The sequence below is a fragment of the Rattus norvegicus genome, chromosome 2 (genome assembly GCF_021556685.1).
Source record: "Rattus norvegicus strain SHRSP/BbbUtx chromosome 2, alternate assembly SHRSP_T2T, whole genome shotgun sequence".
NCBI classification, from domain to species: domain Eukaryota; kingdom Metazoa; phylum Chordata; class Mammalia; order Rodentia; family Muridae; genus Rattus; species Rattus norvegicus.
The window spans coordinates 88,270,853-88,396,906 of record NC_141535.1 but is presented as its reverse complement, the minus strand read 5'-3'; the positions used below and the strand labels follow the sequence as shown (position 1 = coordinate 88,396,906).

The following is a 126,054-nucleotide window of genomic DNA, read 5'->3' as shown; positions in this document are numbered from 1 at the left end:
CCAAAGACCAGACCGAGACACCACAGGATGCAATCAGCAAGAGGATTTGGTTTATTGTCGGGATACACAGGCACAGGCACCTGCGGGCGCTTCAGTCACTCGGGGGACTGGCGTGCCCCACGGAACCAAGGATGGGCTTTTATAGGATTTTGGGGAGCAGAAGCAAGCATACAGAAGCAGATGCATGGTTACAGGGATATAATTGGTGGATTCTAATATGGCAAGGGTTTAGCCCGGGGGCAAGTTTCCTAGCTACCTTCCTGAAACATAACGGCTGACTCGGCCCCCCAAGGGTTCAGCCCGGGGGCAAGTTTCTTAGCTACCTTCTTGGAACATAACGACTGACTCGGCCCCCCACCAGGGTGTGGGACCTCTCCTGGGGCTTTTTTTCATTGTCAGGTGCTCAACCGAAGTCGTCCTGTTGCCAGGCCTTCAACCAAACATATCTTGCTTGGCAGCCGCTGTGTACTCAGTGTTCTAACCTTTCCCTGAACCAGTCATCTTAAGTACAGCCTTGCAAAATGGCGTTACTGCTGCTAAGCTGGGGTCTTTCAAGTTAAGGTTGTACCTCATGCTGTAGCTGTACTTGGTAATGTGTAAGAGTCACCCTGGTGGTACTGGTTTTGAAAGCATGAAGGGGCCATGAAGAGTAGCTGAGACTGGGCACTGTGAGAGGCCATGGAAAGCCATTTGTGAAGGTGTACCCTCAGTTGCAATTGATGGCCCAGGACTGAAGGGGTCATGCAGAGGAGATAAGGTTGGCACCATGAGGAGAGTCTGTGAGAGGTTACTGGTGAAGCCTAGTTGCAATGAAAGACCTCAGTGTATTTGAGATGCCAGTACCATGGGATGATCACCAAGAACAGCTGAGGCAGTGGAATGGAACAACCTGAGTGTTACAGAGCGTAGAGCTAGAGAATCCAGCCCTTTGGAGGATCATGTGTGGATCTAAGACATTGAAATAAGCTGCCTTGGAGACTCCAAGATGTTTAAGATGCCAGATCCATGGGCTATCTGCTGAGGAAAGCTGCTAACAGGGAGTGGAACCAGCTCAGGAGAAAGAAGTTTGTTACTGTAAGCAAAGATGAAAAAGGAGTTGAAGTTCTGAAAACTGTTTTGACATTATACATGGAGATGGCAGAGTTTGAAGTTTGCCCAACTGGTGGCCTGTCTCAAATCACACTTCTATTAATACCTGTCAATAAGAGGCAGGCAACTTGTCAAACCAGGATTTTAACCGAAAGTTCCCATGGAGCCCACATTAGAGAGAATCTAAGAATTCTGTAAACCAAAAATGTTACCATCTATCTGTTAAGCTCTCTACCTGGAGCATCAAACTTTTATTTATTAATAACTTCTATAATATATGCCTATATTCATTCTGCCTGGTACTACAGACTATTTATTTCTTTTTTTTTTTAAGCACAGAATTTTACTAGACTTTCAAACAAGAGTTAATGTCAATCCTCCTCAAATTATTCCACAAAATAGAAACAGAAGGAACATTGCCAAATTCATTTTATGAGGCTACAGTTACCATGATACCCAAACTGCAAAATGTTCTCCTCCCAAAAATCGAGAGAGTAAATTCCAGAGTAATTTCTCTTATGAACGTATATGGAAAATTTCTCCATAAGATACTTGCAAAACAAATCTAAGAACTTGTCTAAAAGATCATCTGAAATGATCAATTTGGGTACATTGCCAGACTATTTATTTCTACCTAGTTCCAAATCGTGGACAAAACTCCCCCAGGTGATTTAGACAAACTCTGTATACAAGTCTATTTAAAAACAAATAAACAAGTCTTTTTAATAAATTGTACTCTAATCAACATGTGTTAAGGAAGCAGGCAACCTCCATTTTTTAGCTCTCTATGGCTAGAATCAGCCTGCACTTTTCCCAGCAGGTGACCTGAGCCTGCTAGCAGAGTGCCTCTGTGTTTCTTTTGTTTAACATTATGTGACTCAACATGGCCCTGGCTCCCACTTACTTAGAAAATAAAACTTTCTCAGGCTGAAAAACTTCAATATTTAGTGGACTCTTGCCTAACATGTTGGTTTGCCACTTGTTGCAGTAAATATTAAAAAACTGCTAACCTTTTATCCTGTGCTAGCACTGGCATCCATGGGGCCATATAGCATTGCAAGGTATCCTTATCTCAGCAGCTCCACACTGCCCCCAAGTAGTCTCTGACCCAGGAGGTCTACAGGCTGTTCCAGCAAGGCATCTTGCCATGCTGCTTTCACTCACAGTTCCCTTGGTGGGTTGTTACCATGCTAGCCATTCACATCCCAATTTTGTGGCAGGATTGGTGCATCCCATCACCACACCTTCTCTTGAACTCAGTTAAGTCACCACATGAAAGAACACACCACACAAAAACCTCTGATCAAATTGATATGATATAATTTGCCCATCTAGACAGCACAAAATTCTGTACACACCCATCCTTAAAAATGTTCACAACAACCTGAATCTATACACAGAAAAGAATCTTAATATCTGCTGCCATGTTCTCCCAGTTCCATCCCCTCTCTCCAACTCATTGTCTTTCTAAAACTCTGTTCCTACCCATTCTTTCTTCTCATCCAATGACAGGCCTCATTCTAGCCTTTCTGCATAAAGACATCAACCTACAGTTTTGTCTCTGGGAGCTTCCAGGCATCCAGATTAGTTAACACTGTTGGTTTTCCTATGGGGTTGCCATCCCGTTCATATCCTTCAGTCCTTCAAAGGGCTCCCCAACTCTTCCCCTAACTCTTCCATAGGGATCCCCAACCTCAATCAAATGCTTGTCAGTGGATATCTGCATCTGTCTCAGTCAGCTGCTGGTAGAGCCTCTCACAGGAGAGTCATGATAGACTCCTATGTGCAAGCACAAAATACATGAGTAACAGTGTAAGGGTTTGGTGCCTTCACATGGGATGGATCCCAAGTTGTGCCTGTCACTGGTCAGTTACTCATTCATTCACTGATCCACTTTTGTCCCCTCATTTATTTTAGACAGAAACAATTTTGGATTAAAATTTGAAGGCGATTGTTGTTCCAACCCCTTCACTGGGGCCCTGTCTAACTACTGGAGGTTTTCTTTTCAGGTGCCATATCACCAGTGTTAGGCATTTTGGCTAAGGTCACCCACATTGAATCCTGACAGCTCCCCTAATCCCAGGTCTCTGAGTCTTTCTGGAGGGTTCCCCTATACCCTCCATCCCTGGCAGCTTCATAATTCCATTCATTCTCCTGGCCATCTGGGCTTTCCTTCTGTCTCCACCCATACCTAATCCTACCTACCTTTTTCCCCTCTCCCTCTACTCTCCCATGCATATCTCTCCCTGCCTCCACCTTACATGATTATTTTGTTCCCCCATCTAAGTGTGGATTCTAAGGAAGATTAATGATTTTTTGGAGTTATTTTTATTTCCAGCCATTTGGCTAAAATTTTCTAGGTGCTGTAAGAGTTATCTGGTAGAACTTTGGGAATCCATAATGTATAATATCATATCATTGGAGAATAATGATACTTTGACTTCATCCTTTACAATGTGTATCCTCTTGATGTCCTTTTGTTGTCCTTCCTTGTAGCTAAAATTTCAAGTATTTTATTGAATAGATACTACTGATGTGCTGCATATTGCTTGTATTATATTTAGGTATGAGTCTTGAACTCCTGGTCTCTCAGATGTTTAACATGAAAAGATTTTGGAATTTGTCAAAGGCTTTTTTAGCATCTATTGAGCTGATTATGTTTTTTCCTTTGAGTTTGTTTATACAGTGGGTTACATTGCTGGAGTTTTGTATATTGAACTGTCTGTGCATTCCTGGTATAAAGCCTACTATGTCGTGGGGAATGATGTTTTTGATGTGTTCTTGGTTGTGGTTTGCAATACTCTTACTGAGTATCTTTGCATCTATGAACATAAATGAAATTATTCAAAGGTTCTCCTTCTTTGTTGGGTCTTTGTGTAGTTTAGATATCAAAGTTAACTATGGCCTCATAGAATGAATAGAATGATCCTTCTGTTTCCATTTTGTGAAATAATTTGAGAAGTATTGATATTAGCTCTTCTTCGAAAATCTGGTAGAATTCTGAATTGAAACAATCTGGCCCTGTTTTGTTTTTGTTGGGGGTAGGGGAGTTTTAAATGACTCCTTCTACTTCTGTAGGAGGTATGGAACTGTTTAAAAAGTTTACCTTATCATGATTTGACTTTGGTATGTGGTATGTGTAAAATAATTCATTCATTTCACCCAGATTTTCAAGTTTTGCTAAGCGTAGACTTTTGTAGTAATATCTGATGATTTTCTGAATATCCTGTTTCTTTTGCTATGTCTCCTTTTTCATATCACATTTTGTTAAGTTGGATGCTATCTGTGTGCCTTTTAGTTAGTTGGTCTAAGGGATTATCTATCTTGTTGGTTTTTAATTTCAAATTACCAGCTCTTGGTTTTGTTGATTCTTTGTATTGTTCTCTGTGTTTCCAATTGGGTAATTTCAGCACTCATTTTTACTATTTGCTGCTGTCTAATCCTCTTGAGTTTGTTAGCTTCTTTTTATACTTTTCAGGTGTGCTGTTAAGTTGCTAGTATAGGATCTCTCCAATTTCTTTTTTTTTTTTTTTTTTATTAACTTGAGTATTTCTTATATACATTTCGAGTGTTATTCCCTTTCCCGGTTTCCGGGCAAACATCCCCCTCCCCCCTCCCCTTCCTTATGGGTGTTCCCCTCCCAACCCTCCCCCCATTGCCGCCCTCCCCCCATAGACTAGTTCACTGGGGGTTCAGTCTTAGCAGGACCCAGGGCTTCCCCTTCCACTGGCGCTCTTACTAGGATATTCATTGCTACCTATGGGGTCAGAGTCCAGGGTCAGTCCATGTATTGTCTTTAAGTAGTGGCTTAGTCCCTGGAAGCTCTGGTTGCTTGGCATTGTTGTACTTTTGGGGTCTCGAGCCCCTTCAAGCTCTTCCAGTTCTTTCTCTGATTCCTTCAATAGGGGACCTATTCTCAGTTCAGTGGTTTGCTGCTGGCATTTGCCTCTGTATTTGCTGTATTCTGGCTGTGTCTCTCAGGAGCATCTACATCCGGCTCCTGTCGGCCTGCACTTCTTTGCTTCATCCATCTTGTCTAATTGGGTGGCTGTATATGTATGGGACACATGTGGGGCAGGCTCTGAATGGGTGTTCCTTCAGTCTCTGTTTTAATCTTTGCCTCTCCCTTCCCTGCCAAGGGTATTCTTTTTCCTCATTTAAAGAAGGAGTGAAGCATTCACATTTTGATCAACCGTCTTGAGTTTCGTTTGTTCTAGGGATCTAGGGTAATTCAAGCATTTGGGCTAATAGCCACTTATCAATGAGTGCATACCATGTATGTCTTTCTCTGATTGGGTTAGCTCACTCAGGATGATATTTTCCAGTTCCAACCATTTGCCTACGAATTTCATAAACTCGTTGTTTTTGATAGCTGAGTAATATTCCATTGTGTAGATGTACCACATTTTCTGTATCCATTCCTCTGTTGAAGGGCATCTGGGTTCTTTCCATTTTCTGGCTATTATAAATAAGGCTGCGATGAACATAGTGGAGCACGTGTCTCTTGTATATGTTGAGGCATCTTTTGGGTATATGCCCAAGAGAGGTATAGCTGGATCCTCAGGCAGTTCAATGTCCAATTTTCTGAGGAACCTCCAGACTGATTTCCAGAATGGTTTTACCAGTCTGCAATCCCACCAACAATGGAGGAGTGTTCCTCTTTCTCCACATCCTCGCCAGTCCAATTTCTTTATGAAGGCACTTAGTGCTATTAATTTTCCACTTAACACTACTTTCATTGTGTCATATGTTTGAGTATTATGCCTTCATTTTCTTTGAATTCTAGAAAGTCTTCAGTTTCTTTATTTCTTCCATGACAAAGTTATCATTGGAGAGAGAGTTGTTCAGTTTCCATTTGTGTGTGGACTTTCTGTTGGGTAGTTTTTATTGTTGTTTTTGTTATTGAAGTCCAGATTTAGTGTGTGGTGATCCAGTAGAATAAAAGAGATTCTTACAATCTTTTTATACCTACTGAGAGGCATCTGGCTTGTTTCCAGCTTCTGGCTATTATATATAAGGCTGCTATGAACATAGAAGAACATGTGTATTTGTTATATGTTGGATCATCTTTTGGGCATATGCCCAGGAGTGGTATAGCTGGGTCCTCACATAGTACTCTGTCCAATTTTCTGAGGAACCTCAACACTGATTTCCAGAGTGGTTGTACCAGCTTGCAATCCCACCAACAATGAAGAAGTTTTACTGTTTCTCCACATCTTCACCAACATCTGTTATCACCTGAGTTTTTGATCTTAATCATCCTGACTGGTTTGAAGTAGAATTTCAGGGTTGTTTTGAATTGCATTTCCCTGATGACTAAGCATGTTGAACATTTCTTTGGGTGCTTCATGGTCTTTCCATATTTCTCAGTTTGGAACTTTTTGTTTAGCTCTGTACCCCATTTTTGTAGGGTTATTTGATTCACTGGAGTCTAACTTTTACAATTCTTTGTATAACAGGACCCTGATATAGCTGTCTCCTGAAAGGCTCTGCCACAGCCTGACAAATACAATGGTGGATGCTTGCAGCCAACCATTGGGCTGAGAACAGTTCCCCAGTAGAGGAGCTAGAGAAAGGAATAAAGGAGCTGAAGGGGATTGAAACCCCAACGGAGGAACAACAATATCAACCATCAAGATACCCCAGAGCTCCCAGGGACTTAACCACCATCCAAAGAGTACACATGGAGCAACTCATGAACTCCAGCTGCATATGTAGCAGAGGATGGCCTTTTGTTGGGCATCAGTGGGAGGAGAGGCTGTTGGTTCTGTGAAGGCTGTTTTCCCTAGTGTAGGAGAATGCCAGGGTGTCAATGATATCAAAGGGAACATCCTCATAGAATCAGGGTGATGAGGGATGTTAGAGGGGAAATCTGGGAAAGGAGATAACATTTGAAATGTAAATACATAAACTATCCAAAAAATTGTTTTTTAAGAAAATGTACAAAATGCACTGGATGGAAAATAGAAAAATAAGTTTCATAAGATGAAATATAAACTATTGAACAAGCTTTTGCTACATGTGCAGAAATGAGAAAGAAATAAAGAGAGAAAGAAAGAAAGAAAGAAAGAAAGAAAGAAAGAAAGAAAGAAAACTCAAATTGGAGTATTCCACTGTGTCCCTCCCCTTCGAGCTCAGGGAACCATATAGGAAAGGGAAAGAATAAATGTAAAAGCTAGAGGAGTTGAGGAAATCAGCCCACATATGTCAATTATGTGAGGCTCATAGGGACTCCCAGAGACTGAAGGGACAATTAGGAAACCTGCATGGTTCTGTGATAGGCCCTCTGCGTATATATTATGGTTGCTAGCTTGATGTTGTAGGACCCCTAGCAGTGGGGTGTCTCTGACTCTTTAGTCTGCTGGGACATGTTTCCTCCTACTGGGTTGCCTCTCCCAGCCTTGATACAAGGTTTTGCAATTAGTCTTATTGTTTCTTATTTCATGTTCTGTCATTACTCCTCAGAGGTCTCCTCTTTTCTGAAGAGAAAAGGAGAAGGGGTACACCTCCTATCCTAAGGTGGGATAGGAGTGGGAGTTGGAAACAGAGAAGAAACTGTTGTTGGGTTGTAGTGAAAACAAAAAAATAAAATAAAATGAAATGAAAATAAGAACTAGATTAAGTTTTACATATTTCACTTGTCATTTTATTCACTTCCATAGAAGCAATATATACAAATAAAAATTTATCTTCACTACATGGATAAAGAATTATATTTTAAAGAAGTACAAGTGTCAAGAGGCATGCACCTGCAAAGGAACAAACACAAGACTCACATCTTGATTCATTGAAAGCCAAAGTCTAAATTCTTCTGGTTAAACTATAATTTTGCATCATGGCATGAATCTACAAATGATTACCTGTCAGTTAAGTGAGTACACTCTTGAACTGCTAAAGTGGAATAATTTTATTTAGAATTTAGAATACTAATTTCCAAATTTCCAGTGGCAAACTTGGTCAAATATATATATATATATATATATATATATATATATATATATATATATATATATATATATTTTGGTCTTCTGAAGAGATCAAAAGTTCTTGGTAAAAGTCATCAGCTAATAATTCAGTAAAGCAAGTTTAAGTTTAACAAAGATATTTATACTAAGATCATAAAAGAGAAACATTAGGTTGGAAATGTCAAAAAAATTCGCAACTTACATCAAATTTTTAAATAATTCTTGAGGGTAAACAACAGAAAAGGGCAAAACTTGAAAACAATTGGATTCTTTCATGGAAACATGTTTAAAATTAGTGTCACCATAGAAGCTGAGATTTGGGTACCTCCTAAAGGAGTATTAAAATACTCATGACTGAACATCTGCTTCTCTGAGTATTTGTGCAGGTTATTCTCAGCTAAGCATGATGAATGTTCTCTGTTTTGCAGAGCTAGTAATCACCTACCCTGTGAGTTTAGCACCCTATTTCCTCAAAAGACCTTATGAATTGCCTGCTGCTTTTTTCAATCTTTTGATAAAACATTTTGCTTATTCTTTTAGGAATGGAAGCTCAAAAGTTACTAACAGTTATATAATCCAACCAATCTATTCTGGATGCCCAGCTCCAAAACTACCAAAGAAATTCCTGGCTTTGTCTATTTTGTGATTATTCAGAATTCTCAATGCTTGAGGGATGAAAACAATGGCTTGGTTTCCTACTATCAGCAGTCTGATGAAGATGAGTGTTCTTTGTCTCATTTCTCTAACTGGAGTTGTGCTGTTAGTTATTGGGAAAAAGAGAATGTGTCCAAGTTTGAGAATGCTTTGGACCCTGAAATTCCTAATGACTCACAGATTACAGATGCCATTCTCCAAGGGTTTTATTTATAGGAAGATTTAGTGCTCCCAACTAACATAGCAGGTAAATAGATTCATTACAAAATTATTGGCAGCAGTTGTAAGCAGAGCTTATGGAGAAAGAAAAAACAGTTTTCTAATAAAATTTTGCATACTCTACTCATGGTCATCATTAAACCAACACTTATAATCAGTTAATAAAATTTCGTTTTCTTTCAGTTTTGGGTTCAATGTAATACCTTGAAAATTGCTTAGTTTCAAAAGAAAATATTGTATTCTCAGATTGTTTTGCAGTAAATCCTTTTATTTTGAGGCATTGTCAGTTAAATAGTAGTTATATAGTAAGTTAACATATCTACTTAAAATATAACACATATGTGAGATTTGCTTCCTATCTCAACCCCCTAACCCCATTTAGCTACATAGAAGAACAGCCAACAATTTTGCCTTCACTATTCGTGCACTTACATGTTGAGAACATCACATTTTCTTGTGTTCTCCAAAGCAGGAAAATGCTTCTTCATTTGTATTTTACTGTTTCATCTTAGATCTCATTTTGTTTATATGTATGTGTCTAAGACATTCATTTTAGTGCTGCTCTTCGCTGTCATGAATATTTAAAGTGTTTTGTAACTTTTACCTTTTAGAAAGGGCAAGACCCTTCTCTTACTGATGTTTCTCTGGAGCAACACTAAATTCTTTGGATATCATAGCACCAAAAGAAAATGATGAGAGCTGCAGGCATGACTCACCATTGTTTTGGGGTTTGGTTGATGATGGTATTCTTGTTTTAGGTTGTTCAGATATTATTTTAAGTCAAATATAATTATGCCACTGCCATTCCTCATCTACTTTCTCTCAAACTCCTTGGTTTTTTTCTATTTATCTTTTATTGTTGCCTAAATGAATACAATCAATTAACAAGAAGAGAGAGAGAGAGAGAGAGAGAGAGAGAGAGAGAGAGAGAGAGTATTACCACCCAAGTTAATTATCCAATATGAAGTGACTGTCAGTTCAAAAAATACATACATACAAGCAACTGTAAATGCACTCCACAGGTTGTATTTATATATGTTAACAACTTCCAAGAATGAGAATGACCAGAATTATTCTGTTCAACTCATTCACCTCAGAAAGATAACAACTAGTTCTATCTCCATATGTTTGGTATTCAAAGTCCTCCTTTGGCCTTTTAGGATACCCACATGCATGTCTTCTCACACATACATGCACACACTTGCACAAACACAAATACACACACTAAAACCTTTTAAAGATAAGATGTTTGATGCTCTGAAATACACAAAAAAGTTTGTGTAATATTTAATATAAAACATTCACTAAAGTGTAAAGAAAACTAGCTCTTCTTGGAGAGGACTTGGGTTCAGTCCCAGCCCCTACACATCATCTCACAACCATATGTCTTTCCAGTTCAGGGAATCTAGTGCCCTCTCGGAATTTTTGGCACTGCATGTATGCAGCACACAGACAACAGGGAAAACACCTATATACAAAATATAATAAATGTTTTAAAAACAAGATACTACTTTCAGTTATATTACAAAACTAACAAAAATTTATGAAAATTTTTGTGTCTGCCTGAAAGTTTCTGCCAACTTTTCAACCAACCTATGAAGACCTTGTTTACTGGACCTGGAATCTAAGGAATCTAAAGAATATGGCAAGTATTTTATTGAGTATCTTTGCATCAATTTTCATAAGGGAAATCTAAAATACTCTTTCTTTGTTGAGTCTTTGTGTAGTTTAGGTATCAGGGTGACTATGGCCTCACAGAATGAGTGTGGCAGTGTTCTTTCCGTTTGTATTTTGTGGAAGTTTGAGGAGTACTGGTATTAGCTCTTCTTTGAAAGTATGGTAGAATTCAGCACTAAAACCATCTGGCCCTGTGTTTTTTAGGTGTTGTTGTTGTCGCTGTTTTTTATTTAGTTTGGTTTATGTTGTTTTGCTTGTTCTTTGTTGTTGTTGTTGTTTGAGAGATTTTAATGAGAGCTTGTATTTACTTAGGGGTTTTAGGACTGTTTAATTTGTTTACCAGATCTGGATTTAACATTGGTAAATGGAATCTATCAAGAAAATTCTTCATTTCATTTAGATTGTCCAATTTTGTTGAGTACAGACTTTTGAAATAAGACTTAATGATTCTTTGCCTTTCCTCAGAGTCTGTTGTTGTATCTCCCTTTCCATTTCTGATTTTCTTAATTTGGATATTATTTCTCTGCCCTTTACTTAGTTTGACTAAAGTTTTGTGTATCTTGTTGGTTTTTCTCAAAGAACAGCTTTTGATTTTGTTGATTCTTCAAATTTTCTTTGCATAGACATGAATGGTATGTACCAACCAAACCACAAACAGGGGCTGAGCCTACCCATCCCCCTGACACATACATATGTAGCAGAGGTGCAGCTTGGTCTTCATGCAGGTCCCCCAGCAACTAGAGCTGGGGCTCTCCCTGAATTTGTTGCCTACCTGTGGATTCCATTCTCCTAGCTAGGCAGTTTGACCTCGGTGAGAGAGATGCACCTAGCCTCGCAGTGACTTGATGTGAGGGAGGGATGATATTTGGAGTGTTCCCATTCTCAGAAGAGAAGGGCAATGGTGAGGGGAAGATCTGTGTGAGGGGATACTCAGAGGAGTGGGGACTGATATTGGGGTAAAAAGTGAATAAGTTTTTTAAACCCACAAAAATGGGGCAGACTATAGTCTGAGCTATAGTCCATCTTGTACATGAAAGTAACAATGAAAGGTATGATCCAAAGAAGGTTGTTTGAGTTCAGAAAAATGGTCAGAAAAACATTTAAATAAAGAACATCTAAATAAGCAATGCAGCCTTTTCCTGAACTCTCGCAGGACACACCAATTTAAATGCAATTGAATGGCATGTACTACAGATTATATCGGGGAAAGTATGAAAACAAAATAGAAGGACATATCCACATTTAGGGTATACTGAACAGATTGGGTTCTACAGCTACAATCAGACATCCAAGAAAAATAAACATGTCTTATAAGCTGAATGTAAGTGTTTGTGGCAGGAGACATGAAATCATGTCCAATAGCAATATGAGGTAAACCTGAGATAAAAGGTTCTCTGCCTTTGGTCCTAGAGCCTATCTCACAGTTTTCCAAGCCATTGTTCACCATGGTCAATCTTTTGACCATGTTCTAACACTTTCAAACAATAAGTTCCTGAAACGTTTTTGAAAAATACAGCTAATCTCTAATCTCTCTGAACCAATCTATATATTCTTCAGTACTGTAGCATAGTACTGCTTTTCCAACAAGCAGCTGAAAGAATCAGATGCAGATGTTTGCACCCAGTGAATGAACAGAAGCTGTTGACCTCTCTGGTCGAATTAGCAAAAAGCTGAGGAAGCTCAGGAGGAGGGCAACCCTGTAGGAGGACCAGCAGTCTCAATTAACCAAGACCCCTGGATCAGACTCTGGATCACCAACCAGGCAGCATACACCAGCTGAGATGAGGCCTCCAACACATACACAGCAGAAGACTCCTGGGTCTAAGTTCAGTCTGAGAAGATGCACGTAACCCTCAAGAGACTGGGGGCCCCAGGAAGAGGTCTGGTGGGATGGGTGAGGAGGGTGGGGTGGGGACATTCCTGTGGAGACATGGGGCTGAAGGGAGGCAGAAAGTAGGTGTGAGTTGTGGTAAGTCTCCACATGGAAAAAGCTAGCCTTCATAAATTTAAATCATATCATTTTAATAAATAATCATAATGTGCTACTATAAAAATCTCTGCATGAAAGCTGAGTAACGTTTCTAACAGTAGTGTTTGTCAATCCTCAATTTTCTGTTAGTCACTTCTGCTCAGTTGGCTTTGTCACAGTGTAACAGAAAACAGGCACACATGTGATTACTGTCAGTTATGAATCAATTGTTTCTTTTGTATTCAATAAATATTTTATACAATATTCTGATCATGCTTCTGTCTTTTCCAAGTCATCCCATATCCTCCCCTCCTCCTGCACACAGAACTCCCCTCTCTCTCTCTCTCTCGCTCTCTCTCTCTCTCTCTCTCTCTCTCTCTCTCTCTGTGTGTGTGTGTGTATGTGTGTATGTGCCATAAACAAACATAAAAACCACATTTTTTAAAAAAAGAAAAAGCAAAAGAAACACATACTAAAGTAAAACCCATTAAAAAACAAAATCAAAAAGAGTAATAATATACCCTCAAAAAGCCAGCAAAGGAAAAAGTATCCAAATAAATCAAAATGGGACAAGGTTTCTAAAGTGTCATTGACTTTGTTTTTCATTGGCTGTCTATTGCTGAGCATAAGGCCTACACTTAAATGTGGTTCAGAGAACCTATGAGATTATACTGGATTCCACTTTGTAAGTGGTTGTTAATTGCCAAAACTTCTGTGGTCAGTGGAAGAAGTTCATGTCTATTTCCCACTCTCAGCACTGAGACTGCAGCCCCTGTGCCTGCTGTCATAGCCTCTGTAACTTCAAATGTCTCATCAGTCCTGTTGTGTGTAAAAAACAGTTTCCTTGATATCATCCATCCCTTCAGGCTCTTGGATTCTTTCCACCTCAACTTCTACATAGCACCCTGATCCCTGATGGGAGGGCTGTTCCAAAATCTCTCACGCTCCATACATTGTCCAGTTATGGGTCTCTGTGTTAGTTCTCATCTGCTACTCAGGAAAGTTTCTCTAATGGTGACTGACCTAGACACTAATTTATGGGTATAGCAAACTGTCCTTATGATTCATTATATTGGTATATTTCTATACCATAGCAATAATATTTAATTTACTCATTGGTCTCTGGCCTAATAGTCACAGGTTCTTAACCACACAAGCAATGTCAAGTATGGATTTCAAGTTATGGATTGAGACTTATCTCCAATTAGAGAGCAGTTGGTACTCCAAAATTGTTTTTGGCATCACTGCACCAGCATATTATGCAGTCAGGTCACCGTTGTGGATTTCAGGATTTGTAGCTGAGTTTATGATTACATTTGTCCTCTAGGAGTGTGTAGAGTTTGTTCTGGTTCCATGGACACTTTAATTTGTCACCAGGTTAGTTTTTTATTGTAGATTACTTTCATAGATGTGTATATTTTAGGAATCTTTTATATTAGTAGACTTTCAAATGATGCCTGAAATGATCCTAGTATGATCTGTGCCCTCTCCTATATTCCTTTCCCAACAGTTCTCTTTTTTCTTCCTACTCCTTTGACCATCCTATTCCAGAGTCATCTGTCTTACATAAAAATATAGTCTATTCTCTCATCCTCGTGAGGTCCTCTTGGCTTAGTCATCCCCATTTAGTTCTTTATTCTCTATCAAACCTCTGTGAATATGCAGGCTATACTATGCTAATGAAAGTCTTAAGGGCAAACAACCACAATTAATAGAAAGCATAAAACCAGTTTCCACCTGTGCCCAGAGCTGACACAGTCCCACAGCTCTCTGTGCCCAGATCTTATGGGAAAGAGAGAGCTGGACTGTCAGAAGTGCAAACAATCCTGACAGCGCAGGTGAGAACACAACTTCTGCTCACAGTCCTGTCCCAAAAGGAACCCACCTAGAGCCCTCTGAACACAGAAAATGGGGAGCAGTTTGGGACAGTATTCTTCTGGTTTCTGCCTGTGCCCAGAGCTAACCCAGTGATACACCTGTCTCTACGCAGACCCTGCTGGAAGAAAGACAGTCTCCAGGAGTACTTACACACAGGTTTACAGGAGGGTCAAGCCACTGCAAGAGACAGCAAGTCCAGTTAACACCAGAGGTAACCAGATGGTGATAGGCAAGTGCAGGAATCTAAGTAACAGAAACCAAGACTACTTGGCATCATCAAAGCCCAGTTCTCCCACCAAAGCAAAGAACAAATAACCTAACAAACCAGAAAAACAAAATTTGAATTTAAAATCATATCACATGATGATGATAGAGGACTTTTAAAAGGACATAAATAACTCCCTTAAAGAAATACAAGACAACACAGGAAAACAAGTAGAAGCCCTTAAAGAGAAAAAACAAAAATACCATAAAAATTACAAGAAAACACAACAAAACAGGTGAAAGAATTAAACAAAAACATCTAGGATCTAAATATGGAAATAGAAACAATAAAGAAAACAAAAAGAAAGACAACCCTGGAGATAGAAGACCTAGGAAAAAGATTAGGAGTCACAGACACAGCATCACCAAGAAAAAACAATTGATAAAGAGTCTCAGAGAAGATATCATAGAAAACATTAACACAACCATCAAAAAAAATGCAGAACACAGAAATCTCCTTCACCAAATCATCCAGGAAATCCAGGAAAAAATAAGAAGATCAAACCTAAGGATAATAGGTATAAAAGGGAGTGAAGGCTACCAACTAAAAGGGCCAGTAAATATCCTCAACAAAATTATAGAAGAAAACTTCCCTAACCTAAAGAAAGAGATGCCCATAAACATACAGGAAACCTCCATAACGCCAAATAAATTGGACCAGAAAAGAAATTCCTCCCTTCACATAATAGTCAAAACACCAAATGCAAAAAACAAAGAAAGAATATTAAAAGCAGTAAGGGAAAAAAGGCAAGAAACATATAGAGGCCGTCCTGTCAGAATAACACCAGATTTCTCAACAGAGACTATGAAAGCCAGAAGATCCTGGGTAGATGACATACAGACCATAAGAGAAAACAAATGTCAGCGCAGGAAACTCTATCCAGCAAAACTCTCAATTAACAAAGATGGAGAAACCAAGATATTCCATGACAAAACCAAATTTACACAATATATTTCCACACATCTGGCCCTACAAAGGATAATAGACATAAAACTCCAACACAGGAAGGGAAACGACACTGTAGAAAAAGCAAGAAAGTAATCTTCTTGCAATAAACCCAAAGAAGACAGACATACAAACATAATTCCACCTCTAACAACAAAAATAACAGGAAACAAAAATCAATATTCCTTAGTATCTTGTAATGTCAAGGACTCAATTCTCCAATAAAAGGACATAGGCCAACAGACTGGATAGGTAAAGAGAACTCAGCATTTTGCTGCATACGGGAAACACACTTCAGTGACAAAGACAGACACTACCTCAGATTAAATGCTGGAAAACAATTTTTTCCAAGCAAATGTTTCCAAGAAACAAGCTGGAGAAGCCATTCCAATAAAGAATAAAATTGACTTTGAACCAAAAGCTATCAAAAAATATAAGGAAGGACACTTCATATTCATCAAAGGAAAAAAACACCAAGATGAACTCTCAATCCTGAATATCTATGCTTCAAATGCAAGGGCACCTACATTCATAAAAGAAACCTTACTATAGCACAAAGCACACATTGCAACTCATACTATAATAGCAGGAGACTTAAACACCCCACTCTCATCAATGGATAGATCATGGAAAGAAAAACTAAACAGACACACAGAGAGACTAACAGAAGTTATGAAACAAATGGCTTTAACAGATATCTATAAAACATTTCATCCTAAAACAAAAGAGTATACATTCCTCTTAGAACCTCATGGTACCTTCTCTAAAATTGACCATAAAATCAACACAAAACAGGTCTTGACAAGAAGACTGAAATACTCCCACTCATCCTATCAGATCACCATCCACTAAGGTTGAACTTCAATAACAACAAAAACACCAGAAAGCCCAGATACAAACAAAAGTAAAACAATGTTCTACTCAATGATAATTTGGTCAAAGAAGAAATAAAGAAATAATTTAAAGACATTTTAGAATGTAATGAAAACGAAGGCACAACATACCCAAACTTATGGAACACAATGAAAGCAGTGTTAAGAGGAAAACTCATAGCTCTTGGTACCTCCAAAGAGAATTTGGAGAGAGCATACACTAGGAGATTGACAGCACATGTGAAAGCTCTAAGACAAAAAGAAGCAAATATACCCAAGAGGAGCACACATCAAACTCAGGGCTGAAGTCATCAAAGTGGATTTAAAAAAAAGAACTATACAAAGAATCAACAAAACCAGGACATGGTTCTTTGAGAAAAACAAGAAGATAGATAAACCCTTAGCCAGACTAACCAGAGGACACAAAGAGAATGTGCAAATTAACAAAATCATAAATAAACAGGAAGACATAACAAAAGAATCTGAGGAAATTTTAAAAATCATCAGATCTTCCTACAAAAGCTATTCTCAACAAAACTAGAAAATCTGGATGAAATGGATAATTTTCTAGACAGATACTACTTACCAAAGTTAAATCAGGATCAGAGAAACAATCTAAACAGCCCAATAACTTCTAAAGAGATAAAAACAGTTATTAAAAGTCCCCCCCCCAAAAAAAAGCCCAAGACCGGATGTGTTTTGTGGAGAATTCTATTAGAACTTCACATAAGAACCAGTACCAGTATTGTTCAAATTATCCCCCAAGTAGAAACAGAAAAAACACTACCCAATTCATTCTCTGAAGCCACAATTATGGTTATACGTAAACCACAAAAAAACCCAACAAAGTAAAGGAGCTTCAGACCAATTTCCTACATGAATATCGCTGCAAAAATACTGAATATAATTCTCACAAACTGAATCCAAGAACACATCAAAAAGATCTTCCATCATGATCAAGTAGGCCTCATCCCAGGGAATGCAGGAAAGTTTCAATATATGAAAATACAGCATCATAATCCACTATATAAACAAACTAAAAGAAAATAACCACATGATCATCTCATTAAATGGCAAGAAAGCACTTGAAAAACTCAACATTCCTTCATGTTAAAAGTCTACAGAAGATCAGCCAGTGTCAAACTAAATGGAGAGAAACCTGAAGCAAGCCCACTAAAATCAGGGACTAGACAAGACTGCCCAATCTCTCCCTACTTATTGAATGTAGTACTTGAAGTCCTAGCCAGAGCTATCTGACAAAAAAACAAAAGGTCAAAGGGATAGAAATTGGAAAGGAAGAAGTCAAAATATGACTATTTGCTGATGATATGATAATATACTTTTAAATGACCCCAAAAGTTCCACCAGAGAATTCTTAAGCCTCATAAACAACTTCGGCAAAGCAGCTGGATATAAAATTAACACAAACATATCTGTAGCCTTCCTCTACTTAAACAATAAAAAGGCTGAGAAAGAAATAAGGAAATGACACCCTTGACGATAATCACAAATAATATAAAATACCTCATTGTGACTCTAACCAAGCAAGTAAAAGGCCTGTATGACAAGAACTTCAAGTCTCTGAAGAAAGAAAGTGAAGAAGATCTCAGAAGATGTAAAGATCTCCCATGTTCATGGATTGACAGGATTAATATTGTAAAAATTACCCTTTTGCCAAAAGAAATTGACAGATTCAATGACCCAACTCAATTCTCTATAAAGTTAAAAAGAGCATTTGCAAACTCATTTGAAATAACAAAAAACACAGGATAGTGAAAACTATCCTCAATAATAAAAGAACTGCTAGTGGAATCACCATCCCTGACCTCAAGGAGTATTAAAGAGCAATAGTGATAAAAATTTTATGGTATTGGTACAGAGACAGTCAGGTAGATAAATGGAATAGAATTGAAGACCCAGAAATGAACCCATACACCTATGGTCACTTGATCTTTGCCAAAAGAGTTAAACCATCCAATAGAAAAAAGATAACATTTTCAACAAAGAGTACTGGTTCAACTGTAGGTCAATATGTAGAATAGAAACCAAGCTATTCTTTCTTATTGCACTGTAAAAAGCTCAAGTCCAAGTGGATCAAGGACCTCCACATAAAACCAGATACACTCAAACTGATAGAAGAAAAAATGGGGAAGAGCCTCAAAAACATGGCACTGAGGAAAATTTTCTGAAAGTAAAACCAATGGTATATGCTCTAAAACCAAGAATGGACAAATGTGACCTTATAAAATTGTAAAGCTTCTGTGAGGCAAAGGATAATATCATTGGGACAAAATGGAAACCAACAGATTGGGAAAAGATCTTTACCAATTCTACATCCAAATGAGGGCTAATATCCAATATATACAAAGAAGTCAAGAAGTTAGATTCCAGATAGTCAAATAACTTTATTAAAATGGTGTACAGAGCTAAACAAACATTTCTCAGCTGAAGTATATCGACTGGCTGAGAAGTACCTAAAGAAATGTTTGGAGAGAGACCTCACCGCCTGGTCAGGTGGGCACTCCTGAGGCTGCAGAGTGGAGGAGACCACCAACACTGCCCACCCCTGCCCACATCCCTGGCCCAAGAGGCAACTGTATAAGGCCTCTGGGTTCCCGTAGGGGAGGGCCCAGGAGCGGCAGGACCCCTGTGCCTGAGACACCGCCGGAACCTGAAGGAAACAGACCAGATAAACAGTTCTCTGCACCCAAGTCCCATGGGAGGGAGAGCTGAACCTTCAGAGAGGCGGGCGTGCCTGGGAGGCCAGAAGAGACTGCACTCTGCGCACGTCCAGACGCCAGAGGAAAACACCAAACACCATCTGGAACCCTGGTGCACGGAGGCTCCCGGAAAGAGCGGCGCAGATCTTCCCGGTTGCTGCCGCCGCGGAGAGGACTTAGGCAGTACCCCACAAGCAAACTTGAGCCTTGGAACCACAGGTAGGACCAACTTTCCCCTGCAAGAAACCTGCCTGGTGAACTCAAGACACAGGCCCACAGGAACAGCTGAAGACCTGTAGAGAGGAAAAACTACACGCCCGAAAGCAGAACTCTCTGTCCCCATAACTGGCTGAAAGAAAACAGGAAAACAGGTCTACAGCATTCCTGACACACAGGCTTATAGGACAGTCTAGCCACTGTCAGAAATAGCAGAACAAAGTAACACGAGAGATAATCTGATGGCGAGAGGCAAGCGCAGGAACCCAAGCAACAGAAACCAAGACTACATGGCATCATCGGAGCCCAATTCTCCCACCAAAATAAACATGGAATATCCAAACACACCAGAAAAGCAAGATCAGGTTTCAAAATCGTATTTGATCATGATGCTGGAGGACTTCAAGAAAGACGTGGAGAACTCCCTTAGAGAACAAGTAGAAGCCTACAGAGAGGAATCGCAAAAATGCCTGAAAGAATTCCAGGAAAACATAAATAAACAAGTAGAAACCCATAGAGAGGAGACACAAAAATCCCTGAAAGAATTCCAGGAAAACACAATCAAACAGTTGAAGGAATTAAAAATGGAAATAGAAGCAATCAAGAAAGAACACATGGAAACAACCCTGGACATAGAAAATCAAAAGAAAAGACAAGGAGCTGTAGATACAAGCTTCACCAACAGAATAAGAGATGGAAGAGAGAATTTCGGGAGCAGAAGATTCCATAGAAATCATTGACTCAACTGTCAAAGATAATGTAAAGCAGAAAAAGCTACTGGTCCAAAACATACAGGAAATCCAGGACTCAATGAGAAGATCAAACCTAAGGATAATAGGTATAGAAGAGAGTGAAGACTCCCAGCTCAAAGGACCAGTAAATATCTTCAACAAAATCATAGAAGAAAACTTCCCTAACCTAAAAAAAGAGATACCCATAGGCATACAAGAAGCCTACAGAACTCCAAATAGATTGGACCAGAAAAGAAACACCTCCCGTCACATAATTGTCAAAACGCCAAACGCACAAAATAAAGAAAGAATATTAAAAGCAGTAAGGGAAAAAGGTCAAGTAACATATAAAGGCAGACCTATCAGAATCACACCAGACTTTTCGCCAGAAACTATGAAGGTCAGAAGATCCTGGACAGATGTCATACAGACCCTAAGAGAACACAAATGCCAGCCCAGGTTACTGTATCCTGCAAAACTCTCAATTAACATAGATGGAGAAACCAAGATATTCCATGACAAAACCAAATTTACACAATATTTTTCTACAAATCCAGCACTACAAAGGATAATAAAGGGTAAAGCCCAACATAAGGAGGCAAGCTATACCCTAGAAGAAGCAAGAAAGTAATCGTCTTGGCAACAAAACAAAGAGAAGAAAAGCACACAAACATAACCTCACATCCAAATATGAATATAACAGGAAGCAATAATCACTATTCCTTAATATCTCTCAACATCAATGGCCTCAACTCCCCCATAAAAAGACATAGATTAACAAACTGGATACGCAATGAGGACCCTGCATTCTGCTGCCTACAGGAAACACACCTCAGAGACAAAGACAGACACTACCTCAGAGTGAAAGGCTGGAAAACAACTTTCCAAGCAAATGGTCAGAGGAAGCAAGCTGGAGTAGCCATCCTAATATCAAATAACATCAATTTTCAATTAAAAGTCATCAAAAAAGATAAGGAAGGACACTTCATATTCATCAAAGGAAAAATCCACCAAGATGAACTCTCAATCCTCATCTTCGGTTGGTTTATATACAAGTGTGCAATTTCTAGGCTTGAAAGTAAAATGATGCTATCTGGTGCTGGATAGAGGAGCCTTATTTTTTATTATCGCAGCTTGCTATTTTTGTAACATGGTGATTTGGTTGAACACAATAAAGTACAGTAGTAACTGAAAAAAAAAAGATATAAAGCAACAGTCCAGATAGTCTCATATACATAGATGGTTTTCACAAACGTCAGAAATCCACAAAGTATGAGATTTAAAGTTATTTATCTTTTTTTGAGACATATCTGCTCCTAACTGTTCCCCTTTGGTGGATTTAATGAAGAATGTGAACATCTCTACTTTCAGGTGAGGAAATAATTTGTGGCTAGGCAGCCACTTGACAAAACTGCCTGTTTCATCTGCAGACTATACTGTCCAGAAAAGGACAAATTATGCAGAATATTTGACTGATAAACTCTGCCAAGACAGGGTGATTATCCCTTCAAAATCTCCATTTCAAGAGTCTGTCAGTTGATTTTGGGCCCGAAGACAGAAGACTTGCACTCACATGTTCCTAACAGGCGACTGCACTAGTGGAGATTTGTCTCTACAACCTCTCAGTTCTGGAAGCCATGTTAGGCTTCCTATGTGTATAGATATTTGGTCGTTCTCAGATTTCTGATGGGGTTGAAGACTGATTCTAGTTTCATAGCCTATCAGGCTGTTTAACTCTGAAAATACATATTTTATTGGATAGTTATCAGATAGTGTACAAGCTAGCAAGATATAATATAGATTTTAGGCCTTTCTTAAATAATGGATAATAATGGAATGGATAACTAAATATTCTGTATAACTGATGTAGTGTTGGACTGGGTGTTAGATATATTTTATGCTTTTAATTACAAAATGATAATAGTTGTGCTCAGCTTAAAAAAAAAGAAAAGAGAAGAAAAGAAAAGAAAAGAAAAGAAAAGAAGCCACGCTACGGATCAGCAGCGGCAGTATTGTGTGTTTATCTCTTATGGGTGCAGCAAACCATTTGGGAATAGTTTATGGAGCAGAAATTCCAAATTAACCCTTCACTCACTGTGTCATGATATAGAACCATGGCGGTCTCGCTGTCCCGCCGTGTTGTAAACTTCGATTCTTTTAATTGGATTCTTTAGGTTGTTTGTGCATTAAGGACGTATTAGGTAAAGGGAGTAAAGAGTGTGAAGGTGTCTATAAAAAAAAATAAAAAATAAAAAAAAGAAATGATGGAATTTTCCCGATATTTTTCAGCATCTAATGATATAATCATGTGACTTTTTTCAGTTTTTATATACTGAATTATATCAATGGATTTCCACATATTGAATCATCCCTTCATGTCTTGAATGAAATCTACTGGACTAAGATGGATGATGTATTGATGTGTTTCTGCATTCAGCTTGTGATTATTTTACTTTTTTTTTTAATAAATGATCCTAAGAGAAAAAAAAAAAGAAAAGAAAAGGAATACAAGAACCAGCTCAGGCTATCAAGGACTGACCCATAAACCATCCAAAGACATCCCCCCAGCTTACTCAGAGTCATACTTTAACCAGATGTCCTCCAGACCCTGATAAGCCCCTACTTGTGCTTTTCAGCCATTGTGTCCTGCAGAGAGCATTCCAGGAAACCGGACAGCCCAAGGCTAACCAGAGGTGTTTCAAATACAGATGCTTCATCAATTTTGACAAACTTTTTCCCAACTGTTCTCCTGATTTAGTAGCTCTGTTCCAGGAACCAGGGGGCCATAAAACCTTTTGGCGTCCCCTTATCTCCTAGAACCATAAAACAATCCTGTAACTTGTGGTACATTCCCCTTTGACATCCCCCCATCCCCTGGTGCTCACAGCCTCTGCCTTTAAATACTCTTTCTCCCAGCCTCTCCAGGTCGACACCTCTGTCTCCTGTGCGAATAGGTCTCCATAATAAAACTCGCCTTTGTTTATTACAAAAAAAAAAAAAAAAGAAATGTTCAACATCCTTAATCATCAGGGAAATGCAAACCAAAATAACCCTGAGATTCCACCTCACACAAGTCAGAATGGCAAAGAGAAAGACTCAAGTGACAACAGATGCTGGTTAGGATGTGGAGAAAGAGGAAGACTTCTCCATTGTTGGTAAGATTTCAAGCTGATACAACCACTCTGGAAGTCAGTCTGGAGGTTTCTCAGAGAATTGTACATAGTACTACCTGAATCAGCTATACAAAACTGGGCATATAACCAAATGATGCTCCAACATTTAACAAGGACACATGCTCCACTATGTTCACATCAGCTTTATTTATGATAGGCAGAAGCTGGAAAGAACCCCGATGTCCCTCAACAGAGGAATGGATATAGAAAATGTGGTACATCTACACAGTGGAGTACTACTCAGCTCTCAAAATCAATGGCTTCATGAAGTCATAGGCAAATGAATCGAACTAGAAAATATCATCCATCCTGAGTGAGGTAACCCAATCACAATAAAAGCATAGTATGCACTCATTGATAAATGAACTTTAGCCCAAAAGCTCGGATTACCCAGTGATACAATTCACAGAACACATGAAGTTCAAGAAGAACAACGGCCAAAGTGCAGGTGCTTCAGTCCTTCATAAATGGGGACCAAAAATATTTATAGGAGGAGATATGGAGACAAAATTTGGAGCAGAGACTACACGAATGGTCATTCAGAGTCTGCCCCACCTGGGGATCTAGCCCATATACATACAGCCACCAAACCCAGACAATATTGCTGATGCTAAGAAGTGCCTGCTGACAGGAACCTGATATAGCTGTCTCCAGAGATTCTCAGCCAGAGCCTGACAAATACAGAGGTGAATGCTCACAGCCAACTATTGAACTGAGAACAGGGTCCACATTGGAGGACTTAGAGAAAGTATTGAAGGAGGTGAAGGGGCTTGAAACCCCATAAGAACAACATAAACCAATCAGAGTTCCCAGGGACTTAACCACCAGCCAAAGAGTACACATGGACAGACCCATGGCTCCAGCTGCATATGTAGCAGAGAATGACCTTAGGGGCACCGATAGGAGGAGAAGCCCCTGGTCCTGCCAAAAATTGCCCCCCCCATGTAGGTGAATATCAGGGCAGAAAAGTAGGAAGGGGTGGGTGGTTGGGGAGGATGAGCCCCCTCATAGAAGAAGGAGGAGCGGGTATTGAATAGGGCGATTATAAATAGGAAAACAGGATAGAGGATAAAATTTGAAACGTAAATAAAAGAAAAGATCATCCTGCGTGAGGTAACCCAATCACAAAAAAATATACACATGGTATGCATTCACTAAGTGGATATTATCCCAAAAGCTTGAATTACCCAAAATACAATCCGCAGACTACATGAAGCTCAAGAAGAACAATGGGAAAAGTGCTGATGCTTCAGTCCATTTTAGAAGGGTGAGCAAAAGTTTTCATAGGAGGAAATAGGGAGACAGTTTAGAGTAGAGACTGAAGGAACGGCAATTCAGAGGCTGCCCCAACTGGGAACCCAGCCCATCTACATACTGCCACCAAACCCAGACAATATTGCTGATGCCATGAAGTGCATGCTGTCAGGAGCCTGATATAGCGGTCTCCTGAGAGGCTCTGCCAAGCATGACAATTGCAGGGGTGAATGTTCGCAACCAAACATTGGACTGAGAACAGCATCTTTATTGGAGAAGTAAGAGAAAAAATTGAAGGAGCTGAAGGTGTTTGCAACCCCAAAAGAACAATAATACCAACCAACCAGAGCTCCCATGGACTAAACTACTATTCAAAGGGTACACATTGACAGACCCATTGCTCCAGCTGCATATGTAGCAGAGGATGGCTTTGTGACCACCAATGAGGGAGAAACCCTTGGTCCTGCCAAGGCTCGATCCCCGAGTGTAGGGGGATGTTGAGGCAGGGAGACGGGGAGGGGTGGGTGTTTGGGTGGGCAACCACCCTCATAGAAGAAAGGAAGGGGGCAAGGAGGGGTTATGACAGGAAACCAGGAAAGGAGATAACATTTGAAATGTAAACTTAAAAATATCCAATAAAATAAAGAAAAGAAATCAATCTCCAAAATAAGGTTCTAAGTATAATGCTTGAATAAGATCAAGTGTTTTTGTTGGTAAAAAGCAGAATAAGAGTGAGATGAGACTGACTCAGGAACAATTATACACCTCATGCAAATGGGAATAGAATGGAGGATTATTTATGTAATTAAATAGCATCTTACAGTTTAGTGGCTGAGGTTTGTTTTTTGTTTTTTGTTTTTTGTTTTTTGGGTTTTTTTTTTTTGGTATAGATATGAAATGTCTCATATAGGCTCATGTGATTGAATGCTAAGTCTCAGCTTAAGGTACCACTTGGGAACACTATGACATTTTTTGAGCGTGAAGACATAGTAGAGGAACTAAGTCTGAGGAAATGATCTCTGTGGTTTTAAAGACTGTTCACAGGTTTTGCCTATTCTCTACTTCTTGACTACTCAGTCTAACCACCTGCTATATTTTCTGAAGCCATGCTTTCTCCAATATCACAGACATCAACTCTACAAAATTTAAGGACAGTTGACCATGTTTACACTCAATGGCTTCTTGTCAGGTAACAGAAGAAAATAATGGAATCCTAGAACCATCATTCTTTTTAAATTGTGCCATTTATTCTCACAGTTCTAGGGCTAGCATAGCTTGTCTTGCTTCTATCCTCTGACAAACTAGGAGCTGTTGTCACACATCTACTAGGTGTGTACCCATCACTAGAGCAAGAATAATTGTACAATGTCTCATGGATTTGTCTCAACACAGAGAAACAACAATTTCTAATTCACAATTCTTGTAAGATATATTGAACAAGAAAATAGAATAAATCTTTAGAAAAAGGTACAGAGCCACACTGCTTGCAAAGAATAGAATAGAGAAGTATTACAATATTCTCAACAAGCAAGGGCTTTCATTATTGGCTTTCTGCTTAATGTTTGTTGATATTACTGCTATGACATGAACTGATAATATTCCTACATGCAACAGGTCATTTCTATGAATATCTCCATGTCATCATTGAATACCCCTGCCTGTGTAATACTTTCAACATCAAGACTTTTCTGCCCTGTGAGTCAAGAAGGACAGATGCCTTTCATATGCTCTATGTTTAATTACCACTACTCTCCAGTAATGGCTGTCATTCAAATTGTCATTTTATCTTTGATTTCAATAATAACTTCAAATTAAAATTATTTATTAAAATATCAATAGTTAATATTTATTTTTTGATGATGGACTATGTATGATGGTTTAACTTAAACTGAAGTGTCAGAACCCAAATGTTACCACACCTTATAAGGTGCTAACATTAAGTTTCTACCCACCCTACCCTATATGAAAGATATTAAATTAATAAACATTTTGTTTCACATGTGTGGATGATTCTGATCAGGTATAAGCTTAACCTTTGACACGTATAATCTGCTGTCTAGTTCCCAATTTTATGATAGGGACCATTGTTTTGTTTTATTTTTAATATATAAAAACCCAAAACTCTTTCTTCTTATTAATACATATGTCATTTTCATTATGATTTAGGAACTAGCCTATGTGTTTACTTGGGTAATAAAATACTGGCACTGTACAAACCTAACTGCTCTTTGAACCATCCAACATAAATTATATAATCTTGCATTCTTGCTTCTATCCTCACCAATACATAAAACTTCTATAAGATGTTAATAAAAATCAACTTCAAAACTATAAAAACACTTACACTTGAATTTAATTATCATGATTAAGTCATTCCCATGGGCAAGTGAAACACTTTTAAGCATGTTGTTGTTGCTGCTGCTGCTGTAGTTGTTGTTGTTGTGGTTGTTGTTATTGTTGTTGGTGTTGTTGATACTAAGAAGTGATGTTAGTGATACACACACTATAGGAAAGTGCTTTACCACTGAATTAAAAGTATCCATTCCACTGGGAAGATGTGTCATCAAGCCCAGGCACAGATTCTTGTGACCAGAATATAATGAAAATTCAAACTCCCTTGAAGATTGGTGCACAATTGCAAGATGAAATATGTAAGCAATCAAACAGGAACAAAAATAAGCTCTTATTTAAAAAAATCATACTGAAAACTGGGCAGAATTTGAATGAGTAAAAAGTATGCATGGGTATAGCACAACATCTGCCATAAATAAACATATTTATGTTCAAAACAACTATGGGCTTCATATAAATCAACTTACCTTAAAAAAGAGATAGATATTTTTTAGATGAAACCCTATTTATATGTGGATTGTGATGAATATTATTTGTTATGAATTCATTTTGGGTTTACCTTACTTTCTGATCTCAGTGTCAAGAATATGTGTGCCTTGCCAGAACAAACTATTGCCTTGTGCCTTGTGCTAGGTGTCTTCAGAATCCACAGAACACTAGGCAGCATGCATTTTTGTGAATAAAATTTATTCTTATCTATATTTTTCTTTACTTCCCTTATGCTTTTAAAATTCCATTATTTATTTAGAGGTTTTTCAGTTATTCCTTCTTTGGCTATTGAAAGCCAGAAATTCTATGAGGTATTTACTTTATGCTTTACACATTGTGTAAGTGACCCAGATCCCCCAGGCCAGATTCTCTGTTATTTGAAGCTGATGTGAGTACAAAGCATGCTTCCTGTCTACCATTATTGCATGTACTGAGTATAGTTTTTGAGATTGAGTGGCAGTGTGTAGTGCAAGATTACAAACCCAAGGAGTGAAAAATAGCTTTCAAGATAGAAACTTATTTTATCTAACCTAAATACAGCTGGATATTGGAATCATTTAGTGAATATTTCTGGAATAAATGATAAAATAAAGCCCTTATTTCAAACCAGATTTTTTACAATTTTTTCTATTTCTGTAATTTGGTGATGATACCCTGAGATAAATTGATAGATATTTGTTTAAAATTGTACTCTGAGTAGATGCTCAGTTATGACATAGCTGTGCTTCTGAATTTTCCATATCTTAAGATGAAATATTTTTGACCTAATGTGCACTAGTTCAATAGTGATCAGGGTAAATGATATATTTCAAAGTGTTCTGAAGTCTCAATCCTGCAATAACACTGATTTTACAGAATGAATGGTCAAACCTATAATTAGTGAAATGAGCCAAGGAAATATCAAAGTGAATATATAGATTCAACTCTATAGTTTTACAACTGGTCAATTGTCAAATAAATACAGTTGTTACACAGTAATTCTGAGACTGTCCCCATATATACATAGATATGCTAACTCCTGACTCTGGAATATGTGTAATGCTCTATGGCTTGTATTTTAAAAAATTGAAAAACAAAGTCACCATTGATATAATTTTTCTTTCGACTTTCATTTTTATCTGGTATTTGTATTTGAATCTTTAGCTCCATCTTTATTTTCCATTTTGATGCTAGTGACTCCTAATACAGAGCATATTTCTCAAGTTATCTTTCCTTTCAGTGGAATTGGGTTGTACTGTGTTCAAGTTGACCTTCATCAATATTCTGATTATTTTAAAACAATAACATACTATTTACAGTTGTTGTTTAATGATTTACCAACTGACAAACAAAACAATGGATATTTCTGCAAAGTAAAATTGACCAAAAATTGATTTTTGCAACCCTATTTTGCTTCATAAACTATAATATTTTAATGAAATCTTTTATTTTAAAAATCTAAATTCTCTCAAATACAAAAATATACATCTCTTTACAGCACAAAACAATATGCACTCTGAGCTCACAAAACTGTTTCACAAAACAGAAGTAAAGAACATGAAAATGTTAAAATTCTTTTTAAAAATACTATAAAAGTGTTATAATTAATTCCATAAATGAGTATTACAGAGAAATCAAAACTTTTTTTTTTTTTATTAACTTGAGTATTTCTTATATACATTTCGAGTGTTATTCCCTTTCCCGGTTTCCGGGCAAACATCCCCCTCCCCCCTCCCCTTCCTTATGGGTGTTCCCCTCCCAACCCTCCCCCCATTGCCGCCCTCCCCCCATAGACTAGTTCACTGTGGGTTCAGTCTTAGCAGGACCCAGGGCTTCCCCTTCCACTGGTGCTCTTACTAGGATATTCATTGCTACCTATGGGGTCAGAGTCCAGGGTCAGTCCATGTATAGTCTTTAGGTAGTGGCTTAGTCCCTGGAAGCTCTGGTTGCTTGGCATTGTTGTACTTTTGGGGTCTCGAGCCCCTTCAAGCTCTTCCAGTTCTTTCTCTGATTCCTTCAATAGGGGACCTATTCTCAGTTCAGTGGTTTGCTGCTGGCATTCGCCTCTATATTTGCTGTATTCTGGCTGTGTCTCTCAGGAGCGATCTACATCTGGCTCCTGTCGGTCTGCACTTCTTTGCTTCATCCATCTTGTCTAATTGGGTGGCTGTATATGTATGGGCCACATGTGGGGCAGGCTCTGAATGGGTGTTCCTTCAGTCTCTGTTTTAATCTTTGCCTCTCCCTTCCCTGCCAAGGGTATTCTTTTTCCTCATTTAAAGAAGGAGTGAAGCATTCACATTTTGATCATCCGTCTTGAGTTTCGTTTGTTCTAGGGATCTAGGGTAATTCAAGCATTTGGGCTAATAGCCACTTATCAATGAGTGCATACCATGTATGTCTTTCTGTGATTGGGTTAGCTCACTCAGGATGATATTTTCCAGTTCCAACCATTTGCCTACGAATTTCATAAACTCGTTGTTTTTGATAGCTGAGTAATATTCCATTGTGTAGATGTACCACATTTTCTGTATCCATTCCTCTGTTGAAGGGCATCTGGGTTCTTTCCAGCTTCTGGCTATTATAAATAAGGCTGCGATGAACATAGTGGAGCACGTGTCTCTTTTATATGTTGAGGCATCTTTTGGGTATATGCCCAAGAGAGGTATAGCTGGATCATCAGGCAGTTCAATGTCCAATTTTCTGAGGAACCTCCAGACTGATTTCCAGAATGGTTTTACCAGTCTGCAATCCCACCAACAATGGAGGAGTGTTCCTCTTTCTCCACATCCTCGCCAGCATCTGCTGTCACCTGAGTTTTTGATCTTAGCCAATCGCACTGGTGTGAGGTGAAATCTCAGGGTTGTTTTGATTTGCATTTCCCTTATGACTAAAGATGTTGAACATTTCTTTAGGTGTTTCTCAGCCATTCGGCATTCCTCAGCTGTGAATTCTTTGTTTAGCTCTGAACCCCATTTTTTAATAGGGTTATTTGTTTCCCTGCGGTCTAACTTCTTGAGTTCTTTGTATATTTTGGAAATAAGGCCTCTATCTGTTGTAGGATTGGTAAAGATCTTTTCCCAATCTGTTGGTTGCCGTTTTGTCCTAACCACAGTGTCCTTTGCCTTACAGAAGCTTTGCAGTTTTATGAGATCCCATTTGTCGATTCTTGATCTTAGAGCATAAGCCATTGGTGTTTTGTTCAGGAAATTTTTTCCAGTGCCCATGTGTTCCAGATGCTTCCCTAGTTTTTCTTCTATTAGTTTGAGTGTGTCTGGTTTGATGTGGAGGTCCTTGATCCACTTGGACTTAAGCTTTGTACAGGGTGATAAGGATGGATCGATCTGCATTCTTCTACATGTTGCCCTCCAGTTGAACCAGCACCATTTGCTGAAAATACTATCTTTTTTCCATTGGATGGTTTTGGCTCCTTTGTCAAAAATCAAGTGACCATAGGTGTGTGGGTTCATTTCTGGGTCTTCAATTCTATTCCATTGGTCTATCTGTCTGTCTCTGTACCAATACCATGCAGTTTTTATCACTATTGCTCTGTAATACTGCTTGACTTCAGGGATAGTGATTCCCCCTGAAGTCCTTTTATTGTTGAGGATAGCTTTAGCTATCCTGGGTTTTTTGTTATTCCAGATGAATTTGCAAATTGTTCTGTCTAACTCTTTGAAGAATTGGATTGGTATTTTGATGGGGATTGCATTGAATCTGTAGATTGCTTTTGGTAAAATGGCCATTTTTACCATATTAATCCTGCCAATCCATGAGCATGGGAGATCTTTCCATCTTCTGAGGTCTTCTTCAATTTCTTTCCTCAGTGTCTTGAAGTTCTTATTGTACAGATCTTTTACTTGCTTGGTTAAAGTCACACCGAGGTACTTTATATTATTTGGGTCTATTATGAAGGGTGTCGTTTCCCTAATTTCTTTCTCGGCTTGTTTCTCTTTTGTATAGAGGAAGGCAACTGATTTATTTGAGTTAATTTTATACCCAGCCACTTTGCTGAAGTTGTTTATCAGCTTTAGTAGTTCTCTGGTGGAACTTTTGGGATCACTTAAATATACTATCATGTCATCTGCAAATAGTGATATTTTGACCTCTTCTTTTCCGATCTGTATCCCTTTGATCTCCTTTTGTTGTCTGATTGCTCTGGCTAGAACTTCAAGAACTATATTGAATAAGTAGGGAGAGAGTGGGCAGCCTTGTCTTGTCCCTGATTTTAGTGGGATTGCTTCAAGTTTCTCTCCATTTAGTTTAATGTTAGCAACTGGTTTGCTGTATATGGCTTTTACTATGTTTAGGTATGGGCCTTGAATTCCTATTCTTTCCAGGACTTTTATCATGAAGGGGTGTTGAATTTTGTCAAATGCTTTCTCAGCATCTAATGAAATGATCATGTGGTTCTGTTCTTTCAGTTTGTTTATATAATGGATCACGTTGATGGTTTTCCGTATATTAAACCATCCCTGCATGCCTGGGATGAAGCCTACTTGATCATGGTGGATGATTGTTTTGATGTGCTCTTGAATTCGGTTTGCCAGAATTTTATTGAGTATTTTTGCGTCGATATTCATAAGGGAAATTGGTCTGAAGTTCTCTTTCTTTGTTGTGTCTTTGTGTGGTTTAGGTATAAGAGTAATTGTGGCTTCGTAGAAGGAATTCGGTAGGGCTCCATCTGTTTCAATTTTGTGGAATAGTTTGGATAATATTGGTATGAGGTCTTCTATGAAGGTTTGATAGAATTCTGCACTAAACCCGTCTGGACCTGGGCTCTTTTTGGTTGGGAGACCTTTAATGACTGCTTCTATTTCCTTAGGAGTTATGGGGTTGTTTAACTGGTTTATCTGTTCCTGATTTAACTTCGATACCTGGTATCTGTCTAGGAAATTGTCCATTTCCTGAAGATTTTCAAATTTTGTTGAATATAGGTTTTTATAGTAAGATCTGATGATTTTTTGAATTTCCTCCGAATCTGTAGTTATGTCTCCCTTTTCATTTCTGATTTTGTTAATTTGGACACACTCTCTGTGTCCTCTCGTTAGTCTGGCTAAGGGTTTATCTATCTTGTTGATTTTCTCAAAGAACCAACTTTTGGTTCTGTTGATTCTTTCTATGGTCCTTTTTGTTTCTACTTGGTTGATTTCAGCTCTGAGTTTGATTATTTCCTGCCTTCTACTCCTCCTGGGTGTATTTGCTTCTTTTTGTTCTAGAGCTTTTAGGTGTGCTGTCAAGCTGCTGACATATGCTCTTTCCTGTTTCTTTCTGCAGGCACTCAGCGCTATGAGTTTTCCTCTTAGCACAGCTTTCATTGTGTCCCATAAGTTTGAGTATGTTGTATCTTCATTTTCATTAAATTCTAAAAAGTTTTTAATTTCTTTCTTTATTTCTTCCTTGACCAGGTTATCATTGAGTAGAGCATTGTTCAATTTCCACGTATATGTGGGCATTCTTCCCTTATTGTTATTGAAGACCAGTTTTAGGCCGTGGTGGTCCGATAGCACGCATGGGATTATTTCTATCTTTCTGTACCTGTTGAGGCCCGTTTTTTGACCAATTATATGGTCAATTTTGGAGAAAGTACCATGAGGAGCTGAGAAGAAGGTATATCCTTTTGCTTTAGGATAGAATGTTCTATAAATATCCGTTAAGTCCATTTGGCTCATGACTTCTCTTAGTCTGTCTACATCACTGTTTAATTTCTGTTTCCATGATCTGTCCATTGATGAGAGTGGGGTGTTGAAATCTCCCACTATTATTGTGTGGGGTGCAATGTGTGTTTTGAGCTTTAGTAAGGTTTCTTTTACATATGTAGGTGCCCTTGTATTTGGGGCATAGATATTTAGGATTGAGAGTTCATCTTGGTTGATTTTTCCTTTGATGAATATGAAGTGTCCTTCCTTATCTTTTTTGATGACTTTTAGTTGGAAATTGATTTTATTTGATATTAGAATGGCTACTCAAGCTTGCTTCTTCTGACCATTTGCTTGGAAAGTTGTTTTCCAGCCTTTCACTCTGAGGTAGTGTCTGTCTTTGTCTCTGAGGTGTGTTTCCTGTAGGCAGCAGAATGCAGGGTCCTCGTTGCGTATCCAGTTTGTTAATCTATGTCTTTTTATTGGGGAGTTGAGGCCATTGATATTGAGAGATATTAAGGAATAGTGATTATTGCTTCCCGTTATATTCATATTTGATGTGAGGTTATGTTTGTGTGCTTTCATTCTCTTTGTTTTGTTGCCAAGACGATTAGTTTCTTGCTTCTTCTAGGGTATAGCTTGCCTCCTTATGTTGGGCTTTACCATTTATTATCCTTTGTAGTGCTGGATTTGTAGAAAGATATTGTGTAAATTTGGTTTTGTCATGGAATATCTTGGTTTCTCCATCAATGTTAATTGAGAGTTTTGCTGGATACAGTAATCTGGGCTGGCATTTGTGTTCTCTTAGGGTCTGTATAACATCAGTCCAGGATCTTCTGGCCTTCATAGTTTCTGGCGAGAAGTCTGGTGTGATTCTGATAGGTCTCCCTTTATATGTTACTTGACCTTTTTCCCTTACTGCTTTTAATATTCTTTCTTTATTTTGTGCGTTTGGTGTTTTGACAATTATGTGACGGGAGGTGTTTCTTTTCTGGTCCAATCTATTTGGAGTTCTGTAGGCTTCCTGTATGTCTATGGGTATCTCTTTTTTTAGGTTAGGGAAGTTTTCTTCTATGATTTTGTTGAAGATATTTACTGGTCCTTTGAGCTGGGAGTCTTCACTCTCTTCTATACCTATTATCCTTAGGTTTGATCTTCTCATTGAGTCCTGGATTTCCTGTATGTTTTGGACCAGTAGCTTTTTCCGCTTTACATTATCTTTGACAGTTGAGTCAATGATTTCTATGGAATCTTCTGCTCCTGAGATTCTCTCTTCCATCTCTTGTATTCTGTTGGTGAAGCTTGTATCTACAGCTCCTTGTCTCTTCTTTTGGTTTTCTATATCCAGGGTTGTTTCCATGTGTTCTTTCTTGATTGCTTCTATTTCCATTTTTAATTCCTTCAACTGTTTGATTGTGTTTTCCTGGAATTCTTTCAGGGATTTTTGCGATTCCTCTCTGTAGGCTTTTACTTGTTTATTAATGTTTTCCTGTGCTTCCCTAAGTGTGTTCAGGTCTTTCCTGAAGTCCTCTAGCATCATGATCAAATATGATTTTGAAACTAGATCTTGCTTTTCTGGTGTGTTTGGATATTCCATGTTTGTTTTGGTGGGAGAATTGGGCTCCGATGATGGCATGTAGTCTTGGTTTCTGTTGCTTGGGTTCCTGCGCTTGCCTCTCACCATCAGATTATCTCTAGTGTTACTTTGTTCTGCTATTTCTGACAGTGGCTAGACTGTCCTATAAGCCTGTGTGTCAGGAGTGCTGTAGACCTGTTTTCCTCTCTTTCAGTCAGTTATGGGGACAGAGTGTTCTGCTTTCGGGCGTGTAGTTTTTCCTCTCTACAGGTCTTCAGCTGTTCCTGTGGGCCTGTGTCTTGAGTTCACCAGGCAGCTTTCTTGCAGCAGAAAATTTGGTCTTACCTGTGGTCCCGAGGCTCAGGTTTGCTCGTGGGGTGCTGTCCAGGGGCTCTCTGCAGCGGCAGCAACCAGGAAGACCTGTGCCGCCCCTTCTGGGAGCTTCAGTGCACCAGGGTTCCAGATGGTCTTTGGCTTTTTCCTCTGGCGTCCGAGATGTGTGTGCAGGGAGCAGTCTCTTCTGGTTTCCCAGGCCTGTCTGCCTCTCTGAAGGTTTAGCTCTCCCTCCCACGGGATTTGGGTGCAGAGAACTGTTTATCCGGTCTGTTTCCTTCAGGGTCCGGCGGTGTCTCCGGCAGGGGTCCTGCCGCTCCTGGGCCCTCCCCCACGGGAGCCCAGAGGCCTTATACAGTTTCCTCTTGGGCCAGGGATGTGGGCAGGGGTGAGCAGTGTTGGTGGTCTCTTCCGCTCTGCAGCCTCAGGAGTGCCCACCTGACCAGGCGGTTGGGTCTCTCTCTCACCGGGTCTGGGACGAAATCAAAACTTTTAAGTAGTTAGGGAGATAAGTACAGTTATAAGGCATATTTCCTTATAATAATATTATTAAATCTTCAGCCTAAATAACCTCCAAGTCTACTTCTGTAGTCATCTTATAGCTATCTTATCATTATGTGAAATTTCTTGTTGACCTAACCTTGTTATTCCTAGTTCTATGTTTGTCCTCTTTATTGCATTAAAAATTATTATTCAGTGTCTTATTCTTCATATCTATCTTCATTCCTATATCCAAATTTTTCAATTCTAGTATCACCATTCACTTGACCATCTTAACTCCCTTGTACTTGCAATTAAAAATTAACATCAATTCACACTAATCAGATCATTATCACCTTTAATTTTTTCCTAGCTTCTAAATATATTTATAAGGACGATGTGTCACTATTTTATTTTGGTATATTAAATATACATGATATAAAAGTATAACCGGCTCCACTTTTTTAAAATATAACTTCATTCTAATATCCAAAAAGTAGACTTGTAACCAAAAGTTATCAAGCATGATGATGAAGGACACTTCATATTCATCAAATGGACTGAAATATAAGTGAATTTAGATAATATCAGGGAAGTTTCAAGGTACAGAATGAAATCCCACAACTACAGGATTGCATTAAATGTTACAAGTTCAGAAACTGGCAAAAAACAAAAGTTATAAAGCAAAATGGGTGGTGATAAACTGATGGTCTCTTCAAATTTTTAGTCATTTCTAAGAATAATCCATAAAGATTATATATAGTCAAGAAATAACTGTTAGATAGTGAAGAGGCAATACATAAGAGCCTTGGTATTTACAGGAATCCAACTAACTTTGCCTAGAACAAGTCAGTGAAAGACCATAAAGATACAACTTTATTCCTTCCACATTGTAAAAGATGGCATTTTGATTATAGTAATTGGATTCTTCATGGGACTGAGCCTAATATCAACAGTTGGACAAACCTACCAGACCTGTTTACTCTGATTCACTAATAACAATTCAAATGGAAGAGATGATTCCCAGCCATCGTGGCACTCCCACAACAAGTAAGGATCAAATTTCTAATAACAGACATACCTGAAAAACTAGATAACTTGCCTGGAACTATATACTCTTGTGATCCATTTGACAGTCTTAAAGCCTTCTTCAGAAACCCAACAAAATAGATAAATATAGACAAGACGAGTAACAAATTCATTGTTTCATCTGCTCCTTTTACTTCTTGCTATCACTTTACTTTGTTTTTGTCTCCATTCTTGAAACCAATTTAAAAACAATGCATAATTATTAATTAAAACTGCATCCTACCATCTTAATATAATATTAATCTTCCCTAACATCTGGGAGTGTTTATATTTAGTCTAGTTCTCATGATAGGTATTCATTAACAGAAAGATTTAACCCATCGACTCTTTATAAATAGCTTCAATCCTAACCTAGAGATAGATGGAGGTAGTCTTTTCTTTCCTTCATGTTCAATCTGTAATTATCCCACTACTAACCTAATTGTAGCTCAAAACAGCATGACTTTCCACCATAAATATTGCAGAGTCTGCTCCTTTCAGAAGATAAATATTACTAATTTTATATCTTCAAAACTATAGATATGAGGGCTGGAGAGATGGTTCATCTATCAAATGAACCTGTCACTCTTGTAGAGGACTCAGGCTTAGTTCCCAGCACTCACATGAAAGCTAATAATTAGCTTAGTTTAATTCCATGGCATCCAATACCCCCTTTGGACTCCATGGTAACTGTGTACTCATGACACAAACACACACACACACACACACACACACACACACACACACACAAGTAAATACCCATATACATAAAATGAAAATAAATTGAATTTAAAAACTATGAGTACATGCAAATGTATGCGGACAAAATATAATCCAAGTCCTTAAAGCTTAACAAAGTAATCCAACTGAGGCTCCATTCCCCATTTTTTAAAAGATTTATTTAATTTTATACATGTGAGTGTACACTGTCACTGTCTTTAGACACACCAAAAGAGGCCATCAAATCCCACTACAGATGGTTGTTAATCCCCGTCTATTTGCTGAAATTTAACTCAGGACCTCTGGAAGAAGTCAGTGCTTCTCAATGCTGAGCCATCTCTCCAGCTCCATTCTCTATTTACCCATCTAGGGACCAATGAACATCCATATAATCCTCTAACCCTAGAGATGACACTCCAACTCCAGGTATCCATCTACATCAGGACCCAAGACCCAGATAAAGTTCTCTGCAGTCTGCATGTCAAGTTGTATAACTGCATCTTAGGAATTTTATGCCTTGAAAACTTCATGTTAGTTACACAGAAAACCAACAAGCAGCCTATGGGAAACCTGTGTAGTCAACTTCTATCATGAAACTTAGAAAATTTTAGCCTGTGCGGGACCATCTTTTACCTATGCCCCTCAGCCAAATGGATGAGAATATATACCTTGATTTATTTAACCCCTAATATATATACTAGCCCCTAAAACATTCAATCTCAGTTGTTCCTTTGGAAGATTTTGTCAGGTCTAAATTAGCTCTAGAATGTATTCTCCTTCTTGTAGGGATGGTAGAAATCACCACTAGAATTGGTAGGGCTGGGGTGACTTGACTCCTCCCTCTCATATGACCAGAAAATTTTCTAAAGACCCACTGATAGCCCACAAGACTTGGATCAGAATATTCTTATCCTTCAAGACCAAATGCATTCACTGGTGGCAAGAACTTTGAAATTGTAGGGGGCTATATTCCATAACTACTAAAGGGGAGATTGTTTCTCTTCTTTGAAGAATGATGATGTTTTCTATTAACCAATTAAGATTAGTCAGAAATGCTAGCCAAAATCTGAAAGCTCACTCCACAAAATTCATCAGCTATCTGAGTCAAAGAACTCAGGGCCTGAAGTTTGACATCAGATGTCTTGGTTGCTTACTTTGGCAAGTCCTTCTCTAAGTTTTTTCTAGTCCTGATGTTCAGATCTTGTCAATCAAAATTCTAAATTAAGCTGTTTCTTTTTACCTAGATGATATTAAACTCCAACTATTATGTCAGGGTTTCAGATCAATCCTGGAACAAGATTCAATTCTCATTGCCTCAGCTGGATCATCTAGTGTTAGAATTTATGGTCCTTTACAGACTGAGGCAACAAGTCTATGTAACTGTTAGCAGTTTCTGAAAATGAGCTCTCCTATGCCTCAGCTTCTCATAAAGATTGGCAAGGATTGTGTTTCTCAAGGATAGACAAGATAAGAAAATAAAGCCATATAGAGAAAAACATGAGCCATAAAGAAGTTATTCTGAGGACACAACAATCAGTAAAACACATTTTAGAATTTTCTGGACCAGCTCAAGGGTTATATAAACCTGCTCCAGGACTGTAGAGAGCCAATAAACCATCTGTCACAGCCTGAAAGGATAAACCTTTCTAACAGTACTCCATATCATTTTTAATGAATAAAAATGTTGGACAAGGAGAGATAAGGCTTTTAAGTAGTTTACTTACTCAAGCCTAATGCCACCCTGTGGAGAAGCTTTATGTGTTTTCTCTCAGCTTTCAAGAAAAATAAATGTTCACCTAGGACTCCATGTATTTCTCATTTTGTTCAATCTACAAAGAACCCAGAAATCAGTTCAAAGACATACCACTGAGATCCCCTCTGTTAAAGAAAAGGCATGATACATTCATGTGTCAAATGATCACAGTTGAAATGCATTGCTGAGTATATGCACCAATACATACAAGAAAAGAGGAATTAATTTCTTGAAATTGGAATAACAGCATCTTACTAAAAATTGTTGAATGTCAAAGTGAAGCTCAACCCTTTCCCCACATGAATTCAAACTAAACAGAATTGAATACAGCTAGAAGACATTGTCTTGATACAAATGCATGAAGTAATCTTTCAAGCTTGGATAATGGTTTTACACCAGTAAGTGTTTTCTTCAGAGCTGTTCTTTAAGATTAAATCACCCCTTTCATGCTACATGCTACATTCTACATTCTAAAGAAAAGCACTCCTAACCAACTCAGAGTTTCACTGCTGATTAATTGTGTTTAGTTTGGCAGAAGCCAGAACATCTGCTGACCAATTCACATTAAAATGGTGAGGGTACTTCACAATTCAGTTATGTATATCAATTGAGAGAAAGTAGGGAAGCTGTCATAATGTTTAACTTGTAGAAAAATGCACTCAGAATTCCAGGAACTAAGTTCAGGACATCAAGATGAGTTGCATCATTTCTGGCAAGGACACGAAAGGCACAAAGGAAGTAAGAACACAGCTGCATGACAGGCCTTTGCCACCAGGCCCAACTTGCTGCCCTTTATACCTCCTTATAAAAGCCCTTTCACATAGTTTACTTACTGAGTTGACTTTTGTTTCTCTCTCTCTCTCTCTCTCTCAGTCTCTCTCTCTCAGTCTCTCTCTCTCTCTCTCTCTCTCTCTCTCTCTCTCTCTCTCTCTCTCTGTGTGTGTGTGTGTGTGTTAATAAGGCGGATAGATGTGTCATAATAAGGGGCATAAGATGCTCCCTTATCCTTTGATGTTCTAGTATTAAAACTTTTGTTTATTCTCTGCCAATTACCTCCATGTATTGCCCAGCAAGTAAACAAACTGTATCTAGCAGTGTTTTACCTCCAAAAGTATCTTTCTAAACTACTGAAAATACTTCTCCTGACTAGCGTCAAGTAACTTGGCCATTAGCATGTTTGATATTTTAAAAATTATTAACAGGATTGTTTTCTTCTCCCTCTCAAGTAGGATTGAAGCATTCTCAATTGGGCTCTTCTGCTCTGCTTGTTAACCTTCTTTAGTTCTGTAGATTGTATCCTAGTTACTCTTTACTGTTGGCTATTATTCACTTATTAATAAATACATATCATGCATGTCCTTTTGGGTCTGAATTACCTCACTCAGGATATTTTCTACTTCCATCCACAGAAGGGGGAGGGACCTTGGTAAAAAAGGGAGGGAGAAGGGGAAAGGGGGACACAAAAAGGGTATGGGGAGGAAACAGGAGAGAAGCCCTGAGGGTAAGCAGAATGAATGGAAATATGAAACTCTAGGAGGTAGGAGGTGTGGAAACACTCTAGAAAGTACCAGAGACCCAGGAGATGAGAGACTCTCGGGACTCAAAGGGAGGAACTTTAGATGAAACGCCCAAGTGGGAAGAGGGAACTTGTAGAATACACCTCCAGTAGAAAGACATCAAGTGGAGGGATGTAGTTGCCATCCCACAGTCAAAAATTCTGACACATAGTAGTTTATGTCTAAGGGACAAATATGGAGAAGAGACTGAGGGAAAGGAGATCCAATGACTGACCCAAATTGTGACCCATTTCACAAGAGGCTCCAAAGCTTGACACTATTACTGATGCTGTGGTATACTTACAGACAGGAGCCTAACATAGCTGCCCTCCAAGAGTCCCAACAAGCAGCTAACTGAGACAGGAGCAGATATTTAAAACCAAGCATTGGAGTGAAATTTGGGACCCCTATGGTTGAATTATGGAAAGGCTGGAAGAAGCTGAAGAAGAGACAGACCCCATAAAAAATCCCAGCATTCTCAACTAACCTGAACCCCCAAGATCTCTTGGACACTGAAACACCAACCAGGCAGCATACACTACCTGGTTCAAGACTACCAGACACATATACAGCAGAAGACTGCCCTGGTCTGGCTTCGGAGAAGATGTGGTTAACCTTTGAGAAATTTGACATCCCAGGGAGTGGGAAGGACTGTCAGGGGGCAAGGATGACATTTCTTGAAGACAAGAGCCAGCAGATTGGGGTGAGGAGCTGTGGGAGGGTGGACAAGGAGAAGGGCAACAACTGAACTGTAAAAAAAATAAAAGTAATAAAAGATTATTCCCAAGAAATCTGTTATTGTTTTAGAAAGAAGTCTCCATTCCTCAGAATAATTCAGAAGTTAATTATTTTCAAACCCAAGTTAGGTTCAGATCTTAAAATCTTTTATAAAGAACAAATCCTTTATCAAAAGCAATACCCTGTTTGACAGGGTTTTACACAAATTGACAGAGAAGCATTATAAAGAAAAATTGTATTTTTCAGTATTTGAAAGAGCAAAAAGGCATAACCATGCAACTCTTGAGAGCACTGGGATTTTTTCATGTAAACATGTTCTTGTTTAGTGCCACCATTGGTACAGGGATTTTTGTGTCTCCTAAAGCAGTATTAAAATACTGCTCACTGAACATCCCTATCTTCTTAAGTGTTTGGGCAGGCTGTGGCCTGCTGAGCATGATGAATGCTGTCTGTCTTGCAGAGATAGCAGCCACCTACCCTGTGAGTGGAGCATCTTACTATTTCCTCAAAAGAGCTCTTGGATCCTCTGTTGCTTTCCTCAGTATCTGGATTAAAATTTTTGCTCGTCCTCTAGGCATCAGTGCTCAGTGCTTGGTAATAGCTAGTTCGCTAATCCAGTGTTTCTATTTGGGATGCCAAGCTCCAGAGCTACCAAAGAAATGTCTGGCTTTGGCTATTTTGTGGTCATTTGGAATTCTAAGTGCTAAAGGTATAAAAACCGTGGCTTGGTTTAATACTATCAGCAGTTTGATGAAGTTGAGTGTTCTTTGTCTCATTTCAATAACTGGAATTGTGCTGTTAGTGATTGGCAAAAAGGAGAATGTGTCCAGGCTTGAGAATGCATTGGAGGCTGAACTTCCTAATGTCTCACAGATTGCAGAAGCCATTCTCCAAGTGTACTATGCATATCTAGGATCATCAGTCCTCATCATCATAGCAGGTAAATTCATTCTTAAAACTCTCTGGCATTACATAGAAGGATTTGTCAATAGCAGGTAAATCCATTCATAAAATAAGCATAGAACTTGGGGGAAAGGCTAATATGATTGTATCATGTTTTGTAGTGAAATTAAATCTTCTCTAAATGCTGTAATAATTGAAATACCCATGTATATTTATACATATAGACTGTATAAACTTTTCCTTTCTTCAAGTCATATCTTTGTATAAAACCAGAGGGATGCTAAGAATTTTCAAGAGAATTGAGATAATGTTATATTCTCAATTTTATTTCATGTAATCCTACCATCTTGAATTTAATAATTATATAATGAAGATATTAGTTAAGTTATATTTATAAAGTTATCACATGTCTCAGATTTTAATATACTTCACCTCAACTTGGAAGCTTTGTTTTCTTCCCAAAAATACCCACGCTCATACATGTTGTAGGTCACCATCACTCTTAGTGTATTTACATTGGAAACTAAATTGTGCTTTCATTCATTCATATATATATATATATATATATATATATATATATGTCACTAGGGATAGTAAAATAACAGATATCTTATGGGACTTTATGTTGTTATACACTTACCTAAATATTTTTATCTGATACTTCTCACTACTGAGCAATTCAAGTGTCTGACATTTTCATAGTAGAAAAGTGGTATAATGAACATTTTTGAAAATTCAATATTGTACTCTACATTGAGCAGCGCTTCTCATGCTGATGTCACAGTACTAAGAATTTGATAATTATTGCAAACCAATCTGCATGAAATTTCTAAGTGATTTAAAGAACAGAATCTATTACATCTTATGTACATGTTAATTTCTTTTTCTTTTCTTATTGACAATAGATCTTCTCATCCTGATCACAGTTTCCATTCCTGCACTCTTCCAATCCTGTCCTTGTCTCTCTTCCTCCCCAAGTCCACTCAACATGAATTTCCTTTCAGAAAAGATCAAGCTCCCAAGAGACAGCAAACAATCATACAAAAGTGTTTAATATATACAGTGATGAATCTCATTGTAGCATATTAATATTTATCTGTCTTAATTAGTGTTTTTATATTGATGTGATAGAACAACCATGACCAAAAAGGCAAATGGAGAAGAAAAGGGTTTATTTCACCTTACAGTTTATAGTTGATCATCCAGGAAGACAGGACAGAAGCCTGGAGACACAAACTGATGCAGAGACCAGGGAGGAATGCTGTTTACTAGCTTTTCCCTCACTGCTCGCTTAGCCTGCTTTCTTACACAATCCAAGGCTACCAACACAATAGAGGCACAACCCAGAATGATCTGTGCTCTCCCAAATCAGTTATTAATCAAGACAATGTACCACACAGTTGTCTACAGGCCTAGTGGGAGTAATTTATCAGTTAAGGTTTGTTCTTCTAAACTGACTAGCTTGTATCCAGTTGTCATAAAACTAGGCAACAGAAGGGTCATTATATTCTAACATCAATTGGATCTCTCCCAAATAACTTTCTTCCATTCTCTCAGTCACACTTTGGCTGTTTCACCTTCTTCCTGATAGTTGTCTTCTGTTTTCTTTTTTTTCCATCTTTATTGTTTCTTATTTACATTTCAAGTGTTATTTCCTTTCCTAGTTTCCAGGCAAACATCCCCCAACCCCTCCCCTCCCCTTTTATAGGGGAGTTCCCCTCCACATCTTGTCCCAATACCGCCTTTCCGGATCCACCTTTGTCAGAGCCAAGGGCTTCCCCTTCCACTGGTGCCCCTACTAGGCTATTCATTGCTACCTATGAATTTGGAGCCCAGGGTCAGTCCATGTATAGTCTTTGGGTAGTGGCTTAGTCCCTGGAAGCTCTGGTTGGTTGTTGTTGTTGTTCATATGGGGCCTCAAGCCCCTTCAGCTCCTTCAGTCCTTTCTCTGATTCCTTCAACAGGGATAACATATGAAGTTCAGTGGTTTAATGATGGGGTTCGCCTATGTATTTGCCATATTCTGGCTCAGGAGAGATCTACATCTGGTGCCTGTCAGCCTGCACTTCTTTGCTTCATCCATCTTATCTATTGGTGGCTGTATATATATGGGCCACATCTAGGGCAGGCTCTGAATAAGCATTCCTTCACTCTCTGTTCTAAGCTTTGCCACCCTATGCTGTCCTAAGGATATTCTACTTCCACTTTTAAAGAAGGAGTGAAGCATTCATATTTTGGTCATCCTTATTGAGTTTCATGTGTTCTGTGCATCTAGGGTAATTGAGCATTTGGGCCAATAGCCACTTATCAATGGGTGCATACCATGTGTGTCTTTCTGTGATTGGGTTAGCTCACTCAGGATGATATTTTCCAGTTCCATCCATTTGCCAATGAATTTCATAAAGTCATTGTTTTTGATAGCTGAGTAATATTCCATTGTGTACCACATTTTCTGTATCCATTTCTCTCTTGAAGGGCATCGGGGTTCTATCCAGCTTCTGGCTATTATAAATAAGGCTGCTATGAACATAGTGAAGCATGTGCCTTTGTTATCTGTTGGGGCATCGTTTGGGTATATGCCCAAGAGAGGTATAACTGGGTCCTCAGGTAGTTCAATGTCCAATTTCTGAGGAACCTCCAGACTGATTTCCAGAATGGTTGTACCAGTCTGCAATCCCACCAACAATGGAGGAGTGTTCCTCTTTCTCCACATCCTTGCCAGCATTTGCTGTCACCTGAGTTTTTGATCTTAGCCATTCTCACTGGTGTGAGGTGAAATCTCAGGGTTGTTTTGATTTGCATTTCCCTTATGACTAAAGATGTTGAACATATCTGTAGGCGTTTCTCGGCCATTCAGCATTCCTCAGCTGTGAATTCTTTCTTTAGCTCTGAACTCCATTTTTTAATAGGGTTATTTGTGTTCCTGCAGACTATATTCTTAAGCTCTTTGTATATTTTGGATATAAGCCCTCTATCAGTTGTAGGATTGGTAAAGATCTTTTCCCAATCTGTTGGTTGTCGCTTTGTCCTAACAACAGTGTCCTTTGCCTTACAGAAGCTTTGCAGTTTTATGAGATCACATTTGTTGATTCTTGATCTTAGAGCATAAGCCATTGGTGTTTTGTTCAGGAAATTTTCTCCAGTGCCCATGTGTTCGAGATGCTTCCCCACTTTTTCTTCTGTTAGTTTGAGTGTATCTGGTTTGATGTGGAGGTCCTTGATCCACTTGGACTTAAACTTTGTACAGGGTGATAAGCATGGATCCATCTGCATTCTTCTACATGTTGACCTCCAGTTGAACCAGCACCATTTGCTGAAAATGCTATCTTTTTTCCACTGGATGGTTTTGGCTGCTTTGTCAAAAATCAAGTGACCATAGGTGTGTGGGTTCATTTCTGGGTCTTCAATTCTATTCCATTGGTCTATCTGTCTGTCTCTGTACCAATACCATGCAGTTTTTATCACTATTGCTCTGTAATACTGCTTGAGTTCAGGGATAGTGATTCCCCCTGAAGTCCTTTTATTGTTGAGGATAGTTTTAGTTATCCTGGGTTTTTTGTTATTGCAGATGAATTTGCAAATTGTTCTGTCTAACTCTCTAAAGAATTGGATTGGTATTTTGGTGGGGATTGTATTGAATCTTTGATTGATTTTGGTAAAATGGCCATTTTTATTATATTAATCCTGCCAATCAATGGGTATGGGAGATCTTTCCATCTTCTGAGGTCTTCTTCAATTTCTTTCTTCAGAGGCTTGAAGTTCTTATCATACAGATCTTTCACTTGCTTGGCTAAAGTCACACCGAGGTATTTTATATTATTTGGGACTATAATGAAGGGTGTCGTTTCCCTAATTTCTTTCTCAGCTTGGTTCTCTTTTGTGTAGAGGAAGGCTACTGATTTATTCGAGTTAATTTTATACCCAGCCACTTTGCTAAAGGTGTTTATCAGGTTTAGTGGTTCTCTGGTGGAACTTTTGGTATCACATATATATACTATCATAGTATTTTGACTTCTTCCTTTCTACTCGGTATCCCTTTGATCTCCTTTTTTTGTCTGATTGCTCTGTCTAGGATTTTGAGAACTATATTGAATAAGTAGGGAGACATTGGGCAGCCATGTTTAGTCCCTGATTTTAGTGGGTTTGCTTCAAGTTTCTCTCCATTTAGTTTGATGTTAGCTACTGGTTTGCTGTATATGGCTTTTACTATGTTTAACTATGAGCCTTGAATTCCTGTTTTTTCCAGGACTTTTATCATAAAGGGGTGTTGAATTTTGTCAAATACTTTCTCAGCATCTAATGAACTGATTGTGTGATTTTTATATATCACTTTGTTTATATAGTGGATTACCTTGGTGGTTTTTCGTATATTAAACCATCCCTGCATGCCTGTGATGAAGCCTACTTGATCATGATGGATTATGACTTTGATGTATCCTTGGATTCAGTTTGAAAGAATTTTATTGAGTATTTTTGCATCATATTCATAAGGGAAATTGGTCAGAAGTTACCACTCTTTCTTGGGTCTTTGTGTGGTTTAGGTATAAGTGTAATTTTGGCTTCATAGAACGAATTCAGTAGTGTTTTGTCTGTTTCAATTTTATGGAATAGTTTGTATAGTATTGATATGAGGTCTTCTATAAAGGTCTGATAGAATTATTTACTGAACCCATCTAGTCCTGGGCTCTTTTTGGCTGAGAGACTTTTTATGACTGCTTCAATTACTTTAGGAGTTATGGTGTTGTTTATATGGTTTATCTGTCCCTGATTTAACTTTGGTACCTGGTATCTGTCTAGGAAATGATCCATTTCCTCCAGATTTTCAAGTTTTGTTGAACATAGGTTTTTGTAGTAGGATCTGATGGTTTTTTGAATTTCCTCTGATTCTGTTGCTATCTCTCCCTTTTCATTTCTGATTTTGTTAATTTGGACACACTCTCTGTGTCCTCTTGTCTGGCTAGGGGTTAATCTATCCTGTTGATTTTCTCAAAGAACCAGCGGTTGCTTCTGTTGATTCTTTGTATAGTCCTTTCTGTTTCTACTTGGTTGATTTCAGCTCTACGTTTGATTATTTCCTGCCTTCTACTCCTCCTCGGTCTATTTGCTTATTTTTGTTCCAGAGCTTTTAGGTGTGCTGTCAAACTACTGATATAACTCTCTCCTGTTTCTTTCTGTAGGCACTCAGAGCTTTGAGTTTTCCTCTTAGCACAGCTTTCATTGTTTCCTATAAGTTTGGGTTGTAGTAACTTCATCTTCATTAAATTCTAAGAAGTCTTGAGTTTCTTCCTTGATATCTTCCTTGACCAGGTTATCATTGAGTAGCACATTGTTCAACTTCCATGTATATGTGGGTTTTCTTTCCTTATTGTTAATGAAGACCAGTTTTAGCATGTGGTCATATGATAGGGCACATGGGATTATTTCTATCTTTCTGTATCTGTTGAGTCCTCTTTCGTGCCTGATTATATGGTCAATTGTGGAGAAATTACCATGAGTTGGTGAGAAGAAGGTATAACCTTTTCTTTTAGGATACAATGTTCTATAAATATCTGTTAAATCATTTTGGTTTAAAACTTCTGTTAGTCTGTCTATGTCTCTGTTTAATTTCTGTTTCCATGATCTGTCCATTGATGAGAGTGGGGTGTTGAAATCTCCTACTATTATTGTGTGAGGTGCAATGTGAGCTTTGAGCTTGAGTAATGTTTCTTTTATGTATGTAGGTGCCCTTTTATTTGGAGCATAGATATTTAGGATTGAGAGTTCATCTTGGTGGATTTTTCCTTTGATGAATATGAAGTGTCCTTCCTTATCATGATTGCAGACTTTTGGTTGAAAATAGACTTTATTTGATATTAGAGTGGCTACTCCAGCTTGCTTCTTCAGACATTTGCTTGGAAATTTGTTTTCCAGACTTTTACTCTGAGGTAGTGTCTATCTTTGTCTCTGAGGTGAGTTTCCTGTACGCTGCAAAATGTTGGGTCTTCATTACATATCCAGTTTGTTAATCTGTGTCTTTTATTAGGGAATTAAGCCCATTAATGTTGAGATAGATTAAGCAATACTGATGTTTGCTTCCTGTTATCTTTGTATTTGGAGGTGAGATTATGTTTTTGTGCTTGTGTTCTCTTTGTTTTCTTGCAAAACGATTAGTTTCTTGCTTTTTCTAGGGTGTAGCTTGCCTCCTTTTGTTGGACATTACAATTTATTATCCTTCATAGGGCTAGATTTGTAGAAAGATATTGTGTAAATTTGGTTTTGTCGTGGAATATCTTGGTTAATCCAACTATGTTAATTGAGAGTTTTGCTGGATACAGTAACCTGTGCTGGCATTTGTGTTCTCTTAGGGTCTGTATGACATCTGTCCAGGATCTTCTAGCTTTCATAGTCTATGGTGAGAAGTCTTGTGTAATTCTGATAGGTCTTCCTTTATGTTACTTGACCTTTTCCCTTAATGCTTTTTTTTTTTTTTTTTTTTTTTTGACAAGGGCAAAAAAGCAGCCATGTTCTTTTTTTTTTTTTTTTTTTTTTTTTAGGTATAAATGTGAGTTTTATTTAGAATCAAAAAGTAAGTCCTAACAGATGATCAGAATCTTGAAGAGTTGGGCTATTTTCTCCTTAGATTTAATTAGGCAGCTTACCAGAAATGCCAGAATTCTTGGTGACTGTAATCCGTTTCTTCACCTCACTTGAACATTTCATGACTCCTGGCACCCAGGCAAGGGAAGGAATCTAAGGCTAAGATTTTGTGAGCTTCACAATAAATTCTCTTCTGGACAGAGTGATAATATGGGCAGGTGTTCATTGCTCGAGTGCAGATTCCTTGTTTTAAAGAATGGATGTATGTATCCAGGCAAGTCCCTGCCACCACATCTGAGAAACTCAGGTGCTGGCAGTATGTATGATCATCATTTTGTACTTTGTGGCACTGGCCAAAGCCAGCTGGATTTTTTTTTTATTAACTTGAGTATTTCTTATATACATTTCGAGTGTTATTCCCTTTCCCGGTTTCCGGGCAAACATCCCCCTCCCCCCTCCCCTTCCTTATGGGTGTTCCCCTCCCAACCCTCCCACCATTGCCGCCCTCCCCCCATAGACTAGTTCACTGGGGGTTCAGTCTTAGCAGGACCCAGGGCTTCCCCTTCCACTGGTGCTCTTACTAGGATATTCATTGCTACCTATGGGGTCAGAGTCCAGGGTCAGTCCATGTATAGTCTTTAGGTAGTGGCTTAGTCCCTGGAAGCTCTGGTTGCTTGACATTGTTGTACTTTTGGGGTCTTGAGCCCCTTCAAGCTCTTCCAGTTCTTTCTCTGATTCCTTCAATAGGGGACCTATTCTCAGTTCAGTGGTTTGCTGCTGGCATTCGCCTCTGTATTTGCTGTATTCTGGCTGTGTCTCTCAGGAGCGATCTACATCCGACTCCTGTCGGTCTGCACTTCTTTGCTTCATCCATCTAGTCCAATTGGGTGGCTGTATATGTATGGGCCAAATGTGGGACAGGCTCTGAATGGGTGTTCCTTCAGTCTCTGTTTTAATCTTTGCCTCTCCCTTCCCTGCCAAGGGTATTCTTTTTCCTCATTTAAAGAAGGAGTGAAGCATTCACATTTTGATCATCCGTCTTGAGTTTCGTTTGTTCTAGGGATCTAGGGTAATTCAAGCATTTGGGCTAATAGCCATTTATCAATGAGTGCATACCATGTATGTCTTTCTGTGATTGGGTTAGTTCACTCAGGATGATATTTTCCAGTTCCAACCATTTGCCTACGAATTTCATAAACTCGTTGTTTTTGATAGCTGAGTAGTATTCCATTGTGTAGATGTACCACATTTTCTGTATCCATTCCTCTGTTGAAGGGCATCTGGGTTCTTTCCATTTTCTGGCTATTATAAATAAGGCTGCGATGAACATAGTGGAGCACGTGTCTCTTTTATATGTTGAGGCATCTTTTGGGTATATGCCCAAGAGAGGTATAGCTGGATCCTCAGGCAGTTCAATGTCCAATTTTCTGAGGAACCTCCAGACTGATTTCCAGAATGGTTTTACCAGTCTGCAATCCCACCAACAATGGAGGAGTGTTCCTCTTTCTCCACAACCTCGCCAGCATCTGCTGTCACCTGAGTTTTTGATCTTAGCCAATCGCACTGGTGTGAGGTGAAATCTCAGGGTTGTTTTGATTTGCATTTCCCTTATGACTAAAGATGTTGAACATTTCTTTAGGTGTTTCTCAGCCATTCGGCATTCCTCAGCTGTGAATTCTTTGTTTAGCTCTGAACCCCATTTTTTAATAGGGTTATTTGTTTCCCTGCGGTCTAACTTCTTGAGTTCTTTGTATATTTTGGATATAAGGCCTCTATCTGTTATAGGATTGGTAAAGATCTTTTCCCAATCTGTTGGTTGCCGTTTTGTCCTAACCACAGTGTCCTTTGCCTTACAGAAGCTTTGCAGTTTTATGAGATCCCATTTGTCAATTCTTGATCTTAGAGCATAAGCCATTGGTGTTTTGTTCAGGAAATTTTTTCCAGTGCCCATGTGTTCCAGATGCTTCCCTAGTTTTTCTTCTATTAGTTTGAGTGTGTCTGGTTTGATGTGGAGGTCCTTGATCCACTTCGACTTAAGCTTTGTACAGGGTGATAAGCATGGATCGATCTGCATTCTTCTACATGTTGCCCTCCAGTTGAACCAGCACCATTTGCTGAAAATGCTATCTTTTTTCCATTGGATGGTTTTGGCTCCTTTGTCAAAAATCAAGTGACCATGGGTGTGTGGGTTCATTTCTGGGTCTTCAATTCTATTCCATTGGTCTATCTGTCTGTCTCTGTACCAATACCATGCAGTTTTTATCACTATTGCTCTGTAATACTGCTTGAGTTCAGGGATAGTGATTCCCCCTGAAGTCCTTTTATTGTTGAGGATAGCTTTAGCTATCCTGGGTTTTTTGTTATTCCAGATGAATTTGCAAATTGTTCTGTCTAACTCTTTGAAGAATTGGATTGGTATTTTGATGGGGATTGCATTGAATCTGTAGATTGCTTTTGGTAAAATGGCCATTTTTACCATATTAATCCTGCCAATCCATGAGCATGGGAGATCTTTCCATCTTCTGAGGTCTTCTTCAATTTCTTTCTTCAGTGTCTTGAAGTTCTTATTGTACAGATCTTTTACTTGCTTGGTTAAAGTCACACCGAGGTACTTTATATTATTTGGGTCTATTATGAAGGGTGTCGTTTCCCTAATTTCTTTCTCGGCTTGTTTCTCTTTTGTATAGAGGAAGGCAACTGATTTATTTGAGTTAATTTTATACCCAGCCACTTTGCTGAAGTTGTTTATCAGCTTTAGTAGTTCTCTGGTGGAACTTTTGGGATCACTTAAATATACTATCATATCATCTGCAAATAGTGATATTTTGACCTCTTCTTTTCCGATCTGTATCCCTTTGATCTCCTTTTGTTGTCTGATTGCTCTGGCTAGAACTTCAAGAACTATATTGAATAAGTAGGGAGAGAGTGGGCAGCCTTGTCTAGTCCCTGATTTTAGTGGGATTGCTTCAAGTTTCTCTCCATTTAGTTTAATGTTAGAAACTGGTTTGCTGTATATGGCTTTTACTATGTTTAGGTATGGGCCTTGAATTCCTATTCTTTCCAGGACTTTTATCATGAAGGGGTGTTGAATTTTGTCAAATGCTTTCTCAGCATCTAATGAAATGATCATGTGGTTCTGTTCTTTCAGTTTGTTTATATAATGGATCACGTTGATGGTTTTCCGTATATTAAACCATCCCTGCATGCCTGGGATGAAGCCTACTTGATCATGGTGGATGATTGTTTTGATGTGCTCTTGAATTCGGTTTGCCAGAATTTTATTGAGTATTTTTGCGTCGATATTCATAAGGGAAATTGGTCTGAAGTTCTCTTTCTTTGTTGTGTCTTTGTGTGGTTTAGGTATAAGAGTAATTGTAGATTCGTAGAAGGAATTCAGTAGGGCTCCATCTGTTTCAATTTTGTGGAATAGTTTGGATAATATTGGTATGAGGTCTTCTATGAAGGTTTGATAGAATTTTGCACTAAACCCATCTGGACCTGGGCTCTTTTTGGTTGGGAGACCTTTAATGACTGCTTCTATTTCCTTAGGAGTTATGGGGTTGTTTAACTGGTTTATCTGTTCCTGATTTAACTTTGATACCTGGTATCTGTCTAGGAAATTGTCCATTTCCTGAAGATTTTCAAATTTTGTTGAATATAGGTTTTTATAGTAAGATCTGATGATTTTTTGAATTTCCTCTGAATCTGTAGTTATGTCTCCCTTTTCATTTCTGATTTTGTTAATTTGGACGCACTCTCTGTGTCCTCTCGTTAGTCTGGCTAAGGGTTTATCTATCTTGTTGATTTTCTCAAAGAACCAACTTTTGGTCCTGTTGATTCTTTCTATGGTCCTTTTTGTTTCTACTTGGTTGATTTCAGCTCTGAGTTTGATTATTTCCTGCCTTCTACTCCTCCTGGGTGTATTTGCTTCTTTTTGTTCTAGAGCTTTTAGGTGTGCTGTCAAGCTGCTGACATATGCTCTTTCCTGTTTCTTTCTGCAGGCACTCAGCGCTATGAGTTTTCCTCTTAGCACAGCTTTCATTGTGTCCCATAAGTTTGAGTATGTTGTATCTTCATTTTCATTAAATTCTAAAAAGTTTTTAATTTCTTTCTTTATTTCTTCCTTGACCAGGTTATCATTGAGTAGAGCATTGTTCAATTTCCACGTATATGTGGGCATTCTTCCCTTATTGTTATTGAAGACCAGTTTTAGGCCGTGGTGGTCCGATAGCACGCATGGGATTATTTCTATCTTTCTGTACCTGTTGAGGCCCGTTTTTTGACCAATTATATGGTCAATTTTGGAGAAAGTACCATGAGGAGCTGAGAAGAAGGTATATCCTTTTGCTTTAGGATAGAATGTTCTATAAATATCCGTTAAGTCCATTTGGCTCATGACTTCTCTTAGTCTGTCGACATCACTGTTTAATTTCTGTTTCCATGATCTGTCCATTGATGAGAGTGGGGTGTTGAAATCTCCCACTATTATTGTGTGAGGTCCAATGTGTGTTTTGAGCTTTAGTAAGGTTTCTTTTACGTATGTAGGTGCCCTTGTATTTGGGGCATAGATATTTAGGATTGAGAGTTCATCTTGGTGGATTTTTCCTTTGATGAATATGAAGTGTCCTTCCTTATCTTTTTTGATGACTTTTAGTTGGAAATTGATTTTATTTGATATTAGAATGGCTACTCCAGCTTGCTTCTTCTGACCATTTGCTTGGAAAATTGTTTTCCAGCCTTTCACTCTGATGTAGTGTCTGTCTTTGTCTCTGAGGTGTGTTTCCTGTAGGCAGCAGAATGCAGGGTCCTCGTTGCGTATCCAGTTTGTCAATCTATGTCTTTTTATTGGGGAGTTGAGGCCATTGATATTGAGAGATATTAAGGAATAGTGATTATTGTTTCCCTTTATATTCATATTTGGATGTGAGGTTATGTTTGTGTGCTTTCATTCTCTTTGTTTTGTTGCCAAGACGATTAGTTTCTTGTTTCTTCTAGGGTATAGCTTGCCTCCTTATGTTGGGCTTTACCATTTATTATCCTTTGTAGTGCTGGATTTGTAGAAAGATATTGTGTAAATTTGGTTTTGTCATGGAATATCTTGGTTTCTCCATCAATGTTAATTGAGAGTTTTGCTGGATACAGTAACCTGGGCTGGCATTTGTGTTCTCTTAGGGTCTGTATGACATCAGTCCAGGATCTTCTGGCCTTCATAGTTTCTGGCGAGAAGTCTGGTGTGATTCTGATAGGTCTCCCTTTATATGTTACTTGACCTTTTTCCCTTACTGCTTTTAATATTCTTTCTTTATTTTGTGCGTTTGGTGTTTTGACAATTATGTGACGGGAGGTGTTTCTTTTCTGGTCCAATCTATTTGGAGTTCTGTAGGCTTCTTGTATGTCTATGGGTATCTCTTTTTTTAGGTTAGGGAAGTTTTCTTCTATGATTTTGTTGAAGATATTTACTGGTCCTTTGAGCTGGGAGTCTTCACTCTCTTCTATACCTATTATCCTTAGGTTTGATCTTCTCATTGAGTCCTGGATTTCCTGTATGTTTTGGACCAGTAGCTTTTTCCGCTTTACATTATCTTTGACAGTTGAGTCAATGATTTCTATGGAATCTTCTGCTCCTGAGATTCTCTCTTCCATCTCTTGTATTCTGTTGGTGAAGCTTGTATCTACAGCTCCTTGTCTCTTCTTTTGCTTTTCTATATCCAGGGTTGTTTCCATGTGTTCTTTCTTGATTGCTTCTATTTCCATTTTTAATTCCTTCATCTGTTTGATTGTGTTTTCCTGGAATTCTTTCAGGGATTTTTGCCATTCCTCTCTGTAGGCCTCTACTTGTTTATTAATGATTTCCTGTGTTTCCCTAAGTGTGTTCATGTCTTTCTTGAAGTCCTCCAGCATCATGATCAAATATGATTTTGAAACTAGATCTTGCTTTTCTGGTGTGTTTGGATATTCCATGTTTGTTTTGGCGGGAGAATTGGGCTCCGATGATGGCATGCAGTCTTGGTTTCTGTTGCTTGGGTTCCTGCGCTTGCCTCTCGCCATCAGATTATCTCTAGTGTTACTTTGTTCTGCTATTTCTGACAGTGGCTAGACTGACCCTTAAGCCTGTGTGTCAGGAGTGCTGTAGACCTGTTTTCCTCTCTTTCAGTCAGTTATGGGGACAGTGTGTTCTGCTTTCCGGCGTGTAGTTTTTCCTCTCTACAGGTCTTCAGCTGTTCCTGTGGGCCTGTCTTGAGTTCACCAGGCAGCTTTCTTGCAGCAGAAAATTTGGTCTTACCTGTGGTCCCGAGGCTCAGGTTCGCTCGTGGGGTGCTGCCCAGGGGCTCTCTGCAGCGGCAGCAACCAGGAAGACCTGTGCCGCCCCTTCCGGGAGCTTCAGTGCACCAGGGTTCCAGATGGTCTTTGGCTTTTTCCTCTGGCGTCCGAGATGTGTGTGCAGGGAGCAGTCTCTTCTGGTTTCCCAGGCTTGTCTGCCTCTCTGAAGGTTTAGCTCTCCCTCCCACGGGATTTGGGTGCAGAGAACTGTTTATCCGGTCTGTTTCTTTCAGGTTCCGGCGGTGTCTCAGGCGCAGAAGTCCTGCCGCTCCTGGGCCCTCCCCTACGGGAGCCCAGAGGCCTTATACAGTTTCCTCTTGGGCCAGGGATGTGGGCAGGGGTGAGCAGTGTTGGTGGTCTCTTCCGCTCTGCAGCCTCAGGAGTGCCCACCTGACCAGGCGGTTGGGTCTCTCTCTCACCGGGTCTGGGAGCAGAGAGCTGCTGCGGGCCGGGATCCGCGGGTGTGGGTCCCTTAATGCTTTTAATATTCTTTCTTTGTTTTGTGCATTTCGTGTTTTGACCATTATGTGATAGGAGGAGTTTCTTTTCTGGTCCAATCTATTTGGAGTTCTGTAGGCTTCTTGTATGTTTATGGGCATCTCTTTCTTTAGGTTAGGGAAGTTTTCTTCTATGATTTTGTTGAAGGTATTTACTGGTCCTTTGATTTGGGAGCCTTCATTCTCTTCTATACCTATTATCTTTAGGTTTGATCTTCTCATTGTGTCCTGGATTTTCTGTATGTTTTGGGCCACTAATTTCTTCTGTTTTACATTATCTTTGACAGTTGTGTCGATGATTTCTATGGAATCTTCTGCTCCTGAGAATCTCTCTTCTTTCTCTTGCATTCTGTTGGTGATGCTTGTATCTACGGCTCCTTGTCTCTTCCTTTGGTTTTCTATATCCAGGGTTGTCTCCTTTGTGCTTCTCTTTATTGTTTCTATTTCCATTTTCAATTCCTTCACCTCTTTGATTGTGTTTTCCTGGAATTCTTTCAGGTATTTTTGTGTTTCCTCTCTAAGGGCTTCTACTTGTTTACTTGGGTTTTCCTGTATTTCTCTAAGGGAGTTCTTTATGTCTTTCTTAAAGTCCTCCATCATCATAATCAAATGTGATTTTAAATCTAGGTCTTGCTTTTCTGATGTGTTTGGATATTCAGTGTTTGCTTTGGTGGGAGAATTGGGCTCTGATGATGCCATGTAGTCTTGGTTTCTGTTGCTTGGGTTCCTGCGCTTGCCTCTTGCCATCAGGTTGTCTCTGGTGTTTCCTTGTTTTGCTATTTCTGACAATGGCTAGACTATCCTATAGGCCTGTGTGTCGGGAAAGCTGTAGACCTGCTTTCCTGTTGTCTTTCAACCAGTTATGGGAACAGAGTGTTCTGCTTTCAGGCATGTAGTCATTCCTGTCCACTGACTTTGAGCTCTTCCTCTGGGCGTGTGTCCTGATTCTACCAGGCAGGTCACTTGGAACAGAAACGTTGGTCTTACTTCTGGTCTCAGACCTGAAGTCGCTCCTCAGGGCAAGGTTTCAGCTCTCTATGAGGGCAGCAACCAGAAGGGCCTGCCCCTACTTCTGGGTCCCTGTGCACAGGTGTCCTGATTGTGTTAGGTATTTTCCTCTAGAGTCAGAAATGTGGGCAGAGAGTAGTCTCCTCTGGTTTCCCAGGCCTGATTGCCCCTCTGAAAGTCTAGATCTCCCTCCCACGGGATTGGGTCCAGGGAGCTGTTTTACTGGGTCCTTTCACATCCGGGTGCCGTCTGGACTTCAGGACTCCTGCAACTTTACTGCTGTCCTTCTGTTTTCTTATAACATGTATTCTGTTACCCTTTTCATTCCCCTTCCTCGGCATGCTTCCACTTCTCTCATGAACATGTTTCTAGTTTTATGACCTACAGAAACATATATATTACATAATTTTATTTTATATGTTTTAATTGAAGTTGAATTATCTCAATTTTCCCTATTATTTCCTCCTCCAGATATGCTCCCCCAAAACCCTCAAATGTCTTCTCAGACTCTTGAAATTGATACCCCCTTTTACTTTGATTATTATCTTTTATACAAACATACATATACGTACAAGCTGCTGAATGTGTTTCTATCATTTATATGTATATGGGTTCAAGGGTAAGCAATATATAGTAGACAACCAGTAAGTTAGATTATTACTGAGAGAGTAATTCTCCTTCTCCAAACAGTCATTGTTTGCTTATAGTTCTTTGCCTAGTGGGAGACCATGAGAATTTTACCCACCTCACTTTAATATAGTCATGGAGACTATAATTGTTCCAGTATATTTAGTCAGTAATTTCTAAGAGCAAATGTTTCAAAGCACATCTCCTATTATTCTAATTTCTACTATCTCTATGTTCCCTCTTTCTCCATGTTGGCCAAGCTATAGATATAGGAGCTACAATTTAGATGTAGTCATTGAGCCTGAGCACCCCATAACCTGTTTGTCTCTGTCCATTAATTCACTGCCCTGAATGTTTTAGGCTACCAATAATGGCTTCTTCCTATTGAGTGGCCCTTAAGTCCAATTGTACTTTAATTATCTGTTGCCATTGACCTGACTATAGGTATCACTGCTAGTGGATATTGGCATATTAAGTAGATGTTGCATGTTTAATTTCTTTCTTCCTTCGTTTGTTGCACCATGTTTTCTAGAATCATGGAACATAGACTGCAGGACAAAGGCTTCTGGGCCAGCCCCATCTTGAATTATCTGAGACATGTGTTTTAAGTATGTACATTGTAATATCTTCTTCTGCAATAAGGGCCCACACCCAATGCCTGAGAGACAGTGAAAGACTATATCAATAACCTATATTGGTTTGGCGGTCAATGGCATTACTCTGAATGAACCGCGAATGGTGGTTACCGTGTCTGTTACTGGGATTTTTTGTAGTCTGTTTCCTGTGTTGAACTACTGCCAGCCCAAGTGGCTTATTTTCTTTTAAAATATATCTAAGAGCTACACTCACATACTGGATGGCTAGCTCAGGGCCTGTAGGCAGGCAGAGACCATAGTTACTGTCAGAAGCTGAGCTCAAAAGCTCTTGATTTGTGCCCTTATTAGGAAAGGTTAAATTTTTCACTACAGAGAAATACAGCTTAAAGATCTCAAGTTTGCAAATTAAAAATTCAGTCTCTGCTCCCAAACCCCGTGGGAGAGAGACCCCACCGCCTGATCAGGTGGGCACTCCTGAGGCTGCAGAGCGGAGGAGACCACCAACACTGCCCACCCCTGCCCACCCCTGCCCACATCCCTGGCCCAAGAGGCAACTGTATAAGGCCTCTGGGTTCCCGTAGGGGAGGGCCCGGGAGCGGCAGGACCCCTGCACCTGAGACACTGCCGGAACCTGAAGGAAACAGACCGGATAAACAGTTCTCTGCACCCAAATCCCGTGGGAGGGAGAGCTGAACCTTCAGAGAGGCGGACACGCCTGGGAAACCAGAAGAGACTGCACTCTGTGCACATCCAGGCGCCAGAGGAAAACACCAAACGCCATCTGGAACCCTGGTGCACGGAGGCTCCCGGAAAGAGCAGCGCAGATCTTCCCGGTTGCTGCCACAGCGGAGAGGACTTAGGCAGTACCCCACGAGCAAACTTGAGCCTTGGAACTGCAGGTAGGACCAACTTTTCCCCTGCAAGAAACCTGCCTGGTGAACTCAGGACACACAGAGGCAAAATTCCTCTAAGGCCGGGCACTTCCTGTGTTTACCGGAAGTCCCACACCGGCGGATCCCGGACCACAGCAGCTCTCTGCTCCCAAACCCCGTGGGAGAGAGACCCCACCGCCTGATCAGGTGGGCACTCCTGAGGCTGCAGAGCGGAGGAGACCACCAACACTGCCCACCCCTGCCCAAATCCCTGGCCCAACAGGCAACTGTATAAGGCCTCTGGGTTGCCGTAGGGGAGGGCCCGGGAGCGGCAGGACCCCTGCGCCTGAGACACTGCCGGAACCTGAAGGAAACAGACCGGATAAACAGTTCTCTGCACCCAAATCCCGAGGGAGGGAGAGCTGAACCTTCAGAGAGGCGGACACGCCTGGGAAACCAGAAGAGACTGCACTCTGTGCACATCCAGGCGCCAGAGGAAAACACCAAACGCCATCTGGAACCCTGGTGCACGGAGGCTCCCGGAAAGAGCGGCGCAGATCTTCCCGGTTGCTGCCACAGCGGAGAGGACTTAGGCAGTACCCCACGAGCAAACTTGAGCCTTGGAACTGCAGGTAGGACCAACTTTTCCCTTGCAAGAAACCTGCCTGGTGAACTCAGGACACACAGAGGCAAAATTCCTCTAAGGCCGGGCACTTCCTGTGTTTATCGGAAGTCCCACACCGACGGATCCCGGACCGCAGCAGCTCTCTGCTCCCAAACCCCGTGGGAGAGAGACCCCACCGCCTGATCAGGTGGGCACTCCTGAGGCTGCAGAGCAGAAGAGATCACCAACACTGCCCACCCCTGCCCACATCCCTGGCCCAAGAGGCAACTGTATAAGGCCTCTGGGTTCCCGTAGGGGAGGGCCCGGGAGCGGCAGGACCCCTGCACCTGAGACACTGCCGGAACCTGAAGGAAACAGACCGGATAAACAGTTCTCTGCACCCAAATCCCGTGGGAGGGAGAGCTAAACCTTCAGAGAGGCAGACAAGCCTGGGAAGCCAGAAGAGACTACAATTGGCCCACATTTCTGACTCACAGGAACACACAGAAACTCTTCAGGCCCACAGGAACAGCTGAAGACCTGTACAGAGGAAAAACTACACGCCCGAAAGCAGAACACTCTGTCCCCATAACTGGCTGAAAGAAAACAGGAAAACAGGTCTACAGCACTCCTGACACACAGGTTATAGGACAGTCTAGCCACAGTCAGAAATAGCAGAACAAAGTAACACTAGAGATAATCTGATGGCGAGAGGCAAGCACAGGAACCCAAGCAACAGAAACCAAGACTACATGGCATCATCGGAGCCCAATTCTCCCACCAAAGCAAACACGGAATATCCAAACACACCAGAAAAGCAAGACCTAGTTTCAAAATCATATTTGATCATGATGCTGGAGGACTTCAAGAAAGACATAAAGAACTCCCTTAGAGAACAAGTAGAAGCCTACAGAGAGGAATGGCAAAAATCCCTGAAAGAATTCCAGGAAAACACAATCAAACAGTTGAAGGAATTAAAAATGGAAATAGAAGCAATCAAGAAAGAACACATGGAAACAACCCTGGACATAGAAAATCAAAAGAAAAGACAAGGAGCTGTAGATACAAGCTTCACCAACAGAATTCAAGAGATGGAAGAGAGAATCTCGGGAGCAGAAGATTCCATAGAAGTCATTGACTCAACTGTCAAAGATAATGTAAAGCGGAAAAAGCTACTGGTCCAAAACATACAGGAAATCCAGGACTCAATGAGAAGATCAAACCTAAGGATAATAGGTATAGAAGAGAGTGAAGACTCCCAGCTCAAAGGACCAGTAAATATCTTCAACAAAATCATAGAAGAAAACTTCCCTAACCTAAAAAAAGAGATACCCATAGGCATACAAGAAGCCTACAGAACTCCAAATAGATTGGACCAGAAAAGAAACACCTCCCGTCACATAATTGTCAAAACAACAAACGCACAAAATAAAGAAAGAATATTAAAAGCAGTAAGGGAAAAAGGTCAAGTAACATATAAAGGCAGACCTATCAGAATCACACCAGACTTTTGGCCAGAAACTATGAAGGCCAGAAGATCCTGGACAGATGTCATACAGACCCTAAGAGAACACAAATGCCAGCCCAGGTTACTGTATCCGGCAAAACTCTCAATTAACATAGATGGAGAAACCAAGATATTCCATGACAAAACCAAATTTACACAATATCTTTCTACAAATCCAGCACTACAAAGGATAATAAAGGGTAAAGCCCAACATAAGGAGGCAAGCTATACCCTAGAAGCAAGAAACTAATCATCTTGGCAACAAAACAAAGAGAATGAAAGCACACAATCATAACCTCACTTCCAAATATGAATATAACGGGAAGCAATAATCACTATTCCTTAATATCTCTCAATATCAATGGCCTCAACTCCCCAATAAAAAGACATAGATTAACAAACTGGATACGCAACGAGGACCCTGCATTCTGCTGCCTACAGGAAACACACCTCAGAGACAAAGACAGATATTACCTCAGAGTGAAAGGCTGGAAAACAATTTTCCAAGCAAATGGTCAGAAGAAGAAAGCTGGAGTAGCCATTCTAATATCAAATAAAATCAATTTTCAACTAAAAGTCATCAAAAAAGATAAGGAAGGACACTTCATATTCATCAAAGGAAAAATCCACCAAGATGAAGTCTCAATCCTAAATATCTATGCCCCAAATACAAGGGCACCTACATATGTAAAAGAAACCTTACTAAAGCTCAAAACACACATTGCACCTCACACAATAATAGTGGGAGATTTCAACACCCCACTCTCATCAATGGACAGATCGTGGAAACAGAAATTAAACCGAGATGTAGACAGACTAAGAGAAGTCATGAGCCAAATGGACTTAACGGATATTTATAGAACATTCTATCCTAAAGCAAAAGGATATACCTTCTTCTCAGCCCCTCATGGTACTTTCTCCAAAATTGACCATAAAATTGGTCAAAAAACGGGCCTCAAGAGGTACAGAAAGATAGAAATAATCCCATGCGTGCTATCGGACCACCACGGCCTAAAACTGGTCTTCAATAACAATAAGGGAAGAATGCCCACATATACGTGGAAATTGAACAATGCTCTACTCAATGATAACCTGGTCAAGGAAGAAATAAAGAAAGAAATTAAAAACTTTTTAGAATTTAATGAAAATGAAGGTACAACATAGCCAAACTTATGGGACACAATGAAAGCTGTGCTAAGAGGAAAACTCATAGCGCTGAGTGCCTGCAGAAAGAAACAGGAAAGAGCATATGTCAGCAGCTTGACAGCACACCTAAAAGCTCTAGAACAAAAAGAAGCAAATACACCCAGGAGGAGTAGAAGGCAGGAAATAATCAAACTCAGAGCTGAAATCAACCAAGTAGAAACAAAAAGGACCATAGAAAGAATCAACAGAACCAAAAGTTGGTTCTTTGAGAAAATCAACAAGATAGATAAACCCTTAGCCAGACTAACGAGAGGACACAGAGAGTGTGTCCAAATTAACAAAATCAGAAATGAAAAGGGAGACATAACTACAGATTCAGAGGAAATTCAAAAAATCATCAGATCTTACTATAAAAACCTATATTCAACAAAACTTGAAAATCTTCAGGAAATGGACAATTTCCTAGACAGATACCAGGTATCGAAGTTAAATCAGGACCAGATAAACGAGTTAAACAACCCCATAACTCCTAAGGAAATAGAAGCAATCATTAAAGGTCTCCCAACCAAAAAGAGCCCAGGTCCAGACAGGTTTAGTGCAGAATTCTATCAAACCTTCATAGAAGACCTTATACCAATATTATCCAAACTATTCCACAAAATTGAAACAGATGGAGCCCTACCGAATTCATTCTATGAAGCCACAATTACTCTTATACCTAAACCACACAAAGACCCAACAAAGAGAACTTCAGACCAATTTCCCTTATGAATATCGACGCAAAAATACTCAATAAAATTCTGGCAAACCGAATTCAAGAGCACATCAAAACAATCATCCACCATGATCAAGTAGGCTTCATCCCAGGCATGCAGGGATGGTTTAATATAAGGAAAACCATCAACGTGATACATCATATAAACAAACTGAAAGAACAGAACCACATGATCATTTCATTAGATGCTGAGAAAGCATTTGACAAAATTCAACACCCCTTCATGATAAAAGTCCTGGAAAGAATAGGTATTCAAGGCCCATACCTAAACATAGTAAAAGCCATATACAGCAAACCAGTTGCTAACATTAAACTAAATGGAGAGAAACTTGAAGCAATCCCACTAAAATCAGGGACTAGACAAGGCTGCCCACTCTCTCCCTACTTATTCAATATAGTTCTTGAAGTTCTAGCCAGAGCAATCAGACAACAAAAGGAGATCAAGGGGATACAGATCGGAAAAGAAGAGGTCAAAATATCACTATTTGCAGACGACATGATAGTATATTTAAGTGATCCCAAAAGTTCCACCAGAGAACTACTAAAGCTGATAAACAACTTCAGCAAAGTGGCTGGGTATAAAATTAACTCAAATAAATCAGTTGCCTTCCTCTATACAAAAGAGAAACAAGCCGAGAAAGAAATTAGGGAAACGACACCCTTCATAATAGACCCAAATAATATAAAGTACCTCGGTGTGACTTTAACCAAGCAAGTAAAAGATCTGTACAATAAGAACTTCAAGACACTGAGGAAAGAAATTGAAGAAGACCTCAGAAGATGGAAAGATCTCCCATGCTCATGGATTGGCAGGATTAATATAGTAAAAATGGCCATTTTACCAAAAGCAATCTACAGATTCAATGCAATCCCCATCAAAATACCAATCCAATTCTTCAAAGAGTTAGACAGAACAATTTGCAAATTCATCTGGAATAACAAAAAACCCAGGATAGCTAAAACTATCCTCAACAATAAAAGGACTTCAGGGGGAATCACTATCCCTGAACTCAAGCAGTATTACAGAGCAATAGTGATAAAAACTGCATGGTATTGGTACAGAGACAGACAGATAGACCAATGGAATAGAATTGAAGACCCAGAAATGAACCCACACACCTATGGTCACTTGATTTTTGACAAAGGAGCCAAAACCATCCAATGGAAAAAAGATAGCATTTTCAGCAAATGGTGCTGGTTCAACTGGAGGGCAACATGTAGAAGAATGCAGATCGATCCATGCTTATCACCCTGTACAAAGCTTAAGTCCAAGTGGATCAAGGACCTCCACATCAAACCAGACACACTCAAACTAATAGAAGAAAAACTAGGGAAGCATCTGGAACACATGGGCACTGGAAAAAATTTCCTGAACAAAACACCAATGGCTTATGCTCTAAGATCAAGAATCGACAAATGGGATCTCATAAAACTGCAAAGCTTCTGTAAGGCAAAGGACACTGTGGTTAGGACAAAACGGCAACCAACAGATTGGGAAAAGATCTTTACCAATCGTATAACAGATAGAGGCCTTATATCCAAAATATACAAAGAACTCAAGAAGTTAGACCGCAGGGAAACAAATAACCCTATTAAAAAATGGGGTTCAGAGCTAAACAAAGAATTCACACCTGAGGAATGCCGAATGGCTGAGAAACACCTAAAGAAATGTTCAACATCTTTAGTCATAAGGGAAATGCAAATCAAAACAACCCTGAGATTTCACCTCACACCAGTGAGAATGGCTAAGATCAAAAACTCAGGTGACAGCAGATGCTGGCGAGGATGTGGAGAAAGAGGAACACTCCTCCATTGTTGGTAGGATTGCAGACTGGTAAAACCATTCTGGAAATCAGTCTGGAGGTTCCTCAGAAAATTGGACATTGAACTGCCTGAGGATCCAGCCATACCTCTCTTGGGCATATACCCAAAAGATGCCTCAACATATAAAAGAGACACGTGCTCCACTATGTTCATCGCAGCCTTATTTATAATAGCCAGAAACTGGAAAGAACCCAGATGCCCTTCAACAGAGGAATGGATACAGAAAATGTGGTACATCTACACAATGGAATATTACTCAGCTATCAAAAACAACGAGTTTATGAAATTCGTAGGCAAATGGTTGGAACTGGAAAATATCATCCTGAGTGAGCTAACCCACTCACAGAAAGACATACATGGTATGCACTCATTGATAAGTGGCTATTAGCCCAAATGCTTGAATTACCCTAGATCCCTAGAACAAAGGAAACTCAAGACGGATGATCAAAATGTGAATGCTTCACTCCTTCTTTAAATGAGGAAAAAGAATACCCTTGGCAGGGAAGGGAGAGGCAAAGATTAAAACAGAGACTGAAGGAACACCCATTCAGAGCCTGCCCCACAGGTGGCCCATACATATACAGCCACCCAATTAGACAAGATGGATGAAGCAAAGAAGTGCAGACCGTCAGGAGCCGGATGTAGATCGCTCCTGAGAGACACAGCCAGAATACAGCAAATACAGAGGCGAATGCCAGCAGCAAACCACTGAACTGAGAATAGGTCCCCCGTTGAAGGAATCAGAGAAAGAACTGGAAGAGCTTGAAGGTGCTCGAGACCCCAAAAGTACAACAATGTCAAGCAACCAGAGCTTCCAGGGACTAAGCCACTACCTAAAGACTATACATGGACTGACCCTGGACTCTGTCCCCATAGGTAGCAATGAATATCCTAGTAAGAGCACCAGTGGAAGGGGAAGACCTGGGTCCTGCTAAGAGTGAAACCCCAGTGAACTAGACTATGCGGGGAGGGTGGCAATGGGGGGAGGTTTGGGAGGGGAACACCCATAAGGAAGGGGAGGGGGGAGGGTGATGTTTGTCCGGAAACCGGGAAAGGGAATAACACTTGAAATGTATATAAGAAATACTCAAGTTAATAAAAAAAAATAAAATAAAATATATCTAATATATATCTATTACATATAATGTTAGAAAAATCTGAAGTAATATGATTCCTTGAAACTTTATCAAACTACCTTGTCATGTTTCCCTTCTATACCTCTATATTGACTTCCTTCTCTTCTCCCTATTCAGAGTACCCTTTCAGTTATTGTATTTGCTATTTCCTATCACTATATCATGCTATTTCCCTCTCAACCTCCTTTCCAATATGGTCACTTTATATTTTCCTGGTTTATGGATCTAAGAAACATAGGCGAGAGATAACATGCAGTGATGCTTCTCTCTTGGGATCCTTGTTACCTTACTCGGTATAATCTTTTCTAGGTCCATTGATTTACCTAAAATTTTTGTGATTTCACTTTTACTTACATGGGAATAGTATCCCACTGTTTAGACTACCATATTTCATTATCCATTTGTCTACTGAAGGGCACTGAAAATGGTTATATTCGGGCAGAAGAATTGAATTAGAACAATATTCATCCCCCTGCACCAAAAAATAAATAAATAAATAAATAAATAAATAAATAAATAAATAAATAAATAAATGAGAGATCCAAGTGGATTAAAGGCCTCAGTTTGAAAATGTAAACATCAAACTTCTAGTAGAAAATGTAGGCTGTACTCTAAAATATACAGGTGGACTTTACTTGTTAAGGACTTAATTGCCACCATAAATAGCTGGGGCCTCAGAAAACTAAATTATTTTCTTTACACCTAAAAAAACAATCAACCAAGCTTGGAATAAACTCACAGAATGTGAGAAAATTTTGCTAATCTACATCTGACAGAGGATTAATATCCACAATACCAAAGGGCTCAAGGAATAAAGTCAAGGACCCAAAGGACCTAATTAAAAATAAGATAAGAATCTAAAAGGAGAGTAATAAAAGAAATAAAAGGTGTTGGGGATTTAGCTCAGTGGTAGAGCGCTTGTCTAGCAAGCAAAAGGCCCCGGGTTTGGTCCTCAGCTCAAAAAAAAAAAAAAAAGAAAGAATGAAAGAAAAAGAAAAGAAAAGTAAAGAAAAGAAAAAGAAATAAAAATGGCTAGGAAAATCTCAAAAATCTTTTATCATCCTTAGCAATTAAGGAAATGCAAATTTTAACACTTTGAAATTTCATCTCACCCCAGTGAAAATGGGCAAGTTTAACAAAACAACTGACAAAAAATTCTGGTGAGGTTGTGTAGAAAGCTGACCTATAGATCACCTTTGTGGGTGTGCAAATTAGATTTCACATAGAAAACAGCATGGAAAATCTACAAAAATCTAAAATTAAATCTAGTATATGACCCAGCTATTACATTTGTTGGCATATGTCCAAAGGACAAGAGATCTTACTTCATGGTGTTTGCTCAGCATTGTTTGAGGCTACCCTCTTCATAATAGCAAGTAAATGGAAATAACATAAATTGCCTTTAACATATAAATAGAAAAGTAAAATGTGGTCACTTGTTTTCTTGGTGATAGTCATTCTCTTTGGTATGAGGTAAAATTTCAAAATACTTTTGATTCATATTTTTCGTAGGGCTAAGTATATGAAAACTCTTCCAAACTTTTAATGTATTTTTTGAGAACATCTTATTCAGTTCATTAGCCTGTTTATTATTAAATTTGGCGTTTGGATGCTCAATTGTTGCTGTTCTTCATATATCTTAGGTTCTAACACTTTATCTACATGGCTGCTGAAATTTTTGTTCCATTGGTGTGCTTCCTCCTCACATTTGTGAGAATTCCGTTTGCTATACATAAGCTTTTGGATTACATATACTCAGATTTGTCAACTCTTGATATTATTTACTATAGTACCAGGATTCTTTCAAAGAGTTCTTGTCTATAACTGTATCTTGAAGAGTTTTATATGTGCTTTCCTCTAACATTTCACTTAGGGTTCTGTGATGGATTGAGTAAAAATGGCCCCCATAGGCTCCTATATTTGAATCCTTGGTCATTAGGGAATGGAGCATCTTCTCAGGGATTAGGAGATGTGACCTTCTTGCAATAGATGTGGCCTGCCTGAAAGAACTGTGTCACTGGGCTTGGCTTTAAGGTTTCAAAATCTGAAGCCAGGTTCAATTAATCTGTCTTCCTGCTGCCTGCTGATCTAGATGTAGAACTCTCAGCTTCTCCAGCACTATGATGTTATGCTTCCTGCCATGCTGATAAGGAAGTAAACTCTTAAAGCTGTAAGCAAGTCCAAATTAAATATTTCCCTTTATATGATTTACCATAGTCATCGTGTCTCCTCACAGCAATGGAACAATTGATTAAAATAGGTATCAAAATGTCTTTGATTTATTTTGCATTTGCTACATTAGAAGTCCAGTTTTCTGGTATTATTTGTTTAATATTGATATTTCTAATCTATAAGCATGTGTGATATTTTTATCTTTTACTGTTATCTTCATATTTGATTTTCTTTTGTCTAGCTATATCTCTTTTATTTCTTTCTTTTGTTTTATTGCTGTTTATCAGTCTTCAAGTCATAGTTAATACAGTATTCCCACCTCACCCAAAAATCTATAGAAAATTCTCTTAGTGGAGTAAGACTGGAATAGATATTTTCTTTTGGATATCTTTTTTTTTATTATTAACTTGAGTATTTCTTATATACATTTCGAGTGTTATTCCCTTTCCCGGTTTCCGGGAAAACATCCCCCTCCCCCCTCCCCTTCCTTATGGGTGTTCCCCATAAGGGTCTATTATGAAGGGTGTCGTTTCCCTAATTTCTTTCTCGGTTTGTTTCTCTTTTGTGTAGAGGAAGGCTACTGATTTATTTGAGTTAATTTTATACCCAGCCACTTTGCTGAAGTTGTTTATCAGCTTTAATAGTTCTCTGGTGGAACTTTTGGGATCACTTAAATATACTATCATATCGTCTGCAAATAGTGATATTTTGAATTCTTCTTTTCCGATCTGTATCCCCTTGACCTCCTTTTGTTGTCTGATTGCTCTGGCTAGAACTTCAAGAACTATATTGAATAAGTAGGGAGAGAGTGGGCAGCCTTGTCTAGTCCCTGATTTTAGTGGGATTGCTTCAAGTTTCTCTCCATTTAGTTTAATGTTAGCAACTGGTTTGCTGTATATGGCTTTTACTATGTTCAGGTATGGGCCTTGAATTCCTATTCTTTCCAGGACTTTTATCATGAAGGGGTGTTGAATTTTGTCAAATGCTTTCTCAGCATCTAATGAAAAGATCATGTGGTTTTGTTCTTTCAGTTTGTTTATATAATGGATCACGTTGATGGTTTTCCGTATATTAAACCATCCCTGCATGCCTGAGATGAAGCCTACTTGATCATGGTGGACGATTGTTTTGATGTGCTCTTGGATTCGGTTTGCCAGAATTTTATTGAGAATTTTTGCATCGATATTCATAAGGGAAATTGGTCTGAAGTTCTCTTTCTTTGTTGGGTCTTTGTGTGGTTTAGGTATAAGAGTAATTGTGGCTTCATAGAAGGAATTCGGTAGTGCTCCATCTGTTTCAATTTTGTGGAATAGTTTGGATAATATTGGTATGAGGTCTTCTATGAAGGTTTGATAGAATTCTGCACTAAACCCATCTGGACCTGGGCTCTTTTTGGTTGGGAGACCTTTAATGCCTGCTTCTATTTCCTTAGGAGTTATGGGGTTGTTTAACTGGTTTATCTGTTCCTGATTTAACTTCGGTACCTGGTATCTGTCTAGGAAATTGTCCATTTCCTACAGATTTTCAAATTTTGTTGAATATAGGTTTTTATAGTAAGATCTGATGATTTTTTGAATTTCCTCTGAATCTGTAGTTATGTCTCCCTTTTCATTTCTGATTTTGTTAATTTGGACACACTCTCTGTGTCCTCTCATTAGTCTGGCTAAGGGTTTATCTATCTTGTTGATTTTCTCAAAGAACCAACTTTTGGTTCTGTTGATTCTTTCTGTGGTCCTTTTTGTTTCTACTTGGTTGATTTCAGCTCTGAGTTTGATTATTTCCTGCCTTCTACTCCTCCTGGGTGTATTTGCTTCTTTTTGTTCTAGAGCTTTTAGGTGTGCTGTCAAGCTGCTGACATATGCTCTTTCCTGTTTCTTTCTGCAGGCACTCAGCGCTATGAGTTTTCCTCTTAGCACAGCTTTCATTGTGTCCCATAAGTTTGGGTATGTTGTATCTTCATTTTCATTAAATTCTAAAAAGTTTTTAATTTCTTTCTTTATTTCTTCCTTGACCAGGTTATCATTGAGTAGAGCATTGTTCAATTTCCACGTATATGTGGGCATTCTTCCCTTATTTTTATTGAAGACCAGTTTTAGGCCGTGGTGGTCCGATAGCACGCATGGGATTATTTCTATCTTTCTGTACCTGTTGAGGCCCATTTTTGACCAATTATATGGTCAATTTTGGAGAAAATACCATGAGGAGCTGAGAAGAAGGTATATCCTTTTGCTTTAGGATAGAATGTTCTATAAATATCCGTTAAGTCCATTTGGCTCATGACTTCTCTTATTCTACATCTCGGTTTAATTTCTGTTTCCATGATCTGTCCATTGATGAGAGTGGGGTGTTGAAATCTCCCACTATTATTGTGTGAGGTGCAATGTGTGTTTTGAGCTTTAGTAAGGTTTCTTTTACGTATGTAGGTGCCCTTGTATTTGGGGCATAGATATTTAGGATTGATAGTTCATCTTGGTGGATTTTTCCTTTGATTAATATGAAGTGTCCTTCCTTCTCTTTTTTGATGACTTTTAGTTCAAAATTGATTTTATCTGCTATTAGAATGGCTACTCCAGCTTGCTTCTTCCGACCATTTGCTTGGAAAGTTGTTTTCCAGCCTTTCACTCTGAGGTAGTGTCTGTCTTTGTCTCTGAGGTGTGTTTCCTGTAGGCAGCAGAATGCATGGTCCTCGTTGCGTATCCAGTTTCTTAATCTATGTCTTTTTATTGGGGAGTTGAGGCCATTGATGTTGAGAGATATTAAGGAATAGTCATTATTGCTTCCCGTTATATTCATATTTGGATGTGAGGTTATGTTTGTGTGCTTTCATTCTCTTTGTTTTGTTGCCAAGACGATTAGTTTCTTGCTTCTTCTAGGGTATAGCTTGCCTCCTTATGTTGGGCTTTACCATTTATTATCCTTTGTAGTGCTGGATTTGTAGAAAGATATTGTGTAAATTTGGTTTTGTCATGGAATATCTTGGTTTCTCCATCTATGTTAATTGAGAGTTTTGCAGGATACAGTAACCTGGGCTGGCATTTGTGTTCTCTTAGGGTCTGTATGACATCAGTCCAGGATCTTCTGGCCTTCATAGTTTCTGGCGAGAAGTCTGGTGTGATTCTGATAGGTCTGCCTTTATATGTTACTTGACCTTTTTCCCTTACTGCTTTTAATATTCTTTCTTTATTTTGTGCGTTTTGTGTTTTGACTATTATGTGATGGGAGGTGTTTCTTTTCTGGTCCAATCTATTTGGAGTTCTGTAGGCTTCTTGTATGTCTATGGGTATCTCTTTCTTTAGGTTAGGGAAGTTTTCTTCTATGATTTTGTTGAAGATATTTACTGGTCCTTTGAGCTGGGAGTCTTCACTCTCTTCTATACCTATTATCCTTAAGTTTGATCTCCTCATTGAGTCCTGTATTTCCTGTATGTTTTGGACCAGTAGCTTTTTTCGCTTTACATTATCTTTGACAGTTGAGTCAATGATTTCTATGGAATCTTCTGCTCCTGAGATTCTCTCTTCCATCTCTTGTATTCTGTTGGTGAAGCTTGTATCTACAGCTCCTTGTCTCTTCTTTTGGTTTTCTATATCTAGGGTTGTTTCCATGTGTTCTTTCTTGATTGCTTCTATTTCCATTTTTAATTCCTTCAACTGTTTGATTGTGTTTTCCTGGAATTCTTTCAGGGATTTTTGTGTCTCCTCTCTATGGGCTTCTTCTTGGTTATTTATGTTTTCCTGGAATTCTTTCAGGCATTTTTACGATTCTTCTGTTTAGGCTTCTACTTGTTTATTAATGTTTTCCTGTGTTTCTCTAAGGGAGTTCTTCATGTCTTTCTTGAAGTCCTCCAGCATCATGATCAAATATGATTTTGACTCTAGATCTTGCTTTTCTGGTGTGTTTGGATATTCCATGTTTGTTTTGATGGGAGAATTGGGCTCCGATGGTGCCATTTAGTCTTGGTTTCTGTTGCTTGGGTTCCTGTGCTTGCCTCTCGCCATCAGATTATCTCCAGTGTTACTTTGTTCTGCTATTTCTGACAGTGGCTAGACTGCCCTATAAGCCTCTGTGTCAGGAGTGCTGTAGACCTGTTTTCCTGTTTTCTTTCAGCCTGTTATGGGGACAGAGTGTTCTGCTTTCGGGCGTGTAGTTTTTCCTCTCTACAGGTCTTCAGCTGTGCCTGTGGGCCTGTGTCTTGAGTTCACCAGGCAGGTCTCTTGCAGCAGAAAAGTTGGTCTTACCTGTGGTCCCGAGGCTCAAGTTCGCTCGCGGTGTGCTGCCCACTAGCTCTCTGAGACGGCAGCAACCAGGAAGATCTGCGCCGCCCTTTCCGGGAGCTTCAGTGCACCAGGGTTCCAGATGGCATTTGGTGTTTTCCTCTGGCGTCTGAGATGTGTGTGCAGAGTGCAGTCTCTTCTGGTTTCCCAGGCGTGTCTGCCTCTCTGAAGGTTTAGCTCTCCCTCCCACGGGATTTGGGTGCAGAGAACTGTTTATCCGGTCTGTTTCCTTCAGGTTCCAGCGGTGTCTCAGACGCAGCGGTCCTGCCGCTCCTGGGCCCTCCCCCACGGGAACCCAGAGGCCTTATACAGTTTCCTCTTGGGCCAGGGATGTGGGCAGGGGTGGGCAGTGTTGGTGATCTCTTCTGCTCTGCAGCCTCAGGAGTGCCCACCTGACCAGGGTGTGGGGTCTCTCTCCCACGGGGTCTGGGAGCAGGGAGCTGCTGTGGGCCGGGATCCGCGGGTGTGGGACTCCCGGTAAACACAGGAGGTGCCCGGTCCTAGAGGAATTCTGCCTCTGTGTGTCCCGAGTTCACCAGGCAGGTCTCTTGCAGCAGAAAAGTTGGTCTTACCTGTGGTCCCGAGGCTCAAGTTAGCTCACGGGGTGCTGACTACGAGCTCTCCATGGTGGCAGCAACCAGGAAGATCTGCGCCACTCTTTCCAGGAGCCTTCGTTCACCATGGTTCAAGATGGCGTTTGGTGTTTTCTTCTGGCATCAGAGATATGTGCAGAGTGCAGTCTCTTCTGGTTTTCCAGGCGTGTCTGCCTCTCTGAAGGTTTAGCTCTCCCTCCCACGGGATTTGGGTGCTGAGAACTGTTTATCCAGTATATCCCTTCAGGTTCTGTCAGTGTCTCAGACACAGTGGTCCTGCTGCTCTTGAGCCCTCCCCAACGGGAACCCAGATGCCGTATACAGTTTCCTCTTGGGCCAGGGATGTGGGCAGGGGTGGGTAGTGTTGGTGGTCTCTTCCGCTCTGCAGCCTCAGGAGTGCCCACCTCTGGAATAGATATTTTGAGTGTATAATTTATGAAACATTGTGAAGACTGTCAGTGTTAACACCTATTTTAAAGGTCCAATTGAAATGGTCAATGAATCCATTTAGTTGTGGGCTTTTTTGTTAGAAGACGATAATTTATACGATTCATACAAATGAATATATACGTGTTAATCAAGTCTACTCCAACTCTTTCTCAAACTCATCCCATATCGTAACAAATGTTTCCCCTCACAGCTTCATGTAATCCATTTTTAAACCCATTGAGTCTACTTAGTAGTGCTACAGCATATGCATATGGGCCTATAATGGAACATTGGAAGCCTATCAGGAAGTGACTATTCTTCCCCTAGAAACCATTAATTGTTAATAGCTCCTCACTTAGAGGCACTACTGCCTGAGCCCTTCACATGTTCATGATGCATGCACATTGTATCTATAGAGCTTGTACCTGCAGACACAGTGGCTAAGTTTACGTGGTGCCTGTCATGACTGGAAAACAGTTTCTTTCACTGCTTCTGTTTCTTAGAGTCTTTCTTTCTGCCCCCCCCCCCCCTTCCATGATGATCCCTGAAACTTAGAGGGAAGGGGTCTGATGTAAAAGTCTTTTTTTTATGGATGAACTCTCCACAATCTCTTACTCAGCACTTTGACCAGTTGTGGATCACGATAGTAAACACCATCTATTGCAACACAATTCTCCGTATGATGATTGAGAGTGACACTAATCAACTGGTATAAAGATAGGTATTTAGGACATACCGTTACACTATGTCTAAATATCTGAATAATAATGAGTTCTTACCTAAGGTCTATGATGTACCTACTCATAGATTTTTGACACATTTAACAGTACCAGGCACTAGTTCTATCTTAGAGAGTGGAGCTTAAATGCAATATTAAACATTTGGTGGCTCACAAAACTTTTATGCCACTATTGTATTAATGAACCTCTCCTAGCCGGTTGTTATTTTAGTTGGCAGGGTTCACATCAGATTGATGCTACTTTTGTCCTCTGGTGCAGCATGTGTAGCATCTTCTGCACTATAGAAAGCACAGTCAGTAAGAATAAAGCTTTCCAGCCAAATACCAACTTAATTTCTCCATGACTCAAGTATATCCTGTCTTTACCAGTGCTATCTTACAACAAAGTACCAGAGGGTAACCAAGAGTAATAACAGTACCCTGTATTGTTTGCTGACATTAGGAGAACTCAGTGATTAAGAATTTTAAAGAAACCATTCTGCACCTGGAACAAAACATTTGGTCTCATAGTCTATGACATATAGGAATGGCATTATCCCCCTGAGCAGGGTAACTCCACTAAAACACTTTTTCATTTGAATTGTATTAATGACTTTAAAACATGTGAATATGTTAAATATACTTTTTTTTCAAAGTTCTTTGTGTAAGTCATCGTTCCTGTCTCTTTCCCTCCATTATTTTTTTCAGTCTTCTTCTACACAACTTTATCTTCTCGGATCCATTATTCATGCTGATTTTACTCTTATACCACCTACTTTCTACTATTCCCTTTGCCTTGAAGTTGTACTCCTCTCTTATCCCCCACCTACTTTCCTGATTTCTATGGGTACTCCCATTTAGATAGCCATACTTAAGATACATATGTGAGAGAGAACATTTTTCTGGTTCTCAGTTACCTTACTCAGAATGATTGTTTCTCTGAAAACTTTTTAATTAATTTTATTTTCAGCTGAATAAAATTTCACTGTATAAGTAACACATTTTAATTATTTGTAGTAGTTTACAGATGTCTAGCTGTTTTCCTGGCTACTGTGACTAGAGCAATTAGGTTATTGCTTTCTTGGAATTCAGTTATTTTCCCTTCCTTTGTTTTCTGTGTTTCTTTTCTTCAAGATCTTCATACAATTTGTTTTAGTAGTATTGATCCTCCCTCTAGCAACTCTTCCCTAGATAATAACCAACTCGACTCTGTATCCTCTTTTTTTTTTTAATCCATGAAGTCAAACTTTGTATTCTACCTATTTCTGGATATGTAGCCTTCCACTGTATTGTAGTTAACCTATCAGGGGATATACACTTAAGAAAACTCCCTCTTAAAGCTATCAATTTCCACACTTCCTTGACTAGGAATAAAACTTCATGCTCACCTCTCTCCATGCTAGAATTTGTCTGTCTTGACCTTGTACAATTATTGTGCATGCTGTCAGGTTGTTACAAGTTCATATGTACAACTGCTTAGCTGTTTTAAGAAAACATAGTTTGTTTGTAGTCATCCACTCCCTGATCTTTGGCAGAAGGGGCATAATACAAATATTCCATTAAGCACATGAAATTCCAAAGTCTTTTAATCTCTACACCTTGACCAATTTTGAATCTCTGTGTTAATGGCCATCTGTGGAAAACAGAAACTTCCCTGATAGGTGTTGAGAGATATGTTAAGCCGTGTATAACAATAAGTCATTGGGCTTTGGTTTAATATACATCCATTTGTGGTTCCATTTTTTATTATTCTTCTCTTGAGGTGTCCAGGCATTTGTGCACTCCAGGCAGAGAAGGATGGAGTAGAGCCACATTCTACAGTTTGTGTCTTCCCTTGGGGTATTCATCGCAATGCTCATTGGGCAGGTGTATATCAGGTGGGGCATGATGGATCAAAGCCAAGTTCAGAGGTCCACTTCTCTTGGAGTATCTGTTCACCAGTGTTCACTGATTGGGAAGAGATGAAGCCGAGTCCGGAAGAGGTAGGTCCTCAGGATCCAGGTTACTTGAGGGAGATCACCTCCAAAGATTTTTAGGTTAAACAGCTCTTCAATGTTACAGCTCCTTTAGAAAGCAGCTCTCTTAGATCATAGACTTAGATCATAGTGAAGTTTCATTGGCTGAGGTACTAGGGATACCTCATTAGCATGAAGAGACATTCCAGGAAGTTTAACCTATATTTTTGCCTCAGGTAGAGTGTGGACAAGGTAGAGAAGTAGAAGCTGTTTTGGGAAAAAGAGTCCTCCATTTTGCATAAAACTCAGGGGCACTATCCAGACATGATAGACTATGACTTTCAAATAGCAGGATCTTCTATCATTCATTCATCAAAATAATAGTAGTAAGTTCCCCCTTAGGGCCTAATACTTCTATAGTTATAGATTCTTAGCTAGATACTGGTGCCAGGTATAGGTTTCATCATTGCAAAGGTATTTCAATCAGCAAAAAGTGGTTGGTTACATTTATGATGTTTGTGGCACTACTGTACCAATGGGAACTCTTGTCAGGCAAGTTTTTCTAGTTGCTTACCGGTTGAACAGCATGGTAAAAAAAATGTAATTATATTTTTTCCTCTGATGGCCTGTCAGAGATCCTTTGAGAACCATGAAAACTATCCTTTAAACTTGTTTCTTGTCTTCATGTTTTATGACTCAAGTGTGTGGTATCTCCAATAATAGCATTGCAATAGCTAGTAAATGTTTTTTGCAGGTGTGGGGTGGGGAATATTAAGGAAACTTGCTGACTGAGAGGTCCAAAAACAAAAATTCACCCATTATTGGCACTGGAAATTTTTGTTTATCCTCCCTAGTACTTAATAATCGTGTAATACCTCTCTCTCTCTCTCTCTCTCTCTCTCTCTCTCTCTCTCTCTCTCTCTCTCTCTCTCTCACATCGTGTGTGTGTGTGTGTGTGTGTGTGTGTGTGTGTGTGTGTGTGTGAATATATTGCTATAATAGAAAGCTTCTACGGTCATACGTGTTCATGCAGCCTTTTTTAGAAGTCTTTAGTGCTATTTCTCCTAGAACTCCCTCATCTATCCTGTCCTTCGCCATGGTTTAAAACTTCCTTTTCTGTTACTCTATTCTAACGTTTTAAGTTTTTAGGTATACTCTAAACATCACTATTCTGTCAGACATAAAGGTAATTAAGGTTTTTTTTTTCAATTTTGTAGGCTTCATTTTCATTGTTTTGATAGTTTTCTTTGCTGTATAAATAGTTTTGTTTGTTTGATGCTTGGAGGTTTGTTTTTTTTTTTTATTAACTTGAGTGTTTCTAATTTACATTTCTAATGTTATTCCCTTTCCTGGTTTCCAAGAAAACATTCCCCTAACCCCCCCTCCCCCTCTATATGGGCTTCCCCTTCCACTGGTGCTCTTACTGGGCCATTCATTACTACCTATGAGGTTGGAGCCCAGGGTCAGTCCCTGTATAGTCTTTGGGTACTGGCTTAGTCACTGGAAGCTCTGGTTGGTTGGCATTGTTGTTCGTATGGGGTCTTGAACCCCTTCAAGCTCTTTCAGTCCTTCTGATTCCTTCAACGGGGGTCCCATTCTCAGTTCAGTGGTTTGCTGCTGGCATTCGCCTCTGTGTTTGCTGTATTCTGGCTGTGTCTCTCAGGAGCGATCTACATCCGGCTCCTGTCCACCTGCACTTCTTTGCTTCATCCATCTTGTCTAATTGGGTGGCTGTATATGTATGGGCCACGTGTGGGGCAGGCTCTGAATGGGTGTTCCTTCTGCCTCTGTTTTAATCCTTGCCTCTCTATTCCCTGCCAAGGGTATTCTTGTTCCCCTTCTAAAGAAGGAGTGAAGCATTCACATTTTGATCATCCGTCTTGAGTTTCATGTGTTCTAGCCATCTAGGGCAATTCAAGCATTTGGGCTAATAGCCACTTATCAATGAGTGCATACCATGTGTGTTCTTCTGTGATTGGGTTACCTCACTCAGGATGATATTTTCCAGATCGATCCACTTGCCTGTGAATTTCATAAAGTCATTGTTTTTGATAGCTGAGTAATATTCCATTGTGTAGATGTACCACATTTTCTGTGTCCATTCCTCTATTGAAGGGCATCTGGGTTCTTTCCAGCTTCTGGCTATTATACATAAGGCTGTTATGAACATTGTGGAGCATGTGTCTTTTTTATATGTTGGGGCATCTTTTCGGTATATGCCCAAGAGAGGTATAGTGGGTGCTCAGGTAGTTCAATGTCCAATTTTCTGAGGAACCTCCAGACTGATTTCCAGAATGGTTGGACCAGTCTGCAATCCCACCAACAATGGAGGAATGTTCCTCTATCTCCACATCCTCGCCAGCATTTGCTGTCACCTGAGTTTTTGATCTTAGCCATTCTCACTGGTGTGAGGTGAAATCTCAGGGTTGCTTTGATTTGCATTTCCCTTATGACTAAAGATGTTCAACATTTCTTTAGGTGTTTCTGAGCCATTAGACATTCCTCAGCTGTGAATTCTTTCTTTAGCTCTGAACTCCATCTTTTAATAGGGTTATTTGACTCCCTGCGATCTAAATTCTTGAGTTCTTTGTATATTTTGGATATAAGGCCTCTATCTGTTGTAGGATTGGTAAAGATCTTTCCCAAACTGTTGGTTGCCTTTTTGTCCTAACAACAGTGCCCTTTGCTTTACAGAAGCTTTGCAGTTTTATGAGATCCCATTTGTTGATTCTTGATCTTAGAGCATAAGCCATTGGTGTTTTCTTCAGGAAATTTTTTCCAGTGCCCAAGTGTTCGAGTTGCTTCCCCACATTTTCTTCTATTAGTTGAGTGTATCTGGTTTGATGTGGAGGTCCTTGATCAACTTGGACTTAAGCTTTGTACAGGGTGATAAGCATGGATCTATCTGCATTTTTCTACATGTTGACCTCCAGTTGAACCAGCACCATTTGCTGAAAATGCTATCTTTATTCCATTGGATGGTTTTGGCTCCTTTGTCAAAAATCAAGTGATCATAGGTGTGTGGGTTCATTTCTGAGTCTTCAGTTCTCTTCCATTTGTCTATCTGTCTGTCTCTGTACCAATACCATGCAGTTTTTATCTCTATTGCTTTGTAATACTGCTTGAGTTCAGGGAGAGTGATTCCCCCAGAAGTCCTTTTATTGTTGAGGATACTTTTAGCTATCCTGAGTTTTTTGTTATTCCAGATGAATTTGTAAATTGTTCTATCTAACTGTTTGAAGAATTGGATTGGTATTTTGATGGGGATTCCATTGAATCTTAGATCGCTTTTGGTAAAATGGTCATTTTTACTATATTAATCCTGCCAATCCATGAGCATGGGAGATCTTTCCATCTTCTGAGGTCTTCTTCAATTTCTTACTTCAGAGGCTTGAAGTTCTTATTGTAGAGATCTTTTCCTTGCTCGGTTAAAGTCACTGCAAGGTACTTTACATTATTTGGGACTATTATGAAGGGTGTCGTTTCCCTAATTTCATTCTCGGCTTGTTTCTCTTTTGTGTAGAGGAAAGCTACTGATTTATTTGAGTTAATTTTATACCCAGCCACTTTGCTGAAGTTGTTTATCAGCTTTAGTAGTTCTCTGGTGGAACTTTTGGGATCACTTAAATATACTATCATATCATCTGCAAATAGTGATATTTTGACTTCTTCATTTCCAATCTGTATCCCCTTGATCTCCTTTTGTTGTCTGATTTCTCTGACTAGAACTTTAAGAACTATATTGAATAAGTAGGGAGAGAGTGGGCAGCCTTGTCTAGTCCCTGATTTTTGTGGGATTGCTTCAAGTTTTTCTCCATTTAGTTTAATCTTAGTGGCTGGTTTGCTATATATGGTTTTACTATGTTTACATATGGTCCTTGAATTCCTATTCTTTCCAGGACTTTTATCATGAAGGGGTGTTGAATATTGTTAAATGCTTTCTCAGCATCAAATGAAATGATTATGTGGTTTGTTCGTTCAGTTTGTTTATACAATGGTCACGTTGATGGTTTTCCTTATATTAAACCATCCCTGCATGCCTGGAATGAAGCCTACTTGATTATGGCGGATGTGTTTTGATGTGTTCTTGGATTCAGTTTGCCAGAATTTTATTGAGTATTTTTGCGTCAATATTCATAAGGGAAATTGGTCTGAACTTCTCTTTCTTTGTTGGGTCTTTGTGTGGTTTAGGTATAAGAGTAATTGTGGCTTCGTAGAAGGAATTCAGTAGTGCTCCATCTGTTTCAATTTTGTGGAATAGTTTGGATAGTATTGGTATGAGGTCTTCTATGAAGGTCTGATAGAATTCTGCACTAAACCTGTCTGGACCTGGGCTCTTTTTGGTTGGGAGACCTTTAATGACTGCTTCTATTTCGTTAGGAGTTATGGGGTTGTTTAAATGGTTTATATGTTCCTGAGTTAGCTTCGGTAACTGGTATCTGTATAGGAAATTGTCCATTTCCTCCAGATTTTCCAATTTTGTTGAATATAGGTTTTTGTCGTAGGATCTGATGATTTTTTAAATTTTCTCTGTTTCTGTAGTTATGTCTCCCTTTTCATTTCTGATTTTGTTAACTTGAACACACTCTCTGTGTCCTAGTGTTAGTCTGGCTAAGGGTTTATCTATCTTGTTGATTTTCTCAAAGAACCAACTTTTGGTTCTGTTCATTCTTTCTATGGTCCTTTTTGTTTCTACTTGTTTGATTTCAGCTTTCAATTTGATTATTTCCTGACTTCTACTCTTCCTTGGTGTATTTGCTTCTTTTTGCTCTAGAGCTTTTAGGTGTGCTCTCAAGCTGGTGACGTATGCTCTCTCCTGTTTCTTTCTGCAGGCACTCAGAGCTATGAGTTTTCCTCTTAGCACTGCTTTCATTGTGTCCCATAAGTTTGGATATGTTGTACCTTCATTTTCATTAAATTCCAGGAAGTCTTCAATTTCTTTCTTTATTTCTTCCTTGACCAGGTTATCATTGAGTAGAGCATTTTTCAGCTTCAACATATATGTGGGTGTTCTTCCCTTATTGTTATTGAAGACCAGCTTTACGCCATGGTGGTCTGATAGGACGCATGGGATTATTTCTATCTCTCTATATCTGTTGAGGCCTGTTTTTTGACCAATTATATGGTCAATTTTGGAGAAAGTACCATGACGTGTTGAGAAGAATGTATATCCTTTTGCTTTAGGATAGAATGTGCTATAAATATCTGTTAAGTCCATTTGGTTGATGACTTCCCTTAGTCTGTCTAAGTCTCAGTTTAATTTCTGTTTCCATGACCTGTCCATTGATGAGAGTGGGGTGTTGAAATCTCCTACTATTATTGTGTGAGGTGCAATGGGTGCTTTGAGCTTTAGTAAGGTTTCCTTTGCGTAGGTAGGTGCCCTGGTATTTGGAGCATAATGTTTAGGACTGAGAGTTCATCTTGGTGGATTTTTCCTTTGATGAATATGAAGTGTCCTTCCTTATCTTTTTTAATGACTTTTAGTTGAAAATTGATTTTGTTCTATATTAGAATGGCTACTCCAGCTTGCTTCTTCCGACCATGTGCTTGGAAGCTGTTTTCCAGCCTTTTACTCTGAGGTAGTGTATTTCTTTGTCTCTGAGGTGTGTTTCCTGTAGGCAGCAGAATGCAGGGTCCTCATTGGGTATCCAGTTTGCTAATCTATGTCTTTTTATTGGGGAGTTGAGACCATTGATGTTGAGAGATATTAAGGAATAGTGTTTATTGCTTCCTGTTACATTCATATTTGGATGTGAGGTTATGTTTGTGTGCTTTTCTTCTCCTTGTTTTGTTGCCAAGACGTTTAGTTTCTTGCTTTTTCTAGGGTGTAGCTTGCCTCCTTATGTTGGGCTTTACCATTTATTATCCTTTGTAGCACTGGATTTGTAGAAAGATATTGTGTAAATTTGGTTTTGTCATGGAATATCTTGGTTTCTCCATCTATGTTAATTGAGAGTTTTGCAGGATGCAGTAACCTGGGATGGCATTTTTGTTCTCTTAGGGTCTGTATGACATCTGTCCAGGATCTTCTGGCTTTCGCAGTCTCTGGCCAGAAGTCTGGTTTAATTCTGATAGGTCTGCCTTTATATGTTACTTGACCTTTTTCCCTTACTGCTTTTAATATACTTTCTTTATTTCGTGCATTTTGTGTTTTGACTATTATGTGACGGGAGGTGTTTCTTTTCTGGTCCAATCTATTTGGAGTTCTGTAGGCTTCTTGTATGCTTATGGGCATCTCTTTCTTTAGGTTAGGGAAGTTTTCTTCTATGATTTTGTTGAAGATATTTACTGGTCCTTTGAGCTGGGGGTCTTCACTCTCTTCTATACCTATTATCCTTAGGTTTGGTCTTCTCATTGAGTCCTGGATTTCCTGCATGTTTTGAACCAGTAGCTTTTTCTGCTTTACATTATCTTTGACAGTTTTGTCAATGATTTCTATGGAATCTTCTGCTCCTGAGATTCTCTCTTCTATCTCTTGTATTCTGTTGGTGATGCTTGTATCTATGGCTCCTTGTCTCTTCCTTTGGTTTTCTATATCCAGGGTTGTTTCCCTGTGTTCTTTCTTGATTGCTTCTATTTCCATTTTTAATTCCTTCACTTGTTTGATTGTGTTTTCCTGGAATTCTTTCAGGGTTTTTGTGATTCCTCTCTATAGGCTTCTACTTGTTTATTTATGTTTTCCTGGAATTCTTTCAGGGATTTTTGTGATTCATCTCTATAGGCTTCTACTTGTTTATTCATGTTTTACTGTGTTTCTGTAAGGGACTTCTTCTTTTTCTTTCTTGAAGTCCACCATCATCATGATCAAATGTGATTTTAAATCTAGATCTTGCTTTTCTGGTGTGTTTGGATAATCAGTGTTTGCTTTGGTGGGAGAATTGGGGTCCAATGATGCCATGTAGTCTTAGTTTATGTTGCCTTGGTTCCTGTGCTTGCCCCTCACCATCAGATTATCTCTAGTGTTACTTTTTTCTGCTCTTTCTGATAGTGGCTAGACTGTCCTATAAGCCTGTATGACAGGAGTTTTGTAGATCTGTTTTCCTGTTTTCTTTCAGCCAGTTATGGGAACAGAGTGTTCTGCTTTCGGGTGTGTAGTTTTACCTGTCTACAGGTCTTCAGCTGTTCCTGTGGGCCTGAAGAGTTTCTGTGTGTTCCTGTGAGTCAGAAATGTGGGCCAATTGTAGTCTCTTCTGGCTTCCCAGGCTTGTCTGCCTCTCTGAAGGTTTAGCTCTCCCTCCCACAGGATTTGGGTGCAGAGAGCTGTTAATCCAGTCCCTTAAGGTTCCAGAGGTGTCTCGGGCACAGGGGGTCTGCAGCTCCAGTGCACCTATCTACCATTTCCCAGAGGCCGTATACAGTTTCCTCTTGGGCCAGGGATGTGTGCAGGGGTGGGCAGTATTGGTGATCTCTCCCGCTCTGCAGTCTCAGGAGTGCCCACCTGTCCGGGCAGTGAGCTCTCTCTCCCACAGGGTTCGGGAGCAGTGAGCTGCGGGCAGGGCTCTGAGAAGTTTTGGAGGTTTGTTTTTAATTCACGTGGTCCTGTTCATCAGTTGTAGGTCTTAGTTCCTCTACTGCCAGAATTCTGTTATATTCAGAAAGTCTTTACCCTTGTCTACCAGATGAAGTATAAACTTTACTTTGTCATCCAACATATTCAGAATGTGAGGTCTCATGTTGAACTTCTTGATTCATGTAGACTTCAGTTTTGTTTACTGTGAAAGATGGGGGTCTAATTTAATCCTTCTACATGTAGACTTCCAAAACCATTTCTTAAAGATGTTACATTTTATTCAATATGTGATTTCTTTTGCATTCTTTGTCAAAAATCGTGTGTTTGTAGGGTGTAAGCTTATATCTGGATCCTTATGCTATTTATCTTTTTAAAAAAGATTTATTTATTTCATGTATATGAGTACACTGTCGCTGTCTTCAGACACACCAGAAGAGAGCATTACAGATGGTTGTGAGCCACTATGTGGTTGCTTGGAATTGAACTCAGGACCTCTGGAAGAGCAGTTAGTGCTCTTAACCTCTGAGCCAGCTCTCCAGCCCTATTCTACTTATCTTATAAATACTTCTAGTGTTTTTTTGGTGGTTGTTTTGGGTTTAGTGAGATTTTTGCAGCACCATGTTGTTTTTATCACCATGGTTCTATAAAATAATGTGAAAAGCGAATTGCAGAGGCTATCAGCAATGTTTTCATTGTTTGAATTTATTTTGTCTAATTGCTTATTTTTTTCAATATAAACTTTAATTTTTATATAATTTCTCTGAAACTAGCATTAAAATTGTTTTTCTTTTCTTTTTTTTTTTTTTTTTGGTTCTTTTTTTCGGAGCTGGGGACCGAACCCAGGGCCTTGAGATTCCTAGGCAAGTGCTCTACCACTGAGCTAAATCCCCAACCCTAAAATTGTTTTTCTATATCTTGTACCTTTCTGATTAATTTGTTTCTTCAGTAATCTAAAGTTTTTATATACAGGTGTTTTACTTCCTTGGATGAGTTTATTCCTAGAAGGGCTTACAGTGATCATAAATCTAGTGACCATTAATTCTTTAAGCATGTTTCCATAATATTTTTTTCTTTACTATAACAAATGGTTGTGGTGGATATCAGAGTCTGTGTGGGCAAAGATGGTCTTTCTTTGAACTTTTTCAGTTTTGTTGGGAAATCAGCTGTCATTCTGATAGGGGAGGATTTTTTTAATAGTTGACTTGGAGTTTCTCTCTTGAAGCTTTCAATATATCTTCTTTATTCTGTATACTTAGTGTCTTAATTATGAAATGTCATGGAAAATTTCTTTCAGTAATCTGAATTTGATGTGTTACATGTTTGCACTTGGAATCTCATCTTTTTTCCCTAGGTGTTAGAAATTTTTCCGGGATAATTGCATCAAAAACATTTTCAAAGGTTCTTCATTTGTGGCCATAATTTATAAATTTGGTCTGCTCATGGTGTACCACAGATTTACTTGGTTCTCTTATTTCCTTGATTATTTTTCATGATTTTACTTGTCTTCCTTGGTTATTTTCAGCTTATTGTCCTGTTTTGTGGAAAGGAGACCTCTGCTGGTAACTCTTTCTGGGTCTATTACTCTCCTGAGACTTCAGATTTTATACCAGGAACTGGATAATATTTCAGTTTTTGTGTGTCTCCCAGTGCATTGTCTATAAGAAGCAACAACAGCACACAGATAAGTATAAAGGATCTACCTTCTTACTTTCAAGACAAATGAGTATTAATCATCATACTTATAGACACTGTACTGAGTATTACATACATCTCTGTGACTTCAAAGTTTTGTGGTTCTGCATCAGGGAAAGAAAGATAGTAGACTCCAGAGTTTGACCCATCTATTGGACCTCACATTAAATATGCCAAACTCTAGGGTGATTTCAGTTAATGAACTCATTTCTTTATCTTTCATTGGATATTTTTTATTGACATTTCAAATGTTACTCCCTTTCCTGCTTTCCCATCCATAAGCCCCCAATCCCAGTCCCCCACACCATTCTTCTATGAGGGTGTTCCCAAATCACAACCACCAACTCAGTCCCACCTCCCCGCCCTGACATTCCCCTACACTGATGGGTCCAGCCTTGGAAGGACCAAGGACTTCTCCTCCCATTGGTGCCCAACAAGACCATTCTCTGCTACATATGCAGATGGAGCCATGGGTCTGTGTATGGCTTAGTAGCTACGAGTAGTGATTTAGTGCCTGGGAGCTCTGATTGGTTGGTATTGTTGTACTTCAGCTCCTTCAATCCTTTCTCTAACTCCTTCAGTAGGGACCCCGTTCTCAGATCAATCATTTGCTGCTAGCCTGTGCCTCTGTATTTGTCATGTTCTGACTGAGCATCTCAGGAGATAGTTTTATCAGGCTCCTTTCAGCATGCACTTTTTGCTTCAACAATATTGTCCAGGTTCTGTGGCTGTATATATCCCCAGGTGGGGCAGGCTCTGAATGAGTACTCTTTCAGTCTCTACTCCAAAATTTGTCTCCATATCTCCTCCTATGAATATTTTTGTTCCTCCTTTTAAGAATGACAAAGTGCATCTGCACTTTGGTCATCCTTCCACTTGAATCTCATGTCGACTGTAGATTGTACCTTGGGTAATCCAAGGTTTTGGACTAATATCCACTTATTAGTGAGTACACAGCATGTGTGTTCTTTTGTGATTGGGTTACCTCACTCAAGATAATATTTTGTAGTTCCATTCATTTGCCTATGAAGTCATTGTTTTTGATAGCTGAGTAATACTCCATTGTGTAGATGTACCATATATTCTATATTCATTCCTCTGTTGAAGGTCATATGGGTTCTTTCCAGCTTCTGGAAATAAGGCTGCTATGAACATAGTGAAGCATGTATCCTTGTTATATGTTGGATCATCATTTGGGTATATGTCCAGGAGTGGTATATTTGGGTCCTCAGGTACTAATATAGATAATTTTCTGAGGAAACTCCAGACTGATTTCCAAAGTGGTTGTACCAGCTTGGACTCTAACCAACAATGGAGGAGTGTTCCTCTTTCTCTACCTCTTCATCAGCATCTATTATGACTGGAGTTTTTGATCTTAGCCATTCTGACTGGTGTGAGGTGGAATCTCAGGGTTGATTTAATTTGCACTTCACTGATGACAAAAGGTGTTGAGCAATTCTTTAGGTATTGCTCAAGCCATTCGATATTCCTCATCTGAAAATTCTTTGTTTACCTCAGTACCCCATTTTTAATAGCGTTATTTGGCTGTCTGGAATCTAAATTCTTGGGTTCTATGTATATATTGGATATTAGTACTCTATTGAATATAGGATTGGTAAAGATTTTTTGTCAATCCAATGTTTGCCATTTTGTCCTAATGACAGTGTCCTTTCCCTTACAGAAACTTTGCAGTTTTATGAGGTCCCATTTGTCGATTCTTGATCTTAGAGCATAAGCTGTTGGTAATCTCTTCAGGAAATTTTCCCAAGTGCCAATGTGTTCAAGGCTCTTCCCCACCTTTTCTTCTATTAGTTTGAGTGTATCTGGGTTTATGTGGGGGTGCTTGATCCACTTGGACTTAAGCTTTGTCCAAGGAGATAAAAATGGATCAATTTTCATTCTTCTACGTGCTGACCTCCAATTGAAGCAGCACCATTTGTTGAAAATACTTTTAACCAATGAATGGTTTTGATTCTTTTGTCAAAGAAAAAGTGATTATAGGTGTCCAGTTCATTTCCGGGTCTTAAATTCTATTCCACTGCTCTGCCTGCCTGTCTCTGTACCAATACCATACAGTTTTTATCACTTTTGCTCTGTAATACAGATTGAGGTCAAGGATGGTGATTCCCCCAGAAGTTCTTTTATTGTTAAGGATAGTTTTAGGTATCCTAGGTTTTTTGGTATTCCAAATGATTTTTGCAAATTGCTCTTTCTAACTCTATGAAGAACTGAGTTGGGATTTTGATGGGTATTGCATTGAATCTGTAGGTTGCTTTTGGCAAAATGGACATTATTACTATATTAATCCTTCCAATTCATGAGCATGGGTAGGGGCTTTCTATCTTCTGAGATCTCCTTCAATTTCTATCTTCAGAGACATGAAGTTATACAGATCTTTCACTTGACTGGTTAGAGTCACATCAAGGTATTTTATATTATTTGGGACTGTTGTGAAGGGTGTCATTTCCCTAGTTTCTTTCTCAGACTGCTTATCCTTGGAGTATAGGAAGGCTACTGATTTGTCTGAGGTAATTTTATATCCAGCCACTTTGCTGATGTTGTTTATTAGGATTAGTAGTTCTATGGTGGAAATTTTGGGGACACTTAAGTATACTATCATATCATGTACAAATAGTGATATTTTGACTTCTTCCTTTCCAGTTTGTATCCCTTTGACCTCTTTCGTTGTCTGATTGCTCTGGCTAAGACATCGAGTACTATATTAAATAAGTAGGGAGAGAGTGGGCAGACATGTCTAGTCCCTGATTTAGTTTCTTTCCATTTAGTTTAATGTTAGCTACTGGTTTGCTGTATATTGCTTTTACTATGTTTAGATATGGGGGCCTTAATCCTGATCTTTCCATGACTTTTAGCATATTGAATGTTCTCAAATGCTTTCTCAGCATCTACTGAGATGATTACGTGGTTTTTAATTCGTGTTTGTTTATATAGTGGATAACATTGATGGATTTCTGGACACTGAACCATCCTTGCATCTCTGAAGAGAAGCCTACTTGATCTTGATGGATGATCATTTGGTTGTGTTCTTGGATTTGGTTTGCAAGAAATTTATCGAGTAATTTTCCTCAATATTCTTAAGAGAAATTGATCTTTGGATTTTGTGTGGTTTAGGTATAAGCATAATTGTGGATTCAAAGATAGAATTGGGTAGTGTTCCTTCTGTATCAATTTTGTGGAATAGTTTGAACATTATTAGGTCTTCTTTGAAGGTCTGATAGAATTCTGCACTAAACTCATCTGGTTCTGGGAATTTTGGCTTGGGAGACTTTTAATAACTGCTTCTATTTCTTTAGGAGTTTAGGACTGTTTAAATGATTTACTTGATCCTGGTTTAACTTTGATACCTAGTATCTGTCTAGGAAATTGTCCATTTCATTCAGAATTTCCAGTTTAGTTGAATATAGGTTTTTATTGTAGCATGAGATATTTTTTGGATTTCCTCAGATTCTGTTGTTATGTCTCCCTTTTCATTTCTGATTTAGTTAATTTGTATACTCTCTGTGTCCTCTTGTTAGTTTGGGTAAGGGTTCCCCTATCTTGTTGGTTTTCACGAAGAACTAGCTCCTGTTTTGTTGATTCTTTGTATAGTTCTTTTTCTTTATCCTTGGTTGATTTCAGACCTAAGTTTGATTATTTCCTGCCTTCTGCTAGTCTTAAATCTGATTATGTGGTCAATTTTGGAGAAAGTATGATGAGTTGCTAAGAATAGGGTATATTGTTTTGTTTTAGGATGAAATATTCTATAAATGTCTGTTAAATCCATTTGGTTGATAGCTTTTATTAGTTTCTCTATGTCTCTGTTTAGTTTCTGTTTTTATTATTTGCACTATTCATTATTATATGAATGATGGATGTTAAAATCTCCCACTATTAGTGTGTGAGATGCAGTGTGTGCTTTGAGTTTTAGTAAGGTTTCTTTTATGAAGATAGGTGCCCTGGCATTTAGAGCATAGATATTCAAGATTGAGAGTTTATCTTGGTGGTTTTTTCCTTTGATGAACATGAAGTGTTCTTCTTCAGGTTTTTTGATAACTTTTGTTTGAAAGTCTATTTTATTCAATATTAGAATGGCTACTCCAGCTTGTTTCTTGGGATAATTTGCTTGGAAAATTGTTTTCCAGTCTTTTACTCTGAGGCAGTGTCTGTCTTTGTCACTGAGGTGTGTTTCCTGTATGCAGCAAAATGCTTGGTCCTCTTTCTGCATCCAGTTTGTTAGTCTATGTGTTTTTATTGGAGCATTCAGTCCATTGATTTCAAGAGACATTAAGGAATAGTGATTGGTGTTTAATTTTATTTTTGTTGGTAGAGGTGGAATTTGTGTAGCTCTCTTCTCTTTGTTTTGTTGCAAGAAGATTACTTTCTTGGTTCTTAAAGGGTGTAGTGTCCCTCCTTTTGTTGGAGTTTTCCATCTGTTATCCTTTGTAGGGCTGGATTTGTGGAAAGATATTATGTAAATTTGGGTTTGTCATGGAATATCCTGGTTTTTCCATTTATGTTACTTGAGAGTGCTGCTGGATATAGTAGCCTGGGCTGGCATTTATGTTCTCTTTGGGTCTGTATAATATCTTCCCAGGATCTTCTGGCATTCATAGTCTCTGGTGGGACATCTGGTATAATTCTGGTAGGTCTGCCCTTATATGTTACTTGACCTTTTTCCCTTACTGCTTTTAATATTTTTTCTTTGTTTTGTGCATTTGGTTTATTGACTATTAAGTGTTAGGAGGAATTTATTTTCTGGTCTAATCCATTTGGATTCTTGTATGTTTATGGGCATCCCTTTTTTTAGGTTAGGGAGTTTTCTTCTATAAGTTTGTTGAAGATATTTATAGGCTGGAGTCTTTGCTGTCTTCTATACCTATTAACGTTAGGTTTGATCTTCTCATTGTGCCCTGGATTTCTTAGATGTTTTGAGTTAGGAGTTTTTTGAGTTTTACATTTTCTTTGACAGTTGTGTCAATGTTTTCTATGGTATCTTCTACCCCTGAGATTCTCTCTCTATCACCTATACTTTGTTGGTGATGCTTGCGTTTATGACTCTTGATTTCTTTCCTAGGTTTTCTATCCCCAGGTTTATATATCTTTGTGACTTCTTTATTGTTTCTATTGCCATTTTTAAATTCTGGATGGTTTTGTTCAATTCCTTCACCTGTTTGCTTATGTTTTCCTGTAATTCTTTAAGGGATTTTTGTCTTTCCTCTTTAAAGACTTCTACTTGTTTGCCTCTATTGTCCCGTATTTCTTTAAGGGTGTTATTTATGTCCTTCTAAAAGTCCTCTGTTATCATCATGAGATGTGATTTTTAAATCTGAATCTTGCTTTCTGGTGTATTTGTATATCACCATCAGGTTGTCTCTCGTGTTAGCCTGTCTTGCTATCTCTGACTCCTGTAGGCCTGAGTGTTACCACTCCTATAGACCTGTTGTCCTGTTTTCTCTCAGCCAGTTCTGAGAACAGAGTGTTCTTCTCTCAACTGTGTAGTCACTCCTGGAGGCTGGATTTCAGCTTTTGGTGCAGGTAGGAACCGGAAGGGTCCTGCCCCTGACTGCTCCTAGGTTACTTAGGGGCACAGATGGCACTAGGTGTTTTCCTCCTGAGTTGGGAGAGAGTAGTTTTCTCTGATTTCTCAGGAGTGTCTACATTTCTGAGAGTCCAGCTCTCTCCCCCACAGTATTTGGGTGCAGGGAGCTGTGTGACCAGTTCAGTTCAGTTCAGTTCTGGGAGCAGGCAGGAACCAGCAGGTTTCTGCTGATGACTGCTCCTATAATCCTGTATCCAGAGACACTATGCAGCTTCCTCTTGGACAGGGATGTGGACAGAAGTTGGTAGAAGTGGCAGTCTTCCCTGTGGTCTCAGTATTGTTTGCATTTCTACTATTCTCTTTCTTTGTTGGGTCTGTGTGTGGTTTATGTATCAGCGTAACTACGGCTTCATAGAATGTATTAATTAGTGTTCCTTGTGTTTCTATTTTGTGGAATAGTTTGAAGAGCATTGGTATTAGGTCTTCTTTGTAGGTCAGATAGAATTCTAGACTAAAGCATCTGGTCCTGGGAATGTTTGTTTTAAAGAATTTTAAGGACAGCGTTGTGTATAAGTTTGTTCTAATGGAGTAAGTTTTAAATCAAATTAGATATTAGTTGGTTATTCCCACCAGCTTTGTGCCATCATTCATCTGAGAATTTTTTCAAACAGGACAGATTGTAGACAAAATTTTTTGTGTCTGAGTTGGAGTTTACATTTCACTTTTCATTATCTGAAAAGACCTTTCTCATATCAAAGTCATTAGATGTGGGTGTTTTATATAGGCACCAGGTGAACCCCTTCATGTACAATGAGTTCTGGGGGTATTTTCTCCAGCCTTTGCTATTTATTTGTGTAGAGCACACTATTGGGTTTTCAATAATCAGGGTTGTTTAGTACTTTCCATGGGATGCCTTTGGCCAATATAAATCGGATGCAACCTAGTACTGGAAGATTCATTTGGTAACAAAATATGGCCAGTCAAGGCTATATCTTCCTCATTATTTGGAGATTTTATTAGAATTGGCTTAATTTTTTTATGTTTCCACTGCACTAGGTTTTCATAATGTTCCACAATTCTAGATGTCTCTTTCCACAATCCCTCCTTCAACCACACCTATTCCCTTCCCTGTCTGATCCTTCTGATTTTATCCTGTTTTCTGATCCCAGTCAACCTGAAAAATCTATTCTATTTCCCCCATCTTGGGGAAATACATGTTTCTCTCAGTCCCACCCTTTACAAATAACCTCTATGGGTCAACAGACTGTAGTTTGCTTATCATTTATGTAATGGTTAATATCCACATATAATGAAATACAACCATATTCATCCTTCTGTACCTGAGTTACCTCACCACATTATTGTTATTCTTCTGTTGAAGGAAATACCAGATCTTTCCATTTTGGGACTAATATGACTAGAGAAGAAATAAACATGGTGAAGCAAGAGCCCTTGTGATAGGATGTAGTGTCCTATCTTGCCAAAAAGATGCATTTCTGAATAGAACACCATTAGCTCAGGCACTAAGAGCAACAATTAATATATGAGACCTCATAAAGCTAAAAAGCTTCTGTAAGGTGAAGGACACCATCATTTAGAGAAACTGGTAATTACACAATGGGAAAAGTTTTTCTCTAACTTTATATCCAATTGAAGGATAATATCAAAAATGTATGAAGAACTGAAGAAACATGATATTTAAAAAATCAAATAATGCAACAAAAAGTATAATACAGATGTAAACACATAATTCTCAATAGAAGAAACTCATTTGGCTGAGAATACTTAAAAATGTGTTCAACATCTTTAGTCCTTAGAGAAACGCAAACCAAAGTTACTTTGAGATTCAATCTTACACTTGTCTGAATGGCTATGACTCAAGTGCAGCTCATGCTGGTGAGGATGGGCAGCAAGGGGAAGACTCATCTGTTGCTGGTGGGAGTACAAACTTGCACAGCCAGAACTTACAAAAAAACTAGAAAGGGTGAGTTGAGGTATTATAAGTAGCATTTGTTGATGATACTCTGCAGTACTGTACAATATGCTTGTGTTATGCCTTCATACATGGCTGTTGTAAAGGTGCATTATCCAACACACTTGACCACTAATGATAAACACCTCCTGTTTGTTATGTGTTTGATTTTGAATTAACATTTGGCATTGCATATCCAAAAAACCTTTTGTTATTGGCAATTTCTCAATAAAGCCTTCTTCAGAGCTTCAAGAACACTGCCTAAATGACAGTGAGTATCAGAGACCACACTACATAATGTAATTTACAAATTTATTATAGGAAAATTATAGAGTTAGAGTCTTAGATAAGATTGGTTATTTTGAATGAACAAAACAGTGTCTTTCAGATTGTCTTGTCAGACATTTTGTCCTACAATATGTATCTGAAACCCAGTGCATATGTCTAGACACTTGTGTTGAGGAAGCATTGAAGATAACCACGTACTATCTTACATTTTTTAGACTCATTAAATATATGAGTACATGTGTTGGATATCTAAGCCATCAATGCTTCTGTCTCAATAAAAAAAAGACAATAGAAAATCCCTACTGACAAAAATAATTACTTTATCAAAGACCTAATATCACTATCTCCATGACATGGGACTTTGACAACTTCACATGCTTAGTGCATCTTTTTCTAATGTGTTTATTTCTTTTTCTTAGGAGAAATAAAAAGGCCTGCTGAAACAATTCCAAAATCAATAATTTATGGTCTATCTGTTGTGACTATGTTATACTTACTGACTAATGTATCATTCGTGGCAGTTTTGACATCTGAGGAAATCATCTCTTCAGGTATGAAGTAAATTTAATAGGAAATAAATGCTTCTCTGTGCTCAGGGGCAAAAACATTGATGATTTTAATGCTTTTGTAGGCAGCATGTACCTGAGACAGTTGGACCTAAAATTGATGTAGATCTAAATTCTCATATAGTAGCAACCTTTGTTCAAAATATCAGGCAATTTATACTCTGGGAATTAAGAAGAATAACATAAGTAAAAAAAAGCACATTCCAAGAACAATTCTGTGTTTTGAAAAAAACTGAGGTCACAGGATGCTTATTTTCTTGAAGTTTTCCCACAAGCATTCAGCATTTTCATATGGAACCATTGAACTGTATCCAACATGAGTGAAGTTTATGAGCTGTATACATGTTTGGTATACATGATACGAAAATGTTTATTTGTTTTGGACATTTCAAGGAATCTAAGAGAAACACAATTACACAAATTGTCTATTAATATAATCAATCACATTTTAACAATAAAATTATAGAAGAAGTAGTACATGTAGCAACCAAAGCTAAAATAAAGAAAAAGAAGAGGACATGAGTAAAGAAAAAGAAGATATATGAGCAAAGCAAGAACACAAAGAATAGATACTATACATAGATTCTTTATCTTCAATAATACACTTACATCTTTACAATAAATTCAGCTGTCCAAATAGAGAATAACTTCTCAGTTTCTTAGATGCTGAAACTAGTGGCAAGAAGTTAGGTAAAGCTGTCCTTTACATCCATCTGTAACTGCACAGACAAGTGTGTCACAGCCAGTTCTCAAACTCATTCTCCACATTGTAGCACATGATATGGTGCAGTATCTTGTTAATATGAGCAGTAAATAAAGTAAATATGAACAGGAATTTTTATGATTTGCTCTTCAAAAAATAGTCATCACAATCCCACTAAGAGTGGAGACCCCTCATCCCTCATTGATCATTGTCTAGGCTTTGTTTATCCTGATAAGTTGTCAGAAAACTATAAAATCCTTTCCTGAGAAGTAAATGCCTCTTCTGGTTGGAACCAGAGCTTCAGTTTTTCCTTCCATAAAATTATTGGGTAAATTTCAATTCCACGGGAGGGTAATTGATTTTAAATAGTATGCTAATCAAAGGGAGGGGCACACATATTTTTCTTTAGGATAGTTTCATTCTTATATAGGTGGCTATAAAATGACATAGATGCATAAGTAAGATTTAGCAGGGAATGTATACTGAAAAAAGACATTGGATTGGAGTATTTACAAGTATATCTGCAACACAGGGACTTTAAAGGGAGTAGTTATCTGAGGGAGGCATGACATTGCACAATTTTACAACTCATTCAAAAGTATAGTGGCTAAGTTTTAGACCATTTGTAGTAGGATAACTCTATCATGAATCATGAAATGCCAGAACTCCACAGATAGGATATCTTTTTTTTTCTGAATTATCACTGACAAACAAGTGGGCTTTGCTAATATATAAGATAGGTACCATAACAATCAGGAGAGCAAGAATGCATTTTTCTGCCACTAAGTTGTCTTGCAGTTCACAAATATCTGTATCTAATGTGCTCTACTGGACAAAAACAATCACAAGACACAACATATTCAAGCATTAAAAGACTCCTCCTAGAATGAATTTGCCAAATCACATTACAAAATATATGGTTGCAGGAAAAAAATGCTCTTCTACTTTCTTTTAAACCAAAAGTAACTTTGACGTTCTGAATTCTCATTCAACTTTTGTAGATTCTGTTGCTGTGACATGGATGAACAGAGTCTTTCCTTCGATGCAATGGATAATTTCTTTGTTGACCTCAGCTTTCCTATTTGGCTCCGTTTCTTGTGGAATAGTTTCAGCATCAAGAATGTTCTTTGTCGCAAGTCAAGATGGACAGTTTCCTTTCATCTACTCAATGCTTAATGACCATCACTCTCCAGTAGTAGCTGACATACAAGCTGTTATTTTATCTTCTGTTGGAATAATATCTTCAAATATGATCTATTTAGTAAAATATGTTGGTCTAGGAGCATGGTGTTTAAATTTGCTGAATATGATTGGGTTGCTTAAACTAAGGTACCAGAACCCTGACCTACCAAGACCTTATAAGGTAAGTCAACATGTAAATGCCAGTGTCGAATGTCACCTTATTCAAGTTCTGTGATATTGTTCTAATCAGTTGCAAACCACGCAACTGCCCTATGTCTTCCTTTCCAGATTTTGAGATATGAGATGTTTTAGGATTGCTTTTTATTGTGAGAAATGTGAAAACTGATACACTTCAGGGAAGACAGATGTCATCCTTATCTTGTTGAAAACAAAAAAAAAAAAAAAAAAAAAAAAAACAAAGAAACCAAAAAAAAAAAAAAAAAAACGAAAACAAAGGAGAAAACAGTAGCTTCCATGATCATGATCAAATGAACTCACATCATAATAATAATACCTTAATAACATAGTAGAAGTAGTTTCCTCTTCTTGCTTATTTCCTTAATTGATACTTTAAATCAAGGTTTTTAAGACTAATCAAATGAGTTACATTTATGTCTTGTTTGTAATGTATAAGTCACACATTGATTAAACATAAATCTAAGGATGTTCCATCATCTTTGTTTTCCATCTCAGTATTCCCATAAAAGTAATCAAGATTTGAGCTTTTATTTACAATATAATTATCATCTCAGAGTCAGCTCATGGTTGCTGAGATAATATTAAAATATAAAGACTCCAAATATTATTACCGTAAGCAAATTAAGTAAACACTTGAGTATTGATAATAAAACCCATATTCACAGATTTTTCGCCTAGGGTTCTGATTCATTTGGTCTCTATCGGCCCACTGGAATGTATGCTAATATCAGTCATCTTGGAATTCTTACAAATAGTGGATCACTGAACATATTTTGAAAAATGTCAATCTATACCAGATTCCACATTTTTCTTTTTTTTTAATCATTTCTTCTTCAAGTGTATCCTATATTAACAAGGGCAAATGATATCTTAGATATGTTGTATATACCTGCTATATTTCAGACATTCATGTACACAATTCAATAAATGGGTAAAGTCAGAGAATAAGGAGACAGGAGATAGGAATAATTTGACCAAATTAGTTTGGAGCCAGGCAAAGAAATTCAATGAGAAGCCTATCAAAGTCATATTAAATCAGTCAGCTTAAAGTGGTTTTTGAGACAAAATGGTTGGGTTGAACTATGTAGCCAGAGTTCAGAAAGAGCTAGAAAAGATGAGCTTATTAAAAGTGAGGTTCTGAGACAATTACATTTGGTGAATCAAAGTTGCTTATATAAGTGGGTATAAACATATTTTTTCTTTTTTAAAATATTTTTATTTACTTTTACACTCCAGAATTTATTCCCCTCCCGGCCTACCCCCTGGACTGTTTCACACTCCATACCTCCTTCCCACCACCCCCCAGTCTCCACATACATGTCCCCACCCTACCAGGCCTGTAACTTTTTGGAGCCTCCTGTCTCTTGAGAGTTAGGTGCATCTTCTTTGACTGAACCCAGACCTCAGAGTCCTCTGCTGTATATATGTTGGAGGCCTCATCTCAACTGCCGTACACTGTCAGGTTGGGGATCCAGGGTCTGAGGGATCTCACAAGGGTCCAGGTTAATTAAGACTGCTGGTCATCCTACAGGGTTGCCTTTCTTCCTCAGCTTCCTCCATTTTTCCCTAATTCAACCAGCAGGGTCAGTAGCTTCTGTTCATTGGCTGGGAACACATATATGCATCTGACTCTGAACTCCTTTTTGAGGGCAGATGATAGGTCTCTTTTTGTGAATGCCCCATAGCCTCAGTAATGTTGTTGGGTCTTACAGCCACCCCATGAGCTGGATCCCACTTTAGGCCTGTTGCTGAACCTTCTTTTCCTCAGGCTCCTCTCTATTTCCATCCCTGCATCCGTTGAGACAAGAATTATGGGTCAGAGCTTTGACTGTGGGATAGCAACCCTATCATTCAATTGATGCCCTGTCTTTCTGCTGGAGGTGGGTTCAATAAGTTCCCTCTCCCCACTGGAGGGCATGTCATCTAGGGTCACCCTCTTTTAGTCCTGAGAGTTTCTCACCTCCCAAGTCTCTGGTACATTCGAGAGAGTCCTCCCAACTTCTTTCCTCTCCAGGTTGCCTGTTTCTATTCTTTCTGCTGCCACCCAGGGCTTCAGTCCTTTTCCCGCAACCAATACCAGGTCATGTTCCCCCCAACTCCATCCCTTTTCCATCCCCTGTCACTGGCTCCCTCATTGGGGTTGCTTTCTTCTCCCTCCAAGTGGGATTGAGGCAGTCTCACTTGGGCCCTTCAGCTTCTTGACATTTTGAGTTCCGTGGACTGTATCTTGGGTATTCTGTACTTTTGTGTGTTTAGGGTAATATCCATCTTATTAGGATAAACATATTTTTCATCTTAATTTATTTAGTCTTACTATATCAAAGTAAAAAGAGAACATTATATATGTCATTCAAGGACAATATAGAAATATTTTGTTGAGCACAATTTAGTGAATGTGATTCTGGCTTATAAACTTTAAATATCAAAATCAAATTAGATGCCATTTTAAAGACTTATTTAATTATTTTATGTATATGAGTTCACCATAGCTGTCATCAGACACATCAGAAGAGTGCATCAGGTCCCATTACAAATGGTTGGGAGCCTCCATGTGGTTGCTGGGAACTGAACTCAGGACTCTGGAAGAGCAGCCAGTGCTATTAATGGCTGAGCCATCTCTCCATCCCATAGATGTCATTTTAAAACAAAAAAAATCTGAAAAAAAACACAAATTAATTAAGTCATTTTTTTAGGTACCAGCACAAGGCACCACAAATTCCTGTTTATTAATTTTCTGTATTTTTCCTGAGCATTGGTCATAGTACATGATGAAGAGTATTTCTTTTTTATTGGATTTGTTGTTTACATTTCAAATGTTATCCCCTTTCCCAGTTTCCCATCCACAAGCCCACTGTCCCATCCCTACTCTCCATTCTTCTATGAGGGTGTTCCCCCTCCACAACTATTCACCCCTACCTGCCTCCCTGCCCTGACATTCACCTATACTGGAGGTTCCAATATTGGCAAGACCAAGGGTTTCTTCTCCCTTTGGTACCAATCAAGGCCATCCTCTACTACACATGCAGCTGGAGCCATGGGTCTGTCAATGTGTACTCTTTGGGTAATGGTTTAGTCCTGGGAACTCTGGTTGGTTGGTATTGTTGTTCTTACAGGGTTGCAAATCCATTCAGTTCCTTCAATCCTTTCTCTAACTCCACCAATGGGGACACCATTCTCAGATCAATGGTTGGCTGCCAGCATTCACCTATGTATTTGGCATGCTTTGGCAGAGCCTCTCAGGAGACAGCTATATCGGTCTTCTGTAAGCGTGCACTTCCTGGCATCATGAATATAGTCTGGGTTTGGTGTCTGTATGTATACGGACTGGATACTCAGTAGGGGAAGGCTCGGAATGGGCATTCCTTCAGTCTCTGCTCGAAATTTGTCTTCAAATCTCCTCCTATGAATATTGTTGTTCCCCGATTTTAAGAAAGACTGAAGCACTTTGGTCATCTTTCTTCTTGAGCTTCATGTGGTTTATGGATTCTATCTTGGTTAATTCGAGATTTTAGGATATTTTCCACTTATCAGTAAGTACATACCACATGTGTGTTTTTGTGACTGGGTTACCGCATTCATCAAGATGATATTTTCTAGTTCCATTCATTTGCCTATGAATTTCATGAAGTCTTTGTTTTACTAGCTGAGTAGTACTCCATTCTCTAAATGTACCATGTTTTCTGTATCCATTCCTCTGTTGAAGGACATCTGGGCTCTTTCCAGCTTCTGGCTATTATAAATAAGATTACTATGAACATAGTGGAACATGTGCCTTTGTTGCATGTTGGAGCATCATTTGGGTATATGACCAGGAATGGTATAGCTAGGTCCTCAGGTAGTATGATGTTGAATTTTCAGAGGAACCTCAAGACTGATTTCCAGAGTTGTTGTACCCACTCTGTGGTAGCAATCCCACCAACAATGGAGAAGTGTTCCTCTTTCTCCACATCCTTGCCAGCATCTGTTGTCACCTAAATTTTTATCTTAGCCATTCTGACTGGTGTGGGGGGCGGGTCTCAGTGTTGATTCGATTTGAATTTCTCTGATGATTAAGTATGTTGAACATTTCTTTAGGCGCTTCTCAGTCATTCAATATTCTTCAATTGAGGATTCACTGTTTAGATCTTTACCACATTTTTAAATATGGTTTTTTGACTCTCTGTAGTCGTAACTTCTTCAGTTCTCTGACTATATTAGCTATTAGTCCTCTATTGGATATAGGATTGGTAAAGATCTGTTGGTTGCTGTTTTTTCCTAATGACAGTGTCCTTTGCCTTACAGAAGCTTTGCAATTTTATGAGGTCACATTTGTCAGTTCTTGATCGTAGAGCTTAAGCCATTGGTGTTTTGTTCAGAAAATTTTCTCCAGTGTCCATGTGTATGAAGCTCTTCCCCACTTTTTCTTCTATTAGTTTGAGTGTATCTAGTTTGATGTAAAGGTCCTTGATTAATATGGACTTAAGCTTTGTACAGGGTGATGAGAATGGAGTGATGTGCATTCTTCTACATGCTGACCTCCATTAGAATCAGCACCATTTGTTGAAAATGCTACCTTTTTTCACTTGAGGTTTTAGCTGCTTTGTCAAATATCAAGTGACCATAGGTATGTGAGTTCATTTCTGAGTATTCAAATCTATTCCATTGGTCGACATGCCTGTCTCTGTACTAATACCATGCAGTTTTTATCACTATTGTTCCGCAATACTGCCTGAGGTCAGGGATAGTGATTCCCCCAGAATTTATTTTATTGTTGAGGATAGATTGTGCTATCCAGTTTTTGTTTGTTTTTGTTATTCCAAATGAATTTCCATATAGCTCTTTCTACTTCTATGAAGAATTGAGTTGGAATTTTGATGGGGATTGAAATGAATCTGTAAATGGCTTTTGACAAAATGGCAACTATTACTATATTAATCCTGCTAACCATGAACATGGGAAATCTTTCCATCTTCTGTGATCTTCAACTTATTTCTTCAGAGACTTGAAGCTCTTGTCATACAGATCTTTCACTTGTTAGGTTAGAGTCACACTGAGGTAATTTTTTATTATTTGTGACTATTGTGAAGGGTGTTGTTTCCCTAATTTCTTTTTCAGCCTGTTTATCCTTTGACTAGAAGGAAACTACTGGTTTGTTTGAATTAACTTTATATCCAGCCACTTTGCTGAAGTTGCTTATCAGGCCTCATTTGTTCTCTGGTGGAACTTTGGAGTCACATAAATATACTATCATATCATCTTTAAATAGTGATATTTTGACCTCTTCCTTTCCAATTTGTATCCATTTGACCTCCTTTTGTTGTGTGATTGCTCTGGCTAGAACTTCAAGTATTATATTGAATAAGTAGGGAGAGAGTGGCCAGCCTTGTCTAGTCCCTGACTTTAGTGGAATTGCTTCAAATTTCTCTCCATTTAGTTTAATGTTGCTATTAGTTTGCTGTATAATGCTTTCACTCTGTTTAGGTGTGGGCATTGAATTACTGATTTTTGAAATACTTTTAACATGAAGGGGTGTTACATTTTGTCAAATGCTTTCTCAGCATCTAATGAGATGATCATGTGGTGTTTTTCCTTAGAGTGTGTTTATATAGCAGATGATGTGGATGGTTTTCCGTATATTGCACCATCTCTGCATCACTGGGATGAAGCCTACATGATCACGATAGATAATTGTTTTGATGTGTTCTTGGATTTAGTTTGTGAGAACTTTATTGAGTACTTTTGCATATTCATAAGGGAAATTGGTCTCTCTTTGTTTGGTTTTTGTATGGTTATGTATAAGCATAATTATGGATTCAAAAAGGAATTGGGTAGTGTTTCTTCTGTATCCATTTTGTGGAATAGTTTGGACAGTATTGGTATTAGGTCTTCTTTGAAGGTCTGATAGAATTCTTCACTAAACCCATCTGTTCCTGGGATTGTTTTGGTTGGGAGACTTTTAATAACTGCTTCTATTTATTTAGGACTTTGGGACTGTTTAGATGATTTATCTGATCCTGATTTAACTTTGGTACCTAGTATCTGTCTATAAAATTGTTAATTTCATTCAGATTTTCCAGTTGTGTTGAAATGGGTCTTTGTAGTAGGATCTGATTTTTTTAAATTTCCTCGAATTCTGTTGTTATGTCTCTTTTCATTTCTGATTTAGTTAATTTGGATACATTCTGTACCCCCTGGTTAATCTCGCTAAGGGTTTATCTATCTTGTTGATATTCTCAAAGAAACAGCTCCTAGTTTGGTTGATTCTTTGTATGATTTGTTTGTTTCCACTTGGATTATTTTAGCCCTGAGTTTCATTATTTCCTGCCTTCTACTCCACTGGAGGGTATTTGCTTCTTTTTGTTCTAGACCACTAGTACTATCAAGCTGCTAGTGTATGCTATCTTCAGTTTCTTTTTTGAATCACTCAGAGCTATGAGTTTTCCTCTTAGCACTGCTTTCATGTGTCCCATGAATTTGGGTATGTTGTGCCGTCATTTTCATTAAATTCTAAAAGTATTTCATTTCTTTATTTCTTCCATGACCAAGTTATCATTGAGTAGAGCGTTGTTCAACTTCCATCTGTATGTGGGCTTTCTGTCATTTTGTTTTTATTGAAGACCAGCCTCAATCCATGGTGATGTGAGAGAATGCATGGGATTGTTCCAAACGTCCTGTATCTGCTAAGGCCTGTTTTGTGACTGATTATGTGGTCAATTTTGGAGAAAGTACCATGAACTACTGAGAAGAAGGTATATTCTTTTGTTTTAGGATGTAATGTTCTATAGATATCTGTTAAATACATTTGATTCATAACTTCTGTTAATTTATGTCTCTGCTTAGTTTCTGTTTCCATATATGTCTATTGACATGAGTGACATATTGAAATCTCCCACTATTATTATGTGAGTTGCAATATGAGCTTGGTAAGGTTTCTTTTATGGATGTGGGTGCCCCTGCATTTGGAGCATTAGATATTCAGGATTAAGAGTTCATCTTGATAATAGCCAGAAGCTGGAAAGAACACAAATGCCCTTCAACAGAGGAATGGATACAGAATATGTGGTACATCTACACAATGAAATACTACTCAGATATCAAAGACAATGACTTTATGAAATTCATAGGCAAATGGATGGAACTGGAAAATATCATCCTGAGTGAGGTAACCCAATCACAGAAAAACATACATGTTATGCACTCATTGATAAGTGAATATTAGCCCAAATGCTCGAATTACCCTAGATGCACAGAACACATGAAACTCAAGAAGGATGACCAAAATGTGAATGCTTCACTCCTTCTTTAAAAGGGGAACATGAATACCCTTGGGAGGGAATAGGGAAACAAAGTTTAGAGCAGCGACTGAAGGAACGCCCATTCGGAGCCTGCCCCACATGTGGCCCATACATATACAACCACCAAACTAGATAAGATGGATGAAGCAAAGAAGTGTAGGCTGAAAGGAACCAGATGTAGATCTCTACTGAGAGGCACAGTCAGGTAGGTGAATGCCAGCAGCAAACCAATGAACTGAGAACAGGACCCCCGTTGAAGGAATCAGAGAAAGGACTGAAAGAGCTGAAGGGGCTTGAGACCCCATATAAACAACAATGCCAACCAACCAGAGCTTTCAGGGACTAAGCCACTTCCCAAAGATTATACATGGACTGACCCTGGGCTCCAACTGCATAGGTAGTAATGAATAGCCTAGTAAGGGCACCAGTGGAAGGGGAAGCCCTTGGTCCTGCTAATGCTGGACCCCCAAGTGAACAGGTTTCTTGGGGAAGGGCAATAATGGGGGGAGGTTTGGGAGGTGAACACCCATATAAGAGGGGAGAGGGAGGAGTAATGGGGATGTTGGCCTGGAAACTGGGAAAGGGAATAACATTTGAAAAGTAAATAAGAAATACCCAATTTAATAAAGATGGGGGGAAAGCAAAAAAAGAAAAAAGAAAAAAGAGTTCATCTTGATGGATTTTTCCTTTGACAAATATGAAGTGTCCTTTCTTAGGTTTTTTGATACCTTTTTGTTGAAAGTCTACTTTATTCAATATTAAAATGGCTACTCCAGCTTGTTTCTGAGGATCATTTGCTTGTAAAATTGTTTTCCAGCCTTTTACTCTGAGGTAATGTCTATCTTTGTCACTGAGGTATATTTCATGTATGAAGCAAAATGCTGGGTCCTCTTTCTGCATTCTGTGTGTTAGCCTATGTCTTTTTATTGGGGAAATGAGTCACTTGATGTTAAGAGATATTAAGGAATAGAGATTGTTGTTTCATGTCATTTTTGTTATTAGAGGTGGAATTATGTTTGTGTGGCTCTCTTCTTGTTTTGCTGCAAGATTACTTTCTTGCTTTTTCAAGGGTGTAGTTTCCCTCCTTGTGTTAGAGTTTGTGGAAAGATATTGTGTAAATTGTCATGGAATATCCTGGTTTCCCCATCTATGTTAATTGTCAGTTTTCCTGAATATAGTAGCCTTGCATAGCATTTGTGTTTTCTTAGGGTCTGTGTGACATCTTCCCAGGATCTTCTGGCATTCATAGTCTCTGGTGAGAAGTGTACTGTAATTCTGATAGGTCTGCCTTTATATATTACTTCACCTTTTTCCCTGCTTTTAGTTTCTTTCTTTGTTTTGTGCATTTAGTGTTTTAACTATTATGTGATGGGAGGAATTTCTTTTATGGTCCAATTTATTTGGAGTTTTCTAGGCTTCTTGTATGTTTATGGGCATCTCTTTCTTTAGGTTAATGAAGTATTCTTCTATAAGTTAGTTGAAGATATTTATTGGCCCTATACATTGTGAATCTTCACTCTCTTCTATGCCTAATATCCTTAGGTTTGATCTTCTCATTGTGCCCTGGATTTCCTGGATGTTTTCAGTTGGGAGCTTTTTGCATTTTACATTTACTTTGATGGTTGTGTCAATGTTTTCTATAGTATCTTCTGCCCCTGGGATTATCTCTTCTATCTCTTCTATTTTGTAGTGTTGCTTGATTTGTAACTCATGATCTCTTTCCTAGGTTTTCTATCTCCAGGGTTGTCTCCCTTTGTGAATTCTTCATTGTTTCTATTTCCATTTTTACATTATAGATAGTTTCGTTCAATTCCTTCATCTGTTTGATTGTGCTTTCCTATAATTCTTCAAATGATTTTTATTTTTGCTCTTTAAGTGCTTGCTTACCTGTGTTGTCCTATATTTCTTTAAGGGATTTATGTTCTTCTTAATGTCCTTTATCATCATCATGAAATGTGATTTTTAAATCCAAATCTTGCCTTTTCAGTATGTTGGGATATCCAATATTTGCTTTGGTGGGAAAACTGGACTCTGATGAGGCCATGTAATATTGGTTTATGTTGCTTAAGTTCCTGTACTTACTTGCCTGTTGCCATCTGGTTGTCTCTGTGTTAGCTGGTCATGCTGTCTCTGACAGTGGCTTGAACCTCCTATTAGCCTGTGTGTCAGCATTCCTGGAGACCAGCTTTCTCCCAGCCGGAACTGGGTCCCAGAGACCTGTGGAACCCGGTCAGCTCTGGGTGCAGTCAGCAATAAGAAGTGTCAGGTCCCAGACTTCTCCTGGGTTTGTGTGTCCTGAGGGCTCTATGCTGGTCCCTCGGAACAGAAGTGTTTACCTCTGTTCCCAGTTGTGTCAGTGCTCCTGTCAACTGGCTTTCATCTCTGAGCACAGGCAGAGACTGGAAGGATCCTCTCCTTTCTGCTCCTAGGTTCTTGTGTCCAGAGGGCTCTGGGCAGGTTCCTCTTGGGCCAGGAACTTGAACAGAAGTAGTGTTCTCCCCTGAGCTCTCAGAATTGTCCACACTTCTGAGGGTTCAGCTCTTTTCCCTACAGGCTTTGGGTACAGAGAGATGTGGGACCAGGTCAGTTCCATGTCCAGGCAGAAACCAGAAAGTGGAGTATTTCAATCTGAGGAATGCTTACACTGGAAACACTAGCTTTCTGACAGTATGAAGTCAATAAAAGACTGGGTAATAACTAAACAAGGGTGTTAAATAAAATGATGCTCACGTTTGTATTAAGAACCTATTTGTTATCAGACATTATAAAATGAGTATACAGAAAATACTCATAAAGAAGAAAACTAAGTCTCCTGTGTAATGATATAATGTATAAAACTGAGAGTCCCTAAAAACACAAAAGCTATATATGTCCTTGTGATATTAGAATTCATTTAGGCACAATTGTTTCCACAAAGGTAAAGAACTAGACTTAGAAACCTGGTTATGAGACAACAAATTGAACAAGAAATTGAGATGGTACCTCCATAAAAAACAGAGAGAACAGCACTTGCCATTGACACAGAAAATATAAGGTAAAATAGCCAAGCTCTCCATTATGTTCAAGACCCAATGCCTGATGAAAGACCTATATCATGAAATGCCAGTATTTCGGTGAAGGAATGTTTTGATCCATTACTGTTAAGGGGCAGCCATTTCATATATTAGTAGGAAATATAATAGAAAACAAGAACTGTGGGGGGAGGGGAACACCAAATACACCCTCTGTGACATCCTGGTATATCAAAAGACAATTACAAATGTATTAATCTTTTATGAGGTTGTCTCTGAGTTAACGTTGAAACAGACAACAGCTGGGGATCTGAAGTAAATTGGATGGACTCTACTTTGGAAACCTCTCTAGAAAGTGGTAAATTATAACACTTGGGTTGAAGCAACACTGACTTTCAGAACATTTTGGAAAGAAAAATACCTAAATAAGCTCATAGTCTACTAGTTCTTCCATCAAAAACTTCTACTTAGAAAGGACCTCATCGTGAGAATCAAACTACCCACTTAGAGACTCTTCTGTTGCCAGTAATGACTATGACACAAACTGTTAAACATTCAGGTGTTTCTTTGATTACAAAGCAAAAGAGAAATTACAGATGGATATTACCATCAAATTTTAAATCAAAACTTTAAATCAAATGATTATGAATGTGTTTCAACCATCCAGAATATTGGTGTATTGCTAAAACCACCCCTTTAAAAAGGTCATCATCATGGAGAGGTCAGCTAAAACTAAGGATCATCTGAGTGAAAAGTAATTCAATGTATACTTCCTAAAATAAATTATACCAACAAATAATGAGGGAGAGAAAGGCCCAACTAGATATCTCTTAACACTGAATGAAGTTTAAGAACCAGAATTAGGTTACATCAAAATAAGTTTTTTGTAAAAAAAGGGCTACATGGAAACCCCTAAACGACCTAGACTATTTGCTGCTCCCTACAGACTGACAGAATGGCCCTATTGAAGACACCTTCACAACTCACTCAACAAAGAGATGTTGAGCTAGTGCCTACCTAGAGCCTTCACTCCTAAGTAGTATTAGTGGTATTGTAAAGAACTCTTTAAGGAGCTGTTGATTTCTACCAACCTTTAAGAGTTGACACCAATGCTTCTCAAGTAATTCCATAAAGTCTAAGGAATAGAAATACTGAAAACAATTCTACAAAGCCACCACTTCCATAATCCTACAATAATTATTCACAATAACAAGAAGCCAACAAAAATTAGAAAAGTTATTAAACAATTTTGTTAGTGAATATACATACAACAATTTGTAATATATTATTTCTAGTCTAAATTTGAGAGTATATCAAGACGATAAGACACTACAAGAAATTGTGGTTTAATTATAGGAATGAAAGTCTAATTGAACATATTTAAATCAGTAAAAGTAATATTATATATAACTAGACTTAAAGTTTGAAAACACATTTATTTTTTCAATATTTGGTTACACATATTCATATATAGAACATAAATATGGAAATGAGGTCAGAACAGATGATAATGTCCAAAAGAAAGATTTATGAAAACAAGAGATAATCAAACATATATTAGAAAGTTTAAGTGGAACAATTTTCAAGAAGGGAATGGATAAACAAAAAGGAAAAAGGGAATGTGGGGAATAGAATAAGAACAAAATAGAATTATGAATGTATATGAAAATTCCAAAAGTAGATATCAATATACCTACAAATATACCACTATACTATGCTAACTAAAAATTAATAAAAGGAGCAAAGTAATAGATAAAAGAAGAGAGGGAAGGAAGGAAGGAGCGAGGGCGGGAGACAGGGAAAATGTTGACTGCGTAAATATAGAGTTAGTATTTATAATTCAGTTAATGATAATTATTAAAAGGTCTAAAATGCCATTATTTTATTTATGGCAATTGTGTCTTACTAAGGAACCATTCTTGATAATGTTTAAAAATAAATTTCTGGTTTTAGTGAATAAATACTCAAGGTGATGAAGAAAGTAAAAACTCCTGGACACTACAGGAGTAGTGTAATTTACTTTACATTGATTTTTTTCAAATAATACTTAATCTGCAATCTATTTATAAGCTAATACCATGACTACCTACTTTAAACCTCTTGAAGATATGTACATATGCACTTACTTCCTTTTGGTTCTGTAATATACATGATGCCCCTTATGTAGTAAGAACTAACCGTGACATCAGAAAACCTTTGCTTTCTCAGGTACGGCTGCTGTTTTTATTTGGATCTATAGCTTCATCGCTCTTCCTCATTCTCACACCAGTGATTCAGTCTCCCAGTACAGAGCACGTCTATCAAGTTGTGTTTCTCTTCTGTGGACTGCTGTGTTATTGGCTTCAAGCTTACCTCAATAGACATGGTGTTTGTTTTAATAGAATCACCTGCTACTGGCAATTACTTTTCAATGTCTCCCCATCTGAACACCCAGAAAAATTAATTCCTTCTCTAAATCCCATTAAAGTAGAAGTAACTGCATAGGTAGCAGAGAATAGCCTTGTTGGGGCACCAGGGGAAGGGGAAGCGCTTGGTCCTACCAAGGTTGGACCCCCAGTGCAGGGAAATATGGGGGGGGGCGGGCAAAAAGGGGACACATAGGGGGAATACCCATATGAGGAAGGGGGAGGGGAGGGAACGGCGGCTTATGGACAGGAAACCGGGAAGGGAAATAACATTTGAAATGTAAGTAAAGAAGTATATCTAATAAAAAATTTAAAAAATATCAAAACTTTTTTAAATGAGTGCAATTTTATTGCAATTTTGTGTATATATGTGTGTGTGTGTGTGTGTGTGTGTGTGTTCTTAAACACATGCTTGTTCACATTATGTCTATCCCCAAAATAATTGTTGTAAATTTTTAATTTTACCTTTTAAACATCTTTATCCTCTAAATAATTAGTAGACATAGGATTAAATATTACAAACACACAGTAATTAAAATATGGAAATTTTATTTCTCATTAAGAGAGACATGTGTCCACAGTGTTTTAGCATGTTGGCAAGTGTATTTTACCACAAAGAAAAACTTAGAACTTTTAGGGAGAGTTGCCACAAATCATATTTAGCTTATTTTTACTAAAAGGCAAAGTTTATTTAATGTGTTGCATATGAAAAGAAATGGTTGTACTCTATCCACAGAGTCAGAGTTAGTGATTCATCTCTGCCTACTCTCCCTCTACACTGATAGACTTCAAGAGTACTGACAGAGACCATATAACCTTCAATGCTGAAAATATATTCTCACTGATTTTTCAGAGAAAGTTACCCAGCCCTATCTATACTGCTAATTTGAAAAGATTTATAATGCCCAGAAATCTGAATGACTAAAGTTTTAATTGATGATTTAACAAGTAGTGACTCATGACCTATTGTAATTTGTGAGGTATTTGTATATGCAGATTTTGGGGGATGGTAGCAATTATGGCCACAACTTTGAATGAGACTACATAGCATCTGGTAAATATATTTCAAAAAAGGACACCAAGTTTCGGTCCTATGAAAACAAATTTACTGTATAAAGCAAATTATTATTTAACGTATAAGACATACAAGAAAAAAGGTGTATTTCTCTGTTTTGAACAGTACACACACACACACACACACACACACACACACACACACACACAACCACTGGATGCTGGATATAACTCTGTACCCTATAAATATTGTCATTGGCTCCTTAACCAAAATATTTTTTAAATTGTTTGCCTTAGACAGTGTTTCTATTGTTGTGACAAAACATGACTGAAAGCAAACAATAGAGTGGTACTCTTTACTGGCGTGCTTCCCATGGCTTGTTCAGCCTGCTTCCTTATAGAACTCAGGACCACTAACCAACCCAGGAATGACACCACCCACCATGGGCTGGTTCACCCCTATTAGTCACTAATTGAGAAAATGCCTTAGAGCTAGATCTCATGGATGCATTTTTCTGAACTGAGGCTCCTTCCTCTCTGATTACTCTAACTTGTGACAAGTTGACACAAAACCAACCAGTACAATATTTCAGGTAGAAATGTTGACTACCCTGATTAAATCATTAAATATCACAATTAATCAAGTTATAATATTCTCTCATTCTCTCCATAAATTTATAAAATGTAATAAGTTTAAAATGTAAAATAATTTACTGCATAATTATTTCCTGCTTTATTTTTCTTAGCAATACTTTGAGTTTCAGTGTGACATATATATATACATATATATGTATATATGTGTGTGTGTATGTATATATATGTGTATATATATATATATATCTTTATAATATTATGTTCCCCAGTATGTTCATATCGCTCTAATTCTGATTCTCAACTTCCTGCAAAGAAATTCCCATGTCTTTCCATGACTGTTACATTCTATTGCCAACTCATTTTTCTCTCTTCTTCTGCACATTAGAACATACAAATATACATTTTAAAGTAGGTTTTACATATGAGAGAAAATGTGATATTTGACTACCTTGATCTGTGTTATATCACTTATATGACTTATATTGATCCCAATTTCATGCACTTTTCAGAAATAGTCATTATTTCAATATTCTTTAAAACTCAATAAAATTCTAATGGATATATCTACCATATTTTCCTTATCCATTTATTCTTTGATGGATATCAGATTAATTCCATGCTTGAGGTTTTGAGAGTGTAGTAATAAACATGTATGTAAAAGTCTGCCTGTATGCCAGCTTATATCTTTTCAGTATATAACCAGGAGTTACAAAAATAAAACTTATGGTACTTCTAGATTTTGTGATAGGGCCACAGTGATTTCTTTAATGGTCACATGAGTTCATAGTCATATCAGCCAGTATATGTGGTTTCTTCTTTACCTGTAAATGTACCAGAATGTGTTGTCTGTTTTCATGAAGATGAGTTTTTGACTGTTCTGACATGGAATCCCAATGAGGCAGCTAGGAAGCGTTATGCTTTTATGATGGCTAACAATGGAAAGATAGCCATATGAGAACTGAGGAAAGAATCTGGATCTTCTGGAAGAACAACCAATGTTCTTGATGACTGAACTGTCTTTCCATCATCTCCCACTGTTTTTAAGTTTTGTTTTTTCAATTATATGTATGTACATGGGTATATGCACATGAGTGGAAGCTGGAAGCATCAGGTCCCTTGGAGCTGTAGTTTCAGGAAGTTATACGCTGCCTGACATGGATGCTAGGACTTGACCTCTGGTCCTCTGGAAATATAAAAAGTGCTCTTTACTTCTGAGACATCTCTCCAACCCCTCTAGTTGTTTATTTCAAACCAGAGATTAGATAGAACATGGAAAGTTTAAGCTATAATTTCTTCAAGTGTTTTTATACCTTATCTCCTTATTTTCTTCTTGGGACTTCCAAATTCATGTGCTGGATTCCTTCAGTTCTCTGCTAGTCTCTGATGCTATGTTTTTGCTTTGACATTTGCCTAATCTTTATTTTTTTGTTATTTTATGCTTTTGTAAAAATTATACTTAACAAAAATCCAATATAAGAAATTCCTTAAAATGAAGGAAACAAGATAAAACCACACATCCCCAAATCACTAAATTCTAACAAAATAAAAGCATCCTCAAACAAAACTGTGGAGAACATAATATATTGGTCAACTACTCCTGAACATAGGCCTGTCCTAGAACAGTTGATATTCCCAGTATTACACTCCTGGAGAAAACTGACTTTCCCTCTCCTAGGAGGTGTGATAGCTCTGTTGTTAGCCTTTATCACACTGGCTTTTTCATTCATTTTTTCTTTTTTAAATAGAACAAAATAAAATATAAAAAATAAAACAAAAACAATTACAGTGAAGTTGGGCAATATGACAGCTCACAACCATCTGTAAGTCTATTTGTAACTCCAGTCTGGTGATTCCAACACCCCTCTTTTAGGCTCTCAAGACAACAGTTATTAACATTTGCACGTGTTGTATAAATATATATGCCAACAAACACTTATACATATAAAATAATATGAATATAAAAATCTTGATTCCATCTCTTGAAAGGCACAAGCCATATAGGCTCTAGAGTTTTCCTTTATATTCATGATATAATCTAGTCAGACTAATACTGGCTTAAAATTGTTTTGAGACACAAAACATTGAGAAAATCTGGGTCATGAAAAGACCAGATATAAGAATATTAGGAATGGAAGAATGAGATGAAAAACAGTGTATAGGGTCAGAAAATATTTGTCAACAAAATCACATAAAATTTGTTCTAACTTAAAGTCATAAATGCCTACAAAGGTACAAGAAGAATACAGAATGACAAATAGATTGTAATAGATAATAAAATCTCCTAGACACATAATAATCAAAATACTGAACATACAGAACAAGGAAAGAATTTTAAATTCTACAAGGGAAAAAGACCAAGTAACATATAAAGCCATACCTATTGGAATTACACCTAACTTCTCAATGAACAGGATAATTGTTAGAATATCCTGTGTATACATACTGGATACTCTAAGAGAGATCACGTCAGCCCAGACTACTAGACCCAGCAAAATCCTCAACTACCATAGAGGGAGAAAATAAGATATTCTATATGTCATTGTTTGAATATGCTTGGTCCAGGGACTAGCATTATTTGAAGGTGTGGCCTTGTTGGAATAGGTGTGTCACTGTGAGCACAGGCTTTAAGACCCTCATCCTAGCTGCCTAGAAATCAGTATTCTCGCAGCAGCATTCTGATGAAAATGTAAAACTCTCAGCTCCTCCTGCACCATGCCTGCCTGGATGCTACCATGTTCCCACCTTGATGATAATGGACTGAGCCTCTGAACCTGCAAGCCAGCCCCAATTCAATGTTCTTATAAGAGTTGAGTCAAGAGTCAAGGTGTCTGTTCAGAACAATAAAATGCTAAGATACCATGTTAAAATCAAATTTAAGCAATAGTTATCTGTAAATCCAAACTAATACACAGTACCAGAATAAGAACTTCCACCTAAAAAGGTTAATTAAATCATGAATACACAATAAACAAATAATACAAACCATCTAAATCAAAAAATGGTAAAACGTTCACACATGTTTTGGGAGAGGTAACCTTTTCAGAACAATAAAATGCTAAGATACCATGTTAAAATCAAATTTAAGCAATAGTTATCTGTAAATCCAAACTTATACACAGTACCAGAATAAGAACTTCCACTTAAAAAGGTTAATATATCATGAATACACAATAAACAAATAATACAAACCATCAAAATCAAAAAATGGGAAATGTTCACACATGTTTTGGAAGAGGTAACCTTTTGTAGACTGCATGAAGATTGTCTCTGTATATTCAATTGTTGATTGCCAAAACAGCAGAGAGCTGAGTACTGGCTGGATTTTGATATTGTTATTCCTATGTCCCATCACCAGAATCATATCTTCTAAACATTTATCCTTCCTTACTTGATAATTTGCTTTAATAAAAGCATGCTGGCCAATAATTGTTAGGCAGGATATGGAGGTCAGAACTTCTGGGCAGAGAAAGGGTCTCTGTGAGAAGAGACAGATGTGGGAGATTGGTAAGGGACACAAAGGTGAGCAGACGGACCAAAGCAAAGTAGAAAGGTAGAGCTAGACATGTAGTGGGATGTAATGCCAGGATTATTCAGGTAAAGTATAGAGTTGTTGGGAAACTACCCAGCAAATGGCCTAAGCTTTAAAATATCAGAAAGGCTCTGTGTCATTATTTATATCACTAGTGAGTCCAAGGTATACTGTGATACCTGTATGCAAATCATCACCAACAACAAAAGCAAAAAACAAAAACCAACAATTAATGGTCAATGATTTCTCTCAATATCAGTGATGCCACTACCAAATAAAAAGATAAATGCTAACAGAATGGAATAGAATACAAGACACATGCTTTTGCTGCACTCAAGAAAGATACCACAAACAAAAAGAAAAAGAAGATACAATAGAAAGATACAACAAAGGGGGCAATGATCACTATTCCTTAATATCGCTCAACATCAATGGACTCAATTCCCCAATAAAAAGACATAGACTAAAAAACTGGATACACAAAGAGGACCCAGCATTTTGCTGCATGCAGGAAACACAACTCAAAGACAAACACAGACACTACCTCAGAGTAAATGGCTGGAAAACAACTTTCCAAGCAAATGGCCCAAAGAAACAAGCTGGCGTTGCCATTCTAATATCAAATAAAACTGACTTTCAACCAAAAGTCAACAAAAAAGATAAGGAAGGACACTTCATATTCATCAAAGGAAAAATTCACCAAGATGAACTCTCAATCCCAATTATCTATGCTCCAAATGCAAGGGCACATGCATTCATAAAAGAAAATTTACTACAGCTCAAACCACACATTGCACCTCACACAATAATAGTAGGAGATTTCAATACTCCAGTCTCATCGATGGACAGATCATGGAAGCAGAAATTAAACAGAGACATAGAGAAACTAACAGAAGTTATGAACCAAATGGATTTAATTATTATATTAATTAATTTATGACCATATAATTGGTCATAAAACAGGCCTCAACAGATACAGGAAGATAGAAATTATCCCATGCATCTTATCAGATCACCACGGACAACAACTGGTTTTCAATAACAACAATAATGACAAATATACATGGAAGTTGAACAACACTCTACTCAATGACAACTTGGTCAAGGAAGAAATAAAGGAAGCAATTAAAGATTTCTTAGAATTTAATGAAAATGAAGATACAACATACTCAAAAATATGGGACACAATGAAAGCAGTGCTAAAAGGAAAACTCATAGCTCTGAGTGCCTGCAAAAAGAAACAGGAGAGATCATATGTCAGCAACTTGACAGCACACCTAAAACTCTAGAACAAAAAGAAATAAATAAACACAAGAGAAGTAGAAGGTAGGGAATAATCAAACTGAGAGCTGAAATCAAGCAAGTAGAAACAAAAAGTACTATACAAAGAATCAACAAAACCAGTAGCTGGTTCTTTGAGAAAATCAACAAGATAGATAAATTCTTAGCCAGACTAAGCAGAAGTCACAGAGAGTGTATCCAAATTAACAAAATCAGAAATGAAAAGGGAGACAAAATAACAGAAACTGAAGAAATTTAAAAAAATCATCAGATCCTACCACAAAAGCCTATATTCAACAAAACTGGAATATCTGGAGGAAATGGACAATTTCCTAGACAGATACCAGGTACCAAAGTTAAATCAGGAACAAATAAGCCATCCAAACAACCCCATAACTCCTAAGGAAATTGAAGCAGTTATTAAAAGTTTCCCAACCAAAAATAGCCAAGGACCAGAGAAATTTAGTGTAGAATTCTATCAGACCTATATAGAAGATCTCATACTAATAATGTCCAAACTATTCCATAAAATAGAAACAGACAGAGCACTACCAAATTCCTTCTATGAAGCCACAATTACTCTTGTACCAAAACCACATAAAGACCCAACAAAGAAAGAGAACTTCAGACCAATTTCCCTTATATTGATGCAAATATACTCAATAAAATTCTTGCAAATCGAATCCAAGAACACATCAAAACGACCATCCATCATGATTAAGTAGGCTTCATCCCAGGGATGCAGGGATGGTTTAATATATGAAAATACAGGGGTCGGGGATTTAGCTGAGGGGTAGAGCGCTTGCCTAGCAAGTGCAAGGCCCTGGTTTTGGTCCTCAGCTCAAAAAAAAAAAATCCAAAAATGTAATCCACTGTATAAAAAAAAAACTCAAAGATAGGAAGCATATGATCATTTCATTAGAGGCTGAGAAAGCATTTGACAAAATTCAACACCCCTTCCTGAAAAGATCTCCCCGGAAAGATCAGGAACTCAAGGCCCATATCTAAACAGAGTAAAAGCAATATACAGCAAACTAGTAGCTAACAACAAACTAAATGGAGAGAAATTTGAGGCAATCCCACTAAGATCAGGGACTAGACAAGGCTGTCCACTCTCTCCCTACTTATTCAATATAGTACTCGAAGTCCTAGACAGAGCAATCAGACAATGAAAGGAGGTCAAAGGAATACAAATTGGAAGGGAAGAAATAAAAATATCACTATTTGGAGATGACACGATAGTGTAATTAAGTGACCCCAAAAGTTCCAACAGAGAACTACTTAACCTGATAAACAACTTCAGCAAAGTGTCAGGGTATAAAATTAATTCAAACAAATCAGTAGCCTTCTGCTACTCGAAGGATAAACAGGCTGAGAAAGAAACTAGGGAAATGACACCCTTCACAATATTATAGTCCCAAATAATATAAAATATCTAGGTGTGACTTTACCCAAGCAAGTGAAAGATCTGTATGACAAGAACTTCAAGTTTCTGAAGAAAGAAATTGAGGAAGATCTCAGAAGATGGAAAGATCTTTCATGCTCATGGATAGGCAGGATTAATATAGTAAAGATGGTCATTTTGCCAAAAGCAATCTACAGATTCAATGCAATCCCCATAAAAATTCCTACTGAATTCTTTATAAAGATAGAAAGAGCAATTTGCAAATTCATTTGGAATAACAAAAAAACCCAGGATAGCAAAAACTATACTCAACAATAAAAGAACTACTGGGGGAATCACCATTCCTGACTTCAAGCAGAATTACAGAGCAATAGTCATAAAATCTGTATGGTATTGGTACAGAGACAGGCAGGTAGATCAGTGGAACAGAACTGAAGACCCAGAAATGAACTCACACACCTATGGTCACTTGATCTTTCACAAAGGAGCTACAACCATCCAATAGAAGAAAGAGCATTTTCAACAAATGATGCTGGTTCAACTGGAGGTCAGCATGTAGAAGAATGCAAATCAGTTCATTCTTATCACCCTGTACAAAGCTTAAGTCCAAGTGGATCAAGGACCTCCATATCAAACCAGGTACACTCAAACTAGTAGAAGAAAAAGTAGGGAAGAGTCTCGAACACATGGGCACTGGGGAAAAGTTTTTGAACAAAGCACCAATGGCTTACTCTCTAAGGTCAAGCATTGACAAATGGGAACCCATAAAACCTCAAAGCTTCTGTAAGGCAAAGGACACTGTCATTAGGACAAAAATGGCAAACATCAGATTGGCAAAAGATCTTTACCAATCCTACATCTGATAGAGGGCTAATATCCAAAATACACAAAAATTATTAAATGAAGAATTATAAAAATATCCTATTGAACGAATGTGGTACAGAGCTAAACAAAACATTCTCAGCTGAGGAATATAGAATGGCTTAGAAGCACCTAAAGAAATGTTCCGCATCCTTAGTCAACAGGTAAATGCAAATCAAAACAAACCTGAGATGCCACCTCACAATAGTCAGAATGGCTAAGATAATATCTCAGGTGAGAGCAGATGCTGGCAAGGATTTGGAGAAAGAGGAACACTCCTCCATTGTGGGTGGGACTGCAAACTGGTCCAGCCACTCTGGAAATCAGTCTGGAGGTTCCTCAGAAAATTGGACATTCCACTACCTGAGGACCCAGCTATACCACTTATGGGCATATACCCAAAAGATGCTCCAACATACGACAAAAACACATGCTCCACTATGTTCATAGCAGCCTTATTTATAATAGTCAGAAGCTGGAAACAACCCAGATGCCCTTCAACAGAGGAATGGATTAAAAAATGTGGTATATTGAACAATGCTCTACTCAATGATAACCTGGTAAAGGAAGAAATAAAGAAAGAAATTAAAAACTTTTTAGAATTTAATGAAAATGAAGATACAACATACTCAAACTTATGGGACACAATGAAAGCTGTGCTAAGAGGAAAACTCATAGCGCTGAGTGCCTGCAGAAAGAAACAGGAAAGAGCATATGTCAGCAGCTTGACAGCACACCTAAAAGCTCTAGAACAAAAAGAAGCAAATACACCCAGGAGGAGTAGAAGGCAGGAAATAATCAAACTCAGAGCTGAAATCAACCAAGTAGAAACAAAAAGGACCATAGAAAGAATCAACAGAACCAAAAGTTGGTTCTTTGAGAAAATCAACAAGATAGATAAACCCTTAGCCAGACTAATGAGAGGACACAGAGAGTGCGTCCAAATTAACAAAATCAGAAATGAAAAGGGAGACATAACAACAGATTCAGAGGAAATCAAAAAATCATCAGATCTTACTATAAAAACCTATATTCAACAAAACTTGAAAATCTTCAGGAAATGGACAATTTCCTAGACAGATACCAGGTACCAAAGTTAAATCAGGACCAGATAAACGAGTTAAACAACCCCATAACTCCTAAGGAAATAGAAGCAGTCATTAAAGGTCTCCCAACCAAAAAGAGCCCGGGTCCAGATGTGTTTAGTGCAGAATTCTATCAAACCTTCATAGAAGACCTCATACCAATATTATCCAAACTATTCCACAAAATTGAAACAGATGGATCACTACCGAATACCTTCTACGAAGCCACAATTACTCTTATACCTAAACCACACAAAGACACAACAAAGAAAGAGAACTTCAGACCAATTTCCCTTATGAATATCGACGAAAAATAATCAACAAAATTCTGGCAAACCGAATCCAAGAGCACATCAAAACAATCATCCACCATGACCAAGTAGGCTTCATCCCAGGCATGCAGGGATGGTTTAATATACGGAAAACCATCAACGTGATCCATTATATAAACAAACTGAAAGAACAAAACCACATGATCATTTCATTAGACGCTGAGAAAGCATTTGACAAAATTCAACACCCCTTCATGATAAAAGTCCTGGAAAGAATAGGAATTCAAGGCCCATACCTGAACATAGTAAAAGCCATATACAGCAAACCAGTTGCTAACATTAAACTAAATGGAGAGAAACTTGAAGCAATCCCACTAAAATCAGGGACTAGACAAGGCTGCCCACTCTCTCCCTATTATTCAATATAGTTCTTGAAGTTCTAGCAAGAGCAATCAGAAACAAAAGGAGGTCAAGGGGATACAGATCGTAAAAGAAGAAGTCAAAATATCACTATTTGCAGATGATATGATAGTATATTTAAGTGATCCCAAACGTTCCACCAGAGAACTACTAAAGCTGATAGACAACTTCAGCAAAGTGGCTGGGTATAAAATTAACTCAAATAAATCAGTTGCCTTCCTCTATACAAAAGAGAAACAAGCCGAGAAAGAAATTAGGGAAACGACACCCTTCATAATAGACCCAAATAATATAAAGTACCTCGGTGTGACTTTAACCAAGCAAGTAAAATATCTGTACAATAAGAACTTCAAGACACTGAGGAAGGAAATTGAAGAAGACCTCAGAAGATGGAAAGATCTCCCATGCTCATGGATTGGCAGGATTAATATAGTAAAAATGGCCATTTTACCAAAAGCAATCTACAGATTCAATGCAATCCCCATCAAAATACCAATCCAATTCTTCAAAGAGTTAGACAGAACAATTTGCAAATTCATCTGGAATAACAAAAAACCCAGCATAGCTAAAGCTATCCTCAACAATACAAGGACTTCAGGGGGAATCACTATCCCTGAACTCAAGCAGTATTACAGAGCAATAGTGATAAAAACTGCATGGTATTGGTACAGAGACAGACAGATAGACCAATGGAATAGAATTGAAGACCCAGAAATGAACCCACACACCTATGGTCACTTGATTTTTGACAAAGGAGCCAAAACCATCAAATGGAAAAAAGATAGCATTTTCCGCAAATGGTGCTGGTTCAACTGGAGGTCAACATGTAGAAGAATGCAGATCGATCCATGCTTATCACCCTGTACAAAGCTTAAGTCCAAGTGGATCAAGGACCTCCACATCAAACCAGACACACTCAAACTAATAGAAAAAAAACTAGGGAACCATCTGGAACACATGGGCACTGGAAAAAATTTCCTGAACAAAACACCAATGGCTTATGCTCTAAGATCAAGAATTGACAAATGGGATCTCATAAAACTGCAAAGCTTCTGTAAGGCAAAGGACACTGTGGTTAGGACAAAACGGCAACCAACAGATTGGGAAAAGATCTTTACCAATCCTACAACAGATAGAGGCTTTATATCCAAAATATACAAAGAACTCAAGAAGTTAGACCGCAGGGAAACAAATAACCCTATTAAAAAATGGGGTTCAGAGCTAAACAAAGAATTCACAGCTGAGGAATGCCGAATGGCTGAGAAACACCTAAAGAAATGTTCAACATCTTTAGTCATAAGGGAAATGCAAATCAAAACAACCCTGAGATTTCACCTCAAACCAGTGCGATTGGCTAAGATCAAAAACTCAGGTGACAGCAGATGCTAGCGAGGATGTGGAGAAAGAGGAACACTCCTCCATTGTTGGTGGGATTGCAGACTGGTAAAACCATTCTGGAAATCAGTCTGGAGGTTCCTCAGAAAATTGGACATTGAACTGCCTGAGGATCCAGCTATACCTCTCTTGGGCATATACCCAAAAGATGCCTCAACATTTAAAAGAGACACGTGCTCCACTATGTTCATCGCAGCCTTATTTATAATAGCCAGAAAATGGAAAGAACCCAGATGCCCTTCAACAGAGGAATGGATACAGAAAATGTGGTACATCTACACAATGGAATATTACTCAGCTATCAAAAACAACGAGTTTATGAAATTTGTAGGCAAATGGTTCGAACTGGAAAATATCATCCTGAGTGAGCTAACCCAATCACAGAAAGACATACATGGTATGCACTCATTGATAAGTGGCTATTAGCCCAAATGCTTGAATTACCCTAGATCCCTAGAACAAACGAAACTCAAGACGGATGATCAAAATGTGAATGCTTCACTCCTTCTTTAAATGAGGAAAAAGAATACCCTTGGCAGGGAAGGGAGAGGCAAAGATTAAAACAGAGACTGAAGGAACACCCATTCAGAGCCTGCCCCACAGGTGGCCCATACATATACAGCCACTCAATTAGACAAGATGGATGAAGCAAAGAAGTGCAGACCAACAGGAGCCGGATGTAGATCGCTCCTGAGAGACACAGCCAGAATACAGCAAATACAGAGGCGAATGCCAGCAGCAAATCACTGAACTGAGAATAGGTCCCCTATTGAAGGAATCAGAGAAAGAACTGGAAGAGCTTGAAGGGGCTCGAGACCCCAAAAGTACAACAATGCCAAGCAACCAGAGCTTCCAGGGACTAAGCCACTACCTAAAGACTATACATGGACTGACCCTGGACTCTGACCCCATAGGTAGCAATGAATATCCTAGTAAGAGCACCAGTGGAAGGGGAAGCCCTGGGTCCTGCTAAGACTGAACCCCCAGTGAACTAGTCTATGGGGGGAGGGCGGCAATGGGGGGAGGGTTGGGAGGGGAACACCCATGAGGAAGGGGAGGGGGGAGGGGGATGTTTGCCCGGAAACCGGGAAAGGGAATAACACTCGAAATGTATATAAGAAATACTCAAGTTAATAAAAAAAAAAATAAAAATAAAAATAAAAAAAATGTGGTACATCCAACAATGCCAAGCAACCAGAGCTTCCAGGGACTAAGCCACTACCTAAAGACTATACATGGACTGACCCTGGACTCTGACCTCATAGGTAGCAATGAATATCCTAGTAAGAGCACCAGTGCAAGGGGAAGCCCTGGGTCCTGCTAAGACTGAACCCCCAGTGAACTAGTCTGTTGGGGGGAGGGTTGGTAGGGGAACACCCATAAGGAATGGGAGGGGGGAGGGGGATGTTTGCCCGGAAACCAAAGAATTATTATTAAGTATTAAATAAATAAAAAAACTGAATAAAAAAAAGAATCAAAAAAAATGTGGTACATCTACACAATGGAGTACTATTCAGCTATCAAAAACAATGACTTCATGAAATTCATACGCAAATGGATGGAACTAGAAAATATCATTCTGAACCAGGTAACCCAATCACAAAAATACACAAATAGTATGTACTCAGTGACAGGTGGATATTAGCCCAAAAGCTCAGATTACCCAAGATACAATCCACAGACCACATTAAGCTCAAGAAGGACGACCCAAGGGAGAATGCTTCAGTCTTCCTTAGGAGAGGAAACAAATATATTCATAGGAGGAATATGGAGACAAAGTTTGGAGAAAAGACAGAAGGACAGGCCATCCAGAACCTGCTGTATCTGGGGATCCAGCCTGTAAACAACCACCAAGCCCAGATAATGTTGCTGATGCCAAGAAGTGCATGCTGTCAGGAGCCTTGTATAGCTCTCTCCTGAGAGACTGAACCAGAACATGAGAACTACAGAGCCAACCATGGAACTGAGAACAGGGTCCCCAATGCAGGGAGTTAGAGAAAGAATGGAAGGAGCTGAAGGGGATTGAAAGCCCATAAGGACAACAATACCAACCAACCAGAGCTCCTAGGGACTAAACCACCATCCAAAGAGTACACATGGATAGACAGATGGTCCAGTTGCATATGTAGCAGAGGATGGCCTTGCTGGTCATCAATGGAAAGAGAAGCCCTGGGTTATGCCAAGGCTCGATGTCCCAATATAGGTGAATGTCACGGCGTGGAAGTGGGAAGTGGTGGGTGGGTCGGTGGGTGGGGTAACACCCTCATAGAAGCAAGTGGAGGGGTGATAGTATAGAGGTTTTATGAACTGGAAAAGTGGATAACATTTGAAATGCAAATTCAAAATCCATTAAAAATAAATAAAAAAGAAAATTTTATTTTTGATAAAATAAAAGAAAAGAAAAAAACAAGTCCAGTTGTGAAGCCTTACCTGAATAGCTAGGATTTCACTCACACATCATTTCTTTTTATTTTATTTTTTTTATTATCTTGAGTATTTCTTATATACATTTCAAGTGTTATTCCCTTTCCCAGTTTCCGGACAGACATCACCCTCCCCCCTCCCCTTCCATGGGGGTGTTCCCCTCCCAAACCTCCCCCCATTGCCACCCTCCCCGCATAGTCTAGTTCACTGGGGGTTCAGTCTTAGCAGGACCCAGGGCTTCCCCTTCCACTGGTGCTCTTACTAGGATATTCATTGCTACCTATGGGGACAGAGTCCAGGGTCAGTCCATGTATAGTCTTTAGGTAGTGGCTTAGTCCCTGGAAGCTCTGGTTGCTTGACATTGTTGTACTTTTGGGGTCTCGAGCACCTTCAAGCTCTTCCAGTTCTTTCTCTGATTCCTTCAATAGGGGACCTATTCTCAGTTCAGTGGTTTGCTGCTGGCATTCGCCTCTGTATTTGCTGTATTCTGGCTGTGTCTCTCAGGAGCGATCTACATCCGGCTCCTGACGGTCTGCACTTCTTTGCTTCATCCATCTTGTCTAATTGGGTGGCTGTATATGTATGGGCCACCTGTGGGGCAGGCTCTGAATGGGTGTTCCTTCCGTCTCTGTTTTAATCTTTGCCTCTCCCTTCCCTGCCAAGGGTATTCTTTTTCCTCATTTAAAGAAGGAGTGAAGCATTCACATTTTGATCATCCGTCTTGAGTTTCCTTTGTTCTAGGGATCTAGGGTAATTCAAGCATTTGGGCTAATAGCCACTTATCAATGAGTGCATACCATGTATGTCTTTCTGTGAGTGGGTTAGCTCACTCAGGATGATATTTTCCAGTTCCAACCATTTGCCTACGAATTTCATAAACTCGTTGTTTTTGATAGCTGAGTAATATTCCATTGTGTAGATGTACCACATTTTCTGTATCCATTCCTCTGTTGAAGGGCATCTGGGTTCTTTCTAGTTTCTGGCTATTATAAATAAGGCTGCGATGAACATAGTGGAGCACGTGTCTCTTTTATATGTTGAGGCATCTTTTGGGTATATGCCCAAGAGAGGTATGGCTAGATCCTCAGGCAGTTCAATGTCCAATTTTCTGAGGAACCTCCAGACTGATTTACAGAATGGTTTTACCAGTCTGCAATCCCACCAACAATGGAGGAGTGTTCCTCTTTCTCCACATCCTCGCCAGCATCTGCTGTCACCTGAGTTTTTGATCTTAGCCATTCTCACTGGTGTGAGGTGAAATCTCAGGGTTGTTTTGATTTGCATTTCCCTTATGACTAAAGATGTTGAACATTTCTTTAGGTGTTTCTCAGCCATTCGGCATTCCTCAGCTGTGAATTCTTTGTTCAGCTCTGAACCCCATTTTTTAATAGGGTTATTTGTTTCCCTGCGGTCTAACTTCTTGAGTTCTTTGTATATTTTGGATATAAGGCCTCTATCTGTTATAGGATTGGTAAAGATCTTTTCCCAATCTGTTGGTTGTCGTTTTGTCCTAACCAAAGTGTCCTTTGCCTTATAGAAGCTTTGCAGTTTTATGAGATCCCATTTGTCGATTCTTGATCTTAGAGCATAAGCCATTGGTGTTTTGTTCAGGAAATTTTTTCCAGTGCCCATGTGTTCCAGATGCTTCCCTAGTTTTTCTTCTATTAGTTTGAGTGTGTCTGGTTTGATGTGGAGGTCCTTGATCCACTTGGACTTAAGCTTTTACAGGGTGATAAGCATGGATCGATCTGCATTCTTCTACATATTGCCCTCCAGTTGAACCAGCACCATTTGCTGAAAATGATATCTTTTTTCCATTGGATGGTTTTGGCTCCTTTGTCAAAAATCAAGTGACCATAGGTGTGTGGGTTCATTTCTGGGTCTTCAATTCTATTCCATTGGTCTATCTGTCTGTCTCTGTACCAATACCATGCAGTTTTTATCACTATTGCTCTGTAATACTGCTTGAGTTCAGGGATAGTGATTCCCCCTGAAGTCCTCTTATTGTTGAGGATAGCTTTAGCTATCCTGGGTTTTTTGTTATTCCAGATGAATTTGCAAATTGTTCTGTCTAACTCTTTGAGGAATTGGATTGGTATTTTGATGGGGATTGCATTGAATCTGTAGATTGCTTTTGGTAAAATGGCCATTTTTACTATATTAATCCTGCCAATCCATGAGCATGGGAGATCTTTCCATCTTCTGAGGTCTTCTTCAATTTCTTTCCTCAGTGTCTTGAAGTTCTTATTGTACAGATCTTTTACTTGCTTGGTTAAAGTCACACCGAGGTACTTTATATTATTTGGGTCTATTATGAAGGGTGTCGTTTCCCTAATTTCTTTCTCGGCTTGTTTCTCTTTTGTATAGAGGAAGGCAACTGATTTATTTGAGTTAATTTTATACCCAGCCACTTTGCTGAAGTTGTTTATCAGCTTTAGTAGTTCTCTGGTGGAACTTTTGGGATCACTTAAATATACTATCATGTCGTCTGCAAATAGTGATATTTTGACCTCTTCTTTTCCGATCTGTATCCCCTTGATCTCCTTTTGTTGTCTGATTGCTCTGGCTAGAACTTCAAGAACTATATTGAATAAGTAGGGAGAGAGTGGGCAGCCTTGTCTAGTCCCTGATTTTAGTGGGATTGCTTCAAGTTTCTCTCCATTTAGTTTAATGTTAGCAACTGGTTTGCTGTATATGGCTTTTACTATGTTTAGGTATGGGCCTTGAATTCCTATTCTTTCCAGGACTTTTATCATGAAGGGGTGTTGAATTTTGTCAAATGCTTTCTCAGCATCTAATGAAATGATCATGTGGTTCTGTTCTTTCAGTTTGTTTATATGATGGATCACGTTGATGGTTTTCCTTATATTAAACCATCCCTGCATGCCTGGGATGAAGCCTACTTGATCATGGTGGATGATTGTTTTGATGTGCTCTTGAATTCGGTTTGCCAGAATTTTATTGAGTATTTTTGCGTCGATATTCATAAGGGAAATTGGTCTGAAGTTCTCTTTCTTTGTTGGGTCTTTGTGTGGTTTAGGTATAAGAGTAATTGTGGCTTCATAGAAGGAATTCGGTAGGGCTCCATCTGTTTCAATTTTGTGGAATAGTTTGGATAATATTGGTATGAGGTCTTCTATGAAGGTTTGATAGAATTCTGCACTAAACCCGTCTGGACCTGGGCTCTTTTTGGTTGGGAGACCTTTAATGACTGCTTCTATTTCCTTAGGAGTTATGGGGTTGTTTAACTGGTTTATCTGTTCCTGATTTAACTTCGATACCTGGTATCTGTCTAGGAAATTGTCCATTTCCTGAAGATTTTCAAGTTTTGTTGAATATAGGTTTTTATAGTAAGATCTGATGATTTTTTGAATTTCCTCTGAATCTGTAGTTATGTCTCCCTTTTCATTTCTGATTTTGTTAATTTGGACGCACTCTCTGTGTCCTCTCGTTAGTCTGGATAAGGGTTTATCTATCTTGTTGATTTTCTCAAAGAACCAACTTTTGGTTCTGTTGATTCTTTCTATGGTCCTTTTTGTTTCTACTTGATTGATTTCAGCTCTGAGTTTGATTATTTCCTGCCTTCTACTCCTC

At 38.6% G+C, this 126,054-nt stretch overlaps 1 protein-coding gene and 1 pseudogene across 1 annotated transcript; both read left to right on the top strand.

Moving 5' to 3' along the window:
* Positions 1-2,053: 2,053 nt before the first annotated feature.
* On the top strand, positions 2,054-8,995 carry LOC147996151 (solute carrier family 7 member 12 pseudogene; annotated as a pseudogene).
* Positions 8,996-41,476: 32,481 nt separating this feature from the next.
* LOC134485876 (solute carrier family 7 member 12-like) lies at positions 41,477-108,506 on the top strand. The gene is made up of 4 exons (XM_087636466.1): positions 41,477-42,250; positions 93,261-93,392; positions 95,112-95,473; positions 107,984-108,506. The coding sequence occupies exons 1-4, from the start codon at positions 41,584-41,586 to the stop codon at positions 108,257-108,259; spliced, it is 1,437 nt and encodes a 478-aa protein (XP_087492592.1). The 5' UTR covers positions 41,477-41,583; the 3' UTR covers positions 108,260-108,506.
* The last annotated feature ends 17,548 nt before the right edge of the window (positions 108,507-126,054 follow it).

Bases quoted from the DNA above. Each gene is read 5' to 3' on its own strand.
- LOC134485876 (XM_087636466.1), top strand. From the start codon at position 41,584: ATGCAACTCTTGAGAGCACTGGGATTTTTTCATGTAAACATGTTCTTG. The intron at 42,251-93,260 runs GTAAATTCATTC...TCTTTTTCTTAG, and splicing joins AGTCCTCATCATCATAGCAG to GAGAAATAAAAAGGCCTGCT. The intron at 93,393-95,111 runs GTATGAAGTAAA...CAACTTTTGTAG, and splicing joins TGAGGAAATCATCTCTTCAG to ATTCTGTTGCTGTGACATGG.